General features: G+C 39.0%; 2 protein-coding genes across 3 annotated transcripts in view; both read left to right on the top strand.

The window, feature by feature from the left end:
* The window catches only part of CLMN (calmin (calponin-like, transmembrane)), an 85,606-nt gene extending 63,294 nt beyond the window's left edge, over positions 1-22,312 (top strand). Inside the window, exons 7-17 of the mRNA XM_014957419.1 lie at positions 1,040-1,233; positions 2,236-2,318; positions 3,731-5,050; positions 6,072-6,253; positions 7,571-7,631; positions 8,707-8,765; positions 9,202-10,477; positions 11,499-11,680; positions 12,998-13,058; positions 14,134-14,192; positions 15,701-22,312. Coding sequence (XP_014812905.1) covers positions 1,040-1,233; positions 2,236-2,318; positions 3,731-5,050; positions 6,072-6,253; positions 7,571-7,631; positions 8,707-8,765; positions 9,202-10,477; positions 11,499-11,680; positions 12,998-13,058; positions 14,134-14,192; positions 15,701-15,854 — 3,631 coding nt within the window. The 3' untranslated portion in view covers positions 15,855-22,312. The remainder of the gene's footprint in view (positions 1-1,039; positions 1,234-2,235; positions 2,319-3,730; positions 5,051-6,071; positions 6,254-7,570; positions 7,632-8,706; positions 8,766-9,201; positions 10,478-11,498; positions 11,681-12,997; positions 13,059-14,133; positions 14,193-15,700) is intronic.
* A 7,713-nt stretch (positions 22,313-30,025) lies between these two features.
* Positions 30,026-92,629, top strand: DICER1 (dicer 1, ribonuclease type III). Of its 2 annotated transcripts, XM_014957582.1 has the most exons (29): positions 30,028-30,157; positions 47,189-47,254; positions 48,143-48,243; positions 55,104-55,296; positions 56,504-56,666; positions 57,082-57,212; positions 57,327-57,461; positions 58,267-58,427; positions 59,797-59,965; positions 60,929-61,401; positions 64,881-65,013; positions 65,802-66,044; positions 66,140-66,294; positions 67,684-67,816; positions 68,322-68,397; positions 69,532-69,671; positions 71,351-71,530; positions 72,384-72,597; positions 72,991-73,144; positions 73,903-74,085; positions 74,378-74,483; positions 74,584-74,759; positions 75,025-75,808; positions 77,236-77,391; positions 81,762-82,644; positions 84,637-84,905; positions 87,206-87,368; positions 87,462-87,537; positions 87,807-92,629. In XM_014957582.1, exons 4-29 carry the CDS (start codon positions 55,153-55,155, stop codon positions 87,970-87,972), a joined length of 5,766 nt encoding a protein of 1,921 aa, XP_014813068.1. In that variant the 5' UTR covers positions 30,028-30,157; positions 47,189-47,254; positions 48,143-48,243; positions 55,104-55,152; the 3' UTR covers positions 87,973-92,629. The 2 variants fall into 2 exon arrangements, with proteins under 2 accessions (XP_014813069.1, XP_014813068.1); XM_014957583.1 differs by lacking the exons at positions 47,189-47,254; positions 48,143-48,243 and having other exon boundaries at positions 30,026-30,157.
* Positions 92,630-144,179: the final 51,550 nt, after the last annotated feature.

Raw genomic sequence — 144,179 nt, 5'->3', positions numbered from 1 at the left:
GCATTTTACAAGGGCATGTAGTGATAGGACAAGGGGTAACAGCTTCAAACTGGACGACTGTAGATTTAGATTACATCTCAGGAAGAAATTTTTCACTCTGAGGGCGGTGAGACACTGGAACAGGTTGCCTAGGGAAGCTGTGGATGCCCCATCCCTGGAAGCATTCAAGGCCAGGCTGGATGGGGCTTTGAGCAACCTGGTGCTTGTTGTGCAGATGTACTTGTCCCACTGAGACCTGTAGTTCACTGCTGCCAATGCAGCCCATAAAGGAAGCACAGTTTTAATGCAAAAATAATGCTGATAATAACATTAATGGGGAGAGGGTCAAGGAAAGTGAGGACCAGAGAAGTAAAGGCCACAGACTTTTCAGAGCAGTCAGAGTACAATTTGCGAATATCTAAGAGGAGAAAATTGTTCTTGCAACTGCACCATTAAAAACATAATAGTGTCATTATAATCCCATTATCCAATGACCTGTGCAGAATTTTCTATTCTGGGGCTGTATTTCATTGCAAGTTTGACAGTTGTTTTTCCTTCCAAAACTTTGGGCATCTTACACACTTGCGGTTTATACATATACTGACACCATTTGCATTTGGCAAAGCACAATTTTCTGCTATAGAAGGCCAAGTACATAGGAATGTGAATCATTTATGCTTATGTTTTTAAGTACTTAAGTGTTGGCAGTCTTCCCAAGCTATGGCATTAAAATGCTGGAGAGTAACAGAAACAGCAATCACAGAGACATTTGGTTTTGTGAATGTTAAATGTGGTTGCTGAGTTCTTGAGGGCTTTGTTTTTAATAACTACTTCCTACAAGCAGGTTGATGTCAGCTGTTAGTGACACCAATCCAGTTTGTGAATCCTGGTGTTTTATGGATGTATTCTGTGCCTTTTGAAATCCAAAAAGATCTCAAATGTGACTAGTGCAACTCGTCAACCTTACTTTTGACTTTCAGGAGTCTTTGAAAATGATGATGCCATTACTTTGGATTTTGTAACACGACCACCCATGTAAACTGTATGTCATTCTGTTCAGGTACGGTGTCGCAGTTCAGGACTTTGCCAGCAGTTGGAGGAGCGGCCTTGCTTTCTTAGCTGTCATAAAAGCAATAGACTCTACTTTGGTAGACATGAAGCAAGCACTGGAGAAACCGGCTCGAGAAAACCTGGAGGATGCTTTCAGCATAGCACAAAACAAGCTGGGTGTTCCTCGGCTCCTAGAACCAGAAGGTAAAATGCCTACATCAGCTCTGTTGGGTGACATTCTAACTGTAATGAATTAATGAATATTGCATTGTGATACCTATTAAAAACCTCCCAGTGAGGGAGGCTGTTGATGTGATCAGTGCATTAGGCTGATCGATAAGAAAAATACAAATGAATTGGTCACTGGCATGTAGTTGTATGCTTCCAGTCATAATTTTAAGCTCCTTAAGGGCAGGGATCTAACCATAGTTTTAGCTATGTACACTGGTCCTGGTTAATGTTTAGATGCTATGTGATATTTCCATTACTAGCAGGCATGAATCCCCACCCTGTTGCGCTGAGAGGTCTCTCCATGCATTAGCACCACTTCGTAATGCCTACTACAGTCTGCAGAGACTGAATGTCACTCCAGGATGAAGTCTGCCAGTCTGTCAGTCTGTCATACCAGGAAAATGGGTAGACAGCTATTCAAATGTATTTGAATCTCCCGGTTTTTCCTTTATAATGCATATATACACAGATATATTTTTATATATAAACATAAGCATATATGTGTGTATATAAGTATATGTATGCTTCTTGCAGTTTGTTTTGGTCTAGATGGGTATTAGGCCTTGATTTTATGACTGAAAGCACAAATTGGTTATTTGTGCTTTCCTGGGTCACCTGTTTGAAGACTGGGCTGTCCTGCTAAAAAGAAACCTCTGCGCAGCCACTCAGCCAGATCACTGTCTACTGATAACAATGTAAATGACAGTATGAAGGTGGATGAAAAGGGACACTGATCAGGGTTCGGGATGTGTTTGGAAATAAGAAAAAATTAATGTGAATAAGATGTTGAGAACTCTTTCAAGTACCAACAATAGTGAGAAGGATTTTACCCTCTCTGATCTGTCAGAGAAAGAAAAGTCCTTGTAGCTGTTATTTCTGTCATCATCAAGGCCGGATAATTGGCTGACAATCTGTTCCAATGCAAGAGCATTTTAAAGCCATGTGTCCTTAAGCCCCTTGCATCTGTCCCCATAGATATCATGGTGGAATCACCCGATGAACAGTCAATTGTGACGTATGTGGCGCAATTTCTGGAACACTTCCCGGAGCTGGAAGGGGTATGTGTTTGTTTTTATTTCTTTAATTTGCTTTGTCGTACTTAATAAAGTCAGATATTGCTGTAATTGTCTTCTAGGCTTCTTTCTAAGCTATTTAAAATAAACCAAAAACTTAGTTTTAATTTTTCACATTTTTGTTAAATCCAGTCTAATGGGATTAGGGATTGCTAAAATGTTTTAGGTAGAACTTTGCTTTTAAACATTTACATCCAATTATAGCTTTCAGAGGTTAGAACTAGTTACTACTTTGCTATATTAGTCTCAGAGTAAAGCTGAAGATCATCATCTATGATGATTCAGTGGATTTTGAATTTCATTTTGACTTCTATCTTCTCAAGTTTGAGAGCCACAATCAACCTGAATTTAACAGATATTGTATCAGGTGCAAGATACCAAGCGTTGAATCTTGCCAATAAAGCAGTCAAAAGTACTCATTGTAAGCATGAAATAAACTACAGCTTAAAAGACCAGAACTGTAATACAAACTTTTTCAAAAATAAAGAACTGAGCAGGAACTGACAGTGCCAGGGAATGACAAAGGTCTTTTGGAGAAAGAGAGGATAAACTTATAGAGGAATTAAAGGATAGGAGACAGAAAACTCAAGGAAAAATGGGAAGCTCCAGAAACTGGAGAAAAGATCTGCCGAAGTTGAAAAAACTGTTCTGGAGGCTGCTCGTACTTCCAGACAAACCTAGTCCAGCATAGTCTTTTTGGTTTGAAAGGGTTCCCAAGGGACTCAGTGTCTCTTGAGAAGCTGGGTAGGTTTTTGTGCTAACGTACCTGCACAGAAATGATGGTTCCTACACAAAAGGCATTTCCTCTCATTTCTTGTCTGAAGGTTCTAGTTGTATGAATTTTGTAGCTTATAAAATTGGTGGACATTACTAAAGTCACTGGAATTAAAATTATTATAACAATCTATTTATGATTATTAGAGTAGATGAGCATTAAGATTTATTGGCATTAAGACTTGTGGGCATTTTAATGGACAAAAAAAAACCCTACTTTTTTTTTGAAAATACAGAATGGAATAATCTAGCATATTAATATATTTCACAATGGATTTAATGCACTTTTTAGATTTATTTTATTCCCAGGGTTTGGGATGGTGTCAAAACGCCAAGTCAGTTGTCTCCACAAGTGCAGCAGGGAGAGATGAATACATTACCAGCTGAGGAGTAGATTTGTCTACATTCTAATCATATTCTGCAAATGGCTTCTTGACACTGGGCTTTGTTCAACTCACTTGACTTGCCAAATTGGTTTCCCTACTTTCAAAATAAACGAGTCATTAATTGGCTCAAGGTAGTAAGGTGATGGGCTAGGTAGTTACTCTGTCTGTAGTGTTTGGGAAAAGTAAGATGGTATCTGAGAATTGATTTGTCTTTTAATGATGTATCATCACTTATAGGAAGACTTTACAGATCCTGACAAGGAGCTTCCAATTGAGTCCACTTATGTCCACATCAAAGATACACCTTCAGAAGAAGAAAGCAAAATCTTGATTTTAAGTGAAAGTGAAGAAAACATGTATACTGTTAATCACGAAAGGAGTCATCCTGCTCCTCCAAAGGTTCATATTCATGACACACTTGAGAGCGTCCCATCAGAAACTGCTCCTGAAAAATGTAATGGGAAATTGAGTCACGAGTTCGGTGATGCACAGGAAATGTCTGAAGAGGAGCCTCAGAGGCCTACCTCACTGAAAATTAAAGGATCTGTCAGTTTTGAATCCAATTCCTCTTGGGAGGTTCTAAATGACAAATTCATGCCAGGTGAAGGGGGCATACCTTATGATCCACTGAAACAGAATGATGAGCTTTCTCCAGCTGTTCTGACAGATCAGAAAAATTCTGTTGACTCTTTTGAAGACTACTCTGAAGAGTTAACTAAGGAAACCTCTACGGAATATGATAACGAAACTAAGAGCCTTTCAGCCAATACTTCTTCTTTGAGTCCACTATCCTGGACTTCAGGTATACTTACAGATGAATCTATAAATAAAGCAGAAGAGACAAAGCCCCAGACTTCAATTCTTTTACCAGAAGATACCTCAAAACAAGAAGATACACATAAGTATGTTCTTCATCTTCTAAATGAGGAAATACTGAAGCTTCCACAGAATGAACATACAAAGCAATCACCTGACTTTGAGACAACAGAAACTAACCATTGTTCACTGAATGGTTCTAATCTCAAAAGCCAAGAACAATCTACACAGCATGAAACATCTGACGATTCTCTCTCAGATGTGCCTAAAACTCCAGAGGACCTGGACAGCTCTGATGAAGCTGAGCCTTCAGATGAAATGCTACCCAGTTCGTCAAAAGTATCTGTAATACCCCATGATCTCTTTTATTATCCACATTATAATGTTCCCATATCAGCAGTTTTGGATGCTTACCTTGAGCCTTGTATTAAAGGTTATAATACTGGAAATGGCACAGCTTCTTCTGAAACAGTAACGGATGTTTTACATGAGAAGGGCATACCAGAACAGAACTACAAGGATGATGCTCCAGAGCCAGACTTAGGGAATAATCTAGATGGTATCCCTCCATCAGAAATGGATACTGAGAATGTCAAGGAGGAAGCTACAGACATTAACAGTCACATGAATTCTTCCAATGAAAATGAAGTGCCATTAATAGTAGTAGAAGAGTTAGAAATTGAAAATGATGGCAAAAAGGCCACCAACCATCAAGACTCCACTATTCCAGAACATCCTGAGGTATTTTATTTTTTTATTACCAGCATTTTTTTGTGTACATATGGAGGACCAGCATCTGACCTCAATGGTTTTTATTTAGTTTCATTTTGCAATGTTTTAGAGACATATGTAGAATGTACTTGGTTTCCTGTCTGCTAAGGCTGTTTGCCACAGCCCTCTACTGGAATGAATGGAATTGCAGAGCCCTAGGAAGATCTGACATTAAAAGACAGAGTAAGCCGTAATACTATTAATACTGCAAAAAAGTGAATTTTAATTATGCTTTAAAGTAGTTCGAGTCTCCTGTATGATCTCTAGACGTAAAAGATTATCACAGAGGGTATTTTTAATAATTTGTAACAAGATGAACAGAAAGTAGTATTGCTGATATAGAAAGGTAACTTTTGTCAGAATCCAAATTAGTTTGCCTACAAAAACTTGAACAGATTTGAGTAGGAGAATTTATGTGGGTAAAATGAATGCTTGTCTATATTAGAGGAGGAGAAAGAGATTTTTGGTCATTATTCTCTGTATTGAATTTCGGCAATTCGCTACTGTATCTCTACTTTCAGAGACTGATTTTTGAATTGTCTTACACGTTTTCCAGCGCAGTAATTTTAGACAGTGTTTTTCAGGAATGTGTGTCCATTTAATGTTACTCTGCATGTTACTGAGATAAGTTGCTTGGACATGTTTTGGTCCTGTCACTTCCTAGAGTAATGAACTTAATTTGCTGTTAGCTTCAAAAGCTAATTGGGGATAGATTAAAAAACGTCTTAGCAGATTAATTCAAAGAGCCATGCCTTCTTATATAAAAAGATCTGACAACTAATTGTATGTATGTTGAACTGATGTTACTTTATAGCACAATGTATCCAATATGATCTTCAAGAAATGAATTGCTTTTTATTGTCTTTAGTGAGACTTTCAATCTTGTACTACATGCAGTTTAGCATCTGAGTAGGCTACACCACTAAGATATTTAGAAGGGTAGGGTGAACAGTCTTCTTGTCTAATGCAAAATGTTTCTTAATTTCAACAGGCCATAGTAGAACATCTAGAGGATTTATCAATAGCCATAGAGAGACCAGAAAAAAATAGCACTAGGGAGGAAGAGGAGAAAAATATGGTCGAAGCAGAAGATTTGCAGATCTCAGAAGTTGCCACTACTGCTCTGTCGCAAGATAAACTGGAAGAAATTGCTGATTGTCAGGAATCATCCAGGTATTTCATATTTACTTTGTCTTAAATACACCTAGCTAGTATGAATGCCAGGTCTTTTGAAGTGTTCCTTGTCCATTGGATGTTTCTTGTAGACTTCTTTTAGGAGCACTGTAGTGGGACTCACTGGCTTCTTCCTGTGTTTATCTTAAACGCGTGTGTTTATATTAAACATGAGTGATTCAGTGCCAATGGGACTTGACTTTGCTATACAAAGTTTGCTACACAAAACCCAACTGGAAGCCCATTTTGAACATGGCAGTGTTATAACTGTTTTTCCAACAGAAAGAGTGTTTTGTAACGTAGATGAAATAATCCGTGTGCATTGTGACACTCCGTGGAAGTGTAACACTGCTTCTCTCCAATAAATATTTGTTGGCCTTTTTTTTTTCTATGAACAAATGAACGTGTCTATGGTAGGTTGACCTTGGCTGGCCACCAGGTGCCCACCAAGCCACTATTTTATTCCCCATCCTCAGCGGGATGGGGGGAAGAAAATAAGATTAAAAACTCATGGGTTGCTTCAGAAGACAAATGCCTTAATAGTGAAAGTATATATGTGTCCCTCTGCCTTCCTCCTTTCTTTTAGTTTTTATTGCTGAGCATAACATCATATGGTATGGAATATGCCTTTGGTCATTTTGGGTCAGCTGTCCCAGCTGTATTCCCTTCCAACCTCCTGCCCACCTCCAGCCTACTGGCCTTTGCGGAGGGTTGGAGAGACAACCTTGGCGCTGTGCGAGCACTGCTCAGTGACCGCCGAATATATAGGGATGTTACCTGCACCCGAGCCAGACCCAGCACAGAGACACTCAGCTAATTGTACTCCATTTGCTTCTGTTTCCACTTACATTCTAATTTAGTTCTTAGGTAATGTGTTTGAGTGGGACACGAACTGTGATTTCTTGATGCTTATGATGATAGCATTTGAAAGAATTTGCTTAGAAAAACCCATTGTGTCCCTCAAGCTTTCTGTTCCCTGCAAGGTCTGTCAATTTTATATTTTTATACAGACAACCATAAACCCTGGGATATACTCTCACTTAAATGTAAATGACACTAAAGATGCAAAACCCCTATCAGATACTATTTTTCAGAAAAGATTTGAAAATGAATATTTTAGCATGGGTCAAATTTTCTCAGAGCTATTTTTTATAATGTTACTGATAAATTCAAGTCCATATTGTAATACATGCAACAATGCACACTTGTGGTTTTGCATAACTTAAAACAAGCATGTGCAACTCCAGGGGCTTTCTTTGAAATCAAAACAAAACTTAGGTTTATGAATTTAAAAAATTGGTTTTACATACATTTCAGAACCAGTGATATTGACTCCAACATTCATCTCCGGAGAAGATTTCCTAATACTTCTGAGGAGGTAAGTATGTGGAAATTTACCTTTTATCACTGTTTCTCTATTTCTCTTAAACTCCAGAAGTTCACATACTGTAAAATGGTCCACTCTACAGATAAGCCCTATGATAATCCAAAAGCCCTGTGGCTTCTAATAATTTTTTTGCCAAAACCAGGCAGAGCTGAAAAAGCTTTATTGAACTCTCCCAAATATATGGAACAGAACCTCACTGAACCTTGAACAAACCCACAAAGGAGTACCCAATACTGCAATTAAATCTATTGTAACTTTGATGCTTATTTTGTTGGAACTGTATAGCTGCAACATTCCGCTTCTTTGAAGCTGGCTTCATTTGCTGCTCCAGTTTCTCGAAGTTTTGATATTCTCTGTATGTATGTTGCTGTCCTGGTTACTGCCCTGCAAAAATGCTGGATGTCTCTTGAAGTGCACTTTTTAGAAAAGATTGGGCTCCCTCCCTGCCCTTCACAGTAGTAGCGTATTACATCATCTCAATAGCAACAGCTGCCCCTAAAAGAATTTTAGCTGGAATGTGAAACTGCATCCTTAATGGCAGATGTAATTCATATTGGTTTCTTGAGAGCACACTATACAACTGAGCTCTAGATTTTCGTTTTTTCACTTGGAAGGAAGGGACAGCAACAGCAGTCTGGGCACGCTGAGCAAGGGTAGGAGTATGGCTCTTTTCAGCACCAAATAAAATTTTGACCTTCTTGAAGTTTTAAAGAAATGCTGCCACCAATGTTCAATGAAATGGAGGTTTCACATAGATGCTGTGGTTTTGCCATGCTGTCAGAGCTACTAGAAATATATATGAATAAGGGGAGCCTTATTGAATGAAAGCAGCTGAAAGCAAAAAAAAATCTTCTTTCACAACTTTTTTCCTTTTCTGTGTGTGTACCAGACTGCAGTGGTGGATGTGCAGGCAGGGAACAAATTTATAAGCACACTTGATCATTTTAGATGAGCAAATGTTAGACATACTCTGCAAAGCATGCACACACAACCTCCCTCTTTGCGAGATGCTGAATTTTATTTGTTTATATAATCTATTCCTGGTTTGTTCGTTTGCTTGTTTCAGGAAACCTGTGGTGAAAACAAGAAGATGACAGACGTGAATGAAAGTCCATTAAATGTCAGGTGAGTGGTTCTTATTCAGACAAAGCCTTTTGCAAGGAATCCGTAACTCCTAGGTACTTCTAAGAATGTTACAAAGGGAATTGAAAATTGACTATAATGGTAGAGACTGAATGGACATCGTGTGTAATGGCTCAGAGTCCTTATTTTCCATAGGTGTAAGGCACAAAACTTCTTTATTGCTAGTTTTTCTCCTTGACCAAAATGCTTTTTCTTCCATAGGTGTAAGGCACAAAACTTCTTTATTGCTAGTTTTTCTCCTTGACTAAAATGCTTTTTCTTGACTGGAAAGATTCAGCTGCCTAAGCAAGACTGTGAGCACTGTCCCCACATGGCGGGTATTTCAGACCAAGGAAGGAACCGGAGGACTTCAAATAAGCCTGTCCCCACATGGCGGGTATTTCAGACCACGAAAAGAGTGGGAGGACTTCAAATAAACTTATGTCCACATCAAAGATACACCTTCAGAAGAAGAAAGCAAAATCTTGATTTTAAGTGAAAGTGAAGAAAACATGTATACTGTTAATCACGAAAGGAGTCATCCTGCTCCTCCAAAGGTTCATATTCATGACACACTTGAGAGCGTCCCATCAGAAACTGCTCCTGAAAAATGTAATGGGAAATTGAGTCACGAGTTCGGTGATGCACAGGAAATGTCTGAAGAGGAGCCTCAGAGGCCTACCTCACTGAAAATTAAAGGATCTGTCAGTTTTGAATCCAATTCCTCTTGGGAGGTTCTAAATGACAAATTCATGCCAGGTGAAGGGGGCATACCTTATGATCCACTGAAACAGAATGATGAGCTTTCTCCAGCTGTTCTGACAGATCAGAAAAATTCTGTTGACTCTTTTGAAGACTACTCTGAAGAGTTAACTAAGGAAACCTCTACGGAATATGATAACGAAACTAAGAGCCTTTCAGCCAATACTTCTTCTTTGAGTCCACTATCCTGGACTTCAGGTATACTTACAGATGAATCTATAAATAAAGCAGAAGAGACAAAGCCCCAGACTTCAATTCTTTTACCAGAAGATACCTCAAAACAAGAAGATACACATAAGTATGTTCTTCATCTTCTAAATGAGGAAATACTGAAGCTTCCACAGAATGAACATACAAAGCAATCACCTGACTTTGAGACAACAGAAACTAACCATTGTTCACTGAATGGTTCTAATCTCAAAAGCCAAGAACAATCTACACAGCATGAAACATCTGACGATTCTCTCTCAGATGTGCCTAAAACTCCAGAGGACCTGGACAGCTCTGATGAAGCTGAGCCTTCAGATGAAATGCTACCCAGTTCGTCAAAAGTATCTGTAATACCCCATGATCTCTTTTATTATCCACATTATAATGTTCCCATATCAGCAGTTTTGGATGCTTACCTTGAGCCTTGTATTAAAGGTTATAATACTGGAAATGGCACAGCTTCTTCTGAAACAGTAACGGATGTTTTACATGAGAAGGGCATACCAGAACAGAACTACAAGGATGATGCTCCAGAGCCAGACTTAGGGAATAATCTAGATGGTATCCCTCCATCAGAAATGGATACTGAGAATGTCAAGGAGGAAGCTACAGACATTAACAGTCACATGAATTCTTCCAATGAAAATGAAGTGCCATTAATAGTAGTAGAAGAGTTAGAAATTGAAAATGATGGCAAAAAGGCCACCAACCATCAAGACTCCACTATTCCAGAACATCCTGAGGTATTTTATTTTTTTATTACCAGCATTTTTTTGTGTACATATGGAGGACCAGCATCTGACCTCAATGGTTTTTATTTAGTTTCATTTTGCAATGTTTTAGAGACATATGTAGAATGTACTTGGTTTCCTGTCTGCTAAGGCTGTTTGCCACAGCCCTCTACTGGAATGAATGGAATTGCAGAGCCCTAGGAAGATCTGACATTAAAAGACAGAGTAAGCCGTAATACTATTAATACTGCAAAAAAGTGAATTTTAATTATGCTTTAAAGTAGTTCGAGTCTCCTGTATGATCTCTAGACGTAAAAGATTATCACAGAGGGTATTTTTAATAATTTGTAACAAGATGAACAGAAAGTAGTATTGCTGATATAGAAAGGTAACTTTTGTCAGAATCCAAATTAGTTTGCCTACAAAAACTTGAACAGATTTGAGTAGGAGAATTTATGTGGGTAAAATGAATGCTTGTCTATATTAGAGGAGGAGAAAGAGATTTTTGGTCATTATTCTCTGTATTGAATTTCGGCAATTCGCTACTGTATCTCTACTTTCAGAGACTGATTTTTGAATTGTCTTACACGTTTTCCAGCGCAGTAATTTTAGACAGTGTTTTTCAGGAATGTGTGTCCATTTAATGTTACTCTGCATGTTACTGAGATAAGTTGCTTGGACATGTTTTGGTCCTGTCACTTCCTAGAGTAATGAACTTAATTTGCTGTTAGCTTCAAAAGCTAATTGGGGATAGATTAAAAAACGTCTTAGCAGATTAATTCAAAGAGCCATGCCTTCTTATATAAAAAGATCTGACAACTAATTGTATGTATGTTGAACTGATGTTACTTTATAGCACAATGTATCCAATATGATCTTCAAGAAATGAATTGCTTTTTATTGTCTTTAGTGAGACTTTCAATCTTGTACTACATGCAGTTTAGCATCTGAGTAGGCTACACCACTAAGATATTTAGAAGGGTAGGGTGAACAGTCTTCTTGTCTAATGCAAAATGTTTCTTAATTTCAACAGGCCATAGTAGAACATCTAGAGGATTTATCAATAGCCATAGAGAGACCAGAAAAAAATAGCACTAGGGAGGAAGAGGAGAAAAATATGGTCGAAGCAGAAGATTTGCAGATCTCAGAAGTTGCCACTACTGCTCTGTCGCAAGATAAACTGGAAGAAATTGCTGATTGTCAGGAATCATCCAGGTATTTCATATTTACTTTGTCTTAAATACACCTAGCTAGTATGAATGCCAGGTCTTTTGAAGTGTTCCTTGTCCATTGGATGTTTCTTGTAGACTTCTTTTAGGAGCACTGTAGTGGGACTCACTGGCTTCTTCCTGTGTTTATCTTAAACGCGTGTGTTTATATTAAACATGAGTGATTCAGTGCCAATGGGACTTGACTTTGCTATACAAAGTTTGCTACACAAAACCCAACTGGAAGCCCATTTTGAACATGGCAGTGTTATAACTGTTTTTCCAACAGAAAGAGTGTTTTGTAACGTAGATGAAATAATCCGTGTGCATTGTGACACTCCGTGGAAGTGTAACACTGCTTCTCTCCAATAAATATTTGTTGGCCTTTTTTTTTTCTATGAACAAATGAACGTGTCTATGGTAGGTTGACCTTGGCTGGCCACCAGGTGCCCACCAAGCCACTATTTTATTCCCCATCCTCAGCGGGATGGGGGGAAGAAAATAAGATTAAAAACTCATGGGTTGCTTCAGAAGACAAATGCCTTAATAGTGAAAGTATATATGTGTCCCTCTGCCTTCCTCCTTTCTTTTAGTTTTTATTGCTGAGCATAACATCATATGGTATGGAATATGCCTTTGGTCATTTTGGGTCAGCTGTCCCAGCTGTATTCCCTTCCAACCTCCTGCCCACCTCCAGCCTACTGGCCTTTGCGGAGGGTTGGAGAGACAACCTTGGCGCTGTGCGAGCACTGCTCAGTGACCGCCGAATATATAGGGATGTTACCTGCACCCGAGCCAGACCCAGCACAGAGACACTCAGCTAATTGTACTCCATTTGCTTCTGTTTCCACTTACATTCTAATTTAGTTCTTAGGTAATGTGTTTGAGTGGGACACGAACTGTGATTTCTTGATGCTTATGATGATAGCATTTGAAAGAATTTGCTTAGAAAAACCCATTGTGTCCCTCAAGCTTTCTGTTCCCTGCAAGGTCTGTCAATTTTATATTTTTATACAGACAACCATAAACCCTGGGATATACTCTCACTTAAATGTAAATGACACTAAAGATGCAAAACCCCTATCAGATACTATTTTTCAGAAAAGATTTGAAAATGAATATTTTAGCATGGGTCAAATTTTCTCAGAGCTATTTTTTATAATGTTACTGATAAATTCAAGTCCATATTGTAATACATGCAACAATGCACACTTGTGGTTTTGCATAACTTAAAACAAGCATGTGCAACTCCAGGGGCTTTCTTTGAAATCAAAACAAAACTTAGGTTTATGAATTTAAAAAATTGGTTTTACATACATTTCAGAACCAGTGATATTGACTCCAACATTCATCTCCGGAGAAGATTTCCTAATACTTCTGAGGAGGTAAGTATGTGGAAATTTACCTTTTATCACTGTTTCTCTATTTCTCTTAAACTCCAGAAGTTCACATACTGTAAAATGGTCCACTCTACAGATAAGCCCTATGATAATCCAAAAGCCCTGTGGCTTCTAATAATTTTTTTGCCAAAACCAGGCAGAGCTGAAAAAGCTTTATTGAACTCTCCCAAATATATGGAACAGAACCTCACTGAACCTTGAACAAACCCACAAAGGAGTACCCAATACTGCAATTAAATCTATTGTAACTTTGATGCTTATTTTGTTGGAACTGTATAGCTGCAACATTCCGCTTCTTTGAAGCTGGCTTCATTTGCTGCTCCAGTTTCTCGAAGTTTTGATATTCTCTGTATGTATGTTGCTGTCCTGGTTACTGCCCTGCAAAAATGCTGGATGTCTCTTGAAGTGCACTTTTTAGAAAAGATTGGGCTCCCTCCCTGCCCTTCACAGTAGTAGCGTATTACATCATCTCAATAGCAACAGCTGCCCCTAAAAGAATTTTAGCTGGAATGTGAAACTGCATCCTTAATGGCAGATGTAATTCATATTGGTTTCTTGAGAGCACACTATACAACTGAGCTCTAGATTTTCGTTTTTTCACTTGGAAGGAAGGGACAGCAACAGCAGTCTGGGCACGCTGAGCAAGGGTAGGAGTATGGCTCTTTTCAGCACCAAATAAAATTTTGACCTTCTTGAAGTTTTAAAGAAATGCTGCCACCAATGTTCAATGAAATGGAGGTTTCACATAGATGCTGTGGTTTTGCCATGCTGTCAGAGCTACTAGAAATATATATGAATAAGGGGAGCCTTATTGAATGAAAGCAGCTGAAAGCAAAAAAAAATCTTCTTTCACAACTTTTTTCCTTTTCTGTGTGTGTACCAGACTGCAGTGGTGGATGTGCAGGCAGGGAACAAATTTATAAGCACACTTGATCATTTTAGATGAGCAAATGTTAGACATACTCTGCAAAGCATGCACACACAACCTCCCTCTTTGCGAGATGCTGAATTTTATTTGTTTATATAATCTATTCCTGGTTTGTTCGTTTGCTTGTTTCAGGAAACCTGTGGTGAAAACAAGAAGATGACAGACGTGAATGAAAGTCCATTAAATGTCAGGTGAGTGGTTCTTATTCAGACAAAGCCTTTTGCAAGGAATCCGTAACTCCTAGGTACTTCTAAGAATGTTACAAAGGGAATTGAAAATTGACTATAATGGTAGAGACTGAATGGACATCGTGCGTAATGGCTCAGAGTCCTTATTTTCCATAGGTGTAAGGCACAAAACTTCTTTATTGCTAGTTTTTCTCCTTGACCAAAATGCTTTTTCTTGAAAGATTCAGCTGCCTAAGCAAGACTGTGAGCCCTGTCCCCACATGGCGGGTATTTCAGACCACGAAAAGAGTGGGAGGACTTCAAATAAAAGGTCCTCTGGCAGTGATGACTCTTTCCAGGTTTGGAAGACTGTCAAGACCACTGTTCAGCATGGTCAGTGCTAGGGAAAAATGATTCAACGGACTTCTGGCCTCTGTTACAGCACCCATCTGTTTCTATAATCTGTATATGTGTTTAGTTTAGACTTAGGGTGCTGTGATGGATCCTGAACTCAGAGTGTTTATCCCTTTGGTATTACGGTCTACATATCTATAAGAAATAACGATTGCTTTATGTTTTCCCTCTCAGTTGATACTGAATAGCACGTCCCTGAACTTGGAGTTAAAATGATGGTTGCATTTAAATGCAGAAAACACACAAAATATTACCATGACCCAGTAACCTGGTCTCACAGTTCTGTTAAAAAAAAAATAGCTGTCGCAGTTCTGCCTTTTTGCAGACTGCTGAAAGCGAGCAAGTTTTCTGTAATACTTAAGATATATATCCAGTATAGTATCTGAACAGGCAGGATGCCCCAAGCCAGAAAAAGGACTCATTAAAACAGCCCAAAACCCATTTTTTTCCAAAAGTAGATTTAAAAAGTCTACCAGAGGGTGATTCATATAATCTCAGTAAGTTATAAAATGAGTGTACCATCTTGTGCATTTTAATTAAGATTTTTTCTTGTCTTTGTGAGTGCTCAGTGGTGTAGTTAGAGTCCATTGGGCTTTGCCCTTATGAGCCAAAGCTGGAATTTTGGAGTCGTCCTACAAAACCCCAAGTGCTAGTTGGTTCCTGGAAGTCTTGGGCTTCTCCTGTTTAATGTTCTGGTGTCTGACATAAGAAGCTCTGAAAGTAGATGATTTGGGGAAAGTGTATCAAGTCAGCTACAGCACGTAGGTAAAATGGTGGAAGTGTTGTATGTGTTGCCCAGAGCTATGTTTACTGTTCTGAATATAAATTTGAGTGATGGAATCACCTTACATCAGAGAACTGTGCTGCAATGGCATGTATTTAAACTACCTGTCCACAGTTTTCAGAGGATTAATTGCTATGCACCATGGCTCCTGAGGAGATACACCGCTAAAGCCCATTATGTGCCTCATAGTCTAGCTTGGACTCCAACTGACTAGATTGAAATGGTTCATTAACTGCTGTCTTTTAGTCTTCCCCCTGATCTTTGCAGTAAATGTTAACAGTGAGAGCTTTTTCTTCTTCTTCCTGCCTCTTATCAAATTCTCTCCTGTTTTCAGGAAGCAAAAGGACTCAGAAGCAAGTGAGACTCCAACACCAACTCATGAGATTAGGATTGCCGAGCAGCCAGAGCTACTCCACTTCATCATTTTCTTCTGGGTGCTGGTCTACTGCCTTTTACTCCTTCCACAGCTTCTTAGCAACAAAGTTTGATCTCTGTGAGGGATGGAAAAATAAAGGACGGTGGCTGGATTGCTTTGTGTATCTGCATATGAATATGTTCCTTCAGGTGAAGCACAAACAGAAATGTAGGACCTGGTATTTGTGTTTATTATCAGGTTGTCCTCGATTCCTCTGCTGTTGTGCTATGACAGTGTCTAAGCACATTTTATATTATGATAATTGTGTAAATATATATAAAAATAACCTGATTTAGTAGACGCCATTTTGTACATTTGTGCCTTGCTTTATAAGATGCTAAATAAAACCAGATAATTATCAGTAGAAATATGAACAATTCAGAGCTCTAGTCTTCAAAAATTATTCTTCTGGCTTCATTTACTTATGTAGGGCCTGACAGCTGTGGAAGGGGGGTGGTGTCTAGTTGCCCATGAACCCAGCCCACCTGCAAGGGCAAGGCTAGAAATGCTTTTTCTGGTTTCCCATGGAATTCTTAGAGAGAGCTGGAGGCGGAGCAGAGCTGCAGGTGGTGGAACATGCTGACCCCAGGACCTGATTACAATTCTAATGTCGATCTGGTAGACCAACAAAATCAGGCTGAGGGTTTATTTAGGCAGGAGAGTTTAGGTTTTCTAGGATTTAAATTATTTTTTAACCTGCACCTTTTGTTATGTTTAATTTGCAGGAATAATTTGGGTGTGGAGAAGTGTGAAGAACATGTAGGCTAGTTGTTTTTTTGTTCAACACATTGTGGTTTGGGTTTTTTTTAGTACCTCACTGCTTCTGAGGCTGCTCCCTTTTCTCTGCTGCTTCCATTTACCAGATCATGTGAAGATTTCTCTCTTTTTGAAGATACAAAAAAACAATAGATAACCTAATTTGCCGAAGCTACCATTAGGGCACAAGTGTATGGTAAAAGGATTAGAAATATCCTTTAAGTGCCCAAATCAATAAAGAAATGACAGATGTAAAACTAAATACAGAGAAATGTTGACAGGTCGTGCAACTGAAGAGACTTCTGTGGCTTGTCCATAGACACAGTTGAGCCACTTCTGCATCTTGTAATTTTTTTCCACATCAGTAAACACATCAGGATATTTGATTTAGGATTTTTGACAGAGGGGGTGTGCCTGTGCATTACAGGACAAAAGAGAAGTCTTCAAATTCAATTTAATAGCAGTATCTTTACTCTGTGTGACTTTTAGTGAAGTCACTATTTTTCATCGGCATATTTTTAGTTTCATATTATGCTTTATGAGACTACATTGTGCTGCTGCTTCCACTTGAAAATTCTGAAGGTTGACTGCATTGTGCTTCATAAAATGAGGGCTTTCATGATTTACACTGGGTGAAAGTTACAACACGTGACTACAAGTTTTACATATTTTGTTTTTCATAAGGTGTATCTCTAACCTGGCATAGTTTTCAGCTGAACTAATAGTACCTGGGGTCAGGACACTTCAGAAAATATAGCAATTTATTTGCAGGTATTTAAAACCTGTTTGTAGTGATGTCATCTGCTGGGGTAATCCTAACTGTCCATCACACTTCATTTTTCTTTATAGGCTTCTTGTTTCCCTGAGATTTTTCTTAGGAGCTGCAGTTAGAATTCAATAGCAGCAGTGCATGGTAGGAGATCTTAAACATTGAAAGTAGAATTCTGAACCTCTTTCAGCCAACAGAATGCTGAAATCTTTTCTATTCTGTCCTGTCACCGTTGACTAGAGCTGGATTCACACTATGAACCAAAAAATAAGATCCTTTCTACTTGATGAGGAACAGATCAGAACTTCCCAACTTAATTCAGTGTAAATCAACATAAGTAAACAAAACAGTCTTTCAACTTGCTAATGAAAATGTTCAGCATTTTGAATTGCCTGGTTTTGTGATGCGTGAACCTGTTTGTGATTGTTGATGAAGACAGTGATCCTTTCTTCTAAGAGAAAACCTATGTTAGAATTTTTGAAGATGCTCTCTTGAAGTAGGCTAAAATATAACATGGAAGGGCTTCATTTTTTTTTTTTTTTCTGAAAGAATGAAACTTAATACAAGAAACTTTGTGTCTTCATCCTGAAAACCAGTGAATACCAGGCTGGGGCATGTCAGCTACTAAATGGCAGCAAGTAGCAATGCACATTAGTTTGGAGGAAAAGTGCGGACAGCTCTTCATTACGTGCTACTCTTCATAGGCTCCTTTGGCTTATGACAACTTTTTTTTTGAGCCTTTGTACTTTATTCTCTGGTTCTTCCAAATTTTCTTAGTCTTCAGCAGAGACTATCTGGAGTTGGATTACAGTCCCTTGGTAGGACTTTACAGCTATCAAAGTTCAGTCAAATAAAATAAGCTCCCTTTTTGTCTTCTCTCCTTCCTCACAAGAAAATGAATGAGGAGGCCTTTGGATGTTTCATCTCAACAACTGATACCCATAAAGAATGGAAAAGTGAATGGGAATGCACTGATGCTGGCAACTTCATTATACAGTATTTTCTTCCAAGAGGGTTTTCCTTCTTGCCTCCCACTGATGAACAGTGACTGAAACAGTGAAATGAGTAGTTTAAATGTCAAACAGCATCCAGCAATTGTCTTGATCATCTCACCCAGTGTTGAAACTGATATATGCTTTTCAGCCTCTCCCATTAAAAGATGGAGATTGTTTCTTCCATGCAAAATAGATGAAAAAAAAATTATACTAAATTGGTCCAGGATACTTGGTATTAAGTTGCCCTCCATATCTGGGTTGGTTTAGGTGTGGTTTTGCTGTAACAGAAATAGCCTGGGTCTACCTTCATCAGCCATACCATGGGTCAGAAGATCCAGGGTTAAAAGTAATTGTTCTGGTATGTTCAACTGTGCCTGAAAAGAGCCTGAACTCTTCAGGAGTTTTGCCATTACTTGGAACCACAAAAGGTGACACCTGCCTAAGCAGCAGCTCCCCCCCATTTAAATTGACTTGTAAGCCTGCATCTCTTCTTCCACAGCACAAGATCCAGTCCCTCAATGCGAGTGCTGCATTCTGAAAAAACTGCTTGTTGTTTGACTTCGTGTCCTATTCTGAACTCACAGTATGAAATCCTGACTGTGAAGCATTCACTATGGCAAAGCCCCTTTTAACTTGCTGGGTAGAGGACTGGCTTGAGGTAGCAGAAGTTTTAAAGGCCGGTGGGCAATCTATCATCTATCCATTTTCCAACAGATACGTGCACTGTCTGAAGAAGGAAGTTTTTCCTGAATTTTTGCTTGGGTTTGCGAAAATGCTAAGCTTGAACTGACCGCATTTGGTATTTTGATTTAGCAGCAGAATTCAGATACACCGATCTATTAAGACCGTTTCTAAACCCTGATGTTCTTGAGCAAATGTGTGGGTAGCAGCATATTGTGAAGTGTAAGTGTCAGGAGGTGCTTGAGGATCAATGGAGAAAGGGTGTTTGGTGTTCACAAAAGCACCATTAAAGACCAAGAGACAACTTTAATAGGATGGTTCAATGTTATCGTAGTCACGTAACTGAACAGCAAAGTGTTTCGTTGTGATTTTATAGAAAGTGCAAGGAAAGATATGCTATTAAAGACAGAACCCTGCTAAACAGTTATGGGGCAGACGTCTTACAGCTGAAGAAATGAGATAAACAGTCGCATAATCTACAAACTGAATTGAATATAGCCTTTGCCAAAGTGTAGGAAATGATCAGTGCAAAGATAGGGCAAGCACAGATTACAGTAAAAAAATGACAATCACTTTTCAATGCCATGAATATTTTTGATGGATTGAGCTCTAAAATGTATTTTTATTGAGTTTCTAGATTGTAATGAATGTGTCTACAGAATTTTATGCAAAGCTTGAGAGTTCAGCTGTTTTAAAATGATTTTTTTATATAGCAGTGATTATTTTATCTATATATTTAATAGAACTGTAAAACCATTTTAAGAGTACCTGTAAAATTCTATGTATGTGATATGATTATTTATTAATTATGACTCATGAGAATGAACATTAAGCTATGCATCAGTTGTGTCATCCATTTGAAAACTGGAAACTGCAAACAGGAGGAGAGTTTTTAATGAACAGTAGACTTGAAAAACATGGAAAAAGATTTAATACAATTGTGTGATTCTTAAAGCTGCATAGCGGTATGTCATTTTGTGATGTTAAACCTTCAGCTAAAGCTGCAAAATATACAGAGTGATTAAGCTACTTTCTTCCATTAAAACTTCCTGAGGCTGAAATTTCTACATGTTGATATTTGGTATCTAAACACACTTAAATCCTCTACATCTTCTGGAGACTCTCAGTTGACTCCAGCTCAGTTAAGACAGTAACTTCTTTATCCATGTAATGCTCCACTGAGTTTATGGGGGTACCATGATACCCAGGGGTTCTTTTTGTTTTTCTGCACCGATCCCCATAGAATCAGAGCTTTACAAGATTAATTTGGCCATCTAACAAGGTAATAGTTCTAGTAGTGCATTATCACTTATGCTAGCTTTAACTACTTGGGAGTCCCCTCTTGCCAAGCGCAAACTTGAATGCATCCAAGTGATGTGTTCAGTTCCTTGACTTCTGTGGAAGTCAGTGCAACACACCTGTGTGCTAAGCACACACTGTGGGATGTGCTCTGAGGGGACTCAAATCAACATTAATCACATAGGCCAGAAAGTAGCTGAAGCCCACACATGGCCCTTAGGCTGGATCCCCTCAAATCCAACGTACACAAGCAATCCCACTGACTTGGGTTAACCCCTCTGTACGTATAGTATTTGTTTGCCTAAATTCTGCAGGATCAATCCCCTCTTCCTTCTGGGAAGTTAACATGCACGTCCATTTTTGATTAAGAGAACAGCAGTGGGGGAAGGAATGGCTGGAAGACAAGGGTGAGCTTGCAGGCTGGAATGCAGCCATGAAAGTTCTCAAACAGCTACAGGTTGCCTGCTGCTTTCCATTGAGCTAATAGGTACTGCATCTGAATGGAGTTAAAACACCCTTAAGTTTTTTTATTTCCACATTGTGCAGTGTTTTGTCAGGTAAATGACATCAAGTTCTTCCCCTCAACATACCACTGATAACACTAATTTACAGCTGCCCAACTTATGACTGTTCACATTCCAGGTTTGTATCTAAAGAGGACTTCCAGTATGGCTTGTTCCCACCCAGACCACCCCAAGATGGTGAAGCTATTTGTGCAGGAGGTATATACACGTTAAATGATATGGAAAAAGTAGTTTTCTGAACAGGGTGGCTTGCTTACTCTGTCCATCGCTTGATACAACTCTAGAGCTCACAAAGGGTGAAAAATTAACATTTTTATTCTCAAGTCCATTTCAAGGTTATCTTAACTGAAAATGTGGAACTTGGAAGTATTTCTTTCCTCCTCTGAATGTGAGACATGGAAAGCCTCCTTCCACCACAGTGGCACTTTTGATGACTCCCTTCCAGGCAGCTGCTACTGTTGGTATTGGAAAACAAGGCCTGTGTTCTTTTCTTACCATGAGGGGAATGTCTAAGTTTACGTCTCTGGAACATAAAATTGGCCCCTGTGTGATTATTGTACTTCTTTCTTCATGAAAAGGTTAGAAGGGGCAATAAAAATAATTAATTTACCTCGGTGAGAAATACTAAAACCTACCATTCCAAGAAAGGCTAGATCAAGGCTTTCACGCTGTGTTCATGTGTTCAGGTCAGGTAATATTTTATTCCGAAAGTAGTTTCATGACTTTCACTGGGCCTTCCTGAAATCTCTTTGACTGACAGAATAGATTTGCTTCTGAACCACAGCCATTATTAGACTGTAACAGAAAATCACCAATGTCAAATTATATGCTGCTAATTTTTGGAGAGAAATAATGCAGTCATTTTTTAATGCCAAATAACTTACACAAGTCATATACGTCTATTTTTATTGTAGTAATAAAAACTGAACTTCTGCTTTTGTCTTGAACAAAACAACATATTTTAGAAGGCACCCACTTTGTGCTATTGTATTCTTCTGTGTAAAAAGCTGAAGAAACTGTTTTAGCCGCCTTAAAGTTCTCCAGTTTAAAATGTAATCTGTAAAGTGATAATTTGCAGAAGAGTTAATGAGGGACTTTTAAGCTGAAGAAATAATTTGTAAGTAAGGAATGTAATATTTAAAGTACATGTTTCTCTTTGGCAAGTAATGAGGAATATTGCTTATTTAAATGAGAACAAATGCTGGGAGGATTTGAGTGGAATCAAAAGATATACTGAAGGAGATGCATTTTTGTGTACTTTCAAATAATTTCTTCTGAATGCTTTCAATCAGTGGTTTGTATTGAATGTTTGCACTTATTCAAAGCTAATTTTTGTGAGAAAGAAATATATTCTTGTGTATAGCTGGTACACTAGAAAAGAAAATGTTTTTAGAAACTGTTATGCTGTACCAAGATATTAGTATTTACTAGCGAATAGTTCCACTTTCTTTTATAAAATCTCCAATTTTGAAATAAATGGACAGGCTTCCTGTATATAATCTGTTAATCTGTGGGTTTGTCCTCTTTCTCCTGAGAAAGTATCTTCAAACATCTCAATTCAGAAGAGATCATCATTTAGTTCTTATTTTATTTATTTATTCACTATTACCATTACAATATATAATTTATATATTAGATATTTATACTGCATATAATATATATATACAATTATATATTATTTTTATTTATTAATTTGTTTTCATGTCCAGAAAGTATGTTCATTTTTCAGCAGGGAAGACCTCAGTAAGTGCATTGTTTTGCTGCCTACTCAAAAAAGTTACTTTTCATCTTAAAGGAAGAATCCAAACTTTTCTTCTAGTCAACAAGCAGAATGAGTTAGAATTATTTATAAAGGTGAAGATTTAGCAATTTAATAATGCATAGAAATTGGCATTATAAAGGCAAGCCAGGGGAAAGCTTACAAAAACATTTGTGCTGAATTATATACTCTTCTTACAGTTCAATTTATCATCCTGCCTGTTTCTAAGTAAATGTTTAGACTTGTGGATCAGTAAATCACTAGGTGCTGTACTGATTCATATTTACTATGTTCCTCCCCTACACCTTAATTCCCTTTGTAGTATATGAGAAAAGGAAAATAAAGTCCCACAGAGATGCGATATGGTTCAGAATCAGCCCCAGGATCTCTGTTCTGAAAAAGTATCTGAACTGGATAAACACACAGAAAGAAAATAGTATATGGGGGATGGAGTAGGAGTGCTTCTTCTCTAATTAAAGTTTGGTAGCTATCACGCTTTATGAATTGTAAATTCCTCTGTTCCTTCTATAAAATCAAACGTGAGCTACCTCATCACCCCTGCGGTAGCTGATACCCGTCTATCGGACCATCCTGTAGCGGGTAAGAGAATATTCAAATTGCTGTTGGGAATTTGGTTCATTTGTTAAGTCAGTCCTGTTAGTACTGCTGACTTCATTACTATAATTTAAACATTTCCAGATACAATTTGAGACCAGTAACTTTTACTGGCATCATGAATGACGCTTAAGTGGAGAATCAAAACGGGGTTTTGTTTTTCTTTTTTTTTAATTGGGTTATTTTTTTGCAACTGACACTGTGATTAGGAATTTGCACACGGAGTGGGAGGTGGTGGTGGTGAAATTCAAATACGCAAGATGGGTCAGCTCGGAACATGGGAGTAGAGTAAGTTTTTACAAGAGTATGGGATCCAAACTTCAGTTCAAACTCAAACACAGTACGAACAGGAATTGTTCGATCTGATTTCTTTTCACAGCCCTGGGATAAAAGTAATTCTGATGGAAACAGCAAAAACAATCTCCCATATCATTGCTGCGTACATAATTTTTGTAGCTTAAAGAAGATGAAAGTGCAGCGGAGGAAAGATACCCACCTGGATCATGGCAGCAATAAAGCCAAGCACAGGGTTCGTTTCAGAGAAGGAACCACATGTAAGTGTATGTCCCAAGGATGCACAGTTGGGTCATGCAGGAGCCCAGACCTCCTGAGGATCACTGTGGCCATCATGCAGCTATTTTGGTTGCTAGTGTATATTGAAATCTTTCCTCTTGCTTCACTGCTTTTTTGACCTGATTGGTAAGGAGAGGCCAGCAGGGGCCAGAGTACCTTCAAACTGCTGGGCAGATATAACAAAACCTCAGATTGAGCTCTGATTTCTATTAAGACACCACTATAGAGCAATAATCTTGAGTTGCTATTTCTATTGATGTTACAAGGATTATTCCCAGGAGAGTTAACTGCAATACTTTATGAAATGCCTTCTAGTGACTAATTCCATTCCTTGGTTAGATGGTACCACTGGCAGTCCTCTGTCCTTGCCAAACTGTACGCTTTACCGGGCAATATCATGCAACATATGATCAAAGCAAAATGTATAGCTCCACCTGCTGTAAATACTTTGAATTGATTATTTTTGCATTACTTTTTTTATGGACAATCTGTACCCTGGGGAACCGATTTGTCACTATTTTCTGCATGTTAGCAAGAACCAGCATAAATACAGCAGCTAAGTACGTTTATGCATTGCAAAGTGGTATTTCTCAGTTCTCTGGCAAAAAGGAGCACCAAAAAAAGTGTTATTTTCCAAGGACATGAGGAATTTTTGTTACTTATTGTATGATAGATCTTTTGCACTGTGTCATTGCAGCTGCTCGTGAAATGCAGAAATGACATGACTTGCTTAAGTCAGTGACGAATGAGAAGAGATTCCCAGTTACTCTTCTGAGAAGTGATGGCCTTCCACAATCAGGAACAGCAACTTTTTTTCTTGGCAGTGGTCCTCAATACTGAGTCCCTGCAGAGGAAGAGTGACTGAGATGATATCCTATTTTTTATACTGATTTTAAAAGGTAGACCAGCAGTTTAAAGAGGTCAAAAAAGACACTAAAGCAGCTAAAAATATTGAAGTGTCTCTTGCACTGGGGAAAACATCCTTATTTAGAGTTAGGAAGTCTGGGTCATTGAAATGTGAAAGCACACCAAAAATTTTTCTTAAAATAGCATCTTAGGGGGGGACAAGAAGTTTGTGCAACCCAACACCTTTTAAAAGTCTCAGCTCCCATTTTAGGAATGGACTCTGTTCAAAATAGGTTCTTTCTTTCTTTCTTCCAGCTTCCTTCTCCATAATCATACCTGCAGCTTTTTCTCATAATACATTGCAGATGTTATTATTAGCACTGTGGTTTAAAATGTTTGCAACTGCTCTTTCCTGCAGTGATTCACAGCCATGAAATGAAAAACCTGGTAGCCAGACTAGGAGCCGTTTAAGAGGAAAGCTAAATTTTCTCCAGCGAGGTGCCGAAAAGACACATCCTTTCTTGGTCAGAAACTTGAATGCAACACTCCAGCCCGTATTTTCTCGATAACTGCCAATTTGTTTCAAAGCACATTATTGAAATAGTGTGTGACGCAATGACAAACCAGCATCATGGCTGGTACCAACGGGAGGGAACAACAGAGGTCACCATTGTCTCGCGGGAAGGAGTCTCCTCCGAGTCCATTTTAGAACCTGATGAGACGTGTAGAGCCAAAAAGCACAAAGCCTGGTTTCTGCTGGCATGATTGCACAGTTCTATAGCTTGAATAAAGACAACTACTTGTGACACAGTGATTTTTATTTTTAAATTGCAATTTGCCATTTTTTTTTTTAAATTGCAATTTGCCTTTTTTTTTTTTTTTAATTTCAATTTGCCTTTTTTTTTTTTTTTAATTTCAATTTGCCTTTTTTTTTTTTTTTAATTTCAATTTGCCTTTTTTTTTTTTTTTAATTTCAATTTGCCTTTTTTTTTTTTTTTAATTTGCAATTTTTCTCCTTTTTAACCCAAACACATTTTTTTCTTACTCTTACCCAAGAGGAGAAAACCAGAAACAATCCCCTCATCCCTTACCGACACAATTTTTTAAAAGGGGGAAGGGAGATGAATGCCCCCTTTTTCTTGTTATCTTGCAACAGTTATCCCAGAGAGTAAAACGTCACTATTTCCAGTACTAAAGAGAAGGGCAAAGCTGTAATTTGGTACATTATTACTTAATCTGTTCTGGATTTTAATTAGTTGGGCTACCTTATTCTTTTTTTTGTTCAACGGCCTGTTTGTTTTGGTTTTATGGATGGTTGTGTGGTTTTTACCAAACATCCAATGCCAAGCCGTTTGAAATATGTGGAATTTTTGAGAGTTGTGTATCACATTGATGACTTCATCTTACTTTTCTTTAAAAATCTTTGTTAGAAATTTGTGAAATCAATAAAAAAGTGTTGTTTTTTTTTAATTTGGGCTTAAACTCTGAAGCTTAGCTGTCATTACACAAGGATATGACACAAAATATCCGTTTCTTGCAACAGAGAGAGAATAGTGGTGATAGAATAATAAGGAATAGCACAAAATTTATCCTAACTGTGCTTTTAAATCAAAACCACCTGTCAGCAGGCAGGCTCAAGGAGGAAGTAGCTGTGAAGAAAGACAGCCTTTTCTTTATATGAAAATAACTTCCAGAATTCTCCTGGCATTCGTGTGTTTTGTTTTCTGTGTTTTAAGTATTCTGCTTGCCTTCTCTTTGAACCTACTTGAATTGGATAAAATTCATTATTTAATCATGGCCTGCAGAGGATTAAGGAGGGTTTCTTTCTGCTCTATTTTACATTAGAAATAATCAAGAATGCCAATTTCCTTTGGTACTTCAGCTAAAATTGGAAAAATAGACCCATATGTTCTGACAGCTCCCACTGGATAAGACTGAACAGCTGCTCCTCTTCCTAAGCTTTTGTCACAGGATATAATTATTCTTCCATCCATAAAAAACGGAAGGATGCCCCTTCAATGCTATAAAAATACCTACTAATGTGATATTTAACAACATGGGCATTACAGAAGATTTTCTCTAAGTAGCAACAGAGATTTGAGCCAAGAAAATACTTAACACCCTAGGCCTCTGTATCACTTCTAATCTGAAATAATTTTACTCAGGTCCTCAGAGTGCTCCAGTTAGCTTTACCCTCTCATACTGACTTTGTAGGCACAGTTATATTACGGAAGATGGTGAGTCCCTGACAGAGTGCAGATGGAATGAGGGAGGCTGGACCCCCAGTGACAGATCTTCCATTGCATACACGCTGCCTTCAGCACAACTTAAAAGGGCAGTGTCTGGCCAGAAGAGGCTTTGTATTGCATTTACAGTTGTTGTCTTCTTCTTTCTTAGGCAACAAGGACGATCTCCAGTCCTTGTATAAATACACATGATCTTAGGAGACTCCTAACTTGGTCACCTGGCCTAACGCAAGTGTAACTGGTGCTGTACCTGCACCAGGAGGAGGCAGAATGGGGCCAGCAATGTATATTGATATTATTTAAAGATTTCCTTCCACAAAAGTGACCACATTGCCCACATGTGGCTATACCTCTACATTTTTTGTATGATTTGTGAAAGCAGTCAGCCCATAGATCTGACCACTCGTTAGCACTATAGACAGGACTGTTCTTCTGAGATTTAAGTGTGTGCATCCCATCACGATGAAAAATTATGGTAATGAAAAGTCTTTTTTTTTTTTTTTCTTGCAGCAAAAGTAAGAAAGTTACTGAAAAGTAACAGAGCTTTTGGACATGTGTGTAAGTGAAGGACAGGGAAGAAGAGTTCAGCTTTAAAACTGAATTGTGCCCTTAGCAGTTAAAATGACAACAAACAGTCCCTAGCAATAAAGATTTTCACCACTTATGTCCTTCTTTTGGCACAGTTCTTTTTCTTCTTCACACTCAGAAAAACAAAAAAAACCCAGCCAAAACCAACCCACAACCAAACCCTTTCTTGTTGGTCAGCAACTTCATTTCTCCATGACGTAAATGAAACCCTGAGAAGAAGGGCATCAAGGTAAAAAATATGAGCTATTAACTCCATGGAGAGAAACGGGGATCGTCTTAACACCTGAACATTGACACTGTTAAATGTTCACTGACATTGCAAAAGACGAGCGCAACGTGTTGAAGAACAGGTAGGCCAAGCTAAGCCAGACACAGACTTTTCATGGTCGCTTCCAAACACAGCTCTTCAGGAGTGAAGCAGCAATTTTATGCCCCACCACTATTGTAATTGATCACTAGATATTTAGCAGGACGGTTCATCTCTGGTTCCATAAAACTGCGATTTATTTGGGGATGTGACCAGATGCAAGTGGAATGCAATTATTGCCTTCAGCTCTCCGATGACCCCTCAGGACTTATGCTAGGCCGAGAGACTTCCAAACTTGAATTTACAAGAGACATCCTTTTTTCCTACTTGACCTAAGCATCTATCTAGTCCAGGCTGTGGCTACGGATCTAAGTCATGCAGTAATCAAACCCAGAGGTTTGGTTATTAGCTACATCTCTATGAGGAGGGCTCAGTTTTCTCACCAGTCACAAAAGAGAATGGTGTTGGCAAGGGTTGACATGGGCAGTGGGAACTAGGGAATTAACTGAGATCTGAATTAAAGTAAAACTGCAAGGTACCTCCAAATGTGCTAGTTTTTGTGAACTGATACTCCTCAGTCCTATGCCCTGTCTTAGTTACCAGTTCTTCACACTTACAATTGAACCCTCTCTTACACCAGACATTGCATGGCAGTCTTGTTGTACTACAGCCCAGTTTAGGTAGATAATTTGCTCAAAGCTTTTTCATTGTCTTAGAAGCTTCTCCACAGTTTCCAAGGTCACACCCTGTAAATTTTTGTCAATTGTCATGGAAGTAAAAGCTGGAAAATGGCAGCATGCAAGGCACATGAGAAACTGTGGTCCCACATTTCAGCACCACGCATTTCCCCCTGGATCTTCATCTGTGGTTGAAGGGTTTTGATGGCGGAAAAGTTAACCTACATCAGCTGTTTAATGCAAGAAACTTCAGGATGCTTTTAAAGAAATTTATAAGTAGCTAGTAACATCACTCAAGCGAGTGTTGACAAGAACCCGGAGTAAGACCAGCGGTCTGGATAGTTAACAATCTGCCTTAAGCAATGACAAAAGGAGATGCTGCTTAGGGAGTAAACATAAACCCAACCACCTCCAGTGGTTCTTTCTTCTTCCACCTTCTAGGCCTAGCACCAGCAAGTGCTGAGGGTGCCAGCTCCCTGGTAGAAAGGCAACACTCGCCTTTGGCAGGAAGGACACTCTTGATGGAAACAACTGCCTGTGTGTATGAAAGGCTGGGACTTCACTACACAGAGATCAGAGAGTTCTGTGCCACTCTGCCCAGACACTGGCCAAAATCACCCAGCACTCCCTACTGCTGCCAAAATGACTGCCATTCTCGCAGGGCCGTACAACAGCAGATCCCCATCCCCTCTGATCTGCCCCTCGGTGACCGCTCCTGCCTCAGAGGGAAGCGCGGGGCCCCGGCGACTGCCTGGGCAGCTCCGCACACCCACACCCCCCAAAATGGCGGCTGCCGCCCTCGCCTCAGCGCTGTCGCCTCCCGCGAGCAGCAGACCCGCCCAAGCGCATGCGCGGACCGCGAGCCTCGCCGCCCTCCGGCGGGGGGGGAGGGGAGCGCGCGCGCACACAGACACACACGCGCACACGTGAGCCCCTGGACCACCCGGCTGCTCCCCGGCAGCTGCTGTATCCCGCTCTCGTATTGGCTGCCTGGTGAACCTTTCACCTTTTACCCGGCTCTCGCCGCCAATCGCCTGCTTCCTTTCATAGCGTGGGAGCGCGGTGCCCGTGAGCTGCGCAGGGTGGAATTCTCGGAGCGGGCTTGCGCTGCGTGCGTTGGGCGGCCTCCGTTGGTATGGGCGGGAGGGGTGGGGGCGGTGCTCCGTTTGCGTAGGGCCGGCAGCGCAGGGGGAAGGGAGGGGGAGGAGGAGGCTGTCCTGGGCCCAGGTGAATGGAGGAACCTGACAGTTGGGGGGAGCGAGGCGGCGGCGGCGGGGAAATGGCGGCGGCGGCACAATGAGACGCGGCCGGTAGTGGGGGGAAAGCGCCAGGCTGGGTCCCGTCCGAGCAGGTAGGAGATGGCGGCCCGGGTGCGCCTGCCCCTCGCCCCGGGAGCCTGCATGGCGGCAGAGCGCGGCTGTGGGAGCCCCGGCCTGAGCTCCAACCCCACCGCCGAGCGGGGCGGGATGGCGGCGGTAGCTCCCTCCCGCCGATGGGGCCCGTGCGTTGGGCGGCCTCCGTTGGTATGGGCGGGAGGGGTGGGGGCGGTGCTCCGTTTGCGTAGGGCCGGCAGCGCAGGGGGAAGGGAGGGGGAGGAGGAGGCTGTCCTGGGCCCAGGTGAATGGAGGAACCTGACAGTTGGGGGGAGCGAGGCGGCGGCGGCGGGGAAATGGCGGCGGCGGCACAATGAGACGCGGCCGGTAGTGGGGGGAAAGCGCCAGGCTGGGTCCCGTCCGAGCAGGTAGGAGATGGCGGCCCGGGTGCGCCTGCCCCTCGCCCCGGGAGCCTGCATGGCGGCAGAGCGCGGCTGTGGGAGCCCCGGCCTGAGCTCCAACCCCACCGCCGAGCGGGGCGGGATGGCGGCGGTAGCTCCCTCCCGCCGATGGGGCCCGGTTAGGTCTGCCCCGCCTCCGGCCCTACCGGCGGCCCCGGGACCGCCGGCAGGGCCCGGGCTCCGCGTGTGGGGCGGGGGCCGCGATCTGGCCCCTCTCGGCTTTGTCTCCGTCCCCCCCACCCCTCCAGGCGGCCGCGCTGGAGGCCCGGCGAGCTGGGCGACCCCAGGGCCTGGCCCTGCCGCCCGGGGCTGGGGGTCTCGGTAGCCTGCCTGCCGTGCCGTGCGGGGCGGGCAGAGAGTTTCCATTGGGAAGCGCTCACGTTAAAAGCGGTTTCAGAAACTCTTGGCTTTGGCTTCCTCGCCGTCCTCTCGCAGCTTTTAAGTGAAGGCAGCGCATGGAGTGAGGAAAACGTAGTGGGCAGCGTGATTAAGGCAGCCCTTGTGCTGCGTGGTCTGGAGTTGAAAAACAAAAGGTTAAAAAGGCAGTTATTTTTTGCACTGGGGTTTGTTGCTGCGTTAGGTAATCTGATGAGTAGAAAATGGATTGTGATACCAATACCGAGGGGGGAAAAAAAGACTGGTTTTTGTCTGTTATCATTAACCAGAAATTATTGATTCAAAAAAGTGTATCTATTAGCGGCACAATTAAATTCAACTGCTAAAAGTCTGGAAGATGTTTGGCACTTCACATGACCTGTTATGAGTATTTGTGATATTAAGAATTTGAACTTAAAGTTATGTGGTGGGCTCAAGTGGTGAAAGTGTGTGGGCTGGGAGGTGATCACCACTTTTAGAGAAACGACAAAATGGAAAATCCAACCAGAATTAGCTTTGCAGCTGCTCAGTTAACACTATGTTGTATTAAATTTTATGCTTTTACTTTTTATAAACCATTTTGGATGCTCTGAAGTGTAAACTGCAGGTGTATGTTTAGTAAGTTGTGTGGTGGTGTTTGTTCTAACAGCTGATCCAGACACAAACTGAAATTGATTTCTATTATACCATTACTATCTTCCAAAATCCCTCTCTTAAGAGAGTCTTTCCCATTGTCTATGTCTACAAAATAAGCTGAAGTCTCTCTAAAAGCTTTGGAGGTGCTACTGGAAGTTTTCAGCTGGAAAGTGCATTTACATGTCTAATCATTGGATTATTACTTTATTAATCCATAGGATTAAAAAATACATATGTATTTATTCAGAAGTGCTGAAGTCTGAATTAGTTACTGCTGTTCACCAAGATGGAAGCATCTTGGTGATACAGTTCTGTGGAAGTGGCAGCTCAGTACTCGACAGTCAAAAGGTGAATGATGCTAGAATTAACAATTAATTTAGAAGAAAATGGCATCAGTAAGCCATGGTGTAAATCCTTTCTGGGGCCATATATTTAATACTAAATGCAGTGTGGATTTTTTTCCCTTCATCTCTCTTCTACCTCAAAAAGGTTGTATTAGGCTAAGAGAATGGAAAATTTCAATCAAGAGATTGAAAATTAACTAGAGCTTTTTATCCAGGGAAAGAGATACCAGTGGAGGGGTAAGACATGACATGAAATTTACAGACTTGAAGAAAGTAGGTAGGGAGCTGGTTTGTTTCTCGTTTGTTTCCCTTTGAAAAATGCCTGTATTCTACAGATTCAAAACAAATGAGATACTCCTTTACACCATGTGTAGCTAAAATGCCTGGTGTGGCAGTATATTTGGAATGCTAAAAGTTTACAAGGAAGTTGAAACAATTAATTTGTAGGGAATATCATCAGAGACTATCAAACACAGGAGTATCTTCTCAGACTTGGCAAATGTCAAGGTGGCTGGTCCCTGGAAGTTATTCCTACTTGCCCTACTGTTATAGTCCTTTGTGTGTGTCCTCCATTAGTTACTGGTAGAGGGAAGCCAACAAGCTAGAAAGCTGTTTTGTCTGACGTAATATTTATTATACTAACATTTTTATAGAAGTTACACCTTTTTTTTGAAAAATACTTTGATCTTCTGTAGCCATCAAGAAAAAAAAAAGCAGAACCTGCAAGTAAAAAAAACCTGTTGTAATGGTTTTTGTGCCCCCCATAAATGTTTTTCAATTCCCATTTAAAATAATTTGTAAAATACTCTTCCCATTTTTCAGAAAAGTTATGGATTGCACAAAGTTGCTTTAGCACAGCTTATGAGAGTCTGAGTATTGCAACTTCGCTTTCAATAAGAACCAACTAAATGGGCATTGATCTGTAATTGAATGCAAATTACTGGCAAAAATAAATGCAAAACCATGTGTATTCCTCTTAGATCAAGGAGACATCTGGTAAAACAGATATGGTAAACTTGGAGTTTAAATACTCTGATTTCTCTTTGGATAAGCTGTAGAATATAACTGAGAGTGACTGTTCAGGAAGATTTTGAAAAGGACTGTATACTTTAGGGATGACAAGCATTATAGTAAGTGCCAAGTCTACAGACCAGAGTTTTATTTCAGGGCATAAGCTACTCTATCAGGCAGCAGGTAGAACATCAAAACATTCTTTGAGATGGATTGTTCCATTATTCTGTGATTCTTTGTGAGGAAATAAAGTTATTTCTTTATCTTATGAAGGTGGTACAAACTAGGGAGTATACTGAGCTTGGTGGACTGTTGGCAGAACAGTGAGATGGTTCCTGTGCTCCGCTTCCCTCCTGTCCTAACACTTGGCTGTGTAACCACTGACCATCTGTGTCCCATCACCTGCATATGTTCAACAGTAATTTCTTGAGACCAATAGCACAGAAGTTTGGTTATATTTTTTTTATATTTTTTTTTTCCCCCAGGAAATTACTCCCTTTAAAGAAAGTAAATGTATAATTATAGTATTGTAGAGAACAGGAGCCTCTATATAATTGTGTGCAATATGCTTTTAGAACGCTCTACCCTGAAGGCTAAGAATGATTGGAATAGAGGAGAAAGCATCATTTTTTCTTTACACCATCCAGACATCTTTCCTCATCCATTAGCCTTTCATGACTTCCATATGTATTGTCATAAACCAGAAGAGACCTGATATATAGTAAAAATTAAAAGTTCATTTTTTAGCTGAAGTTACTGCAGTCTTTGGTTGGGATTTGTAGGTTCAGTGTTCAAACAGTGTTGATCATTTGGGGAGATGGATGGATGCAGGAATCTCATTAACCATTCTAAAAAGACTTAATCTACAGGACAAGGCAGTGCCTGCTTTAATGTATGTTGTGATATTAGGTGAACTCTTGTTTTTTGGTAGTTCTTGCATGCCTTACCTAATAATGTCATAATTTTTCAAGTTTGAATGTTGAGCAGAATTTCTTAAACTCCCTTGTTATTTCTGCTCTATATTGCAGACTACATTAGTGAAATAAATTTTCTGTGATGTTTGTCACTTTCAAATTCCTGCAGCTTTTGGAGTCATGAAGCAAAGAACTGAGGCTAGCATCAGGGAACTTACTTGTATTGTCACTAAGCTGGAGGTGTTGAAATGACCTTCTCTTGTCGGGGGAAAAAAGGAACAACAGTGTTCTTCAGCTTCTGCTTGCCTAAATACTCTAAAACCAAGAGACTTCAGTACCTCTTGTCATGACTTTTATTTAGGTGCAATGAACTCATGAATCTGTGATCCTTGTTTTGGTTGGCATAGGTGTTACTTTTGGGTCCCTTCTTCCCAAGGGAAAAGAACCAAAAGTGTTCTCTCTTGATCCTTGCTGTTGCAACACTATTCCAACGCAATAGTATTGTAGGAAAAAACTTAATTTGCTTTGCTTTTTTCCTTTTTATGTCCATGGCTTAATATTTACACTATGTAAGCTGGCATGATCAGTTTTTGCCCATGTTTTGCGTCTTTTATTAGTCTTCATAAAGGATCAGTTCTTTCGGGTTCACCAAATAAGTGTGAATTTGTATCTGAGATGCAGGAGAGGGACTGCTGACTTGAAGGATTGGTTGCTGAATGCAGAGGTGATCAGGTGATAGTTGTGACTATTTTAGCTGGCATTGGGATGGTTTTTAGTTTTGTTTTAAATTGGTCATCAATATCCTTGTATTTTTTTCTTTTGTACACAAAAAACCTCACCCCAAACCCTTTACTGTTAATTATTAAAACCTGGTTTCCAGTGCCTGTCTTGTTTTGGAATCTGATTCCTGATAAATTGTCAAGCTGTGTAGCAGCCTTTTCCTTGGCAGAGATGCTAATAAGTAGCTGGGTAGTGGTAAAAAAATTGGACTCCTTAAACTTAAATTTTTTTTAAAAAAATCTTTTGTTTTTGAAAATTTGTTTGGTGTTTTAGACTTGCCCACTTACTGATAGCATAAATTTCCTTTCCTTAGGAAGTGAGGCAAATACAGCTTGCTTTGTAAAGTTAATGACTCCATTGAGATGATTTGGCTGTGCAAGCCTGTCTGGGCTGGCTAACTTTGTAATTCGTGTTTCTCTTTTGTTTGCAAAGTCTACTTTGTTTCTGATTAGATCAAGTTTCTTACAGCTTTCTTGCAACTCTTACTGCCCCTTTATGATGACTTTGGCTGCATATTTTCTTGTTCAAAAATAAATGAGCAAGGCTTACCTACCTAAAGGTGAAGTTTCTTCATGGTTGATGGTAAAAACGTCTAGAGATGATCTAGTGGTTAAGACATTGTCTAGTATTCAGAAGACTGAACTTTTCTCACTGACTCTCAGTTTTGCCAAGTTAATTCAGTATCTCTCTTTTCACCCCCTCCTTTGAATTTAACTCTCAAGTGCTTAAATAAAGCACAGTTTTTAGATGTTTACATATTGCCTCTGTACATTAAGACTTTTAGAATTACTTAAGCTGACATTAATTATGAATTCATAAAGCCACAGTGTTCATTGATTATGTATTTGATCATCTTTTAATCAGGGTATTCAATCAAGGTATTTTAATCAGGTGCCTGGGATCAGTCTCAAGTTAAGACCTTTAGTTCCTTGCTTAAGCTTTGTACTTCTAAGCAGACCAACCTGTATACCTTGCTGTCTTCATGGTCAATGGCCAGTAGGTTTTCCTTTTTGGAAGAGGACATAAAGTGAAAGAAAGTGCTTATAATAAAACTAAAAGCTTTGGCCTCCCATTTTTTCAGTTACCCGCAACCTTTTGTCATATTTCCACTACAGTTAAATGCCTGTATTGTCAATTTATGACATAAAGAAGTAAAATGAGGTCTGTGAAAATATTTTTGTGGAAAAAAAAAAGGCATGCCCCCTCTCACCCAAGTTACTGAAGAAGATCGCTTTTAGGTACTGTTGCTGTCTAACATAGTGCTGTCTCATTGATCTCCCGAGACCTTCAAAACTCAATGACTACTGGAGGTGGATAATGGGCATGAAAAATAAACCACTTCTAAAAAAACCCAAAACCCTCTCTTTCTGCTGTTATGTTCTATGAGTAGTCTCCAGGAAGATGTGTGTGTTCTTCATTTATTCTTCTTGCTACTTACATTTTTCTGTTTCTGTGAGGCCAGATAAGAGGCAAATTGACCGTAGGAGTTGAATAGTTTCTACCATTGTAGTGAAAGAAGTCAGCATGAATGGCAGAGACTGTAAAAGGAAAGTGACAGAAGGATGTTACTAAGAACTGTGGGGTTATCATTCTGTTTCTCACTATCTCTTGTTATTGTAAGCAAGGTCTGCATTTCCTGTTAGTTAATGCAAACTAAACAAAATCCCATGGGATACCTTCTATTTTTTTACCACTTAAAAAAAAAAAGTGGTGGGAAAAAAGTTTTTCCTTTTTTCATTGTTTCCAAACAATATTGAACTCTGTCAGCATCACCCTACTGAGTTGATTTACATCCACGCTAAAGAAACATGGCAAACTGTAACTGATAGGACAAGAAAAAGTTTGTAAACTTTCAAAGATCATAAATAAAAAAATTAAGTGTATACTCAGGTATTGAAAGCCATAGGTTTATATGCTGAATGGATCAGTTGATTTGTTTAGTGTGTAATCGGGAAGACTATGATTTACTGAAATCTTCCTCTGAAGAAGTGTGACTGTATCATGTACTGAGGAATTTATATCCTGGGATTTGAGGGGAAGGAGTTTGAACTGTGGCAGGTAACGAAGCTCTGGAGGAGGTGTAGGTTTTATGAAGATAATTGGCATCATAGGCCTCCATTTTTACCTTGAAGTAGTTCATTGAAAAAGTACTGGGACAATGCCAAAAATATTTATGAGCTCCCTGGGTCTTTGAAAGACACACGATCAACTTCCAGGAGATGAGTAATTTTCCGTATGGTAATATTTGTATAGTTAATGCTCTGCTGTGGAGAAGTTAAGTGAAGCCTGCCTTGATTAATACTGAATTGTCTGGAAAATGGTCTTCTCAAGACTATGTGTTCCCTAAACTGAATAGAAGGTGAGTTTTCAGTGACAAAATTAATGATTTGTTAAAACTGTCTCCTGACTGGTTATTATCTCCCTGGATGGGGGTCTACAAGGAATTACTTGATGATTTTAGGGCAAGTAGTGACTGGCATAATGATGAAGCAGGTGCTGATTTCTGGCAAGAATTTTTAGTAGCATGCCAATAATGATTCTAATGTATACATTGACTGCCCAGTATTAACAGTTGTTAAAATCTTTTATTGGTTTATCCTGTTATTGCTGTCTGCTGCCACTAGATGTTTCCTTTTGCTGCATTCAATTAGTTCTGGACTAGACAGCAAGCTTTGTTTCTGGAATTTTTAGGTTTATTGTCACTAGTGTAACACAGGTCAGCAACAGTTGGCAATAGAGAAGAGAAGCTGGTGTCTGGTTTTGAGTGACAGTCAAAAACCTGTTGAATCCAATTTGCTTGTTTTCTGTAATGTTGGCAATCTCCTGGCTGTCAGAATGGATGACAACTGTCTCCTCATGCCAACTCTAATACTTGTCTGATCCCCATCAACTACTTAATTCAGCTTGCTGAACCTGCAAAAAACTTGCCTGGGTCAAATAAAAAAAAAACATCATTTGGTTAGTGTGCTGAACTGTTTTTCTCCCAAAGAGTCGTGCAAGTGTCAAAAGCTGTTTAGAGAAGGGAAAGAACAGTGAGAAGGGGGTTGCTTCATTTAGTATGAGGCTGTCTTGGCATTGGATATGCAGTCTCATGAAATCTAATCCCAAAATACTGCTTTCCACTTGATTGTCTTCCTTACTGTATGAATATTGATTTCTCACCTATTAATTAAAATAATGGTTTCGTATTTTTCCCAACCTTACACTTTCTCACTTATCGTTAATAGCTGCTGTTATAAACAGATGTATTATTACAGTAATCTTGTGGTCTTTATAGGAAAGTCATCTGTGGTGAATCCAGGATATGAACCAAAGGGTGGGGGGGAACGCATGGTATGTTATGAAAATGGAATAAAAATTCCATTAGATTTAACTACATTTCTTCAGTAATATTCTGAGGCTTTAGCAGCTTTTTAACAAAGGTAACAACCATCAGAAATTGCAGTAGTCAAGATGAAACACTTAAGCTCTAGCAATTAGCGTGGGAAATTCTGATCTGAAGTTAGATCTAGTTTAAAATCTCTCATTTTTATCTAGTGGTAATCTGTAGTTGTGAATCCATAATCAGGGAGTTGTGCAAGAAACTGCTTACAATTTTAGGACATCTTTTCCAGTTTTTCTCAAATGCAATGATTATGTATTCCAAGATAGTAATATAATCAAGTACATATCAAAGCCTAATAACCTAAAAAATTAATGTTTTCCTCTATCCAATTTTCTATTCTTCTGACAGTGATAATGTGTTCAAGTTTTCTGGCATGCTTTGGCTTTAAAAGCTCTTGAAAGCTGTGTGGTTAGGCTTCAGGAAGGGAAAGGTAAATCATTGTCCTGATTTAAAAAACAAACAAACAAAAAAAAGAAGAGTCCCCTCCAGCCCCCAGAAACCAAGCCCAAATGCCCCACATACATTAATAAAACCCAAAACAAACAAACAACTCTCTAGTTTGTTTATGGTAGAGATTTGTAATCCTTAATTTGAAATCAAAGCTTTAGGACTCCACCTTATCCACAACAGAACTCTTTAAATAACCATGTGGGAAGTTCAAAAATACCAAGTTGGACTAGTTAAGGGAGCCAAGTCACCTTTGTAAATCAGGAAAACTTGCAGGTTTTTCTGTTTTCCCCATCTTGAGTAAGGTTCTGTTTCTCTGAACCCCATAAACTTGCTTTCAGAGTAGAACTGGGGGTGAGATTAAATTATGCAAATTTTCCAGACTCTGGAGGTTTTGGAGTTTTTGTTTTGTGGTTTGTTTTTTTTGTTTTTTTTTTTTTTTCCCCCGGTAGGCTAAAGTCAGTTTTATGGTGAAAATTGACTGCAGTTTTTGTTAAAACATGTAATTGAATGGTGATAGTATAGTTAAGATACATTAGAGCTTTGAGCTAGAATATCCTTAATATAAACAATGTGCCTTTTAGTGTGAGGAGTTCAGCACTTAAAAGTGTGGACTAAACTTTTGTATCCAGTTGGATGTATGGGATAAACAGTATTTGCAAGTTTCCATTTACAGACATACTTCTAAGAATATTAGTTGGCTTTATGTATAATTTTGAAGTTGTATGGTAAAGTGGATTAAGGAGACCAATTAATCTAAGAAACAATTTTATTCTGTGTGATTTCTTTATTCTGTTGTGGTCTGTCTCTAGACCTTGTCACAAATTACCTGGAAAGGGTTTTGCCAGCATAAGAGAGGATTGAGGACAGCATGTAGGTTGAAGAGTGGAGAGGAGTTAGGCTCTTGCATGTATAGCAGTGCCATATTACATGCATAATAAGCTGTCATCTGGGGGCGTTTATCATACAGCATTTTGTCTTGCTGCCACGTGAAAACAAAAGAGAAGTGATAAAACACAAAGTGACTTTCCTGTATTTTGTCTACACCAGGGTTATTTCTTCAGTGATTGCTTTAGAAAAGTTTGACTGTACGAATAGGCACATATTTGAGAGATTTGAAATTGAAATCCCAGTCTGGTGAAGTTATGGTATGCTAAATCTCTGCATATGCTCTTTTTAATCCTACTAGAAGAGGAATAGTAAGGTCACTCTTCTTAGTGACAGCTTGTCCATAAGGGCTTAGCGTACTTTCACTTTTTGAATTAACTTCATTGTCTTAGTTGATTAGTTTCAGTTTGTCTAAGCTCTTGTCTGTGCAGTAAAGTCAAACTTTTAAAAAACAAACCTTTAAAATTTCATTTCAAAACTATTTTTATATTGCAAGTCTTAAAAGCCCAGATTTATTGCCTGGGATTTTTTTGTTTGAGTAAGTGTTGTTTTTTTTCTCCACCAGTTTTAGTATGTATTTGAAGAATGATGAAGTAATTTGAATTATAAATTATGAAAATGGCTATTTTTTTAATGAATTATATGTAGTTCTGGAGAAAAGGAAAGTTTTTGAGTGTTGGAATTGTATCTTGCTTTCTCTAAGTATCTGTTAATTTGGTCTTTCAAACGTTGAAAGCTAACTGCATTTTTTCACATAATAGTACTTTTATTTTTGTTGTGCAAGAAAGGTAATTAATCTGTTAACTAAAGAGAAGTTAGAGATTTCCTGTTGTTCACGGTTGAGAAATCGACAGTGGGGAAGAAGTGGTAAAACTTCAAATCTCCATTGAAAGTTAGGCATGTAATCTGCTTAACTCATTCTGAGAGTCATACCAACCAGTTATCTGCCTCTTTAGGCATCTTAGTGTGTCTGTTTATACCTACTCAAATCAGTCAGCTCATTAACTATAGCTGATAAAAGCAAATGATTAGTCAATGACATTGAAAGCCACTTGTATTTAAATATTTAATTTGCATAATATTTTATTTATCATTATAACTTAAAGATATGTTTGCATTGAATTGTAAATCCAATCTTTCCAAATACACTGTAATATACATAATAGGCCATGGGGGAAAATTGTTCTAAATACTGTAATATACCAATTAATTAGCTAAATTATGTAATTGTTTGAATGTTAATAATGGCTATGAGACTACCTTCCTAATTAATCGAATACCTGTATTTGACAGTTGCAAATCAAGATAAATAATATCAACATGGAAGGCACTTGTTTCTAAAGAAAACTAGAAAAAGAAATTAAGTTTCTAACTGATAAAAGGTTAGTTCTATGAGAAACCTTATATGTAAGGTTTCCCAACATAAATCAAGATTAATTTAAGGGTTGTTAATGCCTTTGATTTAATCCGACTTGCTGTATTGAGATGTTATGGGAGAGTAACTTACCTTAAAATGCTTGTTTACTCCCCTGCTTTTAAACCAAGTTATTTGGTACTATAAGACTTTTAGACATTTAGTAAGGTGGGTTTTTGTTGTTTAGGTTGGTTGGGTTTTTTTAAGCAGAAATATCTTTTCTTTTCCAAGACTTTAATTGCATTCATGTTTTTCTGGTTTGCTTGTAGAAACTTGCTCCTTTCCTTTTAGTCCCTTATAATTAGATTGAGATCTTTGTTATTTAAATGCTGGCAGTATTTCTTCTGATCCTATTAAAAGGTTATAGATTCATTACAGCTGCTCTGCTGTCCATCCCCCTCTGTGCTGCTCCATGGATGCCTTTGGAGAGCCTGGGTGTGATTGGCCTCTGGAGAACTACAAAGCCTGTCTGACCTGCTGGAGATGGTCATTGCAGGGTACTGTGAGGATAAATGAGGGCAAGAAAGTACTCCTAATCCAGTACTCTTTGCTAAGTGAAAGCGTTGAAGTATTTGCAGCGCTGTCTGACAAAAAGGTGTCCAGGAATCTTTCCACAATGTACCTGCCTTAGAGTAATAGATGTCGAACACTGGATTTTCTCAAGTTAACCCAGATTGGAAGAATGATACAGTGATAACTGCAAATGATCATGTATGAATCTGTGGTTTTGTGGGGTTTTTCCCCAGATTCAGAATGGTGGAGATGTGTTGTACTTAGCTGATTAGCTAAGTTGCTTATCTGTGCACAGCTAAGCTGTGCTTAGCTGATGCTCCTGTCATCTCCCAGGCTTCTCCTGTCAATCACCAGGATTTCTAGTGAATGTGCCTGCTAGGCTGTCACTGGGGTTTTTTGTAGGTCCCAATGTATCCAGAGTAGAAGTTTAGGATACCAGCCGAAAGGGGAGATAGTCCAGGCTGTGCTGATGTGGCTGTCAGGTAGACCTCGTGGAATTTGGTGGCATTTTCTCTGGAAACTCAGAACTAATGAAATAGTAAAGCACCTCAGAGTTTTTGCTGATAGTTGCTTTGGCTGCGTAATGTTACTGCAGCCAAGCAACCTGTAAAAAGTCTTCTGTTACACTTCTGGTAATTAGATGATACTAGGCATAATGATAGGTGGTTTGACAACTTCCGTGCAAACTACAACTGATAGGGTAAGAACAGGACAGAATTCTTTCTTTTGCTTCCTATTTCCTATTTTTTGGCTGCTACTATTACTTGATAACCAGTGCTGTGAAGCTGGTAATTCAGTTAAAGCAAAATCTGCAGTGATATTTTTAGAGAAGAGGCTCTACTGAAACTAGTATATTTGTGTTGTGTCCTGAAAAAGCTTTTCACAACTGATTGAATTAGAGGACTGTATTTTAGTGTTACGGAAGAGAGGAATTCCTTTGACTGAGGGCTCTGGACCAGGATCCTGTAGGCATGTCTGTGTTTCCAGTGCAATATTGTGTCAGTTATTCAGGCACCGTTTGGAATTGGAAGAACCAGAGCAATCTATTAATTCTGAGTTCTGCTGAGCATAACAGTTAACTGGCAGGTGCAGTACTATATTAATACAGTTACATTGCTTCCAGAACACAAACAAGTATCAAAAACCTTCAAATGCACCATTTACAAGGGATTTAAATCCTTTAAAACATTATTTGTCAGTTCTAAGTGGCTTTAGATAGTAATATAGAAAAAGTGGAATTGTTTAGCAATATTCCATTATCTTTCCTTCTAACCTGCCTCAGTAATCATAGAGTGATGCAGGATTCAGTAAACCACAACTGCTTTGATTTCTGAAACCGTTCTTTCATTTCTAGAGCTGGGAATGCTTTTGCTTATATGCAGAAATAACTTTCACTCCATTCTGAGAAATGAAGGGTAAAAAAATTAGCTTGTTTGCCCTTCCCCTTCCCTTTTTTTTAACGATGGCTGTAGCAAAATGGCTTATTTCAGTTTTTGAAGGTTTTTATCATTCAACAAGTAGGAACAACTTGGATCCTTTTTTTTTTTCCCCACCACACAGTCTTAGTATCCCGTACTATATTTGTAATGTGCAGAGTTGATGTGAAAAATTGGACTAATGCTGCACTGGACTGAAAAGATTCTTCTTCAATATGGAAAAGTGACAATTGACATGGAAAATTGTTAATTGACATGACCTGCTGAAGTCTTATATAAGTCTGTTTAACTGTAAAGAATGTAAAGGAATGATCATGTTCTGTTCTAAATGCATCTATTTACAGGGACAGAAATAAGTGTCTAAAAAATGCTATAGCTTTTTAACGTGATGTTCATTGTATTCAATTAAGTATGTGTTATCTAAGTACCTGCTTCTGTGCTGAATCCTAACACTTCAGTAGGATATAAAAGCTTCTGCTTTAAAAGATTGCAGTTCTTGTTTGTTTGATTCGAATAGGAAGCGTTAATTACTACTGTTAAAGGTTAAATTACTGCTGTTAAAGGTTATATGAATTCTTATAAATAGAAAATCCAAAATGCTTCATGGTGTGCAAAGATTTTTGGCATTGGTCCAGTAATGGTGCACTGCACTTGTTGATTGGAGATTATCATCACACATATAATTAACGCTGGCCTGGTTGATTATCTCTCAGCTCTTAAAACAAAAAATAACTCAAAAGTCTTTTCTGGCTGCTCTGCACAGTAAGTTGGGTAGCCAGGTACGTAGGTTGATGCTAAGAATTTCCTTTTCTAATAACCTTTTCCATTTTGGAATTAATTCAGGTAATTTTACAATCACACATGTATTTTCTTACAGTCATTACATGGGAGATTTTGTTCTTCACATCTTATGTGAGGGTCCTTGCAACACTCCACAGAGCATTTTCATCTACACCTTTAGCTACTCTTACATATGCTGAGACAGAATTGATGGGACTATGGAAATGTCTTAACAATGACTCATTTTTTTTTTCTTCAATAAAATGAAAGAATCAGTGAATTAAACTTTGGGTTTGGTTTGGTTTTTTCCTCTGATGTTATCCCTCTGAAGATTGGATTCTGTGACATCTGAGCAACTTTGGAAGTCTTCTGTATTTGGGAGCAAAAATAGTCTCTTTATACTACATATTTTTATGAACTTAATTTTGACTTCATCCCAGCTTCGCATAAAAGAAATTTCTGGTAGTGTGCTCACAAGTTCTTTGCAAATAAAGAACATGTACAGACATGCAGAGACTGAAAATCCTTTCTTTTTTTAGGCAGACAGATTAAAAACTACAAAACCCAAAATGTAATTGGAGTAAATAACGTGCTAACCAGTACGTAATACATCTGTATTTTAAGCTTGGATTAGGATGAGTTAGTTTTATGCACTGCTAATAATAAATGCATTCTTTTTCAAAAATAAGCCAATTTTTTGTACGCAAGTTCTTGGGTGATACATAAATTGATAAGATGACCAACTATAGGAGATTTGAACTCTCATTTTAGACTTGGTGGAAATTGTAGAGGGTGACTTAAACTCCGAATATCTGCAGGTCTTGCATCATACAATTAATAACTTTAGATAAAGCCTTTTGTAATGTAAGATTCTCAGTAATTTTGAGTGTTCTGGCACAGAGATAACAGAAAACTGTCTAACATCCATGTTTTGGGGAGTTTGACTTTTTGCCACATGGAGAGAAAGGATTTATGTTTATGCAGATAATGGAATTGAAATCCCCACATGGGGTTATATTCAGGGGGCAGCTGCTGCTTTTACTTATCATAAGCAAGAATAATTGGTGCTTTGGAACTGTACTTGTCTTACAGCTTGCCCCCAGATTGGGGAAGAGAGAAATCCCTGCCCTAATGTCTGCTTAATTGCCTTCCTGTCCAAAGATGTAGGTGCTTGAAAGACTTGAACATAACCTTTATATAAACTAAATAAACACACATAAGCAACTTGGTACCCAAGTAAAGGACCAAATGATAAATTCACAGATATAGTCAGTAATCTCATCGTGTGATACTGATATAATAATAGTATATTTACCTACGTAAATTTGGATCTGTAAACTTTGCCATTATTTTTCTGTTGGTTAGTTTTCAAGCAGTGGACTGAAAAAGTTTGAATTAAGTATTATGTGGAATAATTTAATTCTAATTGCTGTCAAATCTTTTAACTGTGTTTCAGAGTGTTCATACAGCTTGGATTTTTTTTATTCAGAGAGATTATCCCCAGTGTGATTTTTTTTTTTTTTTTTTTTTTTTCTTCTTCCCCCTGACTTCTTTGGATGCTAAGATTATTTTGTTTTGGAGTTAATCTGAGGCAGTAGGGAGCTTGTATTGTGGTTTCTGACTAACTTCGTTGTTTGTACCATAATAAACCAAAGGAAAATATTTGAAATGTAGGGTGGCTGGAAAAACACATGGAAGAGAAGGATGGGTCTTGTTTTATAGTCATCCCTTCCCCCACTCCTAGCATCTGCGACCAGCTGTAATAGTAGAGAGACAGGATGCCAGCCCAGACAGACCTTTTCCTCCCAATCCTAATGGCTGTTTTTACCTTACCCCCTCCGACGCTGCAGTACTTCTATTCATGCTGGAATTCATTTGTATTTGCATGAAGATAGTTCACTTCATTATAGCTCTGCTGTGAGTTTGAGCCCGATCATGTAAATCTTCTTGCAAGATAAGAACTTTGTTTTCCATTTGTTAACAGTTTGAAAGATGGCTTATTTAAATATTAAGATCATTATTGGGATGGAGGGAATAGTTGCTTAATTTTAAACCATAGAAGATGTTTAAGAGCAAGAATGTTGATAGTCTGTGTTTCAGATTCAGCCTGTTGCTTGTAGTGTATCAGTAGGTCTTATAAAATTTCAGTCTTTTTCTGACAATCTTTTTTCATAGCAACAATTAAGTATCACATTAACATGGTTCTTTTCAAATACTGAATTACAAAACCAGGAAATAAAAATAAAACCTGCTGATATATTTCTCTGTATGCTTTTTGATATATAGATATATATATACACACACACACACTTGGGCCTTTTTATTAGCAAATATTTTAAGTAGCAGGTAGCTGAGATACTCAAAGATCTTGGCTGAGATTTGCAGAACTATCTAGTGGTTGCTCACAGATTGCTAGAGAGCACTGGAGATTTGCAGAAGTGACTAGTATGTCACTTGAATGCTGCTTTTAATTTCTTTAGAGGAACTGATTCGTTTGAGTTTTTGGTTTGGTTTTTTTATGTTGCTGCTTTATGCTTCGAGTATTTGATGTATTTGTGTTGTGTCTAGTTAGATTCTCCAGATGGCTAGTGATCTTGGAGCTCCCACCTTCTACTTCTAGTTGAAACAGTCTAATTTTTGCGAAGTCAATGTCATTAATTTTTCTTGTCCCTTTTGCTTTCTTTTAACAAGAACCTCAGTCACTGTAGAGTAAATTGAGATTTATTTATTTAATGTGTTAAAAGGAATAATTCTTATCAGTCTGGACTTTGATGAAGGGGTTGGTTGGTTAGTGGGGGTGGTAGCCCTGGCTGTGTCCCTGCTGGGGGATCACTGGCAAGTGCAGGTGCCTTTGGCTTGTAGAGGGGAAGGATTGGCCATCTACTGCAACAGGGCTTTGTCTGCGTGGGTGCACCAGCACCATTTACATGCTAATGTGATATAGGCTGGCTGTTTTGTACTAGAACTTGACTGCATCTCAGGAATGTGGCCTGTCTGGTTTTATGTTGGCTTCCGCATTAAAAGGGCCTATGGTAATTCACGTCTGCCAATCGATTAAAGCTGCAATCTTCAGTTTTATGGCTTTGAAGTGCCAAAGGAAATTGTTGGGTTTGGTGGAGAATTACATACCTTTTTTTGGGATATCCCAAATCTTACCTGCTGATCTGTATGCTTTATTGTTTGCCATCTATGATTAAGGAATATAGTAAATTTGCTATTTGAAGCCATATATGGCAGTATCTCTATTGACAGTGCTGAACCTTTTTTTTTTCTGTTCATGTTTGTTATATGGTGGGGTAACTACATGTTGTGTTGTTCCTTTCTGCTTTTCTTGCAAATATTAAGTGGAGTATATTTCTGTATTTCTGCCAGAGATGTGAAAGTTTTCTGTTGTTAGGCTATTTTCTGGTTCATGTTTTAGAGGCAGGGAAAAAAAAAATGAATAACTAAGGCATAACAGTGACATATTGTAATAAATTAAAGTTCTAGTCACTGCATCCTAGCAGCAATTTGCAGTATTCTGTGCAGAAAAAAAGATGTATGATGCAAACACAAATTTAAAAAGTAGCCCTGGGAATAAAATTTTTCTGGCTCCATTTTGTACATGGACGCAGTACTAATCAGTTTTTTCATGCTGCTCTCCCTACATGTTCTTGCTGTAAAAATAGAACAATAATTTGTTTATTTTCTCAAAACACATACATTCTCTAAGATTGTTTTTAAAATGTGTTGAATGATAAATTTCTTCAAAATTTCATTACTGTATTAGTTGAAACGTGCATGGAGGGAGCACAGGGGAGGAAAACTGTAAATCTAGTTGGACTCAGCTAGCAATTACTTGAGCAGATAAAACAAAATATGCAAATATCTCTTGAGCACTCCAAGGCTGATCCTTCAGACACTGACTGTCTGTATCCCTAGCCAAAAAAGGACATATGATAATTAGATTTTGAAGGACCATGTGCTGCTGCTACAGAGCTAAATATTAAAATGCAAGAAAGCAGACTACCACATGGCACAATTGATTTTTATGGTAGTTCATGTTAAAATGCTCTCTTTCTATATTGCCTTTTAGGTTACCTAGGGTGAAACAAAATTACAGGCTTGGAGACTCTGGAAAAGCTCAGCATCAGCATTTGAGGTAAAAATGAACATACTGAAGTAATCTTGGAAGTGTCCTTCTTGTTAACTTTATGGAACTGATTGGAGTAGAAATTTTCATCAAGATCCATTTTGCATTTAAGTTTTCAGTATTGATTTAAAAAAAAAAGACTTCAGAGTCTATTTTTTTAGGTCTGGGAGAACTCATACTTTAGCTGAATATATCATGTGAATTTTTTATTTCAGAGCTTTGAGAACACTGTAGATCTGCTTAGATACAGTATTTTTGTTTTAAATTGTAATTTTGTAGAATGGCTAATAGATCTATGAAATTCTTTGTCAAGAATTACTATCTCTCCTAATTTTACCTGTATAGCTAAATGTATTTTTATGCAAATCACCAGCTTAATTGCACAATATTTTTACTTTTATAAAAAACGTGTGTTAATGTGTTTAGGAAGAAACGGTTGCTAATTTTTCATGACTTTAATGTATTATTTGTGGCTTCAAATTTAATATTTTAAAGAAGCTTGAATTCCAGTATTTAATTCGAGTGAAATGAAAAAGCAGTACAATTATACAGAACATAGTAAAAGTATGTAGAACATACTAATACTGTATTTCTTGTATGAACTGGTTATTAATTTTAATCATAGTAACCTGGTAAATAAGATTAGGGGAGTAAACTTTACTTGTACATTTAAACTACAAAAAACTAGCTTTTAAATCACTCCAATTTTTGTTTCTAATACTAAGCTAAAATAATGTTCAGGATGGAGTTAAATAGCTCATTTTCTGTCAGCAAGTTATAGAGTAGACACATTTAAATGTTTATAAGCAACTGAATTGCCACATTTAACTCTGTTAATGTAGTTCTTTTTTCAAACAGTCTTTATAGTTCATAGGTTTTGTTGTTCTTTTTTTTAAGAGCCAAAGCTTGCAAATTATGTGATTAATCTACAAGCTGATATCATGATGTCAAAATGCAGTTTGGGGAGCATAAACACAGAGACTGCGGAAATTAAAACGGTAAGACTATGCTTTTTAGTATGGGAGAAGCAGGTTTTTTTATGTATCACTTCACTGTGTTCTCCTATTTGATATTTAAAGCTTCTTCGGGACCATAGAATTAAGTAATTTATGTGTGTGAAATAATACAAATTTACTGTGAATTCCTTTGGAAAGAATAAGGAAAGTCGCTGATTTATTTTATCCATAGGTGGTGCAGCAATGGCAGATAAACAAGACGTTTGTCATGAAATGCATGCTTTGATACTCCTTACGCAGCTGATTATGATTAGAAATGTGTTCAGTTTTTTAGAAGGGGGTGTGTGCTTAAGTATTTCTTGTGGATTTTATACTCAGCTGTGGTTGTGTTGGTGAAATACAATCAAGTAAAAATAAAAAAGTGGGAGGAGGTCATATACGAAATGTTGGGATGAGAATTGAATGTATATGTTGCTCCAGATAGGAGATAAAAAGTAAATGGTGAGGAAAGTAAATGGCAGGTAAATTGTGAAGGCCTTAGTTTCAGTAATATGCTTCAGTTTGAATTATGAGTTCAGCAAAAACAGGAGAAGAGGCTATCCAGTGAAAGCTGTGTAGAAGAAAAATTGGTACATAGTTTGATGATATAGTGAAGACAGAAACATCAAGTTTCACTGGTCCTCACCTTGCCTTGCATCTTAGCTGCCATATGCTTCAGGGTTTTTCTTTTGTCCTCTCTGTTAAGGAGATAAAAGAAGAGTAATCTGCATAGCACCAGTTCTGCACCACTGATTAAGGAACTGCATAGTTCAAGTAAAAATAAAAAAGTGGGAGGAGGTCAAATACGAAAGGTTGGGATGAGAATTGAATGTATATGTTGTTCCAGCTAGGAGATAAAAGTCAATGGTGAGTAAAGTAAATGGCAGGTAAATTGTGAAGGCCTTAGTTTCAGTAATATGCTTCAGTTTGAATTATGAGTTCAGCAAAAACAGGAGAAGAGGCTATCCAGTGAAAGCTGTGTAGAAGAAAAATTGGTACATAGTTTGATGATATAGTGAAGACAGAAACATCAAGTTTCACTGGTCCTCACCTTGCCTTGCATCTTAGCTGCCATATGCTTCAGGGTTTTTCTTTTGTCCTCTCTGTTAAGGAGATAAAAGAAGAGTAATCTGCATAGCACCAGTTCTGCACCACTGATTAAGGAACTGCATAGTTATGACTGTTGCACAGGACCTTATACACATCTTTTTAAAAAATAAAACTGTTGTTCCAGAATCTGGCTGCATGTTGGTATTAAAGGACAAATGTCTTTATGACTGTTGCACAGGACCTTATACACATTTTTTTAAAAATAAAACTGTTTGTTCCAGAATCTGGCTGGTATTAAAGGACAAATGTCCCCTTCTGAAACTTTCATTCTGGATGCCTCATGTACTGCTGTAACTGTAGATATGCCAGAAAACTGATTTTTGTTTTCATGTTTTATTTCTGTACTGGTAAATGCCCTGCAGCCCGTCAGCATGCATGTTATGCTGATATATAGCGGTATAATCCTTTACAATGTACTGCAGCATAACTTTGGTGTGATCTGTGTCTTGCTGGCTCTGTTGATAGGGCTAGAATAATTGCAACAAAGTGTTTATTAGGCTTTTGCTTCAGATCCAGGTTTGATCATACTGGTGCCCGAACACTAGATGAAGGGCTTAAGGGGTTGTGTGTTTTTCCAAGTCTGCTAAGTGTCATGCTGTACTCCATTTCTCTCCTATATACAGACGTTTAGGAGGAGTCTGCCAGGAATTCCAGCTGTTAGCTATACTGTATTGCTTGTAGAAATGCTTCAGAAGCAGCTCATTCAAATGTAGAGCCTAAATGTAATATTCGTTTAATAAGCTACTTAATGAAACTTTTCAGAACAACAGAAAGCAGCCTTTGCTGCTTTGGTATGTCTTGGTGTGCTGTTAGAGACCAACGTTCTGCTTGTGCTGTTAAGACTGGTTCTGTATCAGAAAAATAGAACAAAAAAAATCTTCTACTTAAAGAAGAACATTCACAATGAATATTGATGATTGGGCTAGGGAAAGCAGGGAAGGTAGTTCTTACAGGAATGCTTACATTTGAGCATTCTAAGCATTTATGCATTCTGTTTGTCCTTCTTAAAAGGGAACAGATCTGAAATATTTTTGGGGTTTTTTTATATCCCTTTAAGAACATAGCAAGGCCAAATATAAAGACTTCTCTTAGGCAATGCCTGTGCTGAAGGTCTTTGAAGGATAACAGAGAGGGAGTGTCTCGTGCAGCTGTGTTGTATGTATGTTAAATATAGCATAATATAAAAGAGATTTCTGATTTATCTTATTGAATAATATTGTTTGACAGTATTTTTTTACTTTATGCCTTCTGGGCCAAATGATGTGGTGTAGAAACTTGGGAGCAAAAAAACTCAATGCCTAATTTTCAAAGTATCCTACATATCAGCCACTAAATGAAGGTGGGGGGGTGGGGGATGGACGGACAGATGGATGGACTACATTTCCCATGAAAATGAAACTTTCCCATTTGTTTCTGAGCTGTTGAGTTTTGGGACATTTTTTCCAAATAAAAACTGGGTGTGTTTTCTTTGTTGTTTTTTTTAAGTTCTCCAAGAGAACTGAAGTTGCAGGACGGAATATTCACAAAATATACTTTTATAATGTGTTTGAGCTATCACAGGAAAAGTCAAATCACTTTAAAAAGTATACTTTTAAAAGCTGATTCAGAGTGTCATTCCATAAATGGTTCAGAGTGTCATTCCATAAATGGTTTAAACAGTCCTTGGAGCAGGACTAGATCTGGGATGACTTATTCCAGGTGAGTGCCCTACTTGGTTTGCCTGGTTCCTTGAATTTTTATTATTTTTTTTTGTGAACCAAAGGGGAGCGCTTCAACTTGGATATAGCCCCATGATTGAAAACCTACACCACAGTTCCCAAATTACTGTAGACTGGAAGAAACAGCTATTAAATATTGCTGGCTGTTCATTCCCAACCATATGCCTTTCTGACATGAAGTTCTTTAAATGGTAGAACTAACTATGGTTAGTTTTAGCTCTGCAATTTACTGTCTGTTCACATAAATGCGCGTTAAAGTGAGGACATCAAGTTGTGGATTTTGCTCTTAAAATATCAAGGTTGATGGCTATAAAACTGGTCCTTTCAGTATTATTTTAGTAGAACAGATGAGCTTGGGCACCGTGCTTCTTTGTCCAGCTTCTGCAACCTAATGTAAAGCCACAGGAAGCAGGATTTGTTTCCCTTGTTTCTCCCTCCAGATTTGGTTTCAGCAAGTTCTTACAGTTTCTTGTTCTGTCAGTTGTCAAAATAACGCATCGGATAAAGATGGAACATCTTAGCAGGTATCTGTCACTCACAGTGGCTCACAGTGGCTGAGCAGGACTAGTTTGGTTGTCTTTTTCTGCTTCCATGTTAGCTAGGTTCAGTTGACTTCTGCTCACAAATTCTGAACACATGTACTTGCATCTCAAATGTTTTCAATTTAAAACCTGTTCTTCAAATAGATGTGTTTTTTCCTTTTTTATTTCTAGATGGTCTTGTACTGCTTCTCTTTTATTGAAGAACTTGATATTTTTCCTTGCTATTGAAATAGAGACTTAGAATGATACAATTACTTCATTATTCTGCCTTACTCCTGTAATAACGTTGACATTGATCTTGTCAGATCTTATATACTTCCAATACAAATAATACAAACAAAGGCCAGGACTAGGAAATTTTAGCACAGCAGGAAGTAGCATTGATGGTTTAAAGAGGAAAACTTTTTCTTTTTACTTGAGTTAGCATGCAGTGGGAGGGAGCTTAAGCTATTTCAAGTATGTTCTGCCTCATGTGAGCTTATTTTGCTAATTAATCATGCCGTTTATCATAGTTAAATTCTCTTTCCTTTTTTATTTTTCTGTCAGATTGCAAGGTGATAGTGATACGGGTAACAGTGGCAGGAAGCATGGTTTTGCTTGTGCTTACTTTTTAAGTTACAAATGTGTATGTACTTCTTCCTTTGCACTTCAAAGGTTTTTCTTGAGAATACTTTTTGATCTTGATGAAAAGGTTTTTCTTGAGAATACTTTTTGATCTCGATGAGATGATTGTACTTTAGGGCAGGTCTTTCTTGAAGACACACAGAAACTAAAATTGTAGTTTAGAGTGTGTGTTGCTTAACAGCTCTTCCAGATCAAGCTGGAACCACATGTAAGTATAAATCCCCTTGCTTCTTGCAGTGGGGTAACTAACCTAGTATCAGTGGCATGGAGTGAGTAGCAAAGGAGATATCCTTATTTGTGAATATTCGATCCTATGCTTTTTTTTTATTAGCCGTGTTCTCAAATACAATTGGTTTTCTTTCCTTAATTCCCTCCTGGTGATATGATATAGTTATTTTGTATGTTCCCAAACTTGTATTTATGATTTGCAAAAGAAACACAAGATAGGTGGAATAGCAAGCAAAGAGAGGAAGCACTGCTGATCTAAAGTGATTTCTAAAACTAAAGTGGTTGGGCTTAGATACAAGAATGGTTGGGGAATTGGCTTTAGTTTTTATTATGCAGAAGGTTTGGGTGTTTTTCCTGGTCCTTTCTGTCCTTGAGCAATGATGGCTGTGACGAGGTCTTATTTTAAACAAAGCAAAGACTAATTTTGTTTCCCCATGAGTTGCTGCTGTATATAAGTAGAGAAACATGGCTGAGACAATTTCAACAAAATATTGCAGTTATGATAAAGACTCATGATAAAGGATTTTTTTTTTTTTTGTATGTGTTATCACCTTGCATGATATTTATTAGAATATACAAAGAGAGAAAAGGAGCTTCACCTCTAAGCTTGGGGACAGATCAGGGATAACATACCTTTCCCTATGTTTTTTTCCCTTCTCCCCTGCTTTTATACACCTGAGCTGGCAGTTCATGGAGAAGCTTCACTAATGTTAGCAGTGCCCAGAGTTTCCAGGTGCTTTCTGCTGGTCGCTGGGGAAAATTGTATGTAATTCTGCTGTCCTTGCCATGTGACTGATTTGATTTAATTTAATTAGTCACAGACTGATTATACTGATTAATGTCAGTACATTTGATGTGCAGATGTTCAGTAGATCAGTGTCCAGGATGATTGTCTTTGCTACACGGAGCTGTATAGCACGTATACGTCTCTCCTGCTGGTCACCCGGTCACCCAGAGCTGTGGTGTTCCAGTGAAGGAACAGCCACAAAGCCAGTAGTTCCAAAGAAGGATTGAACTAAAACATCTTTTAGTTGTACCTGATTTGAACACTCTATAACGTTACTAGTTGAATTGTTAGAACAGAACCTGCGTGTGCTGTGTGCATTGTTTGAAATGTATTAAAACAATGTAAAAGTCTATACGTGTCTTGCTGTATTAGAACTGAAATGAATAACAGTGTATTACTGATTTTTATGATGTGTGTAGACTATGTTGTTTTATATTTGCAGCTAAATAAAATTGACACCATATTGATCTATTTTATCTGTTTAGGTAATCTGAAAGACTTGGGCTGAAACAGTTGCTTATGTTGCAGGACTGAAAAAGTAAATAAGATTTGCATCTATTTAAAGATTCATTCAGAAGCAACTGAAAAAAATCAGATAAAATGTCAAGAGCATTCTTTATTATTTCCTGTGAAATTGTATGTTCTTTTTTTAGAGAAACATTTAAATATATCTTAGCCAACTTTGCTGTTATATAGAAAAGCAAGGACATTTCTGTGCAATAGTGTGATAATTGTTTTCCTGGTGTATTTCTAATGAACGATTAAATTTGAAAGCATTGTCCATTTTATGCATTTCTCGTTTTGAGATTGATCCTAAAAATGAATATAGAGCATCTAGGAATTTTGAGGAAAACTTAACTTGTGAAAGTACATACAGTATTCAAAAACAGTATCTAATCTGAACGGGGGAAAGTATTCAATGTTTCTTAGATTTGATGCAGTATGTTTGTATTACACTTCAGCATTATTTTTCTGTATCATAAGGCCTTGATCAGTTTCTCTGGGCAAGATAAAATTGATCATTTTTTCCTTTTTGTTTTTTTAACCTTGACCATTCCTAACAGATAACAAACATTTTTAAAAACCCACAGTGTTGAAGACTTTGTAGCCTTAGTAGGAAAGTGTTTTCCAGAGCATAATTGTCATCAAGTAGTGAATGGTTTGTTTGTTTATCAATAAAATAGCTTTCTGGAAATTGGTGGTTAACCTGATAAGGGTCCCTTTCTCCACTAGACCTTATTAGTCATCAGCGATTATTTATAATACTTCTGCCAGTTTCTTAAACAGATAATCTGATCAGAATCTGTTGATTTAAAATTACTGAAGTTCTTTTGTAGTTCCTGTTCTTTTCCTGCTGACTAAAATAAAGTTCCTGTTGCGTGTCTGTATGTAACGCTTTAAATTGGTCATAGGGTCTTTCTGCTTGGAAAGAAAAATGGAAAATGTGATACTTGCCTATGCATGTGCTCTAGAAAACCAATTTTTTTTCTTTCTTGATGTAAAGCTACAACAGATTTATTTTTAAAAAATTTTTTCTTAAAGATATACAAGACAGGATTTCGTCAGAACATTCATGGAACTTTATTCTGAAATGTATGTGCATAAATCCAAATGCCTGGAGTGAACCTTGCCCCATAAAGCACAGCTCCTTTCAGATTTCTTTGGTACTTTGAACAAATTTCTTTTAAGTGGAAAAGTGCCTATAAACTTAAAATTAACATTTTCTGCTGAAAGTGGTATGAGATTTAGCACTTACTGGAAGTAAAATCAAGTAATGTCTTTTCTTAGAATAAATTTTCTCTTCTAGCTTTATGTTGTGACTGTATCTAATACTGTTTCTTTTTCTTCCCTTAGTAGGCTGTGCTGGAACAAAAATGCAATGAAAGAAACACTGGATGAATGAATGAAAAGCCCTGCTTTGCAATCCCTCAGCATGGCAGGACTGCAGCTCATGACCCCTGCTTCCTCCCCAATGGGTCCATTTTTTGGACTACCATGGCAACAAGAAGCAATTCATGATAACATTTACACGCCAAGAAAATATCAGGTACTAGTGATCATACTAATACAGTAATTTCAGAAAAAAAGTACAATTAAATTCATTAATTTAATAGAAAAAGAACCAGAGCAGCTGTATAATATGCAGTGTTGTACCTAGTCTGGGCATGACTCTCTCGGCCCCACCTGTTGGGAGTTAATTGTGTCTCTCTTTCTTTAGCTTGGCTGTGTTCTACATCTGTAATATCCCCCATGCCCTCTTCTCAGTTTGGTTTAACAAGCAGAACAACTTTTAAGCTGAGTATTCTCTTGCTGCTGTCTGCAAAATGCTATAAATACAAAATACAGTAAACAGTACCCTGTGCATCTCTATTGTATGCGTACAGTCATGTCCTTCCCCCTCTGACCTTCTGTTTTCTACCTCTCTCGGCCCCACCTGTTGGGAGTTAATTGTGTCTCTCTTTCTTTAGCTTGGCTGTGTTCTACATCTGTAATATCCCCCATGCCCTCTTCTCAGTTTGGTTTAACAAGCAGAACAACTTTTAAGCTGAGTATTCTCTTGCTGCTGTCTGCAAAATGCTATAAATACAAAATACAGTAAACAGTACCCTGTGCATCTCTATTGTATGCGTACAGTCATGTCCTTCCCCCCCTGACCTTCTGTTTTCTACATGCTAAATCTTGATATATTTTTTTTTTTGTTCACATATTGGTCAAAGCAGCCCAGTAATGTCAGAAACCCAGTCAGGGCACTCTGATGTTTGTTTTGTTAAAGAAAGCTCTTTCTGAGTTCTAGAATTTCAGTTCTTTTTGCACTGCGGAGGTGCCTGAAAGCCAACATTTGATTAATATTATTGAAAAGCTTAGACCACCTTGAGCTAATATACTTGTTTGGCTGAAGTGATGTATGTGGTTAAATTAAAAGCTCTAATTTTTTTCATCACACAAGATAACTAGCAACAGAATCATCTATTAAAAAGATACCGTTAGAAAGCTACTTAAAATAACAGCAAATTGTGATGCTAGAGGATTTTAGATTTAGAAGCTAGACTACATATAGTGTCTATTAATATTTTTTTTTGAGAGACTGTGACAATACATTGTTATGAAAGAGACATGTTAATACTATGGCACTGGGGAGATCTCTAGAGGTACTACTGACTTGTCTGTAGTTCATCTACCACTTGTATTTTCTTTTATCAACTTTTTACTGCATTGCTGCAAGTATGGACATTACTATTTTTTTTAAAACCTAGGTTGAACTGCTTGAAGCAGCTTTGGATCATAATACAATAGTCTGCTTAAACACTGGCTCAGGGAAGACTTTTATTGCAGTACTACTCACTAAAGAGCTGTCCTATCAGATCAGGGGAGATTTCAACAAAAATGGAAAAAGAACTGTGTTCTTGGTCAACTCAGGTAAGGGGAAAAGTATACGAAGTTCCTAAACGTGCTGCTAATATTTCCATGGAATATTCCCTGATAGCAGTTGTGTGAAGGCACAGTGTAAAGCATAGCACAGCAAGGATGATAAACTGATGAAAGAATATGACACCTTTAATCTTTTGCTTATCCATTTAATACAATCTGTTTATCTCTATAACGTCATCTGTTTCCTGGTTTAAAATTAAGATATTGAAGTGCAGTTTAGTTGCCAGGCTGTTTCCTTGCTGTGGTTTTAAATGGAGGCAGTTCCTGTGTACACATGGTTTAACATTAGTCTAAGCTATGTTATGAAACATGGTGCTATGTAATATGTCAGACATCTGGAAAATTAATGTATGAAAAGACCTTTATATGATTGAGGTTTTTTTAAATATTTTTTTTTCTTAAGCAAATCAAGTTGCTCAACAAGTGTCAGCTGTCAGGACACATTCAGATCTTAAAGTGGGAGAGTATTCAAGTTTAGAGGCAACTGAATCATGGACAAAAGAGAAGTGGAGTCAGGAATTCTCTAAGCATCAGGTAACATATTAAGTATAAACTATAAATATAAGCAGAGCCTATGGTAAGTTAGTCTTGATCAGAAGCTTGCACTTTTCTTATACCGACACTTTTCTTTTTTTCCTTTCAATCTAGGTTCTGGTTATGACATGTCATGTTGCTTTGACTGTTTTGAGAAATGAGTATTTATCCCTGTCAAATATTAATCTTCTGGTGTTTGATGAGTGCCATCTTGCAATCCAGGATCACCCATACTGTGAAATTATGAAGGTGAGTTTCAATTAAATGAATGTTTTAATACTTGGTTGATGAGGACTGTTTGATGGAAGAGCTGGAGAAGCGGGAACCATTTAAGGCAGCGTTTAGTGCCACGGAAACATATCAGTGGAACCATATTTTAGCATGTTCTGGGATTGTTAAATTACTGTAATGAATTAAGGCTTCAGTGATACTATGAGATAGAAAAATAGTGTATTTACTGTATTCTACAGTGAGTATTAAAGAGAACTCTGGCATTAACAGAGAAGTTAAACTTAGGGAATTAGGGGAATTTTGTAAAATCATTGACAAAATATTTGAGTTTAGGAATGAGATGTACTAATCCATTTTTATTTTGAAATACTGATTTCTCTTACCACATGGAGCCAAGAATATCTGGAATTTTGCTTATGCAATACAAGAAACCTGTGTAATAGATGTCTTTCCACATCTCTCTTTGTAACCAGAGCGTGTGTCTTTTACTTTTTCAGATAATACTTAGTTTTTATATGGCGTGGAAGTGTTACGACAGGTGTGTTGTAAATGGATATTCTGTGCAGAGTTAACTCCTTATTTATATTTTTCCACATTGTAAATATTTAACTTTAGAGATGATTGCTTTTAAATGTTATTCAATTTCTAGTTTAACTTCTAGTCAATGGAATAGAAAATGTTCATTCAATGTTTGGTTCCTTTTCCAACACCTGCTATTGAAATACTAGTTTCCAACTAGCATCTTAAGCTTGCAGTCTGCAAGCTTGATGGTAGATTTGCAGGATAAGTGTCCTAAGGTATTTCATTCTCTTACACTTCACAGATCTGTGAGGATTACCCATCATGTCCTCGAATTTTGGGATTAACAGCTTCCATTTTAAATGGGAAGTGTGATCCTGCTGAGTTAGAGGAGAAGATCCAGAAACTGGAGAAAATTTTAAAGAGCAATGCTGAAACTGCAACTGATTTGGTGGTTTTAGACAGGTATGTTGTACAGTTATGATTATTAAATTTACACCGGCATTTTCATTTTGGGTAGAGGAATAAATCAGTAGAAATATTTCTTCTTTTAAATTTTAGGAAAGTTTGTCTGTATGTGATGCCGTTACTTCTACTTGGAGTGGGGAGGGAATGTTAAATTGCTTTTTGAGTAGCCATTGTTAAAATACATCTTTCCTTAAAGTTAAGTACAATGGTTGATTTGCCTTATATTCAGAGATTTTCTGTAGTTGCTAAAAAAAAACAACAAACCACACAAAAACCCCAAGAAACCAACCTCAACAATGCAACTTAAAAAACCTACAAAAAACCCAAACAAACCAAGAATCGCAAAGAAAGAAACAAAAAAACCCAACCAGTACACCACCCATCAAGAAAATTCACAGTCAACAGTACATTTCTGAAATTGTAAAATGTACTGTCTTTAAGTTTGAAGAGTAACTGGTTCATGTTCAGAGTATGCTGGAATGTTGCTATTAAGAAAAATGTTGCAACGTCCACAGTACAAGGTGCTCTTAATATCAGAAGCTGCATGGTGTTTTGGGTTGATTTTTTTTGTGCCTCAAATGAGTAGCCTGGATTTAGAGGCTTATGAAAGACAGAGCAAGATGAGAGGAAGTTGTAAAAACTACTTGAATAGCAGTGCAAGTGGGTGTTTTCCTCTATTCTTACAGAATGTAGAATCCTGTAAATTTTATTTAAAATAAGGTGGTGAAAATGTGATGATTTGTTGTAGAGGAAAATTAGTGTGAAATGATTCATATGTAGTATGTTTTCTTGCACCACCTGTACTGTGCTGTATGAACTGAGTTTCAGACAAAGTCAAAGACAGTTATTTCATGTTCTGGAACAGGTGTTTGGCTGGGTGTGTTTTTTAAATGCATCCTCCTGAAGGTGTGTGAAGCATTTGCTTGTACGAATTTTCTCACTCATAGCTCTGCCATTCAAGAACAGTAATTACTTTACTAATGGAAATGTATATATAGACCTAGTTTACATTATGTGGATTGTATTTATCTCACCTATTAAGAGAGTACATTTTGGAAACCCAAAAGTGAAGGTGGTGGTCAAGTAAATTCAATTTGCTTTGCCTTAAATTATTCTGATATTTGAAATGAACATAGTGATATTAACCTTTTTAGAAAGTGTATTAGAAAGCAAAGTATTCTAGAATGAAGTAGTTAGTATTTGGGGTGGTGGAGGGTTTTTTAACTGTGTAACTATTAATTATTGATTCATGGTGTACTTGAATACACTTCATGTTGCTGTTGTTATTTGCTGTATAACCTTAACAGGCTGAAATAGGTCTGACTTTCAGAAGCTGTGTTTAACTTGATCTTTGCCCTCAATTAAGATACACTTCTCAGCCGTGTGAGATTGTTGTAGACTGTGGACCATATACTGACAAAAGTGGGTTGTATGGAAGATTGCTAAAGGAATTGGATGAGGCACTTGCTTTTCTAAATGACTGCAACATATCTGTACATTCAAAAGAAAGAGATTCAACATTAATTTCTAAGCAGGTAAGGACATTAAGCTATGTGAAAAACTGGGGGAATAGAAGTCTTATTGCTGTTTTTCTTTGCCACGTATATTACTTTACTGAAACTTTAAGGTAGCCAACCTAGAGTAACTGAGCAAAAAGACTTCTGACTTCTGTAAGTCAGTGCAAGTCTTTTCTGAAATGAGTGGGACTTGAATATCAACCATTATCAGCTGAAACCTGTGTCATCCTGACTGGTTTTATTGTTCTGTCATAGTTGTTACAAGAACTATGTACATCCAAATCATGACTCTTTTTGATAGTATTATCAGCGTACCTGATTTCTGGATTCCTTGTTTGACTAGGTAGTGTTGATGGTGCTCAAGTGTCTGTGCTGTACTTTGAGTAGATTATAACTTTCTGTTTTTCCTATTCCACCCACACGTACAAACACCTCATTTTTATTTTTTTTCCCCTTTGAGAGGCTAGACTTGCTACGACTACCCTGAGGCCACTGTACAACTTTCTGGTTAGATGCTTTTGAAACCCTGGCAAGTATCAGGAACAAGTGAAGTAAAAATGCCTAGTAAAGTATTTGTTAGATCTGTGTTAAATATAAATGGTAATAATTTCTGCTTTGTTCAGCTAGCTGCATCAGGAAGTATTCTCCTTTCTAGCATAATTATCTTGTGGTAAATTTCAAATTACAATTTAAAGAATATTTTACAATTTTTTTTTTAACCTTTCTCTTTTTTTTGAGATTCAGAAATGTATAAAATTCAAAGTTCAGTTGTAGTAATTCAGGGGAGAGGGGGAAACTTGCTCCGTTAGAAACACCAAGTTCTCAAGGTCATCTAAGTAACCAAAACAGACTTGTAAATATTTTTATCATAGAACAATTGTCATGATCCTTATAAAGATCGTACTATATGAGAAACAAGATCCCATTGTTAAATGTGCATGAATGTACTTTTTGAACTGATATTTGAATTATTTGTTGTAGATATTGTCAGACTGTCGAGCTGTATTGGTTGTTCTGGGACCCTGGTGTGCGGATAAGGTAGCTGGGATGATGGTGAGAGAGCTACAGAAGTATATCAAACACGAACAAGAGGAGCTGCACAGGAAATTTTTATTGTTTACAGACACTTTCCTAAGGAAAATACATGCACTCTGTGAAGAGCACTTCTCGCCTGCCTCACTTGACCTGAAATTTGTTACCCCAAAAGTAATAAAGCTGCTTGAAATCTTGCGCAAATATAAACCGTATGAAAGGCAGCAGTTTGAAAGTGTTGAATGGTATAACAATAGGAATCAGGATAATTATGTGTCTTGGAGTGATTCTGAAGATGATGATGAAGATGAAGAAATTGAGGAGAAAGAGAAGCCAGAAACTAATTTCCCATCTCCCTTTACTAATATTTTATGTGGAATTATTTTTGTGGAAAGAAGGTACACAGCAGTTGTTCTAAACAGGTAAAGCTTTTTATTTTTTTTTTAAATAAATCATTTAAAAAAGAAAGAATGCAGATTCAGCTGCCAGCACGCGGATGTTAATATCATGAGTATGTAGAGGATTGTCTTAGGTTTTCAGAACTCTTATTGGTTTAGAAGATCGTACTGGATCTGCATAAAAAGTAACAAGAAAAAATATAATTAAAGCTCTGCGTTTATGGGGTAGATGGGGAGAGCATGTGTCTTTGAAAATTGTGCTCAAGGGCTTGTTTTGGACCTGAGTGTGTAATTTGCTTCTTTTAGAAGGCAAAATGTGAAATACTGTACTTAACCTGTAAAATTGCCATATACTGATTTGTCTTAATCAGTCTTTAAATTTATATTTGCAATGGATGCTGGAAACTTCTCTATCCTACTGAGTGCAATACTTCTGGAAATTTTACCATTACCTTAATAAATCACATTATTATGTGATCCAAAACTACAGAAAATGAAATTTGCCCTTGCACAAAAATTTCTTAAGATTTACCAGTACTACTTTAAGAGACAGTGTTTATAAAACGCCTATTCAGTCAAATACTAAGCACTTTCTTACGGTCTCCACCAAGAAAAATATGAACCCTGGAATATTTGCCAAGATACACTTTGCAACACTCTAGTTCCTTATCAGTTCTTATTCCCGAATGTGATGTGTTAGTTATGCATAACACTTAATTGTTAAATGCTATTTGCCACAAACCATGAATGACATCTGATTTATTCACTGATCATGATTTTGGGGTTTTGGTAAGTTGTTTTTTTTTTTGATAGCGTCCTAAATGTCCTGTGCAATTTGTTTATTGCTTTCTGGATACTTCTGAGTCTGACCCTTCTGTTGTTACCTTTTTGCCGGAGTGGATAGTTTGAGTGCATAATGTATTCTTTGATCTGCAGATTTGTCTATGGTGTTTTTTTTTGTGAACTTCTTTTTTTTTCTTTGCCTTTTTTGCATTTTTAAATATGTTTATGTAAATTTGCAATATGAAGCAAACCAAGCCATTCAGCGAAATGAACATGTTCTGTTAATAACTCCTGAAGAAATAACCTTAACAGATTCTGATAAATTTTTGCTGAGCTGACAAAGAGTATTTTGTTATCCTACAGGGAGTGAACAGAATTGTGAAAACTTGTTTTTCTTCTCTGTTAAGTTATGAATGTGATTTAAATTTTACTTTTTCCAGTGTACAATGTCTAGATCAAAAAGGTAACCAAATTCTGTCATCTTTAAAAAGCTTTAGACACCTTTGGTACAGGTTATTGGCAGCATAAAATAGAACTGTATGTAACTTTTTATCCCCTTTGGAAAGCTAGCCAGCAGACTCAAAATGCTCCTTTACCTCATGTAACGCACCTGGTCTCAAAATACCTGGCTGATCAGCAGACCTGGTCTGCTGAAGTTAAGACTGAAAGCCTTCAGTGGAGACCCACACTTCAATTGAGTGGATTTGGTTGAATAGTCTCTGCTGACTGTAGCTATATTTATGCTGTATATACAGGTGGAAAGACTGTCTCCTGAATATGGAATTCATGAGTGTTTGAATTACTGTATCAAACCACTTGATCTTCCAGTAATCTGGTATGGATCATTATACAGAACTAACTTAAAGCAGAAGTATAAATTACTGCCATAATGTCCATGATGACTGAGGAAGTGCAAACTTCATGCCATCTGTTGTATTTTCTGGAAGAAATTGATAGGAATTTTCTCTGAAGCAGTAATTGTATCGTATCTTCTTAGAGATCTTTAGCACCAGCCACTGCACGTACTGTAAATACTACAAATCGGGGGGGGGGGGGGGAACAAAACCCAAAAATGTCAACTTATTCTTTGATTATTATTGCACACAACTGATGAAGTGACTCACTGTTTTATTTGGTGTGTATAATTGAGTTCTGGTGCCTATAAGCTCCTTTTCAGAAGAGAAAACATTTTCCGAAGCCTAGTTTCCTGCCATTTTCATTGTGGTGCCTCTCAGCTCCCTTAGAGGGGGGTCTGAAAGCAGAAATTTTCATACCCATTTGAAAAACACACAACCTGTTACCTAACACTAATAATAATTTTTTAACCACAAGGTTGAAGTCTTGAATGTTTCTCAAGGACTTGCCAAAAATCTGCGAAGTGAAATGTTTATTTAGATGGTTTTAATTGTCCATTCTATAATAAGTGAGATACAGTAAGAATGTTGGGGTTGGTAGGCACTCAAACTGAAGCTATATGACTTGACAGAAATGTCATGTGGAAAAAGAAATATATATTAAAATATTAGGGGTTTTGTCCAGTTATTAACTCACACGTGTCTTCCTATGTTTCCATACTTCCTTTCTCGGGCCCCTAGCCTGCATACAGAAATGTGAATCTCTTTGACCTTGAACTAATGAATCACATACATTTTAGAACAGGAGGGTCCTTCTAGTACATTTCTGTAAGGATAGTAAGCTATTTGTCACTCTCACATTCTCTTGCCTACGTTCCCTGGCCATTCCAGTTCTAACAGATTGCAAAGGAATGAACTCTTCAAGGTGTTCCTGTAAATCTTGTTTAAAACAGCAACCAAGTTAAGGGGAGAATTCAGTAATGTCCCAAGGGTAGAAAGGCCAGGGAGGACTCTGCCATTTTCCATCTGGTTTGGCAGCAGCTCGCTGGATGGGTGGTGGGCACATAGCTGGGGGCTGGCAGAGCACCCATCTTGTATGTGAGGCAGATCTGCTGGAGATGTAATTGGGAAAGGTTTCAATTACTGTGAATTATTTATATGAGAAATCTTCTGCCTTGTCTGTGAAATCAAAACGGTGCAAAAGCCAGCCTTTCCTGCTTCTCAAACGTAAAGAAGGATGTATGGGAATAAACAGAGAGCATGGATGATCCTTACCTCCCCATTCGGTGTTCATTTTTGAAGAATTGGATTAAATCCTCCAATTGTAGATACACTTGGGTTAATTTCAAAAGTAGTAAGCATGTCAGTGGTCAAACGTTTTGTCATTCGTATAGCTGAACAGAATATGTATTTTAATATTAAGGAGAATAAGAATCTATGTTTTAACCTAAAAATTAACACCTTATATTGGGGAAATATACTTTGAGGGAGCATTACAGTTTCTCTGCTAGAATCGGTCATCATCTACAGAAAATGAGATTAACTAAACTGGTCGTGTGTAGGGTGCCGTGACAACAGGGAGCCTTAGAGCAATGGATTGGTTTAAAAACCTCTGGTTTTACCATGATAGGTCTGAAATGCATGTGATGCATACACACACAGCACGTGTGTGCATGCAGTCTTATTTTGCTTACTGGGGTTTTCACTAGAACTAGTGTTTTTAGAGAAAACTAAGGTCAGTTTTAGGTGTTAGCATGGCTTAATTGTCATCCTTCCATTTCTTCTTTTAATGTAAGTCTTGCAAGCAAAAGATTGTCTCCATTTTCTGGGTTGTGTGACTTCTAAAAACACATGTAATATTTTTAGGTTGATAAAAGAAGCTGGTAAACAAGATCCGGAACTGGCTTACATCAGTAGCAATTTTATAACTGGACATGGCATTGGCAAGAACCAGCCTCGTAACAAGCAGATGGAAGTAGAGTTCAGAAAACAGGAAGAGGTAACTTCAAGAAAAATAATTGAAACTAGCAGTACTTTGAGAGCCTTTTGGTTTCTTTCTTTGGGGGTGGGTGTGTCGGTATCTTCAAAACCGAAACAAACCAACAGGCAGAGCCTAAGCACAGTCCTTGGAAGTTCAGGGAATTCCCTTGCTTTAATATGCATGCTGATTGGAGATACAGATGTTCTTCATTAAAAAAACAAGCAAACCAAACAGAACCAAAAAAAAACAAAACAAACAAACAAACCCCCCATGTGTAGAGACATTACTATGTCACCTTACACAAACAGAAAAATGTAAAATCATGTCTGTGTTTAGTCGGATCATCAGTGATCTAATTTTTCTGCTTTGGGTTAGTAGTAGTACAGTAATACTGTAACGAAAGTCCAGGATTCTGACACTTTCAACAGTTAAGCTGGTTTTAATATTTATCTTTGCTAATAAATTTGGTAAATCATTAAATGATAAAAATGTAAACCCCTATGACTTTGACCTCGCTTAAAGCATGTGAAGTATTTTGAAAGCAAACGCATTTATTCCTCCCCCTCACCTGGCTGTAGTAGCTTCTCAGACTTAGGTAATTCCACATACCAGATTTGATTCCTAGAAGTCTACCTGTTCTGATAAATAGCCTTGCTGTGTTTCTGAAATGACTTTTTGTAATAGTTTTATATCTGACAATTTTTGGAATGTCTGATCCCCTCCCCTTGTTTTTATTGGCTTTTGATGAATCTGATGATGGAAACAGGTCTCGGACTAATCTCTCAAATTTGTCATTACTTTTGCAGGTTCTTAGAAAATTTCGTGCACATGAGACCAACCTACTTATTGCTACTAGTATTGTAGAAGAGGGTGTTGACATACCAAAATGCAACTTGGTGGTGCGTTTTGATTTGCCCACAGAATACCGTTCCTACGTGCAGTCAAAAGGAAGAGCTAGAGCACCAATTTCCAATTACATCATGTTAGCAGATACAGACAAAATCAAAAGTTTTGAAGAAGATCTTAAGACATACAAAGCTATTGAGAAGGTATGAGGTCAAAGGAATGTGCCTGGTTTTATTAAATTTATCCTAGTATTTTAAAGGAAAAATCTCTCATTATGCTCTATTCTTGAAATGTTAAGATCCTGAGAAACAAATGCTCAAAATCTGTCGATGCCAATGAAACTGAAACTGAACCCATTGTTGATGATGATGATATATTTCCACCCTATGTGTTGAGGCCAGATGAGAACAGTCCAAGAGTTACTATTAACACTGCTATTGGACACATAAATAGGTAAGAGGCACATTCAGTTTTTACTTCTTGTCTTTAAATAAAAAGTTGCTTAGTCTGTCTCACAACATGGAAGCGTAGGCTGGGGCATTGTATGAGTTTCCTCTTAAGAATCTTGTAGGATCTTCCCCTGCTCAAGAAAGTGACCACAGCAGTTTGAAAGGATAGTTTGGTTTTTGTCTTTTTGTCCTACAGAGGTTCTAGCTCTGATAATAAATCTAGTGATACTGATTCCTGTTTAATTAAAAGCTGCCCTGAAAACATTCCTTTTCCAAATGAGTAGCAAGATTTTTGATGTGGGTTTTTTTTTTGCTCTTGGCAAGCTAGCTTAAAAAAAAAAAGTGTCTTGTTAAAACTGTAATAAAATCTTCCACTTCTAATATTCACATTTGTAATAGCAATTTGCTGTCATGTTTAAAAAAAACCCACAACAGCATAGTAAGCAAGCTGAACATAATACAAGTTTTATTACATATATTGCTTCCAAGCCAGTATCATCTTTGTCAGGCCATGGCAATTAGAGGAGGTCCCCAGTGGCTGGAAAAGGTAAATGTTATGACACTTCAAAAAACGCAAGGAAGAAGTTTCAAGGGGCTACAGACCTGTCAATGTTACCTTAGTCACACAATATTATGTACCAAGTCTTCATGGAGGCTGTTTGCAGGCACAGAAAGGAAAAAGTGGTAGGCAACAGGCAGCACTAGTTTTATCAAGGGCAGTTTCTGCCTAACCAGCCTTGTCTCCTGTGACAAAATGCTTGCTTGACTCTGAAATGGGAGAAAAGCAGTGAATGTCATTTACTTAAGTAAAGCTTTCAGTGCCGTTGCCATAGTACTTTAGTGGCCAAGTGCATGAGTTGCAGAGCATTTCAGTGGACTGCCTGGTAAATAAACCTTGGCAAAAGGTGTAATGGTAGATGATTCAAAGGCAGCTGCTTGCATTTGGCATTCCTGGTGGGCCATTAAGAGGTATAATACAATTTAGCATCAGCGTGTTTGCATTTGATACCAAGTTGTGAGGGGGGGGAAATAAGTGCAGTGGAGGTACTACCCATTCAGAGGGGAACCATGACAAATGGGAGGAGTAGGCCAACAGTAAACGTTGGAGATTAAACAAAAGCAAATGCAAACTCTGGTACCTGGGATGGAATAGTCTTGTGCATCATTGCAATCTTGGAACCACCTTTCTAGAGAGCAGCTCTGTAGTAAAGGACTTGAGGTCTCCTGCTCAGCAGTTAGTTGAACATCAGTCAGCAGCGTACCCTTGCAGTGCTCAGTATGGCCTGAAGTCACCTTTTGTAGTGTTTACACCAGTAAGGCAAGATTCCATTGAAATGTCTTTAGGTTTCAATTTACAGGTTTTGATTATTTGTAAAATGTTTTGTCAACTTAGGTACTGCGCTAGATTACCAAGTGATCCATTTACACACCTAGCTCCCAAGTGTAAAACCCGAGAACTACCTGATCATACGTTTTACTCTACTCTCTACCTGCCAATCAACTCACCTCTTCGAGCTTCAATTGTTGTAGGTATTTGGGGAAGGAAAAGCATAGAAATAAGTAAATCTGTTGGCATAGATGTATGTGTGTGCCTTTTCTAGAATTAGTTTGTTTCATTATTGTAGTAAAAATGGCATGATTTTTCTTTTCCTTTACTGTGCTCTGTAACTGTATTTAGATCCCTGTTTGTATCTGTTATAATCTGTTTTCCAGCAGTTACTGTTTATTCCAAAGGCAAAAATATTTATGTTCTTCCCAGTGCCTTGTTTTTTCACACACTTATATGTATCAACTGTAGGAAAACATCGTTTATTGGTTTTGATCAATAGTAAGTTGAGTACAAAACCTTGTAATTTTAGCTTCTGTGAAAAAACAACATAAGTCTGAATATCTGCACAAAGCTGTCATCAATGTAATATTTTGCAGAATTTTGCTTACCTAATGTTTGTCTTAATTAAACTAACTGTACAATGTATAATGAGTAATGTGCTAATTAACCAATGTTTTTAAGAAGTATTTTAATGTTTATAGGGTCCTCCAATGAGTTGTGCAAGACTGGCTGAGAGAGTTGTAGCTCTTATTTGCTGTGAAAAACTGCACAAAATTGGTAAGAACTGGAAAAGCAACACTTCTTTGCTAAAGTATATTTTATAATTGATAAATTTAAGATGGTATAGATATCATGCATATATATGCAGTTCTGCTCTAGCTATCTACTATAGCTTCCCTTCTCTTGCCTTCATTTTATGATATGGTCATGTAATTACTAATTTAGTGTACGTCTTTAAAGCTCAAGCTAGATTTTTCCGGGGAAATCTTGTTATTTAACATATTTTGACTTAACCAGCAAATGCAATATTAATACAAGACACACAGATCTTGACATTGAATATACTTAATAAAGGGGAAAAGAGTCTTGTTCTCTACAAGACTTTGCTTATAGGTCAGGGATTACATACTGCAGCCAAAAAATAACTTGTTTTTTTCAAGTAAATTGTAACTAATTAACATATGAAATATGCAGCCCTAAATTTATTGTATTCTCTACATAAGTCATGTTCCAAAAATAGGTCATTGCAGGATTATTTCAGCTCTCTTGTCTCTAGTAAGTATAATGGAGCATATTCTTTATTGTAGAATATTTTAAAGAGAATTCCATGTTATGGGTGCTTTGAAGTACGGAAGTATTTATGTATCTTTTAAGCAAAAAAGATTGTAGGTCTGGGGCTTGTCTTTTTCTTCTGTCTGAATTAAACCTTTTGATCATTGAATTCATACCAATAAACATATCCAGGAGTGACATCATGATGACTCAACTCAGTGTTGGGGGTACACACTACTGTTGAGTAGTAATCCCCTTTTTAGGATGATACAAAACTATAAGTGTTCCCTCTTTCTTGGCATAACTCCATGTGAGTGATTTTTCAAATGAGTATTTCAGTCACTGGTTGGTTTTTATGGGAAAAAAAGTTTCTTTTTCTTCAATATTTTCATTACAGAATTGAATTTTTTTATTAAAATTTCAGAGGTGTTTGCTATAAGTATTTTTGCAAAAAAGTTCAACTTTTATCGTTCTTTCCCCGGAGTTACACTTTTGGAACTGTGCAGTAGTAAGTGTATTTTAACAACTTAGGTGAGGGGTTTTCATGAACAATCAATCACATCTGCTGCGTAGGAGCTGAATGAACCAAGATTTGAGTGTTCCTAATGCTATTTCTTTGTATTCTTTTGTAATGTTTAGGTGAACTGGATGATCATTTGATGCCAGTTGGGAAAGAAACGGTTAAATATGAGGAGGAGCTTGATTTACATGATGAAGAAGAAACCAATGTTCCAGGAAGGCCAGGCTCTACAAAACGAAGACAGTGCTATCCTAAAGCTGTTAGTATCACTCACTGCTGTCCACATCTCCAATTAAATGTTTGATGCAGTGATTAGAAGACAAAACTGCCAACTCTTAATCTTATCTGATAACAATCTCTTAACACCAAATCTTGCATTTATAGTGGAAATATTTTGCAATTTTAACTGAATGGAAACTCATTACCTGAATGAGCTTATGCCACCATATGCTTCGAAAGCATGCCGGTAGTTCAAAGAATGTGCACTTTCTATAAAACCCTAAAGTAATTCTATTGTTGGCATTCTCCATCTGCCCCAGTTTTATTAGTAGTTAAAATAATTGATTGTTGGGAAAGCTCAGGAAAGGATAACGTGGCATCACGGGGTATATTACAGAGGGAACAACAGCTGAGAAAACCTTTCTCTTGCAATGCTTCACAAACAGTTTGGACCTTTGCACAGTGTTTATTGGTGCTTTTTGTTACAAGTGCCTTTCTCAGCCCCCTTACCTCACTAGGGATTTTTGGAATAGGGTTGACCCATAAACTGCATGATTACGGTATCTCTCATTCAGAGGAGTTGATTTGTCAAGTGATGCATCATTCTTTCTTGGTTATTTTTTTAATGCAGAATCCAAGAATACTTTCCCTTGCTTTTGTCCCAGCTTTTCACATCTGGAAAAGAAGCTTTGGCAAATGTTTAAGGTCTACAAGATTCTCTTGGGCTTAATATAGTTATTAAACTTATGAGTAATTTTCCATTAAGCCAAGACCATAGTTTTGCCACAGTATAACTTTAAAATCCAGGACTACATGTATTGCAATTTAGTTTTAGATAAACAGGAGGATCATTTTTGAGACCTACAAAGTAATGAACTCCTATCAGACATAGCTCATGTTTTCTTAAGGTCTATAACAAATACAAGCAGCAGAGTTTAAAGTGCTTGTGGCTGTTGTGAGTATTCACATCTGTAAGCTAGAATTGTTATTAGGAAACTTTTATAGTGTAGTGCCTGGGCAAAGGGGCAGTGTGTCTAATTTTGTATGTGTGTTTGCCCTAAGTGTATGATGAACATTTTTTGATACTTCTAAACAGTTCTGCTGGGGAAAAGAATCTGTGTTAATTAAGCTGTAAGTTTGGCCAAGCTTATATGAAAAGTGAATTACTGGGATGTGGTTTTTTTTCCTGTGTGCACCCATTTTTCTTTCTCTTTCCTTTTACTTTTTTTTTATTTCTGCTGTTCCTGTGTGCACCCATTTTTCTTTCTCTTTTCTTTTACTTTTTTCTTTTATTTCTGCTCTTAAGGTCCAAAAACCCTGGATATAAAGTGTGCTCCAGAGTTACCGGCTAAATATGGAAATTGGCAGAAAAACTTTAGTTGTATTTATGTTGAAGGGCTGTTTGTGTTTTACAGTTAGACTTGCATTTCTAACACAAGGTGGATATGGGGGAAGTTTTAGGGATGTAATGGAAGTTGCCTCCTGGCGAGTAAGAACTGTTTGGACAGATCTCATGGCGGCTGGGCCAGACTGCTGACCAAATGTTTTAGCTTAAGAAAGAAACAATTACTTAAGTCCAAATTATATTTTTTTTATTCCTCATTTTTAGAAATACCATTCCAAATAAACACGTGAAGCCTTGTTCAAAGAGTAGTCTTTAGGTGAATTTTGCTGATTTTTTTATGATGTCAACTTTTTCTTTCTTGTTTTGATTTTTAGATTCCAGAATGTTTGAGGGATAGTTATCCCAAACCTGACCAGCCCTGTTACTTGTATGTAATAGGAATGGTGTTAACTACTCCTCTACCTGATGAGCTCAACTTCAGGAGACGAAAGCTATATCCTCCTGAGGATACGACAAGATGTTTTGGCATATTGACAGCCAAACCTATACCTCAGGTAATGAATCTAGCTCCTTTCCTTATTCTACATGGTTTACAACCTGACATTTGCAACTTATTGCCCAGCCCCAGACTGAAGAGTTGGAAGTGACCGTAAGTGCTGCTTATATGGAGTAACCTCCAGAAAACAAGCAATAAGATCCATCCAGCCCAGTTACCACTTCATTTTCTTTCTTTGTGATGGAACAATCTGTTCTGTTTTTGCTATTTTGTTCTATTGTTTCTATTTTTGTTGTTTTACAACTTAATTTTTTATTGTTTTGCAGTGACAAATTCAAAATCTTTCTCCTTTTTTGTATGAGGCATGATAGGAGTGGTGTTTCAGCTACAGAGATGCCTTGCTATACCCTATCTATATGAAAGCCACAGTAACAAGTCCTCTCAGCATTTCTAGTCTGCAGCAGCAGAAAAATAGGCCATGTTAATTGAAATTCGTACCTCTTCCATAGGAAAATTTTTGATAGACATTTTCTGTGGATGAGACTGAGCTGAGGAAGATTTTTTTAAATTATGTTTTCTGTTGTCTGTAGAAGAAAACATTTCAGCAATATTGCTGGGTTTCACATTTCTTCCTCCATAAGAAAGAAGACTTCAATTTTTATTTGATCTTACGTACAGAGAAGAGCTGTAAAACACAAGAATAACTATTAAGAAACAACAAAAACCCCCATTCTTTATGACTTCAAAATCTCATCTATAGTTGAAGGTCACTAAAGGTCAAAATTCTGATCCAGTGTGCTGTGGGGTCAGGCAAGTGCTACCTCAGCATCTGAACTAAACAACCAATACTCTGTAGAGGAATCCTGCTCTGGATTTTCTCTCTTAATTTCTCTTGGTTTTTTATTATTTAGATTCCTCACTTTCCTGTGTATACTCGCTCTGGAGAGGTTACAATATCTATTGAGCTTAAGAAATCTGGTTTCACTCTGTCTCTGCAAATGCTTGAGCTGATAACGCGACTCCACCAGTACATTTTTTCACATATTCTTCGTCTTGAGAAACCTGCACTAGAGTTCAAACCCACAGAAGCTGATTCAGCCTATTGTGTTCTACCTCTTAATGTTGGTAAGAATAGAGCTCTTGTTTTTTAAATACTCGCTTTGAATCCCTTTAGCAACGTGTTTGTTAATGTTTATTTCAGGTGTTAGCTGTAGAAATAATACTATATGTGGTAGTATGACAATTTGTCAGTTATATTTTTATTACTTCTTCACAATTCCAAATTAGTTTTAAGTTGGTGATGTGAGTCAATTTAGAGTAAGTTTCAGCTGCCTCCATAAGAGAATAAAATTGTATATGTCTGCTTTTAAAGTTTTTGAAAATAATCAAATATGTGTATAGAATTAAAAAAAAAAAAAACACCAAAAAACAACAACTTTGAAATTTACCATTTCCCAGAAAAGTTTAGCCTGGAAAACTCCCTCCTGAATAACTGAGTTATGCATTTTCCTTTTTAAGTTGATGACTCCAGCACTTTGGACATTGACTTTAAGTTTATGGAAGACATTGAGAAATCTGAGGCACGTACAGGCATTCCCAGTACACAGTATACAAAAGAAATGCCTTTTATTTTCAAGTTAGAAGATTACCAGGATGCGGTTATCATTCCACGGTGAGTGCTACATACGTATTTTAAGTATATACCTATTATATTTATACAAACATTGGTAGTAAGGAGATACTAATACCTGTAACAGAACTGCTTGTAAGAAATGTATGCTACTATTCTGAAGATATCTGGTGGTATCTCAAGTATTCTGCTTGTATTACAAGAACTGCACTGTCCTTGGAAGGTTTGTGAATTTACGTCACTAGGTATTTGGGGTTTTGTATTTTAACTCTATATGGAGAATGACTTGATTAAATGCCAGTTTAGGTGTGAATTAGTACAGTCTTTGTATGTAGTAGAACTCCGTTTCTACTGATTGTAGCACATTAAAGAGCCAAAATAAAAAGCTTGTTAGATGTTTGGAAATTATCCTTTCCAGCATTACTCAGGGAGATCATTGTCCAGAGCTTAATTTTGTATTAGATATTGAAGACATAAATTGTTCATTTAATATAAATATTTCTGTAGAGGGAATTCTGTGGATTATAGATTGACTTTATTCTTTTAATATAAATATTTCTGTAGAGGGAATTCTGTAGATTATATATTGACTTTATTCTTTTTATCTTATAGCACACTTCTCGTTCAGTATTTCAGTTAGCTAAACAAATGGTTTCTACAACAAAAAACCACACCAAACAAAGACCTTGAGTGAGCTATTTAATGGTTTATCAACTGACCACATTGGAACATAAAGAACTTAGCATAAGCTTTACCCTAAGATTGTAACATATGCCAAAATACTACTTCTTTTTTTTTAGGTATCGAAATTTTGATCAGCCTCATCGATTCTATGTAGCTGATGTATACACTGATCTTACTCCTCTCAGTAAATTCCCTTCCCCTGAATATGAAACTTTTGCTGAATATTATAAAACAAAGTATAATCTTGACCTGACCAATCTCAACCAGCCGCTGCTGGATGTGGACCACACATCTTCAAGGTAACAGCAGTCATATATGTGTCTGTTTGGAGTTTGACAATAAAGTGCCTTTTTTTTTTTAAATAGGAGAAAGTTGAGGGCTTGTAGTTTCTAAAATAATTACTGAATTTTTTTTTTTCTTGAGGTACTTAAGTTACATTGTAACTTGAGTCCATTTTTTTCCAGACGTAACTGTGCTGTCACTTCACAACGCACTGAATAGTAATAAGTCATCACTTTAGAAAGTTTAGGCTAAGTAAGTTCTTTTCATTAATTATGTACTTATATTAAAGTATTTTCACATGGTTTTTAGACTTAATCTTTTGACTCCTCGCCATTTGAATCAGAAGGGGAAAGCACTTCCACTAAGCAGTGCTGAGAAGAGGAAAGCAAAGTGGGAAAGCTTACAGAATAAGCAGGTAAAATAGAAGTATCTAATTCAAGTTGCCTCTCTTTTAACAGTGGTCAGATGACTGCCTTTACAGGTAAAATTCTTTTCTTCCCCCCTCCTCTCCCCAGATACTGGTTCCAGAGCTCTGTGCTATACATCCTATTCCAGCATCGTTGTGGAGAAAAGCAGTTTGCCTGCCCAGCATACTTTATCGCCTGCACTGCCTTTTGACAGCAGAGGAACTGAGAGCTCAAACAGCCACTGATGCTGGTGTAGGGGTTAAATCACTTCCTGCAGATTTCAGGCATGTAATTTTTTAATATGATATCTGACTTCACTGGAAAACTAAGTGAAAACTTAACCATTACTGCTTGAATTTAAAACTGCTTCCCTTTAACTCCTGTCAGTTTTCAGTGAAGCATAGTTTAAAAGACTTGTGGTGAAGTTAGATGCTGCAGTCACTGTTCTTCTCAGAAGAACGTGGCTTTTTTTAAACCTGTATGTGCCTATAGTCTTCTTGTCTTGTGGTGATAATTTTTTGTTAACAAAATCAGCATGTATCTTTACAGATATCCTAACTTGGACTTCGGATGGAAAAAGTCTATTGACAGCAAATCCTTCATCTCTATTCCTAACTCCTCTTTAGTAGAGAATGAAAATTACTGTAAGCACAGCACAATTGTAGTCCCTGAAAATGCTGCACATCAAGGTGCTAATAGAACCTCTTCTGCAGAAAACCATGACCAAATGTCTGTGAGTTACAGAACATTGCTCAATGAGTCACCCAGTAAACTCCAAATTGATGTCTCGGCAGAACTTGCAGCAATTAATGGTGTTTCTTATAATAAAAATCTTGCCAATGGCAATTGTGATTTAGTTAACAGAGACTTTTGCCAAGGAAATCAGCTGAATTACTGCAGGCAGGAAATACCTGTACAACCAACTACCTCATATCCCATTCAGAATTTATACAGCAGTGAGAACCAGCCCAAGCCCAGCAATGAATGTACTCTACTGAGTAATAAATACCTTGATGGAAATGCTAACAGATCTACCTCAGATGGATGCCCCAAAATGGCAGTGACCACCAGTACTTCAAAAGCTATTAATCTTTCAAAAGACAGAGCAGATTCTGAAAAGAACCCTTCCAGTGGGTACTCCTCAAAAACTCTCGGTCCTAATCCTGGTCTCATTCTTCAAGCTTTGACTCTCTCAAATGCTAGTGATGGATTTAATCTGGAGCGGCTAGAAATGCTTGGTGATTCGTTTTTAAAGCATGCCATCACTACATACTTGTTTTGCACTTACCCTGATGCTCATGAGGGACGGCTGTCGTATATGAGAAGCAAAAAAGTAAGTAGTAATAATCCAGTGATATTATAAAAAGCATGCTGTAACAAGCCATATATATAAAAAAATTCACTAGAAGATTGAATGGCAACAGGTTGATCTGATTTTGCAGCTTTACTGATTATACATTTGGTAGCATGCGTATTAGGAATAAAAATACAGGTCTACAGGATTAATGTTGCCATAATTGTGATTGATTAAAACTGTCTGCAGTTAATTTTGAAATCTAAACCAGCTGATTATTAGCCTACAAAACGACAGGACTGAACAGAACTAAAAATGCTTTTGAAAGTATTTTTAAAGTAAACATAAACAGTAATGAGCAGAGCCTTCAGTTATACGGCTGCTGTTTTTAAATTCTGGAATAATCAATCATGTGAAAGTTTGTTTTGGTTTGGGGTTTTTCCCTGCATATTGTGATAACTTGAATTAAATGCTAATGATTTGATTGTCTACCTGTAATAAAATGTATCACTCAGAGAATGAAGTGATCGAGTAGCCTAATCTAGGAAAATAAGAAGGGTTAAATAAACTGCACAGTTTGAATTAAGAAAGAGATTGAATATTCAAGTGCAAATTTCAAGTCTTGAAACATGGAAATTGTGTTTAAAATGAGAAACAAAGATCAGAAGTTGATAAGGAAGTATGTTTGTGTGAGAGTGCTTTTTTTTCCCTTCCCTGTAAAACATTTAAAAATTTTACAGCCTATCAAAATAACATCTGGATTATGACTTAATAAGATTTGTTATACGGAACTGTTTTAACACTTTCTACTGCCAAGCTGTAGGTCAATGTACCCATAATAGCTTAGCATTTGTCATTCCAAATCTAGTCTGAATGTTGATTACTAATATTGATAATTAATGACACTTGTACAGCTTATATTTACTATTATTTTAAAAATAGCAACAATTTTATTTGCAAAGAGAATTTATTGATAATTAATGACACTTGTACAGCTTATATTTACTATTATTTTAAAAATAGCAACAATTTTATTTGCGAAGAGAATTTAACAGATTTCTTTAACTGAAATTGTCACACCTTATTTCCTTGGCCTTAAAACAAACAAACAAAAAATTAAAGAATTAGTACCTTGCTGTGAATTGCTTGTACTTTATAAAATCTAGATTTTTGAGAACTAGATAAATACATAATGATACAAGGTCTGAGTAATTTAACAGATTTCTTTAACTGAAATTGTCACACCTTATTTCCTTGGCCTTAAAACAAACAAACAAAAAATTAAAGAATTATACCTTGCTGTGAATTGCTTGTACTTTACAAAATCTAGATTTTTGAGAACCAGATAAATACATAATGATACAAGGTCTGAGCTTGACATGTAAAATTGTTTTGTTCCTTTTGCATTTTAACCTATTTTTATGTAAGTGTATGTCCAGAGGTTTATCAGACTGTTTTTCTTGAAGGTCAGCAACTGTAACTTGTATCGCCTTGGAAAAAAGAAAGGACTACCCAGTCGCATGGTGGTATCCATCTTTGATCCCCCCGTCAATTGGCTTCCTCCTGGTTACATAGTAAACCAGGACAAGAGCAACACTGATAAGTGGGAGAAAGATGAAATGGTAAGACTTCATTTAACTATGTTGAGGAATTATTATTTGCGCGTCTGTATTCTCTCACTCTTACCTTCTCCCTGTTCCCATTGATAATTAATGACACTTGTACAGCTTATATTTACTATTATTTTAAAAATAGCAACAATTTTATTTGCGAAGAGAATTTAACAGATTTCTTTAACTGAAATTGTCACACCTTATTTCCTTGGCCTTAAAACAAACAAACAAAAAATTAAAGAATTAGTACCTTGCTGTGAATTGCTTGTACTTTATAAAATCTAGATTTTTGAGAACTAGATAAATACATAATGATACAAGGTCTGAGCTTGACATGTAAAATTGTTTTGTTCCTTTTGCATTTTAACCTATTTTTATGTAAGTGTATGTCCAGAGGTTTATCAGACTGTTTTTCTTGAAGGTCAGCAACTGTAACTTGTATCGCCTTGGAAAAAAGAAAGGACTACCCAGTCGCATGGTGGTATCCATCTTTGATCCCCCCGTCAATTGGCTTCCTCCTGGTTACATAGTAAACCAGGACAAGAGCAACACTGATAAGTGGGAGAAAGATGAAATGGTAAGACTTCATTTAACTATGTTGAGGAATTATTATTTGTGTGTCTATATTCTCTCACTCTTACCTTCTCCCTATTCCTGGATATTTTGGTATGTTTTTGGAAAAAAAAAAAAGGTTAATCTGTATCTTTGTTTCCTTCCTAAAACTTCAATATAAGTTATGGAAAATGAGAGAAAACCTGATCCTGAATAGAACCCAAAGTAAGGAAATTTGCTGAACATCATCCAATAATGAGTGTATATATTAATGGAAAAGTAGAGAAGAAAAGCTTTTTTTGCTTGTAGTTAATGTGATCTCAGGAGTTTTTCTGAAATTTCTGTTGGAAGTTTTAAATTGAATTATCTTCACTGGTTTTGCTGTAATACATAGGCAGAAGATGCTCTGCTTTTTAATTGAGTTCACCTCTATGGAATATATGAAAAGGAGTTATTTTTTTTTTCATAGCGCTGAGGTAGAATGAAGATTAGAACTGACTTGAGAAAATGTTCAATGTTGGTTGCTGTTAGCTACACCCTGGGTATGACAGAGAGCTACTTCTCAGCCAAAATTCAGTGCTGGCTTAGACACCCTCCCTGGCTATCACCAAAACCATCAGAATGACAAATCCTAATGAGGAATGATTCAGATTACTTTCCAACTAAACTCATTGTATGTCAAGAATAGAAGTGCATATATAAGAAATATCCCTGATCACAGCAGTCAGCAACATAATCTTTAAATGTTTGAGACTTGGAGGTCAGGGGGAGGGGGTGAAGGGATTTTTTTCTTTTTCCCAATTCTGAAGACCACACTCAGATTGTAAACCACCAGAGGGCACATGAGAGGACTGTTAGGTAAATGTACTGTGCAAATAAATGTTTATTGCAGAATAAAACAACCTGATTATTGTGGTTCTGTATTGTGCCAAGACTTCATTTCAAAGAGACTTACAGCTATACCTTTCTAAAAATAAAATAGCACATTTGGGAAAGGACCTAATCACTGCTTTTAAAAAGCTTTCAGCTCTCCATAACTTTTCAGTGGTCTCTTCCTCTTTGTTAGTCATTGTTTATTTTTGAATAAAACACACAATTTCAGACCAAAGTGCAGGCAGTGATACAACTAAGAAGTGGGTTTTGTGCCAAGTGAATATTTTGCTTAAATTTCATTCTCCATCCATGGGCTGATTCAGGTCTATAGCTGGGGATAGTAATCTCATCTCATTATGACAAGTTATTACTAAAACATCCTAGTCGAATGCTGATTTGGGTGTATGTGTTACCAAGCTTTATTTAGGTGAAAGATCTTTTGTTCATCTGATCAAATAGCTGGTTTCTGAAAAGCATGGAAAAAAAGCACTTGCGTGTATTTATCTTCAGCTTGTAAGTGGCCAGAACATTCAAAATCAATTGGATATTCTTTAAGAAAAGGTTCTTAAAGGATCTTATTCTGGGATTCATTTTGATTTATTTTTGAAATGCTGTCTAACAATGAAAAAAATCAACTATCAGAATTGCTACCTGACTATCTACTTTAATCCTCATCACTCAGGATTTTACTGGTTTTTTATACACGAAGTGATGTGCGAACAACGTAAAAGTAGTTCATGGAGCTGTCGTAATTAAAATTAAGTTTAAGAAACTTGTGAATGAAATTGTAGTAAAAATGAACTTTATCATTTGTTAAATCTTTGTGAAAACAGACACTGAAATCTGTTATGAATTGTCCATATAGACATGTCTCATTCAGTGAGTGTATTTTTATTTCAGTGACAGCACAGGTGCTGTGTAACAAGAAAAAATAAGCGCTAGCTCTAGTTAAGACGGGTTAAATTAGTCTCATTTTGAGCATTATACTGCTATCAACTAAAGATACAGAAATTCCTGCTATGTATATGTGAAATGGGTAATTACAGCAGCAGAAATTCTTTTAGCAAAATGTCTAAACTACAAATTTCTGTAGCCACACTTGCTTCCACTCATTAGTAAACCTGACTGAGCCTGCTCCATCCTGATGGGGAGCATCATGATTTGTTTGATCCTTAGACGGTTTCAGGTGCTGCCTAGTGCACCCTACAGCTGACACCCATCCACACCTCTCTAAAATTGTGCCTTTGGCCTACAGGTAGATGTTCCCAGTGGTAGCATCTGGTTCACAGATTTGCAAGATTAAGTGACCAAGACCTGCTATATGACATACATAGATTGAGGGCAGATATAGGCTGTTTCACTTGATTCAAAATGGTGTTGGCTTTCAGGACCCAATCCAGAAAAGCACTTTGAATCTGATCTTGCTCCTATCAAATTCAGTGGCAGAATTCCCACTGACATCAGTGATGCTGGGTTGAGTCTGTGAATAGTCCTTTTGATCTCAGGAAGACTACTTGTGCGTTTAGCTACTATGTTTAAGTGCTTTCCTGGATTGGGGCCATGGCAAATTGTACAGCATTGTGTAGCTTGGGCATATCTGTGTTCTATTTGTAATTTACATCAGTCCATACCAATTTGCTCCACATGAGCAGGAAAAAGACATGGGACATCATTAGTTTTACGGTTGTGGATATGTATGTAAGTATTGGAAAATTGGTGACAACTTCAACTTCCCTTTTAATTAGTTAAGGCTATAGGTGTAGCCTGAAAAAAAAACAGACTTCAAACAAATGTGTAATTGTTTAAAGGGTAGGACTAATACCAGTTGCCTTTGCATTGAATTACCCTACTTCATGATTTAATGTAAATGTTAATATTCAGTTCATAATAAAAATGTTAATATTCAGTAACATACAAAAATGTATGTTACAGGAGCATGCCATTTTCTCTGCCTTTCCATTTTTAGTCCTGCTATATTGAAATTCTAGTAATATTAAATGTATGACAGACTAGAGAGATTTCATAATTGTTAAAATTAAGAACCACAGTAGAAGTTAATTCTTACAAAACAAAAGTTGGCTATGTCTAACGTCTAATCTGTAAGATCACTTACTGAATCCCAAAGGCGTGCAGTCAAGACTGTCACCCACATAACCATTAGGTTCTTGCCAACTAACTCATATTAAACTCTTGGTTTTGTCCTCTTATATAAAAAAATCACCTACACTGATTCACTAAATTTAATTTCTACTAGTTTGCCAAGTAGACTGAATTAATTTGCAGCTGTGTTTGAAAGCGTAGATAAATGTATTTTGCTGCTTAAAGTGATAATTATTGGAAGACTACGGTAAAGTTCTTTAGTTGTTTCATTGAATGTGTCGTCTGTGTGTCCCAGAACTGAGATTATCATGATTATGACTAGAGTAAATCCTGCAAGCTCCTTATTATTTTCAACAGAAGGATGTAGAAAGAATCTTCTAAATACAGTGATTAAACACTTGTAATAGCCCTACTTAGCAACTAAAGAGAAGTATGCATGCAAAACTGTTTCTTGTACTTCTCTAAACTTGTTAATTTAAAATTCTTTCTTTTGTTTACTTTGATGTGCAAGTATGTGATGTTTAGTGGTTTTAAAATTAAGTGTATGTGCATTGCATTCAAGTATAAGCATGAGTTCCTCCAGTTCCTATGAAATGCAGCATGTGCTGTATGTGGAACAGACACTATTGTAGGTTAGTAATAAAAGTTTTGTATTCCAGGACAATTATTCTAGTCTTAGAATGCTAGTGTTAATTGGCGTTGTATTGTGCATCTGATCAATGTAATTAGGAATATTAGTTTAAAAAATCAGTCTTATTATTAGCAGACACTACTCAAATCTTACTCTCTGACAGTTCTGGAATAAAAGTTTCTCATTTCCCTCTTCAATACCATATTATTTTGTTCTTTTATAGACAAAGGAGAATTTGTTGGCTAATGGTAAACTTGATGTTTATGATGATGATGAAGAGGATGAAGACCTAATGTGGAGGTTACCCAAGGAAGAAACAGACTTTGAAGATGATTTTCTGGAGTATGATCAGGAGCATATCAAATTCATTGATAATATGTTAATGGGATCAGGGGCTTTTGTGAAGAAAATTTCTCTCTCTCACTTTTCAACCACTGATTCAAACTATGAATGGAAAGCACCCAAAAAGTCATCCCTGGGTAATGTTCAGTTTTCATCAGATTTTGATGATTTTGACTATAGCTCTTGGGATGCCATGTGCTATCTGGATCCTAGCAAGGCTGTTGAAGAGGATGATTTTGTAGTGGGCTTCTGGAATCCATCAGAAGAAAACTGTGGTGTTGATGCAGGAAAGCAGTCTATCTCCTATGACTTGCATACAGAGCAGTGTATTGCTGACAAAAGCATTGCAGACTGTGTGGAAGCCCTCTTGGGCTGCTATCTGACCAGCTGTGGTGAAAGAGCTGCTCAGCTTTTCCTGTGTTCGCTGGGGCTGAAGGTGCTCCCTGTAATTAAAAAGACTGATTGGGAAGGCACTTTGTGTGCTACCGGAGAGAATTGTAACAGTGAGCAGAAGAATCTTTCACCAAACTCTGTTTCTGCTTCTGTAGCTAATTCAGAGCCTTCTCTGTATAAAGACCTGGAGTATGGCTGTTTGAAGATTCCACCGAGGTGTATGTTTGATCACCCAGATGCTGAAAAAACCCTAAATCACCTTATTTCTGGTTTTGAAAACTTTGAGAAGAAAATAAACTACAGTTTTAAGAACAAGGCTTATCTTCTTCAGGCATTTACTCATGCCTCATACCATTATAATACCATTACTGGTAAGTTGTCTTAAAAATGTCTTGTAAATGCAGGAGAAGCAGTTTATGTTGTGTAGTAGGGTTTTTTTAGACATCACTTGTTACTTTAAGAAGTCAATAGTCTCTGAATACAAAATCTTAGAAAATATCTTGCCTCTTATCTAGAGGAGGATACTTGTTGAAGCTCTATCTTAATGATTACTCATGTTTTGACTTGATACAAATATAAGATTTACTAAGTCTAACCAAGTTTTGGGAAGGAGCAGCAATTTTCATCTCTGATGTTGTATCAGTAGTTGTACATGACTGAGACTAGATCCCCATAAGGATCTAATAGTAAGGAACAAATAAGTTCTTGTTAGGACTCCAGAAAATTGCAGTGTAGATTGCAGTGTAGTTCTAGAAGTAGCTATTAGGCTTTGCAAATATATTTGGCAAATTTGTCCCATGATTTAATCCTGAGAATATTACCCTTTGACTGTTCTTCTGAAGGTTAGAAGTAGACTATACAAGTTTTACTAGCCGAATATATAGGATAGCAAAATATGGAGACTTCCGTTTGAAGTTGTGAATTGGAAGGGTTAATTTAAGTCTAGGCATTTTATTGAGTAAATATTTAAAGTCAAAGTTTGAAGCGATGACTAAATCAGACTAAATATTAATTTCAAGTTAACTGATTAATGTTTCTGTGCATGATCTCATAAAAGATTTTACAGCACTAGGAATTTGTATTTCTGTAATCTTTTTGGATTACTTTTGCTTATAGTAATTAATTTAGTATTGGTTCATTCTAAAACTTTAAATATTTTCCTATGATAATATGCAATTGAAAACAAACCATGGTAAAATTCCAACCCTATTTGAAGTGAATGGCAAATTCCTGTGCAGTCAGCAATCTGAATTTTTCCCCATAGTGAATTGGTTCCTTATTCCAAGGAGGAAGAAAGCTCTGCTTTAATTGAAGAAATAAGTCATTTTGAAAAGTTAGTACATTAAGAAACAGTTCTGACAAAACACTGAAACTCTCCTTTGGTTTTGCATTCTAGGTGATACCTATGCAAAATACAAAAAAACTACCCACATATATTTTTTTTTTTTACAAATGTTTCATAAAACATATAGAAGGTAGATAATTCCTTTCTATATCTATACTAAAAAAAAGAAATGTTGGGGCATAGTGTCAAGATAAAATTATGTGGTTGGTAGCAGAAATTTTTTTGATTGTTTCTATTTACTCAGACAACTGTGAATTGCTGTTACCTGCAACTTTTTCTCTTAAGGAGTAGGTAGTGGTTGAGACCTGGCAGCATCTTCGGTGCAGTTGCTATAAAAGCAACTTAGTTACTAGATGTTTCACTCTCATGTTGCTTTTGTAGTAATTTTGTCTTCCTTGTCTACCCCCCTACCCCTGTTAGCTTTCAAGAGGGTTTTGTGCTTATGTTTATATTCTAAAAATAGACCTCTGTAGCTCTCTATTACTGTGTCCCCTCTCAGTTTTCCTAACAGCAGAGGCTTGGCAATTTTAGTTTCCAGTTCAAAAGACCCATTCTGAATGTGAGTCTTTGCTCAATGCTGTTTGAGAAATCTAAATATATGGCAAATTAGATGAAAAATGGCAGATTGCACATTCCCCCTGCTTTTAATACAATTATTTCTTTAACTTTTTTTGGAGGGATAATTATTACTGTTTTCAGATCAGCCTGCTGGTGGAATCTCTTGATTTTACTTTTTTAATATTTCTCAGTACAATGTGAAGGTCTTGAGTAAAAGCTTTAATTGATTATAAACACAAATGTTTTGCTAGCCTGACAAATTAACATTTGGTTCAAAAGTGGCTTTATTATTACATAGAGATACCTGTTTTAAAAAACAGATTGTCTTCTCTGAGTATTGGTTAGTTTGTGGAATTTACATGGCAATGAACCAAACCTCTTATCCAGAAAGGCCTGGAAAGAATGTGTGTGTTAAACTTAATTGTGGTGTTGTACATTCTTTTATTTCCAACGCTTTAAGATTGTTACCAGCGCTTAGAATTCCTGGGAGATGCAATTTTGGACTACCTCATAACCAAGCACCTTTATGAAGACCCACGGCAACACTCTCCAGGAGTTCTTACTGACCTACGATCTGCTCTAGTCAATAATACCATTTTTGCATCATTAGCTGTAAAGTATGACTACCATAAGTACTTCAAAGCTGTCTCTCCTGAACTGTTTCATGTTATTGATGACTTTGTGCAGTTTCAAATGGAAAAGAATGAAATGCAAGGAATGGATTCTGAGGTTAGTGGAAGTAGAAGAACTGTTTGGTATCTGATTTGAATCGTGTCACTGGATTTCTTAGTGTGGTGCAAGTCACATAATGCTGACTCAGGACAGGATATCCATGCAACATCATGAGCAGTACTGCCTTGGCACAATGCTGGGATTATTTCATGTAGCATGCTGACGGAGATTTCCACTGGTTTTCTTCTGATGTTTTCTGCTGGAGCAGGTGTCATTGCACTGTACTCAGGTGTATTTGACATGCTCCTATAGGCTTTATATCTGCTATCCGGGGAAACATTATATGCATCTTTCAAATAAGCTACTTGAATAGTTTAACTGAAGGCCTGCAAACATAGATCACATCTATGCTATGCTATGCAGGAAAGCATAATGAACATCTATTTGCTGGAGAATGGACTAAAACTAACTCATTTAGATAAGCTGTTCAGAAAATGTATGAGGGCAAGGGTCTTGTGAGTCAAATTCTAATCAGGGTCCTGGAAGAGATGGACTTTCTCATTATCCTTTCTTTAAAAGTGTTATCCAGTTAATATCCCTGATAGTTTTTCAGAAGAAAAACTGTGACCAATCTCTTAGAAAATATTCTGACAATACTCCAACACTAAGTAAACTTGTTATCTTTATCTTCAGTAATTTCTTCTTTCTGATAAACGATTTAAAAGCTTGAGACTCAAAGTGCTTCAGTTACATATATGTGTTTGCAGCCCTTGCACTCCATTGCAGAGGGAAATTTATGTGTGTTACGGGGAGATTAAATAAACATTGACTAAGAAATTTGTCACTAAAAATTTAGATAATATAAATCAATTTACATCAGAGGATCAAACTCTGTGTTGTTAACGCTCAAAACTTACTTTAAGAGCCCATAGTAGAGAATTTTAGCTTTGTTCATTTTTTTGCTAGTATGCAAGAGGTTTGCCTAGAAACTTCCACAAAGTTGCAACCAAATTGTGCGATAGCTGTTTCAAATAAAATTCTTGTTTCACTCTCCCTACGCCTGCTCCCTATCTTGGTCTGGCACTGAATTACTGAAACTCTTATTTCATCAGAGTTAATGCAAGAGTCTTTGTTTCTGCAGTTCATGCCAGCTAGACTGGTTTCCATGTGTGTCTCCACGTCATCTGCTTTTCTTTTTTTCAAATCTCACTCCTGAAACATCTGTTGTCCCTTGCCTTAGAGCTCTTAGTTTCTCTCTCCTTCTGTTATTTCAGTATAACTCAAAAGTGCTTCAGTTTGCACTTGGTATGAAATATGCTATTCAAAACAGTCGGATTTGTTTTTTAACATCAAAATTCCCGTTTGGAGTGTGTACATATCAGGTCTGACTTCTTTGATTTATTTCAGGTAGAAATACCGGGTGTGACTAGTTTATGAAGTAGTATGGTGACTCTTAGGAGGACTGAATTGGGTATAAAACCCCAAATAAGGGCCACATGGAGTGAGAGGGTAGCTGTTGGGGGAAGGACTGACAGAAAATTATATTCTCTTTAGGCAGAGGAGAGTAATGGCCAAAAACTTTGTTCAGGTTACTTTGTTTGGACTTAGGTACATGTATATTGCATGTATTTGAGGTGTTTTTAGTAGAGGCTTAGAATAACTCGCGACCATTAAGACATATACTGAAAGTTAAGCTTTAATAATGAAAATAGACTATTGTCTAAAATTAGTGGCATAGAATAAAACACTGACTGCTACATTTAAAAAATACCTAAGTGTGCCTGTTAGTTCAGTCTGATGGTGCTGGTTATCAGTTATTAATGGCTTATTTTAGTAAAATTTGTTTCATGCTTGTCTTCTGGGGTAAATGAGGTAAGGACAGGTACAGCCAACTTTAATCCAGAGCTTGGAATTACAGATTTTACAGTCTCCATCTAGTAGTTTAATGTATGAACTATTGCTTTGTTATGAGTAGCTTTCTACTCTTAACTGATAGAGCCAAGTCTGTTTCTTATTGGAAAAAACAGACCCATGGTGAAATACTACAGAATTATTACAGGAGGAATTCACAAAGCATATAAGGTCTGTGTATGCAACGGTGTTTGGGACTTCTTTTTCACATTTTAGAAACTATACATGCAGCAACTTGGTTTCATTGGGGAATAAAAGAAAAATTTCACTGTGGAAAGTTGTCAGTGAAGAACTTAAAGGAAGCAGTTCAGGATAGGATGTAAGAGAGTTTACGTTTCTGAAGTTCTTTGTTTTATTTTAAAAGAAGCAATTGTTTCTCTCTTTTCTCCTCCCCTTCTCTCTCCCTCCCTCCCTCCCTCCCCTCGGCTTTTGTTAATTGCAAACAGCTCAGAAGATCTGAAGAAGATGAAGAAAAAGAGGAAGACATTGAAGTACCAAAGGCCATGGGGGATATATTTGAGTCTCTTGCTGGTGCCATTTATATGGATAGTGGAATGTCTTTGGAAATGGTTTGGCAAGTGTACTATCCAATGATGAGGCCATTAATAGGTATTGTCAGCTTTCTGAAAAAAATTAATAATTAAGTACTATCATCTATGAAGGGAACAAAGCTAATTTTTTTAACTTTTTTTTTTTTAATAGAAAAATTTTCTGCTAATGTGCCCCGTTCCCCAGTGCGAGAGCTGCTGGAGATGGAGCCAGAGACAGCCAAATTTAGGTAAGAATACGTTTTCTTGGTACACGCTGCCATCAGTTTTTTTTTAAGCTGTGCTTCATAAACTACTGAGGATTTTTAAATGTTATGAATTACTTCTAATTTCTTTTGCACTCAGCAGCTAGTATGATCATTGTGCATAACTTTCTGAGAAAAGCATTGATTTCTGTTTTAACTATACTGCTTTAGCTTCTGTAGAAAAGAGAATGTAGGTCTCTTATTTCACATTAACCTGCCTAGGCAGTAAGTAATTCTTCTGTATATTTTTGCAGTCCTGCAGAAAGAACTTACGATGGAAAGGTCAGAGTAACAGTGGAAGTTGTAGGAAAGGGAAAGTTTAAAGGTGTTGGCAGAAGCTACAGGATTGCCAAATCTGCAGCTGCGAGAAGAGCACTACGAAGCCTCAAAGCAAATCAACCTCAGGTCCCAAACAGCTGAGACTCCTCTTAGAAAATAAATAAAATGGGGGAAAAAACACATACAAATAAAGCAAATTTTTAAAAATGTTGATGTTGAGAGGAACAAATTGGAAGACAGAATTTAAAGTTTGTTTGATAACAGAATAGATAACAAAACATTTAACATGTATAAAATTTTGGAACTAATTGTAGTTATAGTTTTTTGCGCAAACACAATCTTGTCTTCTTTCCTCACTTCTGCTTTGTTTAATCACGAGAGTGCTTTAATGATGACATTTAGCAAGTGTTCAGAATAATTGTTGTCAGGTCTTTTTGGTTTACTTTTATTGTCAGTACAGCTTTGCTTAGTGTTAGAAGGCCAGGGAGCTTACGCCTAATGCAGTTGCTAGATTTATATATAGTAATCTTGAAATTCTTCAATCTGTGCACTAGTGCCAGTCATAAAGCAGTTGATAAACTGTACTGGATGATTGGGTATAAGAAAGAATAAGTGTGCCAGTATTCTCCTTTTTTTTTTCTCTTTTTTTTTTTTTTTTTTGTGTTTCTCTCCATGTCATCTTTTTACATTAAGATGGCAATCCCAATCATTATTGCACTTATTTGTTAGGGACAGATTTTAATTGAAGTGGCTGGCATACTGGTAGAATGAAACTTCAATTTCCTTATGCCACACAGTCTTGCATAAAAAAAAAAGGTTCTTGCCTTAAAAATAAATAAACCCTCATTAATAGTCTTTAATTTCTGATCTTTTTTGGAACAAACTGTTTTACATTCCCTTCATTTTGTTATGCATTTTACAATGATACAGCTCTATATTTACAGTACAACTCATTACTATAGCTGTGACTTATTACAGGATTATAATAGAAATTGTATTCATATATGTAATTAGGTTATTTTTAACAATTCTGAGGAGGTGGTTAGTCTACAGTTTTTTTTATACCATAAACAAAATATGGTCTTTGGCTAAAATTCCAATTTTACACAAACCTGCAAGCTAGATAGTTCCAGTACTGGAAACAGTAATGAATAATTGCACAGTGCAAACTGTCACTCTAACAAAATAACCTTAGACATATCACACCTAAAATATGCTGCAGATTTTATAGTCAAATGGTTACGTATTTAACAAACAGAGCACCTTTACACTTAGAGATATTTCCACGTAAATTTCTTACTGTACTTTTCAGAGTTGCATGCATATTTCACCTACCAAAGCTGTGCTGTTAAATAACATGAAAGTTGATGTTTGAGATATAACTGCCGTACTTTTGATACATCTGTGATTTAGGTCCTTAATTTAGAGAAACTAGCTTATTGGTGTTTTGGTCTACTGGGGGTGGGGGGAAATCATACTTTTATTTTTTAGGCTTTGCCTATACTTCTTTAATTAGATTTTTGTAGGCACTCTTCACTTAAATACCTCAGTTCTTTTTTTTCTTTTCTTTTCCTTCTTTTTTGCATGCATTGTTTTTTTCTGTTTTGGTGCTATGTTTATATATTATGCTTGAAATTTTAATTTTTTGCACTGTAACTATAATACCTCTTAATTTACCTTTTAAAAAAGCTGTGGGTCTCGTATTCCCACCAATATCAGTAGAGGTTTGCTGCAATTTTGCCCTGTTAATTATGCTTGAAGTTTGAGAAAGCAGAGCAAGGTGTTTTAACGTTTTCCAGCACAATAGTTTGAACTTGATGCTGTGTCTTATGTATTAAATTACAAATAAATACTGTATTTCCTGCTTTTAAACCCTATTCCTTTCCTCACAAATGCACACTAAAACAAAACAAAAACTGTCAGCTCTTGCTTTCTTAACAAAAAAATAAAATGAATGCCTTAGTGACAAGGGGCAGACATTAAGCTTTTCTGAAATACAGTTTTCACAAGTTCATATATTTTCTATCTCAGTCATTTTTCATTCTGCAAAAAGGACCATTCTTGTATTTGAAAGCAGCATTGTTATAGTAGTCAGACCGAGAATTAAAATACTAGCTTATAAAAAATTCTAGCAGTTGTTTGGTACTTCAGTCATGAAAATTTAGCAAGGAAGTACAAGACCTGCAAGTCTTGATGTGTATAAAACAAATATAAATGAGATGGAACAGTAAAAACATGCTGTCTAAATTTTCAAAGGTAAATTGCTTTGATATAGCTGTTTTAAAAAAAAAAAGGCAAATCACTGATTTAAGTTATGTCTCTTTGTGGTAGGAGTGAAGTTTCTTAGCAAAAATACATGATTACTAATGTTAACAATTCTGTTTCTGGCCAGACATGAGTCAGCAGATAAAATGAGACCATCTAGAAAGTCTTAAGTAGTTTTAACTGTATTATGAAAAACTAAAACTTAAGTTAGCCTTTGAACGCCTAAAATTTCTTACTGATTGTTACAAAGTTTTAGATTCTCAGGGGTTTCAGGTAATTGTTAGCAGTAAAGTGCTACCAAGTGTTTTGATGCAAGGAAAATGAACTGAACTTGCTCTGTGTTTCAGAATAGTTTAATGATCACTTTGTTACTAGATAAAGCCTATGAATTGGAAATGGGAAATGTGTAGTGGCTGACTATAAAGTAGTTTCTGCTGCTGATGCGTTTTTAAATGCATTTTAAATGCCGTAATTTTTTCCAGTGTGACCTCATTGAAATATTTTTTTTATCCTTTGAGATAGAAAATTCATATTAATTTCCATGTCATACATCTGTGTGTTTTACCCTGCAGTTGATATGATTTTGATATTGGACAGTGTATGCTATTAAAGACCTAAATCTGATCATTTGAAGGTTGGGATAGAAATCACTTCACATGCTATAAGCACAAGTGTAAGTGGACTGTTGCAACCCATCTTCAAAAGCAACCACACAGGCTCATCATAAATAGTGTGGGGGTTAGTTGGCATGAACCTTGTTGTTTTGTTTTTGTTTTTTTTTAATCTAAGTCCTGTTATACTGTACTTTAAACAGTCCTCCTAACTATGCTGCGTTTTTATTTTTATGGCTTTTTTTGCGCTGTTCTGTTCATGTAGCACAAATAAGCATTGCACTTGGTACCATGCTTTACCTCATTTCAAGGAAAAAATGCTTAACAGAGAGGAAAAATGTGGTTTGGCCTTGCTGCTGTTCTGATTTACTGAATTTGAAAAAGTTAATTATAATGCCTGCAATGTGTCATTTACTTGCACAACTTAAATAGGTCATTTGTAATGTCTGTGGCATTTTTACTGTATGTGGAAAAATACAACAAAGATGTGTAACAACTCTTGATTGTATTTTAAAGCTATTGTTTTTCTACTACATCATTTTACTGTTATGTGAAGTAATTAAAATTAGAATGACCTCTGACACTCCAGTAATTATCTCTGAACAAACCGACATAGTATGTGCATAGTGTAGTTTTTGCAAAGAAGACAGCCCCTAGTAATTTGGTCAACCTCAACTAAATCTCTGCTCAGTCTGAATATTGAGTGCCCAGTAGCTACTTCTGAAGTGTTTGTTCAGCTTGGATGCTGCTAAAGTCCATACAGGAAAAAAAAAAAGCCTACTATTTTTAAGTCTGGTTACACAATAGTGTGTTGTGACTGCAGAGTACAGAACTTGGACACAAACTGATTTCCGTGCTGGGGAGGAATGTAGTGGTGGCCCGGGGATGAGGTGCCAGATCCTCAGCCTAGTGCAAATTGATGTGGTATCATTTTAATTAATGGAACTACATTCTTTTACGTACCTGAAGATCTTGTGCTTATATGTATGTTGGAGAGTTTGGGTTTTCCTCCTTGTAAGCCAATACAGAACCATAAACTGGAAGATGTGGTTTCTATGTTGCTGCATACGACATGACTAAGCTATGTGCATTTATCTGTATAGAAGGTGAAATCTCTGTATCCCAGTCACGGCAGCACACGTAATCCTGAAATGACAAATAGCATCGTGGTCTGCTGCGGTGACACGCTTGCCTCTGTCTGACAGTATTCTGGGTTTGTATGTTTTGGGTGGGGTTCCCTACAAAAACATTCTCATGGAAATCTCTGTATCTATTACATGAGTGAAGCGAGAAGGATTTTGATTTCTGGTACTTAATTACTGACGTTGATCCTTTTCCAATTGCTCTAATTTTCAAGAAGTTAATTTCTTTACTTTTGTATTAGGTTTAAAACTTAAAACACTACCGATCATGAAGTGTAATCTAAATATCAACTGTAATTCAATCTGAATTATTTTAGCAAATCTAGAGGTCATTGTCAAAGCTAACTACATTTCTTAACAATAAATTTTATCCAATAAAGTCCTTGGGTTTTTTCCCTCTTTTTTTTTTTGAACGGCAACCACAGACTACTTTAATTGCTTTGTAGATGCACTCAGAATTTACTGCAGCAGCAAGTTGGAGAGAAAAATGTTTGTGAACAAGAATTGGAAATTGCAGGCATTTTTATTGTAAATAGTTTGACTGAAAAGATGGTTAAAATCAAGTAGAATGAATAACAAATATAATTTGATGGACAATAAAATATTTACCATCACATGCTGCAGCTGTCTTCAAGGGACATAAAATGTAATTCATTCATACTGTAATCATGCTGCAGAAGTTTGCAATCTGCACCTTATGGATCACAATTACCTTTAATAGTTTTTTGTAATAATTGTAGCTGAGTATATCTCCAATAAAGTTATGGTCTGTTCACCTTGTATTGTCTTTCTGCTTTTGTTTTTAAATTCCTCTTAATCTTCCCATAAATCTGGAGTTTACAAAAAATTACTTTTCAGTCTCTCTCTAAATAAAAAAAAATTGTGAAAGCCTTATTTCTTGACCTTGTTTAAAGACAAGTCTGCTTGTCTCCTTCCTCTGATGAATGAACTGTCTTTGTAGCTATGTGAAGACTCTTCAGGGACGCTCAGGTTAAAAATGATGGTGTACACGCTACAATTTGATCCCTGTGTTGACCGTTATACCTGCAAAATTCCTCTTGGAGCTGGGAGGCCCCTGGGCACAAGGGTTCAGTAACACGGGTTCACACAACGCGACACATGTTCTAAGAACAACATGTTAATATTAGCTAATAGTCTCAACGTAATTGACATTGATTTAAATTATTTTTTGTCCATTTTGTTTTCTGTTAGTATTTCACTTATCATGAACGTGGGATGTTTCACAGAGTGTTCTGACTGGCTCACCAGTGTCATGTCTGTTTTACAGAGACAGAGTCAGACCTGCCAGTCAAAGATCAGGAGTCTTCCTTTTTGAAAACTTCCCGGAGCAGCAGTCAGTCCCTTGACATCTGCAATGGGCAATTTCTACTCCACGTTTTATCTTAGGTTATAGAGAAAAGCCTGCTGAGCTGTCCATAGCCGTGGTGGTGCCTTTTTCTGGCCTTGGAGGAGGGCTGAGTCACCCATGTCTTCCAACAGTGTCACTTTGTTCCTTGTCTCAGCTGTAATGAAGCAAGCAATTCTCAGCTGAGAACAGAGGAAACTTGTGGATCTTCTGTGGCTTTCCAGCTCATTTTTCCTCTGCCTCTAGGCTCCACCCTGACACTGATGGCATTGGTAGGTTTAAGCTCCAACGTGTAGGTTAGTCAGCTGTAGTAGAGGATAACAGTAGTCCACCACTCCCCAAGTTCTATCAAGTGAGTCAAATGAGAACAATTTTATTTCCCTGAATTTTCTATGGGAAAATAGGCCTGAAAATAATAATTTAAAGAAACATAAAAAATAGTTGAAGATGCTGTCATCTTCCTGTTCATTGTGGAGGAGTGAGATGAGGGATGGCCATCTGAACTTGAGTCTCAAAGGAAGTAGTACATCCCTTGCTGGGTAGTCCTGTGAAGCATCCAGGGCTCTCCAGAAAGTCATAGGGTAAAATCAGTAAAGGTTCTGCTCCAAAGACAGATGACTTCACTTTTGCCAGAATGGGGGCATCACCTACTTGCTGCAGATTTTAAGTACAGCTTATTAGCAATAGTATTGAAACTGCGTAAAGAAAAATAAAGGTCCTTTTTTTTTTTTTTTTAAATTTAAGCTGCTCAGAATGCAGCAATGAGTGGGTTCTTCCTGCCCTCGAAGGAACATCAGGCTTGAATTAAAAAGAAGAAGAATTAACTTTAATGAAGCTACGACATTGAGACACACATTTTCACGGTAGTTACCCCTTGTCATCCTGACAAACCTCAGCGGTCCATCTGTGGGAACTGAAAAGAAAAAACCTCTGTCTCTGAAGAACAGAGCATACAGGTACTGGTTTCTCATCTCCTTATTATAATAAATGTGTTTCATGATTGTGTCAATAGAGCTAAGGTATGTATTTGCTTAGCTGCCACTCTTAAGTAAAACCATACAGAAAAAGGAATTTGAGTGAAAACCAAGGTGAGCAAGTTTTTGAATATGCTTGCCCTGAAAGGAGGTAGTAAAGTTAATCATAACTCCAGGTCCAGACACACAGAGGAGCAGATTTGGTGCTTGGCTGGGCTTCCCTGAACACTTCTGCTGGAGTCCAGGTGCAGGATCTGATCCTTAGAGGAAATGTCCATGTCAGTGGACACAGGCAGCACTGACATGTAAGTGGGTTTTATTTTTCTCATAGCTGTGATTACGTCCTTCCTTATTGTAGAACGTGAACAATACTTTCATTTTGGTGAGTAAAATAACCAGGGACCTTCCATATGTTATGAAAACAGTATCATTTACTTTGAAGCTTAACCACCTCCACTTACCTGGCTTATACTCATTTTTCTTTTTTTTAACATTGCTTTTTAGATAGATATTTTATGGGAAGCCTCATGCTAACTCTTAAATTGAAGTAATTTTCCTCTGTTAACTTGAAAATTTCCTGTAGTTTTGGGTCCCTGCCCAGCTCCCACTGAAGTCACTGGGAAGACATCCACTTGGGCTCTGTAATTTGTGTGCCTTTGAACGTAACACAAAAGTCCTTCAGATGTAATAAGTGTAAATTCCAGGCATCAAGTAAAAGTTGAGAAATTCGGCAATATGCAAAGGCAGCCTCTTCTGTTTTGCTCCTATTTTTCAAGCTTTTACTTAAAAAGGGTGGTGTGGTAGCTGGCTACCTACTTTTGAGATAGCCTACCTATTGCTGTGAATATCCAGCTGTTTGTTCCGTTTTCTTTGCCAGATGGGCAAGATTTAGAGGGGAGGAATGTGGGCCATCCTCCTCAAAGCTTCTGTTAATATCTTTGGTGCTTCAGGTAACTTCAGGTGTGTGTTCTGCAGGTATCTGGGCTAACTCCCACCCATTTCTTCTGCAGTCAGTGGAGCCACGGCAGCAGCCCACAGGGCACTATTGGTTTTCCTGCCCTTAGGTCACCCTTTCAACATGAGGTAGGTTGAATGAGATAGAAAAAGGTCCCTTCCTCCCTGCCCAGGGTTGGCAATTAGTTGATGAGATGGATCCCACACCATAACTTGAGGCTGGAAAGGTTCTTTCTGGGAAAATGATGAGGCAAGGAGAAGAGATTTCATCCAGCTGCATCATGGTCAGGGGGTCAGTAGTTACTCCAGGGTTGTACTCTTCTCTCACCAAGGTGAGGAGGATCCCCTCTTTGTTGCCAGTTGGCCTGAAGCAGGTGAGTACGAGCTGTTGTGGCTGTTCCAGCATTTGTAATAAAATGATGCCAAGTTTGCAGACTTGACTCACCTAACCCTGAAGGACCGAGCTGCAGGAAGGGACTGTGGGATCACCAGTCCAGTCCTCAATTATGTACTCCCTTAAGAATGGACTTTTCACAGAAGTACTTGAGTGGCACTTTGGCATCAATTTTAGGGTGAGGTTTGTAACTTTGTTTTATAAATTAGAATCTAAGTAAGGCAGAGGAGTAGCACTATGGTTGTACCAGTTGTCTATGTCACAACTACCAGCATTAACACCAGTGTCTGAACACAGATATCACTAAGCTCAGATATCTGCTTCCATGTTCTTATACCACAGCCACCTATACCAGCCATTTTGCTTTCATGTAGTCACCTGAATTTAGACAAGACCCTGATGTCAGAACAAAACCCTCCCTTCACTCAGTCACGCCCCAGTATCTTGATAGCTAAGATCTGCCCTATTCTCACACATCCATAGCAATTAACGGTATTTTGCAGCACCAATTTGAAGTTCAGAAATTATTGCTTTCATGGTGATTCAGGCTGGAATAGCAGGGCACTATGTTCCTGCCAGCAACACTCATCACCTTCCTCCCAGCTTTACATAGTACATGTGCTCCAGGCAAAAGAGATCTCATTATACAAACAAGCATGGCACAGGCAGCCGTACTCCCTGTCTGGCCAACTGGCTGCTGTGCAAGGCTGTGCTAGCAAAAAACAGCTCACTTAAAACAAGGGCAAAAGTTCCCAGGATTCTGCCTTAACAGCAGTTTTGAAGTTGCTGGTGGTGGAGGTGGGAAGGGATCTGTGGAAGATGCAGTAACCGTTTTTTCCTGGATCAAATGCCCTTGCCAGTCTTTAAAAAGTTGCCCTTTCTGTGGAATCCATCAGCTCGAAGGGTTCCTGCACTGAGCATGGGGCACTGCCTGCCAAGGAGGGCTGAATGCCCAAGGAGCACCAGTGTCCCCAGCAGGTACAAGCAAGGCACAGGAAAAGGGCAGGTCAGACCTTCCTTCCTGACCCACCTTGCGGAGCTGAATCAAGCACACATCCTTGTGCGTGCACGTGGCAAGGGCATTCCTTATTTGACTTAATGGTTGGTTGCAAGCCACTAAATTAGTGTGAAATAACCATACAGCAACCTGTGTGGAAGATTTCTTGTGAAGTAAAGTTGGCTTATTGGCAGTTTAGCTAAGGTGAAGGCTTACCTAATGCAGCAGCTAAATAAATCACAACAGAGCCTATGGCACATAGGCTGCAGGAACTACACTGAAATTGAGTATATAATCTATGCTAGATACATAGCAGCTGCTTTTTGTGTAAGATATGGTGTGTTGATGTGTGTCAGAAAACCCCAGAAACTGCAGTGACTGAGGCAAGGAGTGATGGGCGACTTGCATGAACACCTGAGTCGTATCAACAGAGAAAGTTGTAGGCTGGAAACCTTTTGGAAGAAATGCAAAGATTCAGAGCAATCTCAAATATAAAGAGGAAAGGGCACAGACATGGGCAATTCTTGTGAGGGTAACAACAACTATTGAGGGTGACAGAGCACTGGAACAGGCTGCCCATAGAGGCTGTGGAGTCCCCTTCTCTCTGGAGATCTCCAAAACTTGCCTGGATGCATTCCTGTCCAACCTGCTCTGGGTGACCCTGCCTTGGCAGGGGGGTTGGCCTAGATGACCTCTGAAGGTCGTGCGGAGCTGAATCAAGCACACATCCTTGTGCGTGCACGTGGCAAGGGCATTCCTTATTTGACTTAATGGTTGGTTGCAAGCCACTAAATTAGTGTGAAATAACCATACAGCAACCTGTGTGGAAGATTTCTTGTGAAGTAAAGTTGGCTTATTGGCAGTTTAGCTAAGGTGAAGGCTTACCTAATGCAGCAGCTAAATAAATCACAACAGAGCCTATGGCACATAGGCTGCAGGAACTACACTGAAATTGAGTATATAATCTATGCTAGATACATAGCAGCTGCTTTTTGTGTAAGATATGGTGTGTTGATGTGTGTCAGAAAACCCCAGAAACTGCAGTGACTGAGGCAAGGAGTGATGGGCGACTTGCATGAACACCTGAGTCGTATCAACAGAGAAAGTTGTAGGCTGGAAACCTTTTGGAAGAAATGCAAAGATTCAGAGCAATCTCAAATATAAAGAGGAAAGGGCACAGACATGGGCAATTCTTGTGAGGGTAACAACAACTATTGAGGGTGACAGAGCACTGGAACAGGCTGCCCATAGAGGCTGTGGAGTCCCCTTCTCTCTGGAGATCTCCAAAACTTGCCTGGATGCATTCCTGTCCAACCTGCTCTGGGTGACCCTGCCTTGGCAGGGGGGTTGGCCTAGATGACCTCTGAAGGTCGCTTACAACCCCTACCATTCTGTGATTCTGTGACTTCAGCTCTTAAATCAGCTCCCCAGAAAAGGGTGAGCATCGTGGAGGAGGGATGGGCAAAGGTGGAAACAAGCAGAGCCAAAGTTCGTTTACTCCAGCATCAGGTTTTAAAGTGACAGCGAGACATGTGCGAGAGACTTAGAAGAAGAGGTCAACTGAAGTAGAACCTTACCAGAAGCAGAGGTGGAGCTTGGCCACCAGGCAGTGCAGAAGTCACCTAATTTTTGCCACTCCCAATAAACTTTAAGCCTCAAGTATCCCTGACTGTAGTCCTTTGAGGTCCCAAAAAAGTCTTTGTGGTCCAGAGGCCATTTTGCCTTCTCCTGCAACAGTTTAGAGCTTGTGACTCTGCATGTCACGGCTGTGAGGACTCCATCTGTTAATGGCAATAGTAAAAGCTCTGCCCTGCATCCCAATCAGGCTTGTGGTGAGAAGAGACATGGTCTCTCCACTGTGCTGACACTAAAGGTACAGTTTCTGTGCCAGCCACACCACAGACAGCAGGCGTGATGGGACTGTGTTTAATATTGCTGTGAAAGATAGGACTGTAGTTGTGGCCTTCTGGCTTCACTCGGCTTAGAATCCCCTGCTGTTTTTCACCTTGTTGTGATTGCTCACATTTGCTCATCCCCTACACTGGCCAAGTCTTCTGTCTTTTTTCAGAGGGCATCTCTGCCTTGAGCCTTCACCAAGATAATGTCCCAAACTAGAGACCGGCAACCACGGCTTAGGGTTTCAGTTGTCTGGTTGAAGTCTAATAGGCAGGAGTAAGCCCATTGGTGGTGATTTTCAGGGGATGGTTTTAAGCTCTTGACCGATTGCCTTGTCAAGGTAAATCTAACCTGATGTTCAGAAGCTGATTCCTCACTGTGGTCAAATGGGTTCTGAGAAAGTCCTGGGTGAGACCAGACTGGAGAGGTTTGGGGCTGACATGAAGCCACAAGAGACTACTTTGGCAGTTATGGCAAGTATGGAGAAGCAGATGAAGCTGGAATTGCAGTTAACTGAGGAACACAAACATTTTTCAGTGTAGGTAACAGCAGTTTTTGATGGCCCGGCTCTAACTGGGTCAATGGCCTAGCCATAAATCCATGCAGCTGCCTGATTTTTCTCTAATGTTGCATTATTTTTGGACAATTTCACGCAGTTGCCCACCACAGAGGTCTCTGGTCAGTGGGTTCCCATTGTCCCCTGGTTTTCTGGAAGCACAGCTGGGGTTATCTTTGGGGAATCTGAGCAATGCAGCGTGACAATACTGGAGGTGGAGCCTCCCAGACTTGGGCTCGATGAACCATGGGGAGGTTCATCCCATTGCCTGGGCAGAGGTTTGGAACCAAAAGCTACAGCTTGGCCCAACGGTCAGGACTGCTCATGGGTGATGGTTCCCACAAGGATACCTGGTGTGTCCTGCCATGGCTGCCTATGCACCCCCCTCACCTCCAAATGGGGTTATGCCTTTTAGAGTGTGCTCCTGAGACCTTGGCATGATTTTCTCCCCTCCCCATCCCCAACCATCTCCCTCGACTGTCAGTGTTTATAACCGCTGTGCACAATTTCCCCCTCCCCTAACCCCCCCTCCGCCCCAGAGGCAGCTGTATTTCCACAGCGAATGAAGCAATTCCTGTATGTGCCATTTTTTAAGTGCTTCGGGACCCTTTGGGAGAGAAGGTGCTATTGTATGAGTACAAGATATTATTAAAACAGGAATCTGTGTAATGGGTGATAAATTTTGATACTGTATGTTTAATATAATACGACGGTTGTAAATCCAGTGAATTACCATAGGTATTTGCTGCGCAGTGTGTTTATGAATTGTTTGGGCAGGTGTTTTTCAAGTCCCACTTTTTCACACAAAACGTGAATTATAGGACAGTTTAATAATATTCCTCGCTAGACTCCAGGATGCCACAATTAGCTGCAGAAATGTTATCACCCAATGGCTGAGCTTGGTTGCTGATTACGTTCATGTATACGAAGGTAAATGAAAAAAGCAGTGCAGAGAAAAGAGATCTGCAGAAGTAAACTTTTAGATCTGTCTTTGATCTCTTACAAGCAAATATCTTTTTAGCTGCAGAAATCAATAGTTTCAGTATTGCCCAACTGTATTTCACATGTGCTTCCATATAGGCTAGAAGCAGTTTATTTTGATTGCAATAATGAAATAGTTCTCTAAAAGTTTATATTCAATAGTTATACTACTAATATTTATTGATGTGAAGGGATATATGTACTGCACATGTTATTTGAATCAAACCTTGCTGGATAGTTTTTAAATCAGATCCAAAATAATGTAATTTCAGGATTACACAGGGTCAGAATTTCTTATTTTTACTTTTTACTGTCTTCCACATAAAAAAGACTTATAAGTCCTTGAAAATATGTTTCCTTTCTCTGAAGAAGAGAGAAGTGCTCTATTTCACTCTTCCATCTGCTTTTGTACTATAAACTGAATCTCAGCCTGAGCCGATGTTACACCAAGCAGCACGGCAGTAAACTATCTAGAGGTAGGGCTGGGTAGATGTTTTAAAACTCAGCAACTGAAGAACACATCTTCTCCATCACTATAGGATTTTGTGAGTGTAAACTGGGCTGTCGCTAGTTTTATTAAAGCCTATCACTGGCATTCTTCAGGGTGTGGAGCCCTTTGCTTTTCACGTAGGTGTTTGCAGCTCTGTAGGGGTTTGCTGTGACTTATGCACCTCCATAGTCATTGGTGGCACCTTCCAGAGGAGCAGTTGGGGTTCGGAGGTGCTGCTCTCCTGCCGCTCCAGCCTGACATCCAGGGTGGCTGGATGTGCTGAGCATCCTTGCCACCTCTCCGAGCTCCATCCCATCGCATCTTGTGCCTCCTGGAGCACCCAGGAGCTCAGCACTGCCAGGATCAGGCCCATGGTTGAGTGTAGCTGGATCTCACCATCGCGGCGTTACAAGCTGGTAGCTGGGATGGAGGTTTACTTAAACATTTTGTTTCCACTTGACCGGCGTTAGGAAGGCGTTTGCAGCCTGGCCCCCTCCCCACGCCGTGCCTTGTGGATGTGTAAAAGCTGCCCTTGGCCCCAGATGATATGTTTGCATTTCATAATTAATGCTGAACTCAACTTGAGGCAGATACCAAAGGACGATTTTTTAAACAGATGTTGCAGGTCACTTGTAAGTTATTTGTCAAATAAGTTTCAGAGCGCGAGCCGCTGCTTTTGCCATTGTAACCAAAGGCGTATGCTGTTCAGCAGCAGTAATTACAAAGCCAGGGCAACGCAGGGAAAATTCATCTTATTTAAAAGTGTTTTAGTGTCACCAAACAGCTTGCTATGCCATTAGGCAAGTTTTGCTAGACACGTTCGAGTTGAGGGTTTTAATTTGTTTGAAGTATTCTCTAAAACAGAATTATGTTGGAGTTTACATAAAATGAGAGAATGACATGAAAAGTTTTAACTTAAGCAGCAAAATATAAAGGCTAATCTTATTTAAAAGTAATATGTGTGTCTTGATTGAGTGCCCAGATACACTCAACTGGGACATTTTAGTGGAATCGGTTCTAAGCTGTTACACTGAGTTATACAGAGTAGGTTTTCCTGAGCTCACATTGCCAGACCTGAAATACTCTTGTGGCTGCATTTAATAAAGAAACGAAAGTCTTGGGTAAGGGGATATGATTTTTTATGACAGAAGGAATGCAAATAACTTTTAGTCTCATTGCCTAGACCGGGTTTGGTCTGATTTGATGGAGTTTAATAATGACTTATAACCTGTGCTGACAATGTGCAGACCCGCACAACGTCATTTAACTCATTTATTCTGCTTGCTGTAAAAACAAAGAGATGGCAAATAAATATATGGAAAGTTCATTGTTTGTCAGAGGGCCCAAGCCAAAAGTTTTCAGTGACCTTTTAAAATATGGTCCCAGGCTAGTACTAAAATGTCTGTCACTCAGCGCACACACTTGCACAATTTGGCCTTTTAACCCGTGCATCTTGTTTTTCTCTCTTTCAACTGGTTGTATGAATTTCAAATCAGCTGCAGCTATTTAAGTTTTTGCATTGGAGGATTACTGTAAATTGCAGTCTGACAATTACAATGTACAGCGCACAGGAGAGTTATTAATGGATAGGCCTACTGATGGCCTTTCAGCGCTGACGAGGGCCTGGTGTTCCTCACCCCTAATTAGATCCAGTGGTCGGGGTCTGCGCGGATGAGGCAGGGGAGGGGGTCGGCCGAGGAGCACCGCTTTATCAGAGGAAGATATCAATTGATCAGAGATAGTTACTATCGGCAACGTCTAAATCTCTAATTCACCTTCTTCTTAATGACTTGTATTGGCTTAAGAAGCTAAGTTATTTGACAGTGCGGAGCTCGGCTGACAAAGCCGCGCAGGTGGTTTTAATAGAGGATTTCTGTTGCCTGAGATTTCACTAAAGACGGAGCAACAGTTCAACAGACACAACAGAGGCCAGTAAAAGCCCCGCTCTGCTGCTCTGCTCGCCGAGGATACCAGCGGGGCTCGGGCTGCGGCGAAACCACCGCTCCCTTTTACGCGGCACTGTTTTGCCTTTGCAAACCCCGCGCAAGGGTTTTCTCTGAGGTTTCAGCATTTATTTGGAGGAATGAATCTTACGTGGGCATAAATTATATTTGACAAATGAAAACCCTTTGGGGGGGGATTTATTTTTTATTTTTTTTTACTGCCCTACGAAAAACATTTTCCAGAACATATTATTCCTGAAAAACTAAACACGCTTTTTAGGATGAAGAGAGAGTCCAATGCCCAGGAAGAACCAGTAAGCTTTGTAAAAGTTGAAGACGATCATCATTTGCCATTGATGAACCCAGGATATAAACAGACTGCAAGCCAAGTGCTTCAATTAGACGTGGCATCATGACCCAAAATTTTAGCTTTTTAATGAAGTAACTCAAGAAGCAACATTTCTGTGCGTGTAAATCCAATAAGAGATGGGCACCTAACTCCCCGAGGCACTGCTGAGCCAGCCCTGATCCTTTCTAGAAGAATTACAACCACCTGCCAGGAGGTTTTCCGTGCAGTAAAGTTTGTAGCCAATCTGACATTCACAGTATGTCCCAGAGGTTTTCCATTATTATTATCATTATTATTCAGATTATGTATACCCATGGCGAATATAGGTTTGGGTCTGTTAAGGCTTTTTTCAGGGTAAACATTTGTTTAAAATCTTGTTCCAATCTCTTAACACATATTGAAGTAAAATCTAATTGAGTAGATCACTGGCATAGGTGGAACTTTCTGTTGTTGTTCTTGAGGGAGAGCTCAAGAGAAAAGCAGGTCTGTGAGACTACATTTTAGCCTTGAGTGGAAACATATTTATCAGTACAAAGCCTGCTTTTTTAAGCCATTCTGGAACAAGCAAAGCTGATGGACCTGTCTTCTGGTTTCACTACCAGGTTCATGACCTCACTCCCAATACCACATCTGGATTCATGCCACGGGGTTCTTCTTGTGAGCACTAATTTGCCATTTTTACTTCTACTGGACTTGCAACCCATCTGTAAGCTATGGCTTTGTAGCTCCTAGGTGAGGGACCACTGGCCCAAAGTGTTAAGAATAAATACATCGTGCACCTGTAGCATGCTGTTATCTCAAGATCTCAAAGTGCCTTCAAAACTTGCTAATTATGATTTATGAAGCTCTGAGTGTTGTTCCTGTCAGAGGAGAAAACAAACACAGAGGGAAATAAATAACTCGCCCCAATGCAATAAATTGTTAAATGGTTCATTAAGTGATTTACCCAGCTGGGGCCATAGACTGAGCTAGAGCACGGATTGAAATCCTGATCCCTTGATAATGATGGTGAGAGACTCATTGGCCTCAGTCTTGTCAGGAGCTCATCAGCACTTTCTTTGCTTTACGTGAGGAGAGCACACAGGAGCCCAAGTCACAGATGAGTTGCCACAAAATTATAAGTTTTCCTCATTAAAACAAGAGCTGTCATTTTGGAGCTGACTGAGCTAGCTGGCTAGAGTGTCAGTGTCATCCTGAATTTAATGTGGATGTACCAGCAGAAAGCTAACTGGAGAATGGTGCTGAGGTGGGGAAGCTGCTTCTCTACACTATGAAGCACAGCAAAAGCATGGTGATTGTCTTCAACCCAAAATGTGCCTCTTCTGCCGTGGACAATGAGGGATGTCCAACAACTTCTTTTTGGAACAGGTGTGTAAGACAGCTGTTTGTTATAAAACATGTTTTTATTTTATAATTGCATGTGTTTATGCCCTTAGACTTCTGCTTTTTCTGCTTGTTACGTTGCGCTGGGAAGGTTTCTTCACTCGTGTTTGCAGAGTAACTTGTACAGTGAAAAGCTATTACTGACATCTTTGAATGCTATTATTTAGGCACAAATGTCTGGCAGTGGTGCAGTCAATAAGCAGTGTGGCTCTACAAGATCCCAATATACCACAGAAAGGTGTTTTTCTCCTATCCCATCTCCCTGAGTGAGCTGCTAGGTATCGGTGTGGGGACAGGCCTGAGTCTCCACTGTGCTGTCTGCAACTTCATGCCAAAAAGGCAAAAGTTAAACTTCTCACTGAGGAAGACTTTGGCACCAAGAATCAAGCACAATCCTTTCTCTTGCTGTAAGTCTGTCTTTTTTATTATTTAATTTTCTTTTAAGTATGGGTTGGAATGTTTCAATTACTTTATTTTACTTTACCTGTGTTCAAGGACTTGCCGAAATAGTCGTTTTGGATGAAAAGAGCAAACCTTGATCACTCGGCCCTTGAAGGTGACAGTTTTGGCACGTTTGGAGGGTTCAAAGCAGGGGGGCCACATTCTTTTCCCTTGTAAAAAGGGGAACCTCTGCTGGCTCAGTTGAGCTCTGTTCATTTAGACAGAGAAGATAGGGCCCAATGGTTTGCTCTATAATGGTTTCCATAAGAGACATCTCGGCTCGGTCCCTGTAATAGTCTGTGTGGTGTGAATAATCACCAAGCTGTTAGCAATTTGGAGCAAGCCTGTTAGCACCGTGGTCTGATCAGCTGAGTTTTGCAGAGAGACGTTGCTGAGCCGTCCTGCCTCTCACAGCCCCATTGCTCTTCCAGTTCGCATCTTCCTATGGGGCAGCGTAACGTGGGAGCTGCTGGGATTAGATAACTCCTTCCTCTTTCACTGGCCAATGATAGCTGTTCCCCCACCATGTAATATTTCAATTCAAACATGTTTATTTATTTTGATGACTTTGAAGGTTGTTGTTTTCCTACTTAATGCCCATTAACTAATGGCATTGAGGTAAGCTGGTCAAAAGAGGGTACATGATTGGTGACTTTATTCTACCAGTGTGCCCATGAACCAAGAGTGAAATACAATTTTTTTGTGCATCTGAACGTGTATCTATACCTTATCATTCTTCCCCAAGTAAAAAAGTTTACTAATTCAATCTTTAGTGTATATATATCTCTCTAAATACACACTATGTATGTATCTGTATATTACTTACTCATATATGGCTTTCATGTCAAGCCATCTGACAACAAAGCAAACAACCAGCTCTGCAGCTTCTGATGAGGAGCACTGCTGCAAAAAGCATTATAATGAATAACGGACTTCTGTCTTAGTGGTACCTTCATCTTTTTATTCCTTTTTAAAACAAAGTCTGTTTTGACTGCTTCGCTATACTGTTAACAGACAGATACACTCAAAATGTTGGCAGTTATGTTCAAGGCTGGATTAATATAGGTTTGTTATTTTACCAGCATATCCAAAGGCAAATACTCCTACTGGACTCCACCCTTCAGCTGTGAAGCGGGTTGTAAATCAGTCCCTTTTTTGTTGTTTTTAAAGTAGTTTAGGGGCTTTAAAATGGTATTTAACATTATTACAGTCTGCTTGAATATTGTACAATTTCTAACTATTTCTTTTTTATATCCACTTCTCTGCCACTCAGAAGGTTCTAAAGAAAACAATGCAGTCACTACTAATGCCAAGGTGTAGCAGAAGTGCTTATGATGTTCTTAATGACTGTTGTCCCCCAAGTATTTAGGTGCCGTAATTTTTAGCTTGCTAAAAGCCCCCAACATTTACAGAGGGAAAGAACAAAGGCCAGGTTTTCACATTTGTCCCTTTTTCTTTGTGGCTGGAATGGGTAAATTTGGCCTTGCTTCTTTGCCTAGAAGAGCTCCAGTAGGTGCATAAGCAGCTGTCCTTGTCCTTGTGTTGCCCTCCTTAATCTAGCACTAAAACTGTGGAAAAAAAGTTTCTTCATCTGGAAATATGGAAGGAAATAGCTACTGGGTGAGGAGCCAGCAGTTCTGATGCTAGCACATGTTCAGCCACATCCATCAAGCACTCCATGACCTGTGAAAATTATGTCCTAAAATAGCCCTGTTCATTTGTTCCTATTTTGAAATTGGGTTTATTCTCTTGCCTCGAAGTCAGAGCAATGTAATCTGAATGCTGGAGTAAACTGTTGTTTGAGCTGATCATCTTAGCTTCTTGACTAATTCTAAAAATAGGTCCCTCCTAGCCATTAAGATAAGATTGACACGCTGGTGACATTAAGTACAGCTAATAGCTTTGGTGTTCTGGTCTGCAAAAAAAAAGTCCATCCTGTCTAGCAGGAGCATTGTGTCTGTCTGCTCTCTCAGACCTGGGTGAGAGGCTCCAGTCTATAAACTGCCACCTCCCACCACATCCTAGCAGCTAATGTCTCCAGGGGGAGGGATGCAGTGAACACACAGCGTTTCACAGCTCCTGTGACAAACCTTGGGCACCCCAGAAGAGCAATATGCTTCTACCTCAACTTGTCCTCTTCTGATTTCATGTGCTTGAACCCCGCTGTGCTGTTTGTTTCCATTTTCTTTGCAAGGCTCCCGTTACCTGGACTCCTGCTGCATCTCACCTTCCCCTTCCCGTCCTGCCCCTGCGCTGGGGAGTGTGGGTGGGAGGAAGGCAGCGTGTGCTGGGGACCACTCAGCCTCACCTGCGGACTGACATCTGTGCACAATGGCTGCTGGCTGTGTTGGGAGCATGTTTAGAGCTTCCCAAATTTAAGGACTAAAAGGTAAACAGAAAAGGATGATATTTCAGTCCCTGTAAGCCAACCACCGTGCAGCTGACATCCAACCTTGCTCTTCTGCCCTCCCAGTGCTCTCCCCAAGCACTGCCAGCGATGTTTTCAGGCTGCACACTGAGCTGGGCAAAGGAGATACCACCATTGCAGCCTATCTTCAGGTATTTTTCTGTTTCATGGTTAGCTTTCAGTTGGATCAGGTCCCTCACCTGACCTACTGCATAGCTTCAGGCATCAACACAAGGGAGAAGGCAGAGGTGCTGATGGCTGGGGAAGCAAGGGCTGACACCAGTCTCCACTTCCCCTGGCTGCGAGCTGCTGGGACACCACTGGCCGTGTGCTCCCAACCCGTGTTCCCCGTCACACCAACTGTGGGGACGTCACCAGGACCAGTTCCTGACCTGGTGCTCAGGTTACTCTATGAGCCCATGTGTCTGTGTGCGGCTGCGCGGTCCCGGCACAAAGCAAGCATTGGAAATAGATGAGGATGGGCAGGAGAGGGAGAGCCAGGCTACTGCTCCTGGGAGCAGCCTGCGGCTGGGTCAGACTAGGTGTGCTGTGAAACTGAGCCTGCGCAGAGCCACGGATCAAAGCACCATCTCAGCGTGTTCATGTCAGACACAGCAAGCGTTTAGCAATTTACTTCAGTGGTGAGATAGAAGAAGTTTACTTAATACTTCTGGACGATATCAGTCTGTGTGCTGTGGCTCGCTCCCGCTCACCTCCTTCCCCATCCCCGACGCGAGCACACACACGCACAAACACACGTGCACGCACACACGCACACACAATGGCTTCTTTGTTGGCGTGGAAAAATGCTCCGCGGGGAGCCGCACATCCCAGAACGCAGCTCTGTTTGCGTCTCAAGTCATGATGGATCACTGTGGGGAACCTTAAATCTCTGCAGCTCTCAGATCTCTATCAGAAATGGGGGCAGCTGGGGTATGCTCCATTTAACGCAAACTACATGCATAGCTGGATTCCTTACCACCTTGTCAATGCCACCCCCAACTGCCAAGGTCTGAGAGCCCCTGAGTCTACTGAAACCAAAGGGAGGTGAGGATTTTCTTTGACTTGGATGCAGGTTTTTTAAAGGGAACTTGGGAAATAATTAACACATAATTAACCTGTGGAACTTTCTGCCAGGAAGTATTACTGAGGCCAACCGCTCTGCAGGGTTAGGAATTTATATGAATAATAAGAGGTCCAAAGTGGAAAAGGTATCAGCCTTCAAAGTAAGGAGGACATCATTAACAAAAATGAGTTAAGGAGATGGATTTCTTATGGATAAATTATTTCCTAGTGGTCTGTTATGGGATGTCTTGTGCCTTCCTGTGAAGCCTCTGGGAATAGCTACTGATGAAGACAGTAGAGCACTGGTCTGATCCGCTCTGGCAAACATGTTTCCTATTAAATATTCAGTATTGCAGATGTTGTGCTCTAGACCTAATGGAGCTGCACTCACTCAGTTTCCTACTGTGCTCCAGGAAATAATTGCGTGTAAAAAATATATCTTATTTGATCCCAGATCTGTCCCTCTTGTAGATTGCCATTATTTGAATGATTCATTGTCACTTCATCTCACTGGCAAGTCCTTCAATAGAAATGAAAAAATACATATGGCGGAGGACAGTCTGTTTAGGGAGTGAACTACACAAGGGTGTGACAAAAAGCTGTCAGAACTGGTCAGACTGAAAGGCCACCCAGCCCAAGATGTGCCTTTGCAGCGGTCTGTAGGTGTCTGAGGAAAGAATATAAGCAATGGAGTAAGTGTAGAGTTATCCTTCCTGATAGACCATCTGATTGTGGCACTTCATAACTTGTGGACTACTGGGGCTTTGAGGCTGTATCCCCACCACAGGGCTTAATAGCTTCTGAAATTTTTAATTCCATCTTGAACCATCTTTATATTTCAGCCTCCACCACCTGCTGTGGGAGTGACATCCAATGTTGTAATTACACCCTGGGTGAGAAGGTGCATCCTTTTTTTGCTCTGAGCATGTTTGGTTCACTTCCTCAGCTCCCCTGGGGTGGACAAGAGTAAATAGTCATTCCCATAAACTGTTACAGCCCCAGGGGCATCTCTCGTACCTTCTGCCTCCTGCCTCCTCCCAGCTTATCACCCAGCAGATCCTGAGATATTTCAGAGCCTCTGGGTGCTCCCTTACTCCCCTCTTCCAAAGAAGAGCTGAAGCACCTCTTCCTGGATGGGAAGAGACAAGTAAGAGACACTGGGGTTTGGAAATATTCATCTCTGTTTTGTACCCTGCCCCCAAAGCAGTAGGTTTGACTTCCATTTCTCCTTGTTCCTTGCAACAGACCTAAGCTTTTGCTATCTATTTTCTCTGTAGCATCTGTGATTTCACACCCCTCTTCTGTATCTCATTATCATCTCCACTCCCAACACAGCCATTTCTTTTCAATCAAGGCACTTTTTCCACTGACTGCTTCCATACATGAAAGTTCAATACATCCTTGTCTTTTACTGCTCTCAGTAGTCTTTTCTCCAATATGCTTGTTGCCTTTTCCTTTTGCAGTTCTGCTGCATCCTGCTAGAGACCAGGCAGCCAAAACAGCATTGTAGATTCATGATGTGATGGCACATACATTTATACAGCAGGGCATTGTGATTGTGTTCTCCTAACTCTAAGATCGTGTTTGCTCTTTAGACCATGGTGAAACCCATAGCTGATACTTTCAGAGGAAAAACTGCAATGAGATGCAGTTCTCTTTCCTAAATAGTTTTTGAGCCTGCTTAAGGAGCACATCTCCAGGAACAACTCCTTGTGGGTATTTTCTCTACACTGGGGAAGTGAAAATGGTTCTCCTAGCTTTTTAACAAGCATGAAACTATGTTCATATTGGATCAGACCAGAAGTGCATCTTGACCACAGCCCTGTCTCTATGATGGTGGCTTGTGGGTGCTTAGGCAAAGAACCAGGTGTTATACTGTGATATTTTCGGTATGTTTTCTGTATTATGCCAGTCTGTGCCTTGGAAACTTCTTAGCCAGGAGGCTGCATGTGTTTTGATTCTCACAGTCCTTAAGGACATTTTCTCCATTCACTTTCACACAGATTTTTAATACCTTTTATTTCAGCCATTTATTAGCCCATAAGAGGAACTTGCCCTTATCCTTGAAGAGCCTAGGTCTGGGTAGAAGAGGGTAAAAGCTTTTGGTTTCTGACCATTTCTTGAAACTCCAGACTCTGACAGCCATAATAGCCATTAACATAATTTCTTTGAAAAGTATTATTTCCCAATATGGTCTTCTTGTCCATTTGTCTATCTGTGTCAGAAAACCAAGGGGACTGCAGCTCATGAAAGCCCTCCAGTCTAGCTTGGAATGAACAGCCACAGAGTGCTAGGAGACCGTGAGGTGCACAGTTCTCTATGGGTTATTAAGCCTTCTGCTGCCATGGCTGCACTGTTATCAGTACCCAGCAAGCCAGAAGAAAGCTAGCTCCACTGTCTGCTCAAGTTGCAGTCACACCTCCAGGTTGCAGAGTAGACACCCCCTCTGTCTGAGAGTGTTACCCTACATGAGTTCTTCCAGTTATAATAAATTTACAGTGAAATATTAAACACTGGCGTATACAACTTTTTTGGCAAAAAGAAGCAAAAGCTGGAATCTGAATTTAAAACTGTAATGCAACAAGTGAACATGCAGATTTATGGGCTTAACAAACACAACTTTTGAGACATGCCTAGCAGACATCATGCTTTTAAAATGTCACAGTTCATGTAGCTGTCACTTCAAACACTAAGGAAACTGGCACTCCCAAAGTGCTAGCAAGCTCTGGCTGGACAGTAACAAGACTCAGAGGTCTAAAATTAAAAACTGTCCAAGAAAATGTATAACTTCTTAAAGACCTCATTCTGAATGTTTTATACCACACTCCAGCCTGCAAAGAAATGGTTGTCTGATCAGCTAAATAGAAATGAGATGTTTCCACCACACCTTCAGCAGAGGAAACAGAGCTGTTCATAATGGAGCAGGAGTCTTGTGAGCTCTGCTGATTTAAGAATGTCTTCTCCTGTGAGGTTTGCTTGCCTTTCTCTGGCAGATGTCTAATCAGTGACGCTGACGTGCTTTACGCAGTGGCCCATCTGAATGTCACTGATGAATAGGATGTATTCTAGTTCTGCAGTTATCAAAAGCCTCGTTTCAGTTCACAAGTCAGATAATTTTTCTTTCTGTTAAGGCATTTTAGTAATGTCAGCTTGGAAATCTCATTGCAGCCTGTTTCAGCAAACGAGGTACACTGACCTAATTGAGACCTCTAGTATAAACAGACAAAACTCCCTGGGTTTTGAGACCTGCTGCCCTTCTCCTCCTAACAGCAGCAGACAGACACTCCTATGGAAGCAGCTTTCTCCCACTGAAATGCACCAAATCACTTGATAAATGAACCTTTTTCTTCTGGTGCTCCAGAAAGTTAAAATAAATATCAGAACCCAGAATACAAGAACACGTATTATGAATTCCAAGCAGACTTCACTCTTCGAAGAAACATGTTTGAGTTTGGAAACTTAAAAATACAAATTTTCTGGTGAGCTGAGACAGGAGAACTCTGGAGTAAATTTATTCTCTGCTAACAGGATATTCTGCTGATGCACAGCATTAAATAATCATAGATCAGATGTTTTAAATATTATTTTCTATGTACCTGGGTGTAGTTTTACAACCAGCTGCCCCCTCCCCCTCATCCCAGAGACATACTGCTTGTATCGGATTTTCCTGCCCTTTCCCTTAGGGTTAGTTGTCAGCCAGATCAACTCCCTCATCCATTTGACCTCACCCCCTCCAGTCCTGCTGTGAACACAGCGAGGGACAGGTATGTGTAGCTGAGCACAAAGGAAAGAACATCTTGTGTCCCTTCAGCTGCAGGCTCAATATTACCTTTTCCAAACCTCTGATGCAGCTGTTGGACACTAATTAGTGCACTGACTACCACATTCCACTGAATTCCTCGTTTCCCTCGATGGCTTCAGTCATGCTTTGAAGCCAAAGTTTCTACTGGGTATGGTGGGCCTTTGCACTTTGGTTTAATTAAAGCACATAACGAAGCACAGCTGAGTCTCATCTAGAAACGTGGAACCATGCTTGAAGCACATTAGGATAAACAGGTTTGGTGTAGTTTCCTCTTTAAGAAGGGTTCCTTTTGTGAGGCAAATGTAAATAAAACAGAAAGAAAAAGAAATATTCTTTCCTATGGAGATGAAGAATAAAAATAGGGAAGTCCATTAAGGACTGAAAAAAAAAAAACCCACAAGAAGGGAAACAGTTCCTGCGTTGCCACCAAGGGATACAGCAAAAACGAGTGTTGTCTCTCACTGCTGGTCAAGTTCCTTTTCTTGTCTCCCCTTCAAGAATTGAAGACAGCAGCAAGAGCTGTGATGCTGTTGCAGTTCTCAGGTATTACTGATCTCCATTCTTTCCTCTATCAAACAGCCAGGCTCCTCAAAAAAAGCCTTTTAGTTCATGAAAAGTTCAAAGACTGCTAGCTTGTATATAGAATGACTGAAATAAGAGATTTTAATTAAATTCCAGACTTGTTCTTGAGTTAGAGTGTTGTCACAACAGACTGTTTTGTTTTGGAGAATTTTCTTTTAATATGCAGCACAAAACTAAGTAGGGCAAAAAGAAACTTCTCCAAGAAAATGAGGAAAAGAGGAATCTGCAGTCTCTGCATTATCAGATCTTTTTTGCGCAGAGTTTCTAACAGGCACATGGTGGGATACGATGCAACACAGTACTTTTTGAACAAATCCTAGACAAACGTTAGCAAAAAAGTAGTTTTTGCTTTCATGGATAACTTTCTTCTTATTTGGGTAGGCAAAGCTCCCTGCTCATGGCTGCAGCTGGAGGGCAAAACATAGTAGCAATTTTATCAGCTGGAGGCAAATTGTACACAACTTCAGCTGAACTCAAGGATTTGCCTTTTCTGAAGCAGTTACCAGGGGAGTCCATGACAGGCTTTCTAACATCTTTCCAGTATTAAGGTCACTTTTCTCAGTCTGAGTCCCACAGTTGGATCCTTGGGAACACAGCTGCCAAAAACATGAATTCTCCATGTGTGACCACATGTCCTGCATGTCCTTCCCCTTCAAGTGCATTGTATTGCAAGACCCCTGCTTCCAGCTGAGCTGATTAGGTGTGTGGCTAGAGCTGACCAACTAGTTGGGATGATTTCTTTAATTACTCCACTGGGAAGATTAAACTATTTCCCTAGCTATGTCCAATGAGCAGGCCATGTATTTGACACCCTCTATTTACAAGGAGATGACAAGGCAAAACATTTGGTATAGGGTGTAATGGATGGATGGATTATGCAGAAATTTGGAGGCGGAGCAAGCAACATATTTAAGAGAGTTACAAATGTGTGGATTGAAATGCATAGATTAAAAGCTTATGAAAGGTTTGAGTATTTTTATTTGTGTGCTGCCCTAGATACAAGATTGAAATGACAGAGCAGCACATCAAGAGTGCTTTGGGTTCCTGGAGTATCTTCCCACAGACCAAAGGGGTTTTGAAGCTGGCCTGAGGCAAGAAGGGACACTTGTGAGAGGCAGGAGGTCTCTGCCATGCCAGCAGCCCTTGTGGTGTCATGAGCAGTTTCTGGAGGAAATTAAGTCTTTTCTGACAGCCCCACAGGGATCTGTGGTAGCTTGGCTTCTGGGTAGGTCAGGGCAGATTTTTGCACTGTGCACCTCTCAGCATTGAGTGCTGTGCTCACACCAATCCCACCAAAAGTGCACAAAATAAGCTGCTTCTCACCAAAGCTTTTGTCTTTGGCTAAGGGAATTAATAAGAAAGACGCAGCGAAGGAAGGCCAAATGCCCGGTGGGGCAGCATGGTGTTGGGCAGGCAGTGTGGTGACAGCCTCTCCCCTGGGGCACCACACGTGTGACTGGGCAGATCTAGCAGGGGACACGGCCCCTGTTACCCTCCGCTCGGCAATATACATTTGTCACCACAAGGCATTACATATTTAATATCTCACAAGACTTGTATGACTTCCAAGGCCAATATGTCATGAATGAGATGAAATATTTTTCAAAGTGTGAAAAAACACTTTTCATCCCAGGGACAGCAGCCCTGGACTTTTACATTGCTTCTATCGTACATTTCTCCGGAGCCCAGAAGTCTGTGGTTTCTCTGGTTTGTGTATTAAGCTCTTTTGTGACCCCTTTAGCAGCCCTCAGGCTGCATAGCAGATCTTGATCCTGCTTCACCAGGTGGAGAGGCTGCAGGTCCTCCTGGACGTGCGTACTGAAATTAATGCAGAAAGCTGCCCACACTGTCTCGATGGGTAAAGCTCTCCCATATCAAAAAAAAGAGATTTATGGACAGGAGGTGCTCATGTGGTGTATTGGTAATAGCTTTCTCCTTGTAGAAATATATATTCAAAAAGATATAGAAATGTTGAGCTGTCAAAAAAGTGATTGAAGCAGCTACCTATTATCTTTCAGGGAAAAAAATGCTCATTTGTCACTGACCATCTTTTCTTGATGTGGTTATCCCCAATTAGGCTAAAAGTGCCAGAATTACAATATAGTGTCTGCCAATTTAGCTTTACAATGGCTTGATAATTATAGAGCAGGAAAATAGTATGTCTGGAAGGGTGTTAACTGAAGAGCAAGGGGCTGTGTAAATAAACTTGACAATGATATAGAAAGGCAAGAAAAAGACACTACTGGATAATAGCGTTATGGTGTGCAGGAGTTATTTACATGCAACCAGAGCTTGTCACAAATAATGAGAATTAGAGGAAAGCCCTTGCCCTTGCATTCCAGGCTTGCCATGGAACCTCTTTGCCTCAAAAATGCGAACATAGGAGTTTAATTTGCTTTTTGTGATGCACAATGCAGAAAATTGAGAACTATGTCTTCTGACAGGTCCTAAAACATGGTCACAGTGTCAGCCTCCACACGCCAGCTTTCCAGGTGAGTGCCTCTGCAGAGGTCAATCAGCTCCAGAGAAAAGTGAGAAGGGGAATATGGGCCATGGGGAAATGTTGGGTTTCTTTGTAGAAAACTTGGGATTTGGGTGGTGGGGGAACTCCAAAGAGCTGTAAGGCCTCACGGTAAAAACCACAAGAATTAGCAACACTAGATACTACTCTGGCCTTCCCTTCATCATCAAATAGTGCTTACAGAAAGAATAGACAAATCTATTGATTTCTGTGGATCTGAGACTTCTATTGCTTCAGAAGGCCTTCAGCCCTTTTGTGTGTAAAAAATATTAAATTGCAGCACAATATCCTGCATCCTTTGCCTACTTAAACAAATAACTTCTGCAAGCCACTTACAGAGATTGTCTGTGTGAGCCTGGTCTGCCCGTTTTCTGAAGTAGTTTAACCTTGCTCTGAACAAATGCAAGCTTTCTCTGCTGTGGGTTGTCTTGACCAGAAGTTATGGATAGTGCAGCTCTATTAATTATTAGAAAAGTAGATTAGCATAGATACAACATTGTACTAACATGACCCCATTGCTTTCAGCCTGTTCTGAGCATGTGCAGAATGAGCTGATGTTTGCCTGGAGAACACTTCGTAAATGTTCTTTTCCCTAAATTAAAAGGAAGGCTTGTACAGCACCCAGCAGAAGGTCCTGCTCTGTGACAAGGTCTTTTATCTCCACTGAAAAATAAACAAGGATTTTATCCATAGCTAATAAATATCTTCAGGACTTGGCCCATAGAAATGATAAATGGGATAGGTCTGTCAGATTATGAGGTGTACATAAGATTTCTCAATTTTTTTCTAACTGTGGCTGTACGTTAATGGAGACACTATGCCAAAACCTACCCAGTATCATGATATCCGGTATATTGCATAATGCCCCACTTTGTCAGTAGGAAAAAAAAATAAAAACCAAACCTAAACAAACAATAATTCTTCTCCTCTGAATGAAGAAATGTAGATTTTTAGATGTCATGGTGACACAGAAAGCTTAAAAACTGGAAGCAAGCTCACTATTCAGGACTGAAGAGCAGGACAGTAGGCAGCAGTTGCCCTGCATTTTTAAGTAAATTAATCATATGAATTATTTTTAAGTCGCTGTGCTGATTTTGTGGGGCTGCACTGCTCACTGCTGTTCTTGCACAGGGAAGATGCAGCCCACTGCCTGTTGCCCCCTCTCTGGAATCACATTGCCTCCCTGTGGTTTTCCAGCAAATACTTTGACATGGGGAAAGTAATCTTGCACACAGTTTCACATTTTGTTTATTTCTTTTAATACAACCTACCATCCGGGAATAAGGGAAGAAGAGAGCCTGTGTCAGCAGCCAGCAGATGCCCTCTGAGTTGCCAGTGGCCACTGCAATGCAGTCTGGTTGGGTTCTCACCTACCAACCCTTCAGTAACATCCCATGTAGCATCCCGTGGTGTTAAACAACCTCTGTGAGAGAAGTTCCACCACTCTAAGAGCCATTTCCCTCCTAACTAAGTCTCATACTGACAGTTTTTGGGAAAATCGCAGTTATCCAATTCACCCCACTAAGAACTGTTTTCCATCAAAGAGGTCAATGCTCAACCTGTAACCGAGGCTGCAGCTTGTGTTCCTGGTGAAGCTCTGCCTGACAGTGCATGTAGTAATGTTGCAGTAAAATAGCTGACTGTATCACTGAAGTTCAGCCTAGCAAGTGCTTTCACCACCCTACCTTACTCATCTCCTCACTTCATACAGTTTCTGTGCTGAACTGTGGTGCCAAGGTGCCTGTATGGCTGCTTGGGGCTCGAACAGAGTTGACTGCTGTGGAGCAGAGCAATGCTTGAGCATCAGTTTTCATCTGGGGAGTGTACAAATGCAGCCTACCACAGCTGTGCTACGCTGAATGTCTTCCGGTCTTCCCCTCTAGTCAGGTTTCATATCTCTGTCTAGGGATACGTAAATATTTCTGAATCTGGCTTTAAATGATGAAGGTGCCTCGATACCATCTATTTTGTCTGAAACAGGCCATATTCTTCCTGACTTCTTCCTGCTGAGGTAACACAGCTCAGCATCCTGGTCCCATGCCGTCCCACGAAGGCACCTCTAGAGGAGGAGAGGAGGAGAAATACACCTCTGTATTTCACAAGGTTTACGAGCTTTTCTCATCTGTGCTCTGTCCTGCTCCCTCTGCCTTGCTCTGTACATCAAGCCCTACTTTGCTGTTGTCCCTTTGTCCATCACCTGCCTGTGGCTGGGTCTGCAGCCACCCACCTGCCTCCTGGGCAGCCTTGTGTTGGTGGGGCACTTCTCACTATGTGCTTGTTCATAGGAGACCTTAAACGCTGTAAAGCAACGTGTGTCATTCCTAGAGGTTTCATGCAATTGCAAACTATATAAGAACAGAGGTGTGTATGGTGCTCGAAAACATCATTAAAGGTAACTGCAGGCCTGAGAAGAGCCAAGGTCTCAAAGATTTCAGGGTTTCATATCAATGCCTCCTGGTGATGTACCCAGCAGCTGAGAAGTCCTTTCAGGTCCTGTGCTTCAAGAAAGACTTGCCCTGCTTTATCCCCTTCGAAAGCTGGGTATATTAGACATTAAAATGGCAAAACACTTAGCCAGATCTCAGCTGTTAAATCTTCCTGGCCTGGCACCTTACTCAGATGTTTGAGTTCTTCCTTCCCTCCTCGCTTACACTCCTGTGACTTGGATTCAGGCATACGGGCACTTTAAAAACATCCCCTTAGGAGCCTGTCTGCTTCTCCACGCATTTAAATACTTACAAAACCCTGGCCTGCTGGCACCTTAACAAGTTTTATCTCTACATATTTCATCTATTTCCAGGAGCACCCAGAGTTTGGGAGCACAGAGGTTGGTGGTGTCCCTGCAAATTCTCTAACCAAATGAGCCGGTTATCAAACTTACTAAATAACTAAGAGAAAATTAACAACCTAATAGTACAGCTATTTTATGTCCTTTTAATGGTTTCCTTTCATTTCCATTCACTTGGAAAGAACCCATCTAAATGGCAAAACTAAATACCTGTAGAGTCACTGGGCCAAAGACATTCCTGATGTAAGGCCAATGAAGTTACACTTGGGACAAATTTAGCTCAGTGGTTTTAGTTATGCCTCTGTTTTCCATGTCAAAGGACTCACAGCTGATAGACTGCACATCTCAGTACATTCACACCGTCTGTGAAATGAACCCATGTTTCATGTCATTTAAATCTGAAAACACAGTATATGTTTCACGTTTCACGTCAAACAGCCCTCAGAAGGCTGTATCAGCCTACTTCTGTCCTTCATGATGCAATCACCCACGAAAGCTGATGTAGCTGGCCTTTGAGGGATTTCTGCCTCTTCGGGCATGGCCCAGTGAATGGAGCAGAGCCAGGACAAGGGGATCAATGTCCCAGCATAGAGAGGTGTAACACAGAGAGTTGTGAAAAAACATTCCAGACCAAAGCATCCAAGCCTCTGTCCTGTCCCTACCTGCAGAAGAGAGCATGGGGACCATAGGGAACGGGCAAGGCACTAAAGCAGGATGGATGCAGGTTGCCTTTGGGCCAAGCACATGACACAAAAGCAGTTTGCAGTTACTTTTCTGCTGCCTCTTTATCGCACCTCCCTCTGCTGTTGCGAGCCCAGCATGTCAGATCCCAAGGATGTATCCCAAAATATTTAGCTCATTTTGTACATATTACCTTCAAGTAATCATACACCACTGAGTCATACATCATGGGATTAACAATCCTACACATGGTATAAACAGAACCTAAATAAAATCCCAGAAAAAGGATATTGCCTTTTAAATAAGTCCTGACAGCTGTGGAAAATATTATGCCCCAATACAACCCTCCCATACGACACACATTAATATGAAGAGAACCCCAAACTGTTCCTCTGGATATTTTGTAAGGTTTTATTTTATTATGGATTGGACATATTGAAGTAAGACTATAATCTTATTGTGCTCTGACCTGTGTTTTTACTGCGCTGTATAAACAGCAGTTACTATGTTAGATGGAGAAATGTTTACAGAAAGAAGAAATAAAAACAAACGGATTTATTGTGTTGCAGAAATTCGAAACAGGGCCGAAAGGCTGCCCATGTGTTTTGTGCTCGTAAGACCTTTCCCTGATGGAAACAGACAGCTTAGACATGACAGAAGCAGAGAGAGGTCCTGCGCTATCAAAAATAAAATGTAATATCCGCACAGCACTGACTCTCTCCAGCCAGCCTCCCTACAATCAAAGCCCTTGATATGGCTCATGCTGTTGTCTGTTCACATACAGCAGGTTTGGGATCTAATTTTTTTAATAGATTTTGAAATTGCTTTTAAGTGCTAGTGAAAAGTGCCAGATTGACAGCTCTGGAGTCTGGAGTCTCTTTTTAACCACAGAAAGAGTGCAGCGCGGGAAATGGCAAAACAAACTTCCCTCCCCAGCCCCATCAGCGCCAGGGAGGAGGGAAGCAGAGTGGGTTATCCTTCCCTGCTGGATTCTCCCATGAAAACATGCAGAGCAAACACCCACCAACCTTTATGGGCTTCAGGGCGGAAAGTCACCCAAGGCAGCCGTAAAACTGGCCCAGGTACAAAAAGTCCTGGGGAGAGCAAGTCTCCATTTGGGGAAAGCCTTTCTCTTCTCCTCTCTTTGAAAAGTTGACTTTTTCCTCAAGACAGAGATCACTAGAGAAAACTGATTTGGCTTCTTTTGTCTTTTGACATTTTTATTGACAAGCATTATCAAGATCAATGCCAGCATGATCATTTAGATTTTTCATTTTTCCAAATTTTGTGGTTTTGGCAGAAAAGCATGCTAATAAACATGTCAGTGATATCCTTGATAAGAACATTGATTAAAAACATTGTATGCAAAATCTTCAGCTATAAAACACAGAAGTGAAAAACTGGCCTATTTTCAACTCTACAAAATGGAAAAAATTTTGAATTTTTTTAGGATTTTTCTGTTTTACCAGCCTTGTGATCCTCCAAGTCAAATCTCCACAGGCTGCTCAGGAAGGGAAAAAAAAAACAACAAACCAACAAAAACCCTCTTAAAATGAAATCCTGGCCCCATTGAAGTCATCTGCAAAGCTCTAGTTGAATTCAGCCCAGCTAGAATTTCACCCCTTATTTGTATACTGAGCAAATCTGATCTGGAGTCGGTAACACATAATAAACATGGGACCCTAGGATGCCATTTTTAGTCACTTTTCAGGGGCGAGCTGTGCTTTAATTTATTTTGTCAACTGTTTCCACTTAGGTTTTTCCTATTAATGCTTCTGTTACCCACTGCACAGTAAGGTTATACCCCATATAAGTTCTTCTTCTCCCTTAATAGTTGTGGTACTTTTGCAAATGTTACTCTCTTTAATATGTGATTTCAGAATAATGAATACTTGTCAAACTGATTTTTTGCTGTCTTAAAACGAGTGGATGTGTTAAGCAATTTGCGCTAAGAAACAGGCATGATATGACTTAAAAATGACAGTGGGAACCACAGAACGGGCTGAATTATCCAGAGCATCTTCCCAATAATCAGATGTCAGCTATTTGGCTGTTGAAAGGATGGTTCAGAATTCATGATACTCCAGATGAATTCTGTCCTTTTCAAACCTCCATTGTACAATGTCTGTGTATATAAGAAAAATGAATTTCTGAGATTAACTGTATATCAGATAAAACCCGGAAAATTTCTGACAGTCACCAAGTAGGATAAGGAAGGTGACACAAAATTCTTTCACTTTCATAGAAGAGGAGACCATAGTCCAGGTGCTATTTTGAGAATAGTTTGTAACATTAAATAGACCAGGATTGTGAGGGAATTATCCTAAAATAAGAATTAGTCAGAAAACAGAAAAAAAATGATTAAGAAGTTTCCTGGAATTTTTTTCTCTTTTGACTTTGAACAACAAAAATCTTAGAATCATAGAATAGTTTGGCTTGGAAGGGACCTCTAAAGGTCATCTAGTCCATCACCCCTGCAATAAGCAGGGACATCTTCAACCAGATCAGGTTGCTCAGAACCCTGTCCAACCTGACCTTGAATGTTTCCAGGGGTGGGGCATCTACCACCTTTGATCATCTTCATGACCCTCCTCTGTACCCGCTCCAACAGGTCCATGTCTTTCCTGTGCTGAGGGCCCTAGATTTGGATGCAGTACTCCAGGTGGGGTCTCCTTGATGCTGAAAAAGCCTCCTCAGCCCATCATTGAGAGTACTTGCAACACCACTTCTTACCTGTCTGTTAGTGGCCTATGATTGGGAAATATTCAGAAATGCATGGGCTGACAAAATTGAAAGAAATATAACCCATTTTTTTTGTCAGACAGAAACTGGGGATGGTTGCAGGTGACTGAGAACTCCAATGGGTCACTGCTGCTAAAGGGGATGGTCTGGATGCATGCCCTCTACTCTGGGGACCACCTGCACATCCAAAATCCCTGTGGGGAGAAGATTTTGGGTGTCAGATAGATATTGATTTTATGATCCAGTGGGGTAAAAGGGAAACTTTACAAGGCAGTGATGTTTTCTTCACAAAAAAAAGACCAGTTACCTCTGACTGCTGGAACAAATTCTCCAAGGCTGTAGTGGATTGCCCAAACTGGACATATCTTGGTAACATTCTCCAGCTTAACCAGAAGGTATCAGTTTGGTTCAGGAATCACTTCTTGCCTTTGTTATTTTATAGCCTTCATTATACCAAAAGTCAGATCATAACAGCCCGCTTCAGCCATCAGATCTTTGGATCCGTTATGCAATTTTAGAAACATCCTACCCTGACTCCAAGTTGCATGTGACATCATTGAAACTCAGTGGAGAACATTGCCTGATGAGGTCTGTGTACTCTCAACATATTGTTGTACAAATAGGTAGGGTGTACAAAGAGAAAGATAGGTGAGAGTTTGTGTGAGTATGTGAATGAAACAAGATGATGCACTGCGGAGCGAATAAGAGCTCAATAAAATGAATGTCTATGTAAAACCAGCCATCTAATGGAAAAAGAGAGAACAGATGGTGAAATAACTCTCTAAGCAAGCTGCTGCTTTAGGCTCTGGCCTTCCACAAACAAGTTGCAAATATTTCTGATCCATGGTCCAGTGATTAAAGAGACGAAATTCAAAGGAAAAAGTTGGGGAAATCAAAGAGGGGGGAAAAAGAATGCATAAAACCCCAACCCAGTTTAAGTTTCATAGTGGAATATCAAAGCAATATTGAAATATAGGAATATCAAATACCAATACTTTATTTTTATGTTTTGCATTTACTGAATCGGTTTCAATTGTATGAAGCCCTCTGCCCTTAAGCCCTATGATATAAATTTTATTGGATTTAAAGGAAACAGATTGGGAATCTAGGGCAGAAATATATATATATTTTACCAGTACAGATTTTATGGTTTTGCCAGAGGAAGCTTCAAAACTGTTTGAAGTACTGCTTATTTAGTACTACTAACGTATTCAGGGATTGTGGAAGGGAAGAAACTGAGATGTAAGAGAAGGCACAGAGATCTGTACAAAAATCAAGTAATGTTCTCCCCCTGGAAGCAATAAAGTGATCAGAGGCTGTAAGTGTGCCTGGGGACATGTGAGAGAGAAGGAGGGAGGTGGAGATGGTGGATAGAAAGGGCTCTAGCTGCTAGCAAGGCCAAATAAAGTTTCCACCTAATTTTTTTCTTTGTTGATCTGAGAGTGAATGCTCTAACTTCATCATCAAACAGTCAACTAAGATGATGAAGAACATTAATGCACTGTTGATGAATATCTGCTGGCAGAAGGGCAGCCAGATGTCCCTTGGTGGGGGTGGCCCTTGTGCCCAGTGAGCTTCATCCTTCATGCTTGGGACAGGGTGACCAACAGTTAGCAAACATTGGAACAGGCTGCCCACAGAACTGGTGGAATTGACACCCCAGGAGGTATTTAAAAGATGGGTAGACATGGTGCTGAGGGACATGGTTTACCAGTGGTTTTGTCAGTGTTAGGCTGATGGATAGACTTGATGATCTGAAAGTCTCTTCCAACCTAAACCTTTCTATGATGCTATGACCCACCACCTTCCCTGTGACCAGATAACAGGAGCTTAGCCCAGCGCCTCCCAAATCCCTTGGGCACACTGAGGCACTTAAGAGAACGTTAGCCAACATTCCAGTTGTTTATTTCTGTCTCACGATCAGTAATCAAGTGAAAGGAGAAGCAGTAAAACACCGTGTCTCTGACTGAAGCTTTGCTCTCTGCTGGGTGTTGCAGGATACCCTTGCACTTTGCTTGGGAATTTGGCCTTCAAACCACCCTGGAGTGAGTCCAAGAGAGGTCCTGGGCACAGAAAGGGGGCTTTACCTCCCAAATATTTCTTGAGTCTCTGAAGAAGAGGTGCCTGAGGCACCTCTCTGATTTTCAGGAAAAATGTGAGCGTTAGTTTGAAATCTGCTACCACTTGTAAAGCAGACAGCCAGTGATCTAGTTGTCTGCTAACATTCTTTGTCACCATCATGGTGGGGATCATGTATTTCATCTTTTCCAAAGATTGACTCTCTGCTTGACCACCTTCATTTCTGCCTCCCACCAAGCCCTTCTGGCCAGGGACACAGACTGTACCACTGGGGGACTTAGCCTGCATCTTCCTCAACTTTAAAAAAGTAAAATTCCATTCTCTATGGAAAGCTGCATTACTGAGAGGATGAGCAGCTCATTGGCCTTAACTCCTCATCCTGCCCACTCCAACTATGCGTCTCTTGAACTGGCTGGAAGCAGAGCTAGCTGATGGTGATGACTCAAATATCTGAGACACTCCATAGCAGCAGTCATCATTTAGGCTGTTAACAATGAGAGGAAGTTAGTTCCCATTTCAGTCTTTCAGCTCTTGTGTGTGAGAAGGCAGGGGGGAGAAAACTTTTCCCTGGAGAACATAAGGAAAGGTGGAAGAATTTGCAGAAGGTAGAGGAAGCTCTAATATTTCCCAAAAGTTTGGACCAAGTCAGTGCCTACTGGCCACGGGGAAGCTGAGGAAGCCACAACAAGCTCCTGAACTTCCACAGGTGAAACAAGTATGGGCAAAAAGGTGAAGTCTGTAGTCATAGTGGTGTCAGCTGTTGATCTTGGATACTGAAGAATTCAGATGTTTCAATCATCATTAGTTAAGTAAGGGGCTACAAATGGACCAGCCTACCACAGGATAAGAGAAATGGAGTTGTTCCTGAGGGAGGGGTACTGCAAGAGCGCTACTTGGAGGTAGCTGAAACTGAATGCAGAATGGATGTCAAACTGCCTTTCTTGAAACGTGTTTCTGGATATTTAGTTCTGGTGGTCAGTGACAGGTCTCCTTCAACAATGAGTAACTCCGTGTTTCCTGAGTATCCCCAGACGTACTCTGCGTACAGCGGGAAAACAGGAAGGCAGAATAGCTAGTGGAAAATGAAGATTATGGAGTCTTGTTTATGGTCTCCAATTCCATTACTCAAAAATATTCCAGAACCTCTGCCAGGTAGGACCAGGCAGCGAAATCCTCTGCCAAGGATGGGAGGTCATGCAGATCTGAAAGGTAAGGTTCATATCTGAAGTGTCTTAAATTCACCAAAACGACTATTTGTATAAACAGATATACTGCAGAGTAATCTGATTTATTTGGGCATTGGTCATTGCAAGTGTTTGCTAATGTCTGTTTATGTTGCCGTCACTAGGTACTAAGTGTCTGTTTATGTTGCATCACTGGGTACATCACTGAGTCACTCTGTCCTCAGAGTGACACTCACCCTTATGCTAACGTGTCACCACTTACTTGTCATGAAATTACATGTTATATATGTGATGTCTTTAATAAGAGATAGTCCCAGCAAATTTCTAGAAAAATATTTTTGTTAAGCCAAGTCCTGATGTCACTTCAGCTGTGTTTGTCTTCCATGAATATTGTAGAGAACAACTTTGCTAACAGTGATGTCTTCAGGAAAAATGAGTGCTGCGTAGATACTAGAGAATACTAGTGGAAAGTAAACTATCACTACATAAGAGTGTGCATTAACATCTATCTTGTGGTAATCCAAAAAGAGGCAGTAACACGTAATGTGTTTAATATATTTAATGTTAGATATTTCTAACTGCTCACTAGATACAATTTTTGCACTGAAAAAACATTTTTTCAAGAGAAAAGACATTTGGATTTTTAAAAATTCTTTCTCCTTCTGAAGGAGCCTGTATTAGCCGAGAAATGGTTGTCCATTCTGGCCTTTCTTTCCTATTTAAACAACCAAACTTTCTGTATAAAGTGCTTAAAAGTCTAAAAGAATTCCTACGAGGTTCTGTGTAGGACCTGAAAAATCTAGTGATCAAGAGTTAAAACAATTATCTGAACAAACATATTAAGAAAAAAAAAATATTTTCCAATTATCTAATTTGAGAATGAAAAATATTTTGTGGAATGATCTGGAATAAAAATAAAAGGGTAACATACACAGTTATTAGTGGGATTTCACAAAACCACACTGAACATCCCCCACAGGTTTCATGATAACGTGAAGCTAGAATGAAAAATTAATGTTTCCCAGTGATAAAATATTCTTCTTCCTTTTGACCTCAAGAAAAACTTTAATTGAATTCACTGGGCTATTGTATCTAGACTCTGAAAAGACGGTTATTGCTATCCAATGTGGAAAATGTCATCCTGTGGGAGAGGCGGGATAACCATAATACCAGTAATGCTGGACAAAAAATCATCCATGTGGCTGCTGAAGGAAGACAACTATAGCATTAAAAATTTTTTTTTACTATTAAATTACAATGTGTACTAAAACTTACACTCTGAAACAGACTTGCTTGTGCATAATCCTGGTTAATAAAATGGTTGAAGGATTTGAATATTTTTTAACTGATGGTTCTGACAAGTTAAGACTAAATATACATTGCAGCAACCACCGTTGTATATACGTTTCATGCACAAATGGGGAAAATAACATGTTGACTGTAATTTCATAAGACCAGAGGGATCAGTCTCAGATTCGTATCTTAAGATAAAACGGTGCAATTACCATTGCAGCCCATCTTTCTGGAATATCTTCAATCAAAGAAAAGTCAACCATAATTGTGGATTGCAATGGAATATAGATGCAGCAAAAATGTTTCAGACCACTGTGATTACATCATCTGCATCTTGAAGATCCCGTGCTGTTCTCTCCCAAACCCAGCACAGCCACAGCTCACTTGGTGCGCTGAAAAGATCAGTGACACTGTACAGATGAAGAGAAAACAAACACAACCCAATCAAGGCTTATAGGGATTAGCGTGCCAACATATGCAGGTTTGCAACCATGCCCGGGGAGCGGAGGGTGAAGTGCAGGGATCTGGATTGCAGTCCCACCCAGCAAGCTTTCCTCAAGCCCACGGTGGGTGGTGGAGGAAAGAGGGTTGATGCCATTGCCCATCAGTGAGTCCCTCTAATGAGACCATTTGGCCAGAGGAGACCACCTCTTTCTATGGACAGTGACCTCAGTTTGGGACACCTGAAAGTTTGACAAGGAGCAACTTCTTATCCTTGGGGAGGGGAGTAAATGAAAACAGACCTCATAAATTGTGTTGGTAGGGCAGGGCTAAGACACATGTCCTCTTTCCCTCTCTCGTGACATGGATGGACCTCACTGGGATGCTCTTGTTCTGGCACCTCCTGCTGAAAACTTCTGCCTGATCCAGGGCACAGACAGTTGGACCCGTTGTCTGCAGGACTGTCAGGTCCATGAGGGAGGGGGACAAAAGGCAGGAAGCTGGTGGGGAGCAAGGGAGAGGGCAAGAAGGATCCCCTAACACCATTACCACCCTGAGCTTTTGATTTCTTTTCCATCCCACAAGGCACTGTGTATACATTGTGTATCCTGCTTCTCAGCCATAATAGACCAATGTGACATGCCACATGTGGTGCCATGGACCCCTTTTATTTAATCCACCCTTGAAAAAAAAGCCGTGCCACTGCCGTCTCACGGACTTATGCAAGTTATAATAATCACCATTTTAATTTTTCCCACAACTTTGAGGCTTAATAGCTTTAAAATCTTACAAGTTGTAAAAACAATTAAAGCAATAATTTTAAAAATAAGCAGAATGGGACCTTCAAAAGAATGTGAACCTTTAACACTTCACGGTTAAATAAGGGCCTTGTAATACAGTCACTTGAAGGCCAGCCCTGAGAAAACGCAGAAGCATCCTGTGAATTTGTTGATGCTAGTTCAGACAGACTGTTTATTTTCATGATTTCATGGAAGAATTTTAATTTAATGAGTGTTTTATACACTAATGTAAAGCATAGTTTCAACCCTATAATTATAGTGTCAAAATATTTCTGCTTAAACAGCAGCAGCTGACTACAGAAATGTGATTTACATCTGAATTGTATCAGGGGGACACTGCTAAAAATAATCAGCATGTGCCTCTTAATTGAATAAAAAAATTAACAAAGAATATCAATGTGTATCTCAGCCTAAGTCTTTCTGCCTTTCATTTAAACGCTCCGCTTATTTGCTTATTGCCTTTTTAGGGCTAAGGTTTCCAGAAAAAGTATAGGCACAGAATGGCCATGTGTCGTTTTGCCCACCCGTTTCTCTCTATTGCACACACAGCGATGGGAAATTGCATGAGCAAATTGTCGGTTCCTGTCATTGGGAGCCTACATTTTTTGAAAATCTCACCATTAATCTTTCAGCTCAGTTTTAAAATAACCAACTGCCATCATGAAACAGGTTTCTCATGCTGCTTAAGGCTGTCAGCAGTTTTTGACCAGTTCAGGCCACATTTTGCTCTTGGAATGGGGTTAGAAATCTTTTTTTGCTGTTGTTGTTACTGTTGGAGAATTCATCTTTTGAGGTAATGCCTAGGGCAGCTCAGCTTCAGACGGGAGAAATCTCAGTTGTGCGCTCCCAATCTGTTTGCACCACCACACCACTGGAGATGGGAACACAGCCCTGCTGCAGCTGCCCTGGTCTTTGTCTAGACCTTGTCCATCTGTACAGCAGGATTAGTCTCTGTTTGTCTTACAGTACCTTCTAGAGGCCCCGGAAGAAATGGCATGTCGTTGTGCTGGGTGGCTTATGCACTTCACAGAGAGGGATAGTCTCTTCCCCAAAGAAACTACAATCTACAAGCCAAGGCACACAGAGGAAGGACCTTTATCCTTATTTTGGAAACAATGGACTGATGTTGAGTCGACATCCACATCTACTGTGGGAGGAAGGACACTGGGATCTTTCTGAATACAGGACTCTGCCATGAGTTGGCTCCCTGTTGGGGAATGCCAACAAACCACCTCTAAAATCTCCTGTGTTCCCATCATAAGAGAGGGAAAGGCAGTAAGCGAGGGCACCAAGGACTATGTCTCCAGTTAGGTCAGCCAGGGAACACAAACCCAGGAGCTCATCAGAGTGTACACCCGCCCTCCAGTCTTGAAAACTTCCAGGATGATGTTAATTTTCAAATTCAGCCAGGAAATCTATGGTGAATAAATTGGTCTTTGCCCAGGATGTTTTGTGTCATTCATGCGGGAAAATCTGGGAGGAAGAGAAGCCCATGATGTTATGTCACATACACACGTATGCCTGTGTCTGTCTTGTCTTCAAGGGGTGCCATACCCTGCTCCTCCTCTTCTGGGCCGTCTGAGCTTTTGTGGGTTTAGCTTAAGCAAACCTGCCTTGCTTCCTCAGAGAGGGTTTAAGACAGCTAGCGAGTCTGCAGAGGAGTCTCACTCTTTTCTCTCAGCTTTGGGCCAGCTCCTCTGCATGTACCAGTGCTTACAACCAGCGCTTTCTTTTCCATCCAGGGCAGCCCCAGCAGCCCCCTCCAGCAATCAGACAGCCCATGCCAGCAGCCCAGGGCTCAGCAAGGAGCAGCACAGTGCAGCCCCAGAGAGTTACTGAGATGGCACGGGCTGACTGTCAAACACTGACTAAATCTGCTTTCTGCCTTTCGGTTGCTATTTCCTAGCCTAGAAATATATGATTATGGCCTTGTACAACCGGTATGTGATCATGAATGCATCTGCAAGTTAGAAGTTTCTATTGTGTGTGTCTAAACTCTATATTGTGTAAGGACATAGAGGTTTATGCATGCATACACTTGTATATGTATAAATATTATACTTCCCTTGTTTGATGAAGTATAAATTTGGAGTCCTATAGAATTTAAAGCCTGATCCTGATTCTCATATACGTGTTAGCTTTAGCACATTGTATTCCTGCAGCACTAGGTGCTCTCCAATGCCAGCAATGTGGTATGAAACCTTTTTCACAGGGCAAGATTCTAAAGTTCTGCAACGGCCTTTCATGGCACTAGGATCAATATATGGATGAATCTGGTATTCGTATAGATTTCAATGTCTCTGTGGGAACTGCATATGCTCTTTTTATTTTATACTAAGATTCCACTAAATTGTCCTTTGGATTTATTTCAAAGAAGGAAAAGAGGGGGGGAAAGGCAGTAAAGATTGCTCTTCGTATGCTTTAGTTGTTTTTTTAACTCAATTATATTTTGACAATTCTGTATGAAACTTTGGAGTATGTCTTTGTTTAAGCAGTATACCTTCCATAGGAATAGTCAGTTAAATGTATATGGCTAGTTTCAGGCATAACAAGCTTTGACAAGGGCATTTAGCGGTTGTAATTCAAATCTAATTCAGAACATCTTAGCGCTGGACCTGTCAAGCACTTGAAATGCACTGTAGCTGCAAAACCAAGGGATATGGTCCCAGTCGTGCTCTGTGTGGCATCAAGCTGATGTGTCAACAAGAGCAGTTACAATTACAGGTTCTTTCAAGCATACTAAACTAATTTACAGTACTCTGAAAATGTGGGAAAAGGCCTTGCTAGCACAAAAGTATATGGGACTTTTAGGCTGCAAAGGCAAGGCAAGTGGTATGGCCGTTTCATTCAGGAGTTGAAATATTAAGCAGTTTCAGTACCACCTTTGGGGTGGGGGGTAAGATTCCTAACTAGATATTTTGTAGATAATAATAGATTTGCCTTGCAGCCGTCAAATACCCTTGTCAAATCCCATTAGAATCACATTGCACATTTACTTGAAACCTCAATCTAAAATGCATACGTTTGCTAAGTGAGGATGGGGTCCTAATTGCACCGGCACTGACACACCCTATTTGTTTGTCTCTCTTGTTTACCTGATAAATACCATTTACACTGACTGCAAAAAACTCAGGCTTCTTCTGTTTAAAGGGATTAGAAAACTTAGTGCAAAGGGAGAGGTCTTTCCAGAAGCAGATCTGATCCAAGGATGTCCCACAAAAAACAAGACAGAATTACAGTAACCAACATGTAATTTTAACATCAAGATATAAAAAGACTTGATTTTAAAGTGCACCAGTGATTTAAAGCAGCTGCACACATTTAGAGGGCATTGCTTTAATGTGCACACAAAGGCTAATGGAAGCTTTTACAAAAGAAAAAAAAAATCAGGTTTTATGATTTATCTACTTTTTATGCACAACATTATAGGCCCTCCCCCCAGGGACTCATAAATGTGATTTTTACTTCCCAAATTACAAAGCTAGTCAATTATTTGGGAATGAGTCATTCATTCAAAAGTGTCTGTAACGGGATGTGTTAACCATCAGGAAATTTTACACCAATTGGAATTATAAACACCAGGATAAAAAAAAAAAAAAAACCTCTTGGCCAACCAGCTATGTCTATTTATGAAACCTTGAGTATGGAGTGCAGTGTAATGCAGGGCTGGAGAAGTCCTGAGAAGTTGGTTTGGAGTGCAAGAAGGGGTAGGGAAATTTTTTTTTTTCTTTTCCTTTCAATTGTATAAAATGTGTTTATTTTATTTTGAAATAATGTAGTTAGCAAGTCTGCAGTAACTTGTAGTCAAAGCTCCTAAAGCACCTTATAAACCTTAGTTGATTAAGCCTTGCAGCCATGTACAGGGTAAGGACCTATTAGCCCCATTTTATGGAACGAAAAGCCAAGGGCCAGAGGTGGCTGTGGGTGGGCAAACACGCAGGCATTTATTTTGGTGGCCAAAGCCACTCCTTCCCCTACCACAGGTCCATCAAGGCCAACAAGAACTGAACGAACTAGGTTTGATTTTCATCTGCTTCCCTCTATATCTGCCTGTTGGCCCCCGCGGACTTGCCTTGACCCAGAAGTTGTCCCTGGGGTTAACGGCAAGCCCCAAGAATGGAAGCAACCCATGACTTTTGCCTAAAGTGCTTGCCAAAAGTTGTATCGTTGAAATATCAAATTGTTCTTTTGGCGACTGTAAACTCTAGATGAATCCTAGGCCAAAACTGGAAAACCTCTGGGGAATGTCATTAATCACTAGTCCTCCAAAGAGGACAGCAGTCTGATAGAGAGAAAAGAGGAGAAGTACATATGAATAGACAGGTATGGCTCTGCTGACATTTCCTCTCCTCCTGCTGGGTGAGGGAGCAATCTCTTAAATTCCTCCTCACTGTCAGTGCACTTTTTCTCTGGGGAAAGCATTCAAGCTTTTTCTAAAAAAAAGAAATTCATACATGGACTTGCAAGTAGGTGAATGAGAAATGAAGGCTGGAAAAGTAGGGATAGTGTATTTATATTGCTACTATTTTTAAAAGTATCATTAGGAGCTAAAACATTGTTTCTCATTTTCCTAAAGGAATTTGAGTGTTGTAAATAATGTCAGTGATGGCAATGTTTGCTGTGGTTCTACACAGAAAGCATAGCAAAGAACTGTCACCTTGCTTGTGTGACATCTTGGCTTTTCCACAACTTCTGGAATGTATTTTAGTAAAAAGCTGACTCTTAATTACTATACATAGTCTTCAGGCTCCCAGGTGATATTACCTCTGAAATTTAAATCTCAACTCCTCCTGCCCAGAGGGGCCACTGGTCCCACACGCAGAACACCCAAATGCCAGTGTAAGGACAATAGTACAGTCACAGAAACCTTTCTCTGGAAATGGAAGAAAAACAAAATAGCATCTCATGAATCCTCTAAAATCTGGGTCTTCAGAATCTGTGTCCAGATTGGAATTATGTGATATAAACCCATCAAAATGACAGAGGAATGAAGGTTATTTTAAGAAGGCGATAAAGGCAAAGCATGCTTCTATATAATCAGGTTTGTTCCATATCCTGTTTGCAAGCAATGCCGTTATCCAAGAAAAGGCTGGATCCTATAAGGACTTAAGAATGGCGTTACCATTAAGTGTGTGAGCAGATACGTTGCCCTCAGAAAAGCTATACATAACATACAAATTAAATATATATTTAGGTGTTCACAGAACTAATTTCTAATAAAGCCAGTTATGGGTTGCTGAATCAGGCCCTGAATAGTTTTGCAGTTCCTGATGAAAGCTTTCCTTCTGTAAATTACTTTCTGTGAAACACTTTAACTGAGTTCCAGACAAGTGGGAAGATTAAAAAAAAGGTGGAAAATTTCAGAGAAAAATAGATTTCCTGAAGTCTTAGTTAATACTTCAGGAACTTATCGGCTACATAAGGCTAAAGGGTTAGTTGTTAAATTTTAAAGTATTTTCCTGACATATATTTTTCCAAAGAAATCTAAAAAATGTTAAGTAGCTTGGGCTCAGGTATTATTTACAGTGCAAATCAAGAATTCTTTTTTTTTCCACCAAACTCACATGCCAGGAATCTGACATAGGATCTGAACCGCAACGATTGAAAATTAAGGAAAGTAAAGGCTATTCTCTTTGTCATCACACTTCCACTTATAGTGATATGCTCTTTTGTTATTAAACAGGCCCAATCAAAACAAAAGGGATACTGTTTCTTTTATGAGTAATGCACTAACCCACCAGCAGAAAAAAGTTCACGTAAAACGTATGGGTTCAGACAGCATAAGATTTATTACGATGGCTACAAAAATTATTCCTTCTTAACAGCACTTAAATTGTCTAATTATTCACAGCTGTTTTCAATTTGTTTCAGGTTCTTAATTAGGGGGTAGAGTCCTCTGCCCAAGTCCTAAACTAGCCCTGCACAAAGCTAAGAATTGCTTCATGCTAAACCAGCCCAGCCCTGGGGCTGATTAGTGGAATCCACTGCAAGATAATTTGTTATTCATACTTATCCATTCGCCTCCCGCTGGGCTGAGATAAAGATTACGGAGAGACACAATTTCCTTCTTGTTTGTATAATTATTTTGATCCATCAAGGCAATCATGGTCTTGATGGGAAGGGAAAAAAAGAAATTTAAAAAAATAGTGTTTGCTGTTCTTTTGGAGGAGAAATGCAGGGTAAACAGATAGATATGTTTGGAAGCCAACACCTGATAGTCTGAATTAATCTCTGGAATTGGGGTTCGGCTATCCTTGTTAAAAAGCAGTGTAGCAGCAGGAGGCTGTGTGCCTGAGGGGTTCTCGGGGGGCAAACAGATGTGCAGCCTGCAGGTGGGAGTGACCCCTGGGGGTTTTAGACTTCCAGCAAAGGCATCTTTCCTGAAGGACGTTGCAGCAGGGTATAGCTGGTGTCTGCTGATTTTGGATAGGGACCTAACAGTTTATTGCTGAGGAGAATATGCCAATTCTCTCTCTCTACATATATGGGACCATAAAAGTGGGGGATTATGTCATATTTAAAAATATGAGGACTCAATTATTATTGAATTTATTATTTTCATGTTGCCTCAGATTTGCCCTAAACTTTTTCTTTCTTTTGAATAGTCTCTGTGCTTCAAACCTTACAGTTTTGAGAAGTCAAAAGGCAGAACTCCTTGTGGTCCCTTTACCTGTGAAATGGTTGTGCATTTTGCATCAGCAGCATATGTGTAGGTGGAATGCAATTCCTGCCCTTTACATGCAGGAATTAGCACTTGGGTTGGATGGCTGACTGGGCACATGCAGTAAAGGGAGCTCGAGCCAGTTCCAAAGGAAGTCTTACTGGTTTAAATGGGAGTGAGATCAGGACCTGAATAAATCTCTCAGGTCACCAGCTGCATTTAGCTGGCCTCATTAAAATTCAGGTCCTCAATATCTGTGGGTGAGTGTATGAAAGGGAGTTATGGGGTGAATTGGTCAACAGATTTCAGGTTTGTTTGTGCTCCCTGTGGAGTCCCCTACTGAAAAAATCCTAAAGACTTTAATAGGAAAAAAGAACCTATGTTATTCTGGTTTTAACTATCCTATAGGATTTAATAGGGAATTATATCCTGACTATGGACATTTTTTTATGGTTCAGATAACTGTAGGCAAGACTGATTTGTGCATTAATGCATTTTTCTAGTGTGTCTCAATTATAGAAACATCTGCACTAAGTGAACTTGAAACCTCTTTGATTCCCTGTGCAAATTCTCACTATTCAAAAGTCCTCATGTTTTCCTATTTCTTGCCTTCAGCTTAATAGCTTCAGAGTGGGTTGCAATAGTATGTAACTGTGTAGCTTACAAAGGAAAGAGGCATTTTAAAATGTAATAACTTAAGTCCTTCAAAGCCTGCATTCAAAAAACATACCTAGCTCAGCACTGATTTATCTCGAGGAGGTTACTAACAGCATCTGTTATCTCTGGTAGAGACAAAGATTTTCAGCCTAAACAACGGTTAGTTGTACAACCTAGTACTTACCCTGTGCAGCACTTTATCGGGCTGGGGAGGTTATATCAGTCCTCTCTTATAGTCGTGTTTGTTTAAAGGAAGAGTGGGGTTTTGTCTGATTTTCAGCCTGGTACACAGTGTGATTTTCTGTTACTCTCTGCTGCCATTTACACCAGCACAAATTTAGCATAAGCTGCTACCTCCCAGCCTCCAGGTGGGCTATCTCACAAAGTACAGGACAGTGGAGATACTGGGGTTTTTTTTGGTTAATTGGAAAATTAAGAATGACTGTCTTAAAACACATCATTAAGTTTGTAAAGTCCTTTTCCAGGTTCATATAACAAGTTCGTAGCAAGTTGCTCTTGTTCAGGGTGTGTCGGACAGCCCAGGTAAACTTCTGCAGGTCTCTTCAGTGGTGAATGGTTTTTGGTTCACTCTTCACTGCATGGTACCTCCAAAGCATGGCTGATACCAGCTCCAGGCTACCAGCAGCACACTCCTGGTGAGGTGGCATGAGATCAGGTTTGACTCTGTCTGTGAAAGGGCCGCAGGGGCAGTGCCTGCTCCCCAGCCACTCTGCGACAAAAATACCCACTCCTCAGGGTTTTGTCCCCTGGTTTTGCCCACATCAGAAGGTACAGATCCCTTTCCTTCCAGCTGGCAGCAGGCTGCAAGCAAGGGGCCTTTGCTGTCATCTTATTTGGTAAAAGGCAGTGCAGTTCCCAGAAAGTTTTCTGTCCAAACAAGCACGAAAGAACACCCCAGCAAATAATTCCAGAAACGAAGACACTGAAGTCAATTACTGTCATTACCTAAATCAAGAGATACACAGTGGGCATGACAGGTCCTATGGCTCTCCATCACAGTTACTATGGCTCTCCCTTTGGAAGAAACATGGAAGACTTTTTCATTATGGTTGACAATCTGGGGACAGACTAAGCAGGTTGACCAGTATCACTAAGGAGACTGCGGTAGACTTCAGAATTGAACTAGAGGTTCAGATCTCATGTACAACTTTCCTGGATTTTTTAAAGTCTCTGAAATAGCTCTGATTAAGTCTTTTCACCTAGATTATACATGCTGACACAGCTTTGTTACTGGGGCACAAATCTCTGCTGGTTCAACGTATGTTGGTCATCAGAGTTAGGTGAATATCTGCTGATATGTACACTTCTGTGTATATAAGGGCTGAAATTGATTTAAAGTCTATTATTAATACCACTGACTCAGACCTGAAGTAAAAGTGTTTGCACAGATATTTGAAAATTTAGGTTGTACCATGACCATTGTTGTTTGTCCTCTGCCCAAGCTCGGCAGCGAGTGGATTTTGATAGGAGAAATGTCACTGGAAGCTTTGAGATGGCTGATACCTGAGCCTTGAGAAGCTTCAGTCCGTTTTTGGACTTTTGTGATAGCAGCATGAAATCTGTCTAGTTAACTCAAGCCATTGGGGAGAGACTTGAGAAAAATTTGGATCAATATAATTTTATGCTTGTATGAATCATCACAGCATTTTGTTAAGTCTTTACTTGGTTTACATTTTAGTCATTCACTGGGACACCAGTAAGAAAGAAATATCCCCAAAGAAAAAACAGCTGGTGACTCAAAATCAAATCCTGCTAATATTTCTCTCCCAATAAAATTGGTATCACTGATATGAAGTCAAATTCTTCACATTATATATAATAAGATATACTGTAATACATAATAGAATATATACACACACATAAACCCCTAATTCTTTAAGAGCTAGGATTTAGAAAATATATAGGGAAACAAAATTGCATCCACTGCTGGGCACCCTATTACCGAGCAGGGTCTAGATAAACTGGAAGGACTTCAAAGAGGAGATGTTAAAGTGACTGGGAATCCAGGGGAATTGAATCATGAGGATGGATTAAAGCACCTAAAACCTGTATCTAGGATTTAATAAGAAGGTGACTCAGGGCTCTGACTCACATCAGAACCAGCACTGGTTTTGGCTGGTGTATGTAGGTAAATTGAAGCCACCTAATCAGCAGGAGCTTTGCTTTTCAAGGGTACTGGTGATGATGTCTAAAACTCTGTATTCGTAACTCAGTAAATCATGTGGGTAAATGATTCTTGACAGGACAATTAGGATAGAAGGAACAAACGGACCTAAAACCAGGTGCCAGAAACTTTAGTAGGCTGATTGCCCAAGAAACTTGGCTATACCTCATGCTCTGTAGGTGAACTTGACTTATTACAATATGAAAACTACTCTTCTAGAGGTTAGGATACCCGCCTTCGCTTGAAGACCCTCACCCACTGAGTCTGCACAGTAAAATGAAGAGGCACCACCTTTAATTGAAGATGAGGATGTGTTATACCAATAAACATCAAGATAGGAATTATGAGCACCAGTAGAAAGTTGATAAGCAATTAATATGCTAATTATATTCATTTATAATGTATAAATGAATGACTGTTTCAATGCTATGTGTGCTAGCTTTGCAGAAATACCTCCTATCACCCATTTCTTCACCTTGAGCATGGACTGCTTGCTCTTTTCTCTATTTTCAAATTTTACTTTTTTAAAAATGGACCTTTTTTTTGCAGTAACACGTTTATAAACTTTCTCCATACCTCCTTGGAAGGTTCTTGTTGTGGGACCCAAAGGACACAGTTCCTGTTAGGTGAGATTTTTACATTTAGATGCAGCAAAATCATGTTACAGGAAGTAACACTGCTCGCTGTGTTTATCCTCTCAGACAGGCTGGTTGATTTAACAGACCTTTTTCACTCCAAAAAAGAATTATTTCCATTCAGGTATTATCTGACAAATTAGTTATATTTTCATAACGAAATTCTACACTTTATTTTAATTAGTTAGAAAATGAGACCTGCTCCTGCAGGAACATAAAAGAATAACTTAAAAGTCAAGATATTGATATTATATTGTCATTTTAGGTGTAAGAAGATCCATTACATGACTGAAGCTTTATTAATAAAGAACTCTGACTCGCATTTCCAGGCACATTAAGATACGGTGCATCAGATGCTGATACCACTTCACTCCAATGTGGCTTTTATGGGGACTGACTGATAAACTTTTCAAATAATAATTGACTTTGTGTATACATTCTTACTGAACCAGATCACCAGTTACGTCTGTTTCCCCCATATTTGGAACTTCCTTTTCTTATTTTGTTTAGAAAAAAGCGTACTTATCCCACTTAAAACCATTTCCTTTTCCCTCTTTGCAAAGTGAAAAAGCAGAGATGTGAATTAGTAAACATAAAAGAGCTATACATCTGCTTTAACAACTCATTGTTGGAAATCTTGAATCTTAATTAAGGGAAAGAAGAGAAGCTGACCTTTGGAAAGCGATAATGCTGTAATATTTTATGTATATGAGCATTTGGAGAACTGCAACCACTTTTGTGTTTGAATTTATAAGTGAAAGATAAAATATTATTTGTGTAAGTGAAACATGCTTCAAGCAAAGAATAAGGCAATGAATCATGTTAAGTGAATTTTTAAAGAACGTGCAAAGGATGTGTTCCTATTCCTGAACTGTTAGTTTCTTGCAAACAGGCTGTTAGGTTGAAACCATATCTGTGGTTTGTGTTTAATGAAAGAGCAAGATAAACTGGGGAGACTACAACAATAATGAAAAACCAGAAATTCACGAGACAGGTTTTGTAGAGCACTTCCTCAGGGAAAGGAAAGGCGGGAGGGATGGATTGCTAATGACTAGAACTAGAACATTTGATGGCATTACCAGGCAATGTAAATACAGGTTAATGGCCTCATCCTGCAACATCCCTCGGAGGTGCTGAATGAGCAGCCTCAAAACTGACCCCAGCCAGCAGAAGCCTAGACTGTTTCAGGATGAGACCTGAAGTCATTGGGAATATGGAGAGGGATTTCAGTCCCTGCCAGCACTGCTGGTGGAAATGTGGGATTTTGTCCCCAGAACACATGAACTCTGGGACTTACCATCCCCTTCACGTTTCTGTCCAGGGCAGCCTGAGTTTTGTGGGCTTCTGTACTAATTTCTGCTTTAAAAAATCCCATCCTTACAGTTGCTTAGGGGGACATTCATGTCCCTAAATATAGTTGGATTCCAACCACCACTCCATAAGGGCCTGAATTTCGTTCTCTGTCATTTCTGCTGCCTTTTGCTAATGTCCTAGAAACCCTCAGAGGTCCAGGATGGCACTCAATACCTACAGCTAGGCACCAGCGCTGCTCCCTTAGTTCCAACAGGAATATCTGAATGGAAGAGGTAGGTTTTAATTTATTCAAATAATTTCTCTCTCTGATGTTCCCACTGCATTTGTGCAGGTGAAGTGTTCCTGGCTTAGTCTGCTGGAGGCTGGAATTCTCCCCAGATAAGAAAGGAATAGTACGTAGCAATTTTTTATGCAAGTATAACGAATCTTAGACGTTGCAAGAGGAGAGTACCCATGGTTACTGTGGTTGTCTAAAAAAACAAAACTGCCAATGTACATCAGAAAAGAAAAGCAGTAGTTCTGGCACTGGGACAATATTATATAAAAGTCTTCTTTATGGGTCTTGGGCCAAATTCAGCTATTGTTTATATGCATGCACTCCTTTTGAGAGGCTGGGGCTCTTCCCATGGACGTGAGAGCACATTCCCCCTTGCTGTTTTCCCTTCAGCTGCACGACTCCTTCTTCAGGTATGGCAGCTTTAAAACAACAAAAAAGTACTCTTTAACCCGACTGACCTTTAAGCACATGGCCTGTGAAAACATCGTCTTCTTTATATCTACCGTACTCTGTATATCCAAGCACACGTTTGACATTTATGTTTTCCTGAGGCAGTAAATTTTCCTTCTGCTGACATTCAAGTAAATGCTTTAATCAGAATAAATCTGACTTTTCAAATCAGCTAACTACATCTATAGGAAATTAATTACTAAAAGCCGCTGTGCTTAAGGAGGCTGAATGTTTCTAGTATTTATTAAGAGCATGGCTCTTTTTTTCTACTGTTTCTCAAGAGATCTAATCTCTGCACGAGTTCACTTCAATGGGACTAGTATGTGGGTTAGGTGTTGTTAGTTTGAGCCCTAAAATTAATGTGAAAGCTACTGCAGTCAGCAAACTTCTGTGCTCCTGAGGGAAAAACAGGACTGGACAAGGATGAAGGGAGTCATCTTTAACACACGATGGCTACAAAACAGATGTTCCTGGGAGAAGGTGACATTGCAGCCCTTGTACAAAGGGCTCTGGGCTGTGTGGCCAGTCTAGGGCTGGAGGTGGGATGTTGCATGGAGCTCGAGGCACAGGCTGAGCCAGAACATCTCCTGTGGCTACCAGCCCCGCACCAGCCTTGGCTCCTGGCAGGCACAGGACTTAGCCTTAGGTCTAACCTACTCCTAAAATACTCTGCAGATACAGTTATTGGGCCCAAACTGAAACTTATAAAAGAATTCCCTGCAATTTTTAACAGGAAACGCATCCGGCCTCCATAAAAACAATAACTGCCGTAATTAAAGACACTCTTCAAAATTTCATTTGGTTGAGAAAGGAAGTTTTGGTTGTTTGGAGGAAATGCCAATCCAAACCCTTTTTGTGAAAGGAGCCTCTAATGACTTTCAAAACCTGCTGTAACTGTCTAGGATAACTTAGAAATCCAGACTTCTGAAGATCTCTTTTCTTCCATGCAGATGATCAAAGCAAATTCCCTCTTTTTCTGTTTTTCATGTCTTTCACAGATTTCTGTCAGTTATATTGAAACCCAGGCAAGCCCTTTAGTTCATACTTTGTTGTGAAAGAATGTATTTTTCAATTTTTTCAGAGTTTTCACAATATCTTTCCCCTAAGTATGACCACTGCTGCTCAGAAAGCAGTGAGTTTGGCCAAACCTCTTTCATAGAAGAAAACTATAATGGGAAATAAAAAAAAAAGAGCTTCCCCACCCTGATGTAGTCCCATTATTTATCCCTTTGTTTCTTTCCCAAAATACTGTAAGAGCAGAATGGGTTGTATTCAAACCCATCTACCCTGGCACCGCCTGCAGCTTGGCATCGGGCTGTTTCCCAAGACACTATAGAACATCCAGTTTGTGGTGGAAGCATCTTCCCACCAGATCTCCCACTCCTTTGGTTAAAATGACAGGTGTGGGGATCCATCTGAACCCATGCCAGGGTTTCCCACACTTGTTTCTGGTTAAGTCTGAAAGACTTGAACTGGCGGAAAAACCCAGCATTGCTGGAGGAGCAATGTGGAGGGAAACTCCGAGGGCCTGCTTCCCTGCTCAAACCTGTGCAAATTTGGAATCTTCCTGCTAAAGTCAATGACATGACTTAAGTTTCAAATGCACATTATTCAACTGAAAACACTGGCCCTGGGGATTTCAGTTCTTGTGAAATCTGGCTAAGGATGTGTTTCTGGGGTAAAATTACCATTTTCTCAGAATTCATGGGCATCCTAAGCAATTCCTCACTCCACTTACAACAAAAAAAAAAAAAGAAAAAATATCAGAGGCCAACTAGGCAAAGAACATTAGCTGGATAAAGACAACGGTAGTTGCAGACTCTTTATAATTCTGATGAATAAATCATTTGACAGTTACTTGCAAAATCCTGCAAAATTATTAAGGTTTTCCCCTCATTGCTACAATGAAAAGCAAGTCAGAGATTAAGCCACTGATCCACCAAAGAGTTCAAACTCTGCTGAAGGGTGGAAGCCAACAGAGCTGCCAGATACATGAGGTCATGCTCAGAGTGAGATAACTGTGTCCAAATCTCATTCTGAACATGAGTTTGCTTTCTGGTATGCATGTGAAACCTTTCAATTTCTCCATTGACTTTAATTTTCAGTTGTTCTAAGCTTGCTAGATTGGCAACTTGGACAAAGATGTTAAATAAATAAATAAATGAATAAAAGAGCTTGTTTGCCAAAGAGATAATTTTCTAACTTTCTCTGCTCAGACAAAAACTGCTAAGAAAGAGCAATACTGAGCCAGCCAGTATTGCAATGTGATTACTAAAGTTGTAACCAAACTAATGTTCTGGATTTAACATCTGTAGGTGAAAGAGGGTCCACAAGCTGCTGCAAATTGCATCATTAGCTTTTTCCTTCACTTAAAGGTTTCATCCACACCTTTGAATATAAGTAAATTCTGGGCAATTTTGGATCTGAACTCTTTGAATTGGTATCTAGCTCATAGACTAACACTAAGGCACAAAATAATGCAGGAAAGTGGGAATTTGAATGAAGGAATAGTATGAACTTTTGAGGATGTCACTTAAAGGTTTCATCCACACCTTTGAATATAAGTAAATTCTGGGCAATTTTGGATCTGAACTCTTTGAATTGGTATCTAGCTCATAGACTAACACTAAGGCACAAAATAATGCAGGAAAGTGGGAATTTGAATGAAGGAATAGTATGAAATGGAGCAAATAATACTAATCCTATCTAATGTTGGAATGATAATTAATAAATTCACAGATTTTTCCCATGGTGTGCTACTGCAGTGATTCAAGCTAGTTTTTTTTTTCACCTGTAGATCTCATAGTACATGGTGAGATGCCTACCGTTCATCATCCCTGTTTCATAGCTGATGAGGCTGAGACACTGAGACGGTTTCATGCTCAGGGTGATCACTTAAAAAAAAAATCAAAAAAATAGCCCAAATGGTCCAAGACGTGTCCCTGTACTGGGTTACTGGGGGGCACTGGCCACATCCAGCTCTTCCTGCAGGTGACTGAGGCCAGGCAAGGGGCAGGTGAGGAGTAGACACCCTGTGCTGGGTCATGGCACTGACGTCCTCATTCAGCCCTGCCCCAGAACACAGCTGGATGGGCTAATGCTCTTCTAGAGAACAGGATTTTATATGTGCTCTGTGACACATCTTCTGGGCAGGCCCCCACCCTGACACTTTCCTCAGCCATGGTGCTTCCCCGAGCACCAGGGAAAAGAAAATGGGTAAAATGTGGTAATGGAGGCACAGGAATTGGTGAAGGGCGTCTGAGTAGTACCTGAAACGCTGGCTGGTTTTAATTTTTAATCGAACTTCAGGGTAATTGAACTTCTGAGGCCAGAGGCAGACCGTTCTGAGTAAATAATTTGAGGCATTTGCATTGTCCGACAGCAGAGATTTGGCAGCTGATTTTGCAAGTGACCCCTGCCGAGGCAGAGTGTGCAGCGTGTCTCTTCTGCTAGATTAAAGCAGGTTGAGAGCCGTGCCATTATAGCTCCAGAGAGGCTGTGCTGGCCTGAAACATTGCCAACTTAAAGATTCACTGAATAACCCTGAGAACATCTCTTGACATGTTTAATCCTGAAAGATACCGAGATACTGTAACATACCGATGCAATTTTTAGGTAACTGTATGGCCCAGACCTAGGTACATAGGTACCAAACATCTACTGAAAACATGTAAATCTGGCATTTAAATATCTCAGAAGATCTTATCCGGAATCCTGAAGTCGTAATTTAACCAAAAACCTTCCACTGACTGGAGCAGGACAGAAAAGTAAGGACCAAAGGGTTTAGTCTTAAATTAGAAGTCAAGTAATATTAAAACCACTGGTAACTGGATGAAACTTCTTGTTTGGGAAATGCAGAGCCACTTTTGCATAGCAGTAGCAGAAATATTAATGCCATTTTTTTCTCGCAGATCAGTGACAGAAACAAAAGTACTAAGAAATCAGTTTTTGAATAAGTTATCTACAACTTTGATATCTCAGTGTAAATTTGTGGGCATGCTGAATTTGCCTGTCTGAAATCATTATTAGATAAAAAAAAGACTTCAAGGTAACTATTTGGGTTAAAAAAGATAACTTACCAGTGATCATCTGCACCCTGTCATTTTGACTTCTTAAGCCTGAAGTTTGCAGTGCCTCAGGCAAAAACATTACTGTTACTGTACCTCAGATAAGATGCGGCCTGGCTTTTTTTATATATAATATTTATTGTATATTGGGCATTGCTAAAGGGGATCTTATTTTAACTGAAGCCAGATTTTCTGCAGTTAATAGAGTTAGGAATGGTGTATTATTTTCCAACTTGGACGGGTTATTAATACTTATAAGTTGTGAACATGGAAAGAATTCCCATAAATCTGCACAGTGCACTGCAGTTTACGGCAGAAGAGATAAAGATGTATGAAAAGCTGCTGAGTGCCTGCACATTACGTTCGGCCCCTGTTCAAGGACCTGATTCTGCTCGGAGTCTCTGGGGCGCCCTGGAGGAGAAGACGCCTGTGTGGGGCTGCAAGTGGCTCCCAGGGCTAGCGGGACCAAGGGTCAACTCTCCTCTTCCCTAAACGCCTCACGCCAGCTCTGCGTGGTTTCCACATGCGTCATGACCGTCCTCTGCCTCCCCAAAGGGTGTGGTTCAGCCAAAAACAGGAGGGTTTAGGAGGACAATGCAGAAATGTTAAAGGATTGATAACTGATTGGTTTTCTCCCTCTCTTTTAATAGGCAGAGTGGACAATATATTTCTTCTGTGCTCCTCAGAGGGACGAGCATCATTCTCAAGTTGAAAGACCTTGCTTCAGTCAACCACAGATATCATAATCGGACCTCAGTGTCCTACATCAGATTTTGGGGCTAAAGGAAGTTACATACACCTGTATGTGTAAAGCTGGCCTTGTCCATCTGCTGTGCCATATGCAGTTAGGGGTCATTTTTATTCAGGTTCCTCTTTTCAGTCATGCACATGCCTCTCTTGCACGCACAAGTGCGGCATTCATGCAAACCAGGTGCATGCAGGAAAGAATTTTGCTTTGAATATGTATTTAGGCAG

The sequence above is a fragment of the Calidris pugnax genome, unplaced genomic scaffold, assembly GCF_001431845.1.
Source record: "Calidris pugnax isolate Ruff unplaced genomic scaffold, ASM143184v1 scaffold211, whole genome shotgun sequence".
Lineage (NCBI taxonomy): Eukaryota > Metazoa > Chordata > Aves > Charadriiformes > Scolopacidae > Calidris > Calidris pugnax.
Note: the sequence above shows the minus strand (reverse complement) of the source record. Positions and strands in the feature narration are given on the sequence as shown.

Coding starts and splice junctions, on each gene's coding strand:
- DICER1 (XM_014957583.1), top strand. CDS start 55,153: ATGAAAAGCCCTGCTTTGCAATCCCTCAGCATGGCAGGACTGCAGCTC. Junction 66,295..67,683: donor GCTATTGGACACATAAATAG/GTAAGAGGCACA, acceptor TTGTCAACTTAG/GTACTGCGCTAGATTACCAA. Junction 87,538..87,806: donor CCAGAGACAGCCAAATTTAG/GTAAGAATACGT, acceptor ATATTTTTGCAG/TCCTGCAGAAAGAACTTACG.